General features: G+C 40.0%; 1 long non-coding RNA gene across 2 annotated transcripts; it reads right to left on the reverse strand.

The window, feature by feature from the left end:
- Nucleotides 1–27,935: 27,935 nt before the first annotated feature.
- On the reverse strand, nt 27,936–30,869 carry LOC135779505 (uncharacterized). Of its 2 annotated transcripts, XR_010544808.2 has the most exons (6): nt 30,670–30,869; nt 29,829–29,974; nt 29,411–29,508; nt 29,185–29,270; nt 28,990–29,104; nt 27,936–28,852 (listed from the first exon to the last, which is right to left on the reverse strand). It is a non-coding gene; the product is annotated as an uncharacterized lncRNA (long non-coding RNA). The 2 variants fall into 2 exon arrangements; XR_010544807.2 differs by lacking the exon at nt 30,670–30,869 and having other exon boundaries at nt 29,829–30,636.
- Nucleotides 30,870–144,179: the final 113,310 nt, after the last annotated feature.

Here is a 144,179-nt window from a genome sequence, read left to right on the forward strand (position 1 = left end):
GGCAAGAGTAAGCTGTAAAGTGAACCATACTTTATGCTCATTGTAAAATGTCTGACTATGCGAGATTACAATGAACTTTGAAGGCTTCTGTAAAATTATATTGTAATGAAACAGTGATCTCGAGCTGTAATGATATGTAAGCTGGTATGTAGAGTGCTGTCCTGTTAAAAGAAAAATACTTTAGTAATAGGGAAGTAGCTATTCAAACATTCATTACAAGTGTTTTTTTTATCTCAGATGATTATATCTTTATTTCACTGTCCTTTTCAATGCTGTAACTCCTACCATCCTTTTATTGCCATTGCCCTGGTATTATTTTTCGCCCCTTGTTAAATTTATGACATATGCTACACCTAATATTTGTAATAAAACAGGTTCGGTATTATGTTTTACAGGCAAATTGCCACAGTCTGGCACCAGAGGACCGCTACAGTACTACATGACCTTCTACAGCTAGAGGGAAAATGAGAAAGGTAAAAAGGGCACTTTGATACATTGAATATAAATTATACCCCATGTAGGTCACTGTAATTATGGCAATATTACCATTTCATATTAGTTTAAAGCTATTTGAATCAAAGTTGGAAAAGAGTACTGTGTCCTTGCAAATTATATTCCCTGGTATTATGAAGCACACAGGGCTATAACCTGAATTTCCTGGATAATTTATAGTAGAAGATTAAACACTTTAATGTAATAAAACTTAAGTAGTCTTTTAGCAGATGCTTTTATCCAAAATGATTTATAGCATGCTTTACAGTGCTGTAGTTGCTTGTCTTGATCAAGGCCATAGATAAACATTTAACAAACTGTATTTGTATATAAAATGTTTTTGTAGCAAACATAGATTTTTTTTTATATTTAGCTACAGATATGTACAAAATGAAAGGCTTCTAATCATTAACACATTACTATTAAAAAGCTGTCATTGTTAGTTGTAGTAGGATGTTTTCCACCCCAGCCTGATTTCATGGGAATCCGTAGATATTTTACGAGATGGCTAATTCGTATTACAGTAAGTGAATCACAATATCTGGGATCACACACCGTACGAGAAGCGCTGCGTCTAGGACAACTTGAAGTGCACATTACATAGTGCGATCTTAGTAAGATAGCAAGGCAAGGCAAGGCAAGGCAAGTTTATTTGTATAGCACATTTCATACACAAAGGTCATTCAAAGTGCTTTACACAGAAATGAGAAAACAATATATAAAAAAGAAAAAGAAAATGTAAAAATAAGATTTACACGATAAGATCACAATAAAGACAAAGATACATGAGAATTTAAAATAACAATTAAAGAAAATAAATGTGATTTTAATAAAACAGTTAAAAATGTTAAAAAGAATAAAACAGGAGTAAAAGTGACTTGAGTTAAAGGTGCAGTCAGTGTGAAGCAGCACAGTGCTCATTCAGTAAATGCAGAGTTAAACAGGTGTGTTTTTAATCTAGATTTAAAAGTGTTTACTGTTGAAGCACATCTGATCTCTTCTGGAAGTTGATTCCAGCTAGAGGTGGCATAAAAGCTAAATGCTGACGCACCTTGTTTTGAGTGAACCCTTGGTATTTCTAACTGACCTGATCCTAATGATCTGAGTAATCTGTTAGGTTTATATTCAGTTAGCATATCTGTCATGTATTTGGGTCCTAAGCCATGAAGTGATTTATAAACGAGTAACAATACTTTAAAGTCTATTCTAAATGTGACAGGAAGCCAGTGTAAGGACCTGAGGACTGGAGTGATGTGCTCAGATTTTTTGGTTCTGGTCAGAATTCTGGCAGCAGCGTTCTGTATTAGCTGCAGCTGTCTGATGGTCTTTTTGGGGATCCCAGTAAGGAGTCCATTGCAGTAATCCACCCTGCTGGTGATGAAAGCATGAACAAGTTTCTCTAAGTCCTGTCTTGAGACAAAACATCTAATTCTGGCAATATTTCTGAGATGGTAGTAAGCTGATTTGCTTATCGCTTTCACGTGACTACTGAAATTAAGGTCAGACTCTAAAATTACACCAAGATTTCTGACTTTATTTTGTGTCTTTAGACCCCTAGAGTCAAGGTATGTGTTAACTTTGAGAGTTTCATCTTTATTTCCAAATACAATGACTTCGGTTTTGTCTTTGTTTAACTGGAGGAAGTTTTGACGCATCCAACAGTTAATTTCATCAATGCATTTACATAGAGAGTCAATGGGGCTGTAGTCATTGGGTGACAGGGCTAAGTATATCTGGGTGTCATCTGCATAGCTGTGGTAAGCAATTTGGTTCTTTTTCATTATTTGACCAAGTGGGAGCATATACAAATTAAACAGAAGCGGTGCAAGAATTGAACCCTGTGGGACTCCACATGTCATGGATGTCCACTCAGATTTATGGTTACCTATGTTCACATAGTAACCTCTTCCTTGTAGGTATGTTTTAAACCATTTGAGAACCATCCCAGAGAGCCCTACCCAGTTTTCCAGTCTATGTAAGAGTATGGTGTGATCTACTGTGTCAAAGGCAGCACTAAGATCTAGTAGCACCAGCACTGATATTTTACCTGAATCAGAGTTTAAGCGAATATCATTTATTATCTTTATGAGCACTGTCTCTGTGCTGTGATGCTGAAGGAAACCAGATTGAAAGTTATCCAGATAACCATTTGAGTTTAAGAATTTGTTCAGCTGATTGAAAACAACCTTTTCAATGATCTTGCTTATAAACGGAAGATTTGAGATTGGTCTGTAGTTGCTAAGTATGGTTTTGTCTAGGTTACTCTTTTTTAGGAGAGGCTTTACAACTGCTGTTTTTAATGACTCTGGAAAAGTGCCTGTGATCAGAGAGGTGTTTACTATTTTTAAGAGGTCAGTTTCTAAGCAGTTAAGCACCTTTTTGAGAAAAGATGTGGGGAGAGTGTCAAGGCTGCAAGTTGATGCTTTAAGATGTTGTACTGTTTCTTCCAAGGTTTTTATATCAATTATGTCAAATTCTGAGAGAATGGCTAATTTCTGAGGTTGTTGCAATGATATCTGACTGACCACAGTACAATTTGAGGTCGTATTGATTGCCATTCTGATATTACTGATCTTCTCAGAGAAAAACTTAGCAAACTCATTGCATTTGTTGTCAGAGAGCATTTCACTAGGAACTTGATTTGGGGGGTTTGTTAGTCTCTCTACAGTAGCAAAAAGAGTGCGAGTGTGGTTTATGTTGTTATTTATAATATTGGAGAAGAAGGTCTGTCTAGCTGTGCCTAGTTCTACATTGAAAGCACGAAGACTGTCCTTATAGATGCTATAATGTACTTCAAGTTTTGTTTTCCGCCACATACGTTCAGCTTTTCTGCATGTTCTTTTCATGTGCTGTACTGCTGTTGTGTTTCTCCAGGGTGCTTTACGTCTGCCAGTGATCATCCTGACCTTTACTGGAGCTATATCATCAATAGCATCTTTAACTTTTATGTTAAAGTTTTCAAGGAGAACATCAACAGAGTCTGCGGATATGTTTGGCAACATTGACATAGCATTCATAAATACCTCACTGGTGTTCTCATTTATGAACCTTTTTTTGATATAGACAGATCTAGCATCAGTGGCAGGACAGATCAATAATTCAAAGTAAACACAGAAATGGTCAGATAGCGCTTCATCCTTGATTACAGTGGATGAAATGTTTAGACCCTTGCTAATGAGCAGATCAAGAGTGTGTCCCCGATTGTGTGTAGGACCTTGCACGTGCTGGGTCAGATCAAAAGTGTTTAAAACATTTAACAGTTCAATCGCAGTATTGTTTTCTGAATTGTCTATATGAATATTGAAATCTCCAGCAATAACAAAATAATCAAATTCAGAGGAAATTGTTGACAAAAGTTCTGTGAATTCATCAACAAATGCTGAGGTGTATTTGGGAGGTCTATAAATAATTGTAAACAGAATGCGTGGTGTACCTTTTAGAGCAATACACAAATATTCAAAAGACTGGTAATCACCAAGTAACACTTGCTTGCATTGAAAGGCATCTTTGAATAAAGCAGCTATTCCTCCACCCCTTCTAACAGCTCTACATACACTTATAAAGGTAAAGTTGGGTGGGGCTGATTCATTGAGGACTGTAGCACTGCAGCTGTCATCTAACCAAGTTTCATTTAGAAACATAAAGTTTAGCGACTACTTCAAAATGCTAAATATTCATTAGCAGCCAATGTTAATTACTTTTTGAGCAGTGTCCAGAGTCACAGCAAATTGTCGCCACCAGGCGCTGCAAGTGTGCATACATTCATAGAAAATAATGTGTTCTGCTTTTAAATTCATGGCACGACGCTGCGCTTCTCGTCCGGTGTGCGACCCCCTTAACCGTCCGATTGTTTAAAAAAAAAAACATTTATGAAACTCACCGCTTACTCCAACGTCTCAGAGGCGGAAGAAAATTGTACAAAAAGTATGAATGTAGTTGTACTAATTTGAATTACCCACCTAGTTTGTATGAATTGCCATGACATTGTGTTGTCTACCCACAAGAATGTTTTTGGGACAGTTGTTGATATATTATAAAAGCAGTATCACATGATTATAAACATTTTTAAATATGTAAATATTAAAGGTACAAATGATTACGAATCCATTGAGATGCATTGAAGTTTTAATGGTGCACTTTAAAAATTATTATGGGCCAATCACACCAAACGCATTTTAAATGTTTGGAACCGCAAGGCACGCCACACTGCCTTTTTTAATCACTTTAAGAAAAAGCAGTGTGGCATGGGTTTTTATATTGCTAGGCAACCACCGATGTAGCTGTTCTGTCAATCAAACATTGCTGTTTGAAATCAAATAATTTGCTGTTAACTGTCATATTAGCAGAAACTTTAAAAAGAGAACACTTGCTCTGACCTCGATCGAGGGTAAGAACTGCACAAACACACAGAAGAGAGTGAGTGACTGCAGTCCTGTTGTTCCAAGCAACTTTAAACTTCCATCACCACAACAGAAGGCCCGCCTCTCCTCTCATCTCCTCTCATTCGATTGGACATTGGAAGAACGCGGATGACTTTGGGCACTTTTTCGCTCTAAGTGCTCCTTCAAAAACATGTGCTGCCGCAAAAAAAATGCAAGGCGTTTGTCACGCATGACGCTCACTGCCCATAGAAAATCTTTAAAAAAGGCGTGCAACTGCCATAAAGGCGTTATGTGTGACCGGCTTCTTAGTCTACCACATACCTATGCTGTACACATTCTTCAGGTAAGTAACCTATATGAAAAATTCTAAATAAAATAATAGGATAACCTTAAAACTCAATTCTTAATTTCCCCATCAAGTTTTGTTGTTTAGTAATCTCCATCAGATATGCACAAATACCCACAGTGTTCTATATACTGTATTTAGGTTTACTGTTATTACAAAAGTGTATTCATAGTCATGTGGCAGGATCGTGGTGTTACCCATGTTTTGTGTGGCGGCAAATGGCCATTTGTTTTGGTAGTGTGCTGCCTTGTCTTGTCTCTGCTCCTGCCCCCTTGTCTCCTTGTTAATTATTCATCGTTGGTTAACACCCCTCACCTGACCTTCCCTCGTTATCTTGTTAAGTTTTCCCTATTTAAGGCCCCAATGTGTTCTGTCCCGTGCTGAATTGTTTTTATGTCCTGAACTGTCAACAATTGAGTGACTCAAGTAGTCTTGTCACCGAAGTATTGTCTTGTTTACATCTTGCCATTGTACCCTGTTTATGTCTTTTGCCCCCTCCTATGTAATTTACATGGGCGTCAGAACCATTATATGTGTGTGGGACTAGACCCAAGGTCACGTTTTTTTCTGATCCCATTTTTTAAACCCTAGTTTAGTGTGTATTTGTCAAAGGTCGGGGCGGACCACAGAATGTAACGGGCCACGCCCCTTCCTAGTTTCCACCTCGAGGAGGTCCCAAAGCCACCCCAATGACCAGACACATGAGTGATTAACATTAAACGACTTTTATTAAATATTAAAATAGGAGGAATTAAATAGTTAAAAAAACAACATCTCCAGTCCTCGGATCCTCATAGCAAAAGGGGGGGGGGCGCTCAAGGAAATCACAACTTATAGGTTTCTTCATCCCACACTCCACCGACCTCAACGACTAGGCTCTCCTCACGAATCCTCTGGTCTCGAAGTGGCTTCCATCAACAAGGGCACAGCATGACACTGCAAGCGGTTAAGTACACACACAAATGAAGACAAAGACTCACCCACGGCACTACACACACACTTAGTGAATTACGGACTAAGCCAGAACTCGACCCGGGCCGCTGTGTGGTTGGGTGGCTTTTTCCTGGTGGTGGGGATGAAATGGATAGGAGAGGAACGCAGGACCCCCCTTGTGGTGATTCTGATGCTTCCTGGCTCGCCCACGCTTCCTTCTCTCCCGTGGGGCCGCAACGCTACGGGGTAGCTCTCAACACAAGATCAGATAATACTTTGCGTTTATAATCCACAATACAAACTTCGATGCTACTCACATATGTCCTCTACTTCCAGTGTGGTGCTTCCCGGCTCGCCCACGCTTCCCTCTCCAATGGGGCCGCAACGCCACGTGGCAACTCACAACACAGGATCAGGCAATACCTTTGCATTCACAATACATACCACAGACTTCAATACTACTCCAGTATATGCTTTACTTCCAGGATGATTCCTCGGCTCGCCCACGTCTCTCTCTCTCTTCGGTGGGGCCGCAATGCGGCTACTCACAACACAAGATCAGGTGATACTTTGCATTCACAACACACAGCGCAGACTGCAATGCTACTCACGTATAAGCTTTACTTCCAGGATGGTTCCTCGGCTAGCCCACGCCTCTCTCTCTCCGGTGGGGCCGCAATGCTACGTGGCTACTCACAACACAAGATCAGGTGATACTTTGCATTCACAATACACACCGCAGACTGCAATGCTACTCACGTATAGCTTTACTTCCAGGATGGTTCCTCGGCTCGCCCACACCTCTCTCTCTCTCCGGTGGGGCCGCAATGCTACATGGTTACTCACAACACAAGATCAGGTGGTATTCTCTTTTAGTTACTTTCAATGGTTGGGTTCGTTTACTCACACTTGCTGGGGTTTCCCGACTATCCGCTTTGAAAACAGCAACTGTCTTCACTTAGCTGACTAAATGACTCGCTTTAGCGATATTCCTTCACCCAGTTCTTCGTCTCCAAATTCTCAGTGGTAACCACAGAAAAACAGCCCAACACGATACCGCCAACAGTACAGCACCCAAGCACGCGTTCTCTTTCCGTGGGGCTCTGCTATACGATATAGACACAACTCCTTCCTTTTTACCTCTCTTGGGCCCGCACTCTTTCCGTCCGCTTTTAGACCCATCCCCGGATCCACGGCGCCCTCGGCGCTTCACAGGAAGTGTACGTTGGTGGTCCGCCTTTGGCGGAGCAGAGCTCGCCCCGGAAATCAACTCCTCACTTGTGCTTTTGCAGTTCTATTTATGTGTCAACTTCACCACCTCCTCCAATCATGAGTTGCCATCTAAATCCTCCACACCTGTGTATCGTAAGCCCTAAATTGTGCTGCCATAGGAACCAGGAAGTAAAAAGGTGCTCAAAAATTTCAGCCCGGGCGGAAACTGTCTCCCGGCGGAACCAATCTTTTTCCCTTTTAGTTCCGCCCTATATAGTCACCCTGTGACATATTGTTGCTATAATAGCATAAATCAGGGGTTGGCAACTCCTGGTCCTGAGGGCCACAGCCCTGCAGAGTTTAGCTCCAACCGTAATCAAACACAGCTGAAAAATCTAATTGACGTCTTCAGGACTGTTTGGAAATGACATTTAGGTGTGTTCGATTAAGGTTGAAGCTAAACTCTGCAGGACTGTGGCCCTCGATGCCCACCACTGGCATAAATAATAGCTGTAAAATGATGAAGCTCAAAGTTCACTGCCAGACTATATATTTTCTTTAACAGAATTTCCCTTTCAAAGCCTACAGTGAACGACGGGTTGGTACTACTACTGCCCCCTACTTCCTGCAATAATGACGTCAGTAGAACAGTTTTTTGACTAACCTCCCACAGAAATACATCAGTCGCCAGCTAAGCTAACGGCAAGCTAAGCTGCTGTCAAATCACCCCACACTAAACAAGCTACACAATCAGAACTTGATAAGTTTTTCTGGAGGAGGGACTTCATAGAACAAGGAAGACATCAGCCCGTTTTGAGGACGGTGAAAACAGAGATATACAGAAGTAAATTGTATGAAAAATACAGCATTTTTTATATGGGAAACATGAACACATGTTATATTGCGCACTGTAAACACAATCAAAGCTTCAAAAACACAGAAAGAACGGGACTTTTAAAACCAATGATATTTGACCCTCTCACTTTTTCAATAAAAAGAGTGCCGTCAGGAACAGAGGAATAGGCCTATCCTAATAAATAAACTCTGTTACGCGTTTCAGCTAGAGCTTTGACTTCCACGCTGCTGCTTCCTCCATTCCACTTGGCTCATTTTGAGTCCGAATAATTTAAACCCAGAAAAAAACCCCACACTGACACAGAAAAAAAATGGAAATGAATGACATATTTAAATAGTAAAGTCCTGCTTGTACTTACAAGCATGAAAACCTCAATGAGGGATTACGTTTACAGAACAACACTGTACTTTTAAATTATAAAACAAACACACATTGCTTGTATAGAATATTATGCTCTGCTAAATTTCACTCACACTTTTTCAATCACAGCAAGGCTGTTATCAAGATCCAGTGATAACAGCAAGGTTCAGACTTCACATGTCCAAAAAGATCAATAAAGACAGGTGAGCCATCTGCCTGTAGTCTCACAGCGACTGGCAACTGATGACTTTTCCTTCGCTTGTCTGATCTTTCTTTAAGGTCCTTATGAAGGCGTGGGTCTAATCGATAACCACAGTAATTGTGTAGGGCTGTCTGAGCGAGCCCCCAACCAACACTGGATATCTTTTTGCTACTACTTTTATTAGTGGCAATTGTTACAGTACATGAATGATGCTTCAAATTATGTTGCAGTTTGTTTGTTAGTGCAATGATATGCAGTTGCTGGGGTATTTATAGCACTAGATGGTTGCAAGGGTGTCTTGGGGGTTGCCTAATGGTCCAAGTCTAAAGAGCCCACCATGACATATACAGTATACAGTTGAGCAGATATGTTTGAATACTCCTGCAGAACCCAAAAGATGTTTATCATTAAAACATAACAATAAAATAAAATAAGAAGGATCGTAAAAATTGCAGTCTTGCATGAATGTTTTAAATGGTTTGTTAATATTTAAATGAAATGTTACAATGTAGCCAGCCATTGTTTTTTCATGAAAGGGTTCTTCATAATCCATGTCCATAGTACAAACTGTTTGGTAGGAGTGAACCCAACCTATTTGATCTAAATAGAAGGTAAACTCAAAAAACTTTGTCTATAACATTAGAAAGGTAACCACCACTTTAATTGGGACTATGTTTCTATATCTTCCCTACGGTCACAGCAAAACCTGACAGTTCAACATCAACGAACGTCCTCATTGTTGGCTCAGCTTATCAGTCTCTGCCTGTCCTTGGAATTCTCAAAAAAGCTAGTGTTTGCAGGGCACTGGATTAAGCTGTCAGCTTCAGTAATTTAGTCATTTACTCAGTGTGCTTGCTGACTTTTCTATACCGAGAGTTGAGGTCTGGTTTGCAAAACACAGGGGACTTCATAGCATGCAGTGATGCTGCATTCATAGGAATCAAGCAGAATCGAACTATGGACGCATAAAATGAGTATGAGCGCTGTCATCTCACAACAGACACAAACCATTGTTGGGTTTTTTAAATTTTTGGAGTTTGCACATGTTTTTTTTTGTGGTACTAAACAAATCTGGCAGCTGCCTTGTTTACTTTTGAGCAAACAAGAGAATTTATTTATTTTCACTTCTGAAACTACTTTATCAAACTGACTTTTCCAAATGTTTTCGGTTACTAACGATAATTAAAATTTTCATTCAAATTCAGGCCTATTCGCAAATTAAACATTTAGAGCAATTTGTGAACTAGTCCAACAGAGGAACGATATACAATTGCAAATCAGACATTACGTGGCTTGCTTGGAAAGGTTTAACCCAACACAAGTCATTTTCTTGTCTTTTCCAGGTCTGGAAATAAAATGTTTTAGTTTTTCCCTGATATATTTTCTGGGTTTTTATAACCATGGGGCCCTTGAATCTCTCATCTCAGCATTCTTGGAATGAATGAGATATTGCAAACATCCAGGTTTGCAAGCGTTCAAGGATTAAATTTTAGCAAAGAATTTGGCCCTCATAATGGAACTACAAGAAAGAGATGACAAGACATGTTTTATAAAACGGCAAATGTCAAGCTCTATAAAATGTGCAGTGAATTTGAAAGGCAACATACAATGCTTTTGAAAACATGCCATGTGTGGATTAGGACTGTTTACAACATTGCTTGTAAATTCTGTATGATTTTACTTAAGCGTGCTATTCTGGACTTGGCAATCATTTCCAAACAATTTCCCTCTTCCAAGTTTGTACCAGGACTGTACAACAAGGTCACCGATTTTTTAAAAATCTTTTCTTTTCTTGTGCATACAGTATGCTCTACACACTGTGATTTGGAGAAGACTTTGTGTTTTTTTGTAATGAAGTATTGACCAGTTTCACAGTTAACCATGGTAAAATTCCTGACAGATACTTCATCTTTTAATTATCACAAAACTGTAACGGTTTCAAGTATCGAAAAACTCATGCCAAGCACTGTTCAGCATCAGTTAGCAACAGTCTAAAGTTTGCTAAGGTGCAGCAAGAAGTGTGTTTTTTTAATTTTTGTTAAAAAAGCAACACACAAATCTGTAGTTTTTGACAATTAGAGGTACATTCACAGGGGCCTCAGCGTTAAAGCTTGAATTGTTAATGTGTCAGCAACACTTCATTGGCGTTGCTAGCGGCAGAAGTTGAACATTTCTCAACTTCCAACTCAACCTTGCTTGGTACCTCACACATTCGACCAGTTGGCGGTCTTTTGTGGCTGTTCGAAAACATTCGACCATATGAGCAATCTGTCAAATGAGTTTTCGACTACCTCTGTACGTGGTCAAATGTGGACGAGCTGATCCACTTGTGATCCGACTGACCAAAATGCATCTTAACACCAGTTGTAAACAGGGCTTTAGAGTAAAATAACACAACACACATTCATTCACGTCTGGTCCCGTTTACTTGTGATCACAGGGCTCATCCCTTAGAACTAGCTCAAAAGCATGCACATTTGAAGAACTATAGATAGATTAACAGGTTTACACACATAATTATTTAGACTAAACTAATCTGATGAGGTATAAACATAATTTAGCTCCATCTGTTTCTTTGGGGATTGCTGTTATGACTGAAGGCAAGCAGATGATTTGCTGGCAGATGATTCAGTGTTTTTACTCGCAGGCAAATGATTCGCTGTTATGATTCGCTGTTTTGACTGCAGGCAGGCAGATGATTGGCTGACAGATAATTCGTTATTTTGACTCACTTACAGACAGACTTGCATTACACTTTTTAATCATCTTAACAGACAGGGTCATAAAAATTCCATTACAATAAATTTTTACTTGTTTTTTATGTTTTAGCGATAATAAGACATTTAATAGCTTTTAAAAGATTAATTAAGACTGTGTGTCTCTTTAAATTTTTAACATCACTTGTTTGTTTTTTATCGCAGTGACAGCGGAGGCTGTTGCTTTGGTTGGACAGGCAAATATAAACAACACAATATTAAAAAATACAATTATGCTAAAGTTATGAACAAAACATGTAAAAAATGATCTGAACTAATTTCAAACAGCTTTCGTATGACACTGGAAAATGCTTGAACTTGCTTCTGATCCACAATCACTTAAACAGAGTACTCGCCTGTGTGTAATAAACACATTAAGACAGACTCATGCTGCATTGCAGAATCTATTGTCACTAGATCTTGTGTCTATACCTAAATGATTTCTCTTTGCAGTTTTTATTTGCCTGTCCGAGGCACCCAGCTTTGATTCAGGAAGTTGCTCAAATCCCTGTCGTGGCACAAGAGCACCACTCTAGTTTCACATTAAATAACATCATATTTGTCTACTTTGTTTACTTTTTGTACAATTTGCTTTCACCTCTGAGATGTTGGAGTAAGCGGTGAGTTTCATTAATGTTTATTTATTTTTTAATAATCGTAAGGTTTAAGGGGGTCGCACATCGGACGAGAAGCGCAGCGTTGCGCTATGAATCTAAAACAGAACACATTATTTTCTATGAATGTACGCACACTCGCAGAGCCTGGCGGCGCCTGTCTGCTGTGACTCTGGACACTGCTCAAATGCTGTCGCGCCACAGAGCACCACTCACATAGTTTAACATTAAATACCATCATATTTGTCCCAAATCATGAACGATCAACATTCGCTGCTAACATATATTTTGCATTATGAAGTAAACTCTATCTAACTAAGCTTGCGCTATTTAATGGTGTAAATGGCACTTCTGGTGTACGATACCTCCGAGTTGTCCGGTGTGTGACCCCCTTAAGTGCGTTGTGATAATTCACAGCTGTTCTTCATTAACAACCGGCAAAACCAAAATCTTATTTTTTAAACACGTGCATTTTGTGTATATTGTGAAAAATGCTTTAATTCTCTTTAATATTACTTTTAAATATTAAGTAGATTGTGGTCCCTTCTTGTTTAGCAATGTATGTTTATATTAACACAAAAACAAACCTTTGTCTTTATAAAAGTACTGTCGCATCAGAAAACGTCTCGGTTACATATGTAACCCTCGTTCCCTAAAGGAAGGGAACGGAGAAGTCACGTCGTGACCGACGAATTGGGAACCGCTTCGCGGGTGACCTTTCTGCTTCGAGAAACCTTTAAAACGCCAATGAACTTGGCATGCAGATAATTGCATCTGCCGGCGCCGCCCCGCCGCACAGGTATTTAATGAGCGGCAGGTGCAGTTATCAAATCAGCTATTTTTTGCTGAGAAAGCTGGACAGAAGGAAAGGGTCCGGCCGATATCAGCAGTGGAACAGCAAACTGTGGCGACGGGACGTGACGTCTCCGTTCCCTTCCTTCAGGGAACAAGGGTTACATATGTAACCGAGACGTTCCCTTTCAGTCGGTCACTACGACGTCACGTCGTGACCGACGAATTGGGAATCCCTACCAAAGCGCCACTGAAGCTGACCCTTCCAGTGCCTGCGTAAACCCTCCGACTCTCCTCTTTAAGGGAACGGAAATGGGGTTGAAGCAGAGGCCGGTCACTTCTTGTTCCTTAACCCACGATAGTGACTAGGCGAACTGGGAAGCGAACTCGTCAGGCGGGACTAAGATCGCAGCGGAAAGCAAACCCTCTAGGTATCTTCCACTAAGGTGATGGATAAAAAGACACGAGGTCTATAAAAAATACACTCTCTTAGCAACACTAGAGAGGCGCGGAACGAACTACGCTAAGGGAAACATGGTAAATCAGAAACCTTCCACGGAAATACTCACAAAGAAACCACTAGGGGGCGCAATGTTTGCGCTAGCCTCACCCAGATAGTCAAGGATACATCTAGTGAGAGGCTGGCAGCCGATGCTCCGCAACATCGGCCACCAAGCGGTGGAGAAGACAAAAAAACATTTTTTGTAACGTTTTTTGCCTTGATGGCCTTCCATAATAGTGCGTTTTTGCGCAGCACCAAAAAGAAAGGCTCCAAGCCGACACAGGAGCCGTTCCTCGATGTTCTCACTGATCTGACGAGAGAACTCGAGAGGATACCGGCTCAACACGAACACTTTAGAATCTAGTGAACGTATTAGGTGTCGCCCAGCCAACAGCTCTACAAATATCTGAAAGCGAGGAACCACGAGCCAAAGCCCAAGATGAAGCCACGCTTCTGGTTGAATGGGCTCTCAAACCAAAAGGGCAAGGAATGCCCTGTTTCTCATAAGCCAGGGCGATTGTGTCTACAATCCAATGAGACATCCTCTGTTTAGTGACAGCTTTCCCTTTCTGCTGACCACCGTAACAGACAGAGAGCTGTTCTGAGGTCCGAAAGCTTTGAATGCGATCCACATACACACGTAGTGCACGCACAGGACATAACAAAGCCATGGCTGGGTCTGCCTCCTCCAAAGGCAGCTCTTGTAAGCTCACCACCTGATCTCTGAAGGGAGTGGTGGGAACTTTAGGCACGTAGCCCGGCCGGGGTCTCAGTGTAACGCTGGATTCAGCCGGCCCGAACTGAAGGCACGAATCGTTGACAGAAAATGCATGAAGATCCCATATCCTTTTAATAGAAGCCAATGCGAGGAGCGCCAAAGTTTTCATGGTGAGAAACTTGACGCTCACCGTCCGCAGAGGCTCGAAAGGGCAGTCCTGAAGGGCTTTCAGCACCATGGACAAGTCCCAAGGAGGAATAGAGGGAGGGCGCGAAGGATTCAGCCTCCGTGCACCTCTTAAAAACCTAATGACCAGATCGTGCTGACTCACAGATCTACCGTCTATGGGTATGTGATGCGCGGATATTGCCGCAATATCTACTTTAATGGTAAGTGGTGACAGCCTCTTCTCTCCAGCGGTGCTAGAGATATGAAAGCACAATACTGATCGAGCATTCCCGGGGGTCCTCTCGTTGAGAAGTACACCATACAACAAACAGGTTCCATTTCAGCGTATACGCCTGCCTCGTAGACGGCGCTCGCGCTACAGTGATGGTGTTAGATACCGCCAGGGGTAAATCACCTAAAACCTCCGCGCCCCGTCCAGAGACCACACATGGAGGTTCCACAGATCGGGGCGAGGGTGCCATAATGTGCCAGGGAATCAGCCAGGGAGGGACTGTCGCGAGGAGAGTGAACTCAAACCAATTCCTAGTTGTCCGGTACGGCGCAACTAATAGAATGCGCTCCTCGTCCTCCCTGACTTGCACAGTGTCTGCGCAATAAAGCTTACTGGGGGGAAACCCCGCGGCCAGCTGTGTGCCAGTGCATTCACGCCGAGTGTTCCCTCGGATAATGAATAAAACAGGTGACAATGGGTTGTCTCTGAAGAAGCAAACAGATCTAACTGCTCTGCCGAAACATTTCCAAATCAGCTGAACCAAACCGGGGGTGGAGCCGCCACTCGCCGGGGCGCGCTGCTCATGAGAGCGCGTCTATGTGAATGGCACAAAGAGACCTCAGATACTTCTGACTCCAGAAGAGGAGAGACGGGCGAGATGCGACAGGTGACGAGAGCGCAGACCGCCTTGGCGATAGATATACGCTACAGCCGCAGTTTTGTCTGTGCGCACTAATACATCTTAAGCATCGAATCACGTTGATGAAACGGACGAGCGCAAGATATACAGTGCACAGCTCGAGGCAATTTATGCCAATGTCGCTGGAATGTCGACCAGACCTCCGAAGCGACGAGCCCGCCGTACTTAGCTCCCCACCCCGTTGTAGAGACATTTTTGCCAACAATAGCATGCCTGGAGACCTATCTCAGTGGAATCCACACCCTGAGAAACGCTGGCTCTGACCACGGGGTGAAAGTGTGACGGCATCTTGATGTAATTATAATACTGTGAAAGCCAGTGAGCCACGCTCTCCTCGGGACTCGGTCATAAAGCCAACACTGAAGCGGTCTCATATGGAGCAGCCCGAGCGGTGTCACAGCCGCAGCTACTGCCATATGCCCCAGAAGTTTTTTAAATTATTTTAGTGGAACCGCAACCCTGCCTTTAAATGTTTAGGCAAGTCAGAATTGACTGAACACGTGCTTCTATGAGACGTGTTGTTAAATCGACCAAATCCCGTTATATTCCGAGAAAAGAGATCCTCTGCACGGGGCAAAGTTTACTCTTTCCCCAGTTGACCTGAAGACCGAGACGAGCGAGGTGTTCAAGTACACGATTTATGTGTGTGCACAGCATCTGACGAAACTGAGCTATTATGAGCCAATACGCCAAAACGCAAACACCGCTCTCTCTCTCAGGGGCTGCAGTGCGCCCTCCGCAACTTTCGTGAAGACACAGGGAGAGAGAGAGAAATCCCGAATGGTGAGACTTTGTACTGATATGCCCACCCCTCGAACACAAAGCGGAGAAACGGCCTGTGTCGGGGAAGTATGGAGACATGACAGTACGCGTCCTTCAGGTTGAAGGCTGCAAACCAATCCTATGGGCGGATACATTAAAATATGCTCCTCTGCGTAAACATTTTGAACAGCATTCTGTGAATGTGAATTCTGTGAATTCTCAACTCAGTACGCAGATCTAGGATCGGATGCAACCCGCCACTCTTCTTGGGTACAATGAATTAAGGGCTTTAAAGCCCTGACTTTATCTCGGCTGGAGGGACCGGCTCGATCGCGTCCTTCGCCAATAGGACAGCAATCTTCCGCACGCAGTACGTGCGCATCGGCAGCCTTCACCGTGGTGAAGCCTGAATATTTGGGAGGTATCCGGGCAAATTGAATGTATAACCGAGACGGATCGTGCGTAAAAGCCAACGCGACGGGCTGGGAAGCTCTTCCCAGGCCCCCAGATACCGAGCGAGAGGAAATTAACGGCATGATGTGTACCCGTGGCGAGCGGAGACGGGGAACTCAACGACGCGTGCTCTTTGGCCGCATTGTGAGATGTGGTGTGTAATGAAACACTCACCCGAAATGTCATGGGCTTGCCAGATCTTTTGTATTTTACTCAGGTCTGAGTGTATCTGGCAAGACCATGACAGTACTATGTTCTGTGTTAGGGACATGTGGAGTGATATTATATGTGTGGCTTCCACATGTTCCCAGTGTCTTGTGGCTGTCATGGTCTTGCCTGACCTTGGTTATTATCCAGAGGGCAAGACCAGGGCAGCATTGTGTTTATGTGGGAATACGGGTTGTTTCACATCATGTATGTGTAACACGTGTTCCCAGTGTCTTGTCACTTTTACCCTACTCCCTTATGTAATCATGTCTTAAGTGATTAATTATGTTCACCTGTTCCCCATTGATGTTGTGTCTTTATCTTGCCCTTTCGTTGTCTGTCGTGTGCGCGTTCATTGTCTACAGTTGTTGTAAGTCAGTGAGTTCATGTATTTCGTGTTTCTGACTTATACTTTGATTCCAGTGTTTTGTTACTGTGTTTCGTTCCCATCACTGTGTTTATTTATATTCTGTTTTACCCCCTCGTGGGTTTTTGTGTTTGTTACTTTAATAAACTCCCAATTATTTATATTTATCGTCTGCGTTTGGGTTCTCCCTCTTTTGTGCACAAGCCTGCCGTGACAGAATGAACGCGCCACATTGAACCCAGCGGACATAGCATGCAGTGTGTGTCGGACCCGGAATGGTGGTCCTCGATCGCCAGCCAGACTCTCTCCGGCAGTAGTCCCTTCCCACCGCAGAAGGGGCGTCCCCTTAATGACTACGCCCGGGCGGTTGAGAAGAGGAAGGGATGCTACCCGGAGTTCCTAGCCAGCGCTTATCTGGTGGCGGGAATGGATGACCCTCCACCAATTCAGGAGCGAGGTAGTTTACTCCAGCTGTCCTACTGGGATTTGGTAGACTGCCTCGCTCAACGACAGAGCCCAGCTGAGACTGCCCGACCCCTTTCACCCGCACCTAAGCTAGGGGGTATCCTTACGGGGGCGATCAAGCTGGGGAAGCCTGCTCTCGTTTCCCCGGTGCGGGAGATTAACTCCGCGGTCAGTCTCCGTCCTGACCTCCCTGCCTCTAAACAGAGGAAGAAGAGGACGAAGAGAGCTTCGGAGCCGGCGCAGCCGGGGACACGTCACCCGCCGGCGCAGCCGGGGACACGTCACCCGCCGGCGCAGCCGGAGACACGTCACCCGCCGGCGCAGCCGGAGACACGTCACCCGCCGGCGCAGCCGTCTGCGCAGTCTACCGCGCAATCCAGGACATTCCACTCCTCTGCTTTTCAGCAGAGGTTTAAGACTCATTTTCCACATTCTGGACATTTGTTTCCCCCTGTTATTGCCCCACCACCCCTTCATGATGTTCTGTTTTTGTTAAATCACCCCAACCCGTTTGTCACGTATGTTTGTTTACCGTTGTTGTTCATTGTGATATTGTCATGGTTGTCTTCTGTTGTGCAGTCTCTCGTTCCTCGTGTTTAATGTTTTGTTTTGTGACGTCTTGTATCCGTCATTAAAGAAGGGGGTACTGTCATGGGCTTGCCAGATCTTTTGTATTTTACTCAGGTCTGAGTGTATCTGGCAAGACCATGACAGTACTATGTTCTGTGTTAGGGACATGTGGAGTGATATTATATGTGTGGCTTCCACATGTTCCCAGTGTCTTGTGGCTGTCATGGTCTTGCCTGACCTTGGTTATTATCCAGAGGGCAAGACCAGGGCAGCATTGTGTTTATGTGGGAATACGGGTTGTTTCACATCATGTATGTGTAACACGTGTTCCCAGTGTCTTGTCACTTTTACCCTACTCCCTTATGTAATCATGTCTTAAGTGATTAATTATGTTCACCTGTTCCCCATTGATGTTGTGTCTTTATCTTGCCCTTTCGTTGTCTGTCGTGTGCGCGTTCATTGTCTACAGTTGTTGTAAGTCAGTGAGTTCATGTATTTCGTGTTTCTGACTTATACTTTGATTCCAGTGTTTTGTTACTGTGTTTCGTTCCCATCACTGTGTTTATTTATATTCTGTTTTACCCCCTCGTGGGTTTTTGTGTTTGTTACTTTAATAAACTCCCAATTATTTATATTTATCGTCTGCGTTTGGGTTCTCCCTCTTTTGTGCACAAGCCTGCCGTGACACGAAACCGCTGATGGATGCTGAGCAAAGGGGGCTCCCTTGTAGATGTCCCGCTCGATACATCCGCTGGCGAATGAGGAAGAGGAGAACGTAGGGTTTTGAGCCCGTCCGAAACTCCTATATGCCTCCGGGGACCTGGAGAAAGAAGAGGAATTCGCTCTTTGAGGTTAGTGGGTGCCGATTGAAGTCGGCGGAACACAACACGAAACCAAGAATTCCCCACCTGGCCCTCCTCCGGGGTGGGGGGGAGTGAGGTTTTCACCATCTCCTGACGAGCGATCCTCTCCATATTCAGGTCGGCCTACTCAGAGCCGCTAAGTTTCATTTTCCACCTCTGTAGCGGGCTGAGTGGGCGGGTGAACAACTTACGACAGGTTCCTCAGAGCTGCCGGGATGAAGGAACGAAAAAGCCGTAGCAGGACACCCTCGGCGAAAAAGCAGACCAATATACTGACGTAACGGAGGGGGCAGCTAGGCTCCGACATGGCATGAAGCCTCAGTCTGCTCTAAAGCGGCCGATCATTGTTGGACACTCTCAGCCGCGTCGCTGAAATGGCTGGTCTAAAAAGGAACATTAGGGCGATTATTAACGACCTACTTAATGCCCGCAAGACACAACCAGAGATGGTGGGCATAGCACGTCCGGCGGCCTGTGGGGTGAACCCAGTCGCTCGTAGCGCCAGGTCAGAGCCACACAGGATTCTTTAGTTGCCGGACCGTGACCTCGCCTGTGCAGATCCTTCAGTGCCGTAGCCTGGCGGACCTGCATCACGCCATGGCGGGCACGGCAGATGCGCCTCTCACAAGCCCGTGGGTCTGTGAGGGGAGGGAGGCTGGTCTCTTGGAGCAGCATAACCCTTAGCGGCCCCGCCGTCAGGAGAGGTGAGAGGTGATGGCTGAACGGTCGGTTCCGGGAGGAAAACGAGTTTTCCACGACCGTGTCAACCAACATGCACCCCGGGAAGAAAGGCACAGAAGGTTGGGGCTGTTCTTGCAGTCCTGAAGTGCCAATCATCTAGGCGGGACGGTGCGGGTGGGGAGGAGCTCTCCGCTCCACACAGACCGTCACCGCGCTCCCGAGCGTACATGGCCGCCACTCGGGGTCGAGCATGGGAGCCCCTACCCAACCCGAAGGCGGGAGTGGGTCCGAGTCGGCGACCGAATAGACGACCCCCTCTCCGATGCTGTGACAGACATAGAATCCTCGTGAGGACTGAAAGAGGACGAGAGCACGTAGAACACGTGCCACCCGTCTCTTACGGCACCTCTGGCTGTGGATGGGGGTGCTGAGAGTCACTGGACGAACCAGCTAACCGATTCAGCACCGTTTATACAGAGATAAGATTTCCGGAGTTTTGCCACCGCACCTTTAACTGGGCTCCGCAACGGAAAAAAGGGGGTGACGTTCCCAGAGGTACGAAACCCGTCTCCGCCATCCAAGAGGTTCACGTTCTCTTAGGAGTATGAACCCTCCACGAACGCCGCCTCAGCATGCACTCTTGCGCACGAGAGAGGACGATCGTGGCCACCCGGGGACCCATACATTTGCCGCATCCAGAAACACGGACGGAAAGACATCTTTAAAAAGACGCTCCCGCCTCAGTGCAAGTGAAATACTGTCTTTAAAAAGACGCAGAACACCGCAATACTCTTTTAGAGGAAACACTCTTTTAATGTGCTGATGTTGATGAAGCACCCAGGGGAACGGTTACGCACACACTCAACTAAGAGTGAGAAAAAAGTCAAAAAATTAAAAAGAGAGGTGGAACACCCGCGAGCCTCCGCTGAAATGCCTTTGCCCAACCAAATCAAACACCCAGAGTTCTCCAAAGAGCAGAGAGTAGCTTCTGAGAGTGAGCAGTAAGTCTGCCAGCTTTCAAAGCTAAAAAGCTGATTTGATAACTGCACCTGCCGCTCATTAAATACCTGTGCGGCGGGGCCAATTATCAATGCAATTATCTGCATGCCTAGTTCATTGGCGTTTTAAAGGTTTCTCGAAGCAGATAGGTCACCCGCGAAGCGGTTCCCAATTTGTCGGTCACGACGTGACGTCGTAGTGACCGACTGAAAGGGAAGGTAAAGTGATTTCCGGTCAGGGAACATAGGGACCATCAATAGGTGTGTTTGCCTTCAAGCAGTGCTGCACAGACCGATCAGCGGCTGACTTGAAGCAGGGCATGGCTGTTAGAATTTTTGTTCGACTTGAACTGGCGCTAAAGGCTTTTGACTGTGACGTATGGTTTTAAAGTACCACAGGAGCATTGTAGGCATATGAAAACATTATTTCCAGCATGCATGTTGATTGAGTATAAAATAAAAGACTTTCGACTAAATATTCTAAATATCCACATGACAACAAACATTAATGTCAAGCGGTGATTCAGATGTATCCTGGCGTTTTGTGTTGAATTTGAAGCAAATGATGTCACATCTTAAATAATGTGCCGTGCCTCATTACAGCCTTGTATGATGTGATGATCTTATTCTCCCTCAAAATGCAGTTCTCCCAAGTGGAACGATGGCTGTTTTCCAATCAGATGTCTTCTTTAAATCCACAATGGGGAACTATGGAATAAAGAGAAAGTAAAGAAGACTAAAATGAGAACACAGGGCAGGGGGAGAGAGAGAAGATTTTGGAAGGGATCCGACCTCTGTTCTGGCAGAGAAAGCAGCATTATTCATGCAGACAGGAATATGGCTGTTTGTTTGCATAAAAGGAGACATTTCCTTCCCTGTAGATGAAAAGACTCAATTTGCAGTATGAGTTTTGACTGACTGAGGGTACAATGGAAAATATAAGGGACAGAAGACAAGATTTTTTTATACACTGTTCACTTCAAGGGCCCTATTTTAATGATCTAAGCGCATTGTTTTAATGGGCGTGTCCGAATCCACTTTTGCTAATTTGACGATGGGAAATTTTTGAGATCAGTTTCTTCTCTTATTTCAGTGTTTCCTTTTTATTTTCTAAGGATAACGTGAAGAAACAGTTGTTAGGAATCTTGCTTTTAATGTTTTTTTGACATCTCATGAAGACTTTGGTTTTTATTTTTAAATAACTATATTCAAAAAGATTTATGTAACATTATAATATGTTGTATTTCACTTGAAATTGTAAAGGGTTATTTGTACTTAAATAATTAGAGGAAAAAAACCTTGGGAGATATATGTATATATGTATGTATATGGATGTAAACGGGTAAGGAGATTAAACGGGTTCCTACGGTGGTATAGGTAGACCTTACCAATTTTTTTTTAAGTTTGTCATAGTTGTTAAATTTAGGTACTCTTTACTCAAATATAGGATAGAAACTACTTAAACAAAGTGAGTAGAAGTTGTTACAGCAATATTATTGAGTATATTCTATAGGTTGGTTTTTACATTGTGCCAAATAGATTTTAGTTATGCACAGCTCCAGTGGCGGCTCATGACAGCTCATCTGAGGGGTGCTAATTCAAAGTGTTCTGGGTGTCGAGATATGTGTTCATCACGTGTTTTGTCAAAATAAGTGCCTGCTGCACACGACTCAAACCGTAGAATTCACAAAATGAACACAAGACACTCCATTAACAGTAAAAGCGCAGAACACATATTTAGAAAAAAGGAACCACACGCATGATGGGCTACATTCATGTTGTGACGAACTTCGCATCGAGCGCCCTCGTAAAAAAGAAGTCACCGGCCTCTACTGCACAGCTCTTAAATACAGGTTTTCTCTCTTTATTTGGCAACTCCAGTTATGCACAATGCTATGATTAGTTGCATTTATATGCATTTAATGAAAATGGATGTGAAACTAGCCCATGTTAGCCAGTAACAACAACTATAAATGATTTATCTGCACTGAATTATTTAATTTCAAAAAGTATCCAAAAACGATATAAAAAAGAATCAGCCATGTGGTCCTGTCAACTCAAGGACAGCTTCAATATGTTGTTTACTAGTTTGTTACATTAAATAACCTTTACAATTTACCAGGAAGCAAGTCATCCGCTTCATTTTGTGTTTAATGGTCACATTTAGGAATTATTCATCAGGTGACAGTGAAACATGTCCTCTTGCAATTCTTCTGCCTGTCATATTTATAAATGAATGCAGGTGGTCTCAGCATGTGTATGTAGATGATGGGAAAACATCAAATTAGTGGGCACTGAATAACATTAACTTGGACAGGTTTATAAATATTCATCATAAGAACAAGTCGCACTAATAGTTGGGACATCAAAGCATTTTGAAAAAAGTTTGCTGAAGCTTTTAAATATATCAAAGTTACATATTACATTTAATAGTTTGTAACTACAGATAGCTACAAATAAACACAGTAATTTGCCATGTCAAATATACTGCATCTTATGTGAAAAGCTTAATCAACTTAAAAATAATTCAATTGGTAACACTTATATTTTTTTTAACTTAAAATTTTCACTTTATGTAAATAGTAAACTTACTAGTAGCCTATCTAACTAACCTTCGAACAATTGTTTCTTGAGTAGTTTTGTGTGTGTGTGTAATTTCATACATTTTGGCCTGCTTTTCAAATAAAATAAAAAAGTTATCACATATACTACAATAAGCACTTCTTTTTTGAGTTTTCATTCTTTGTCAATAGGATCTGTCATCCTTGGCTATTAGTATTGTATAATGTATTGTATAAAAGCATTGGTTGTCCACCAGAAGTATGTTCAGAACAACACAAGTGAAACATAATGACAGAAACTTTCTTTTTTGTATGAACTATTCTTTTAAACTGACAGGAGTCTGTGAACATATATTTGTTACCATGTGCCTTTTACAGTATCTGTTTTTGTTTTAGTTTTTTTTAAGAGAGAGTGAGAGGGCAATATTCAAAAAGAAAAAAAAACGAACGAAAACCCTCCAAATATAGATTTGTTATACCACACAACATATGAATAAGAACAAGGAGAACAAAGCTACAAAGCTGCTATCATTCCCAATATCATTTGATGATAAAACATAAAGGAAAAACATTCTGTGGGATCAACAATGACAGAAATACAAACAAAATTACTTTATAAGAGCTATAAACAAATAAAAAGAAACAGCTTGCTTTGGTAGTCTACATTGATCTTAAATTTATCTGTATGGTAAAAATATCTCTCATCTCTGTTCTGTGAGAGACAGAGGGAACAGTGAGAGACATAACAAACAAGCAATGACATTTATTATAAAATAAGTGTTCTATTGAAGAACATGTAAGCACAATATTTTTAGAAAGATAAATAGTTCAGCTTTAAACTGTTAAACGTTGTTTGTTTTTGCAGCTGTACAGATTATTTATATCACTAAATATATTTGAGCAGAGCCCTATATTGTTTTCTGAGTTAAATAGGAGTAAATATGGGAGATGTTTTTTTTTCAGATGGACATGAATGCACAAATAGCATTTAAATATTTATTTTGTAACAAAACAATCGTTTTTCAAAATCGTTTGTCATATCATAATCAAATTCAAATTATACATTCAATAAAAAAATTCTTAGATTGATACAATATAAAATTATAACAACAATGAAATTCAAATTATACATGTGATCAAACTATTTTCTTAGATTGATACAATATAAAATTATAACGTAACAATGAAATTCAAATGATACATTTGATCAAATGAATTTTATTAGATTAAGCATGGTTTGCGCATGCGCACCGCACAGATGAAAAGGCGAGAAATCGTTCTGTGAGAGAACGAACGCAGAAGTTGTGAACGGTTATCTGCTGAACAGCGCGAACAGGACACGTTTGTCAGGTAAGGAGAAATTAACCATAATTGCACGTCTGCGTTCAGCACTAACACTATAATTTTATAAGGTGCACTGTAAAAGGTGAAACATTGGATTAACCTAATAAAATTGAAGTTACCATTCACAATAAAGATTTTACATTGACCTAATGTTCAGAAACCATTCAGTTCAAACAATTTTTTTGCATTTCATTCAAACTCTTTTCTGAATTTGGTGTAAATCAATATTTTAAATTGGCTTAAATAAAAAAAAAGGGGGTTTAAACAGACTTGATCTAAATTGAGTTTTCTTCAATCTGAAATATGTATTAATTGCACGTAATATATGAAAGGCTTCATAATTGCCACAATTTAAAAATTTTAAATTCTCTCAATATATATATACACATTAAAATGAGTCATAGAAACGTTATTTTAAATATTTATTAAATCTTGTATAAAAAATCATACAAGACAGGCACCTTTTTACCTATAACGTTAGCCAGGTTTACAGGCTAGCATGACCTATCTAGCATAATGGGGAAACTGATTCAGCATTTAAATACTTAAATAGCATTAACCTCATATAATTTTAATAAGCAGACAGAAGGTTTCAGCAGTGACAACATAAACAAATGGCTTTTGTGGAACACACATAACTACAAAGTCCTTTTAGAGTAATTTATATCTGATAACAAGCTAAATAAACCAAACGTAGATTACCTTTCCATAGCTAAAGCGTATCAAAAACTACACTTAGCTTATGTAAGTGTAAAATGTGTACCCCTATAATGTATGCAATCTTAACTTCAGATCGGCTGCCTTCCATCAAATAGCGGTAATCCATGATCACTGTCTTCCCTCGTATTTAGGAAACCAAAACATTTGTTATTTTCAATAAGGTATTTGTTCAAGAGTTCAGTTTAGCAAGTCAGACCATTTAACAAATAGAGACCGGAAGTTAGAATCTGCTTAGACGCGTAATTGCGTCCCCACACGTGTGTCATCTGCCCTCACTCTCAACATTACCCATGATCCTTTGCACCCCGTTAACCACCATCTTTAATTACTGTCTTCACCTGTTTACTGTTTACCCATATCCCGGACAACTGCCTCTGCTGGAGTGGGTGCTGGTCTAGTGTGGATTATTATTCATCTTTGAGGACGTCACCAACCTCACTCCCAACCCAGAACCCAGCCAGCCACCACCCCTCTGCACACGGCTGCTTGAGTCCATCGTAGGCAGAGAGCCAGAGCCTGCTGCGACAAAGGTACCCGCTGGGTTGCCCTTGCTCAAGGCCCCATTCTGGACTGCCTTTGTCTTCCTCTTCCCAGTAATCAGTCTGTCCAGAACCCCCTCCTACACTCCATCAATCTCCAAAATGGTACCCTTTTAAAGGTACTTCAAATGTAAATATAGTATTGATGCCAAATGTATACAAATCTGTACGGTACTGTACATTAATGGTATATATATGGACCTTTTAAAAGGGTACTGCCCCAGTGACAGCTTGGGGCCATTTGACCATATTTTATTACGGTGTACAAACAATAGCATTTCTGGGAATATTCAAAACCAATGCGTTTTGTAAGCACTGATAAATAATTTATTCAAAAAGTCACCAGCTTCCTTTTGTTAGCAAAGACAGAAGCGTTTGCACAATGTAAAACACTCATGGTTTCAAAGCACCCATTTGCTTCCTTTGTTCTTCTTGTAAAGGCCTCATTAACAAACCAATCCAGCCGTCTGTGCAGTCTTTAAAATAAAATATGACCTCATGCCCTGCGACTATTCTTTAAAATCATAAAGCCCCTCGACCACTTTGTGCTCAAACCCATACAAATGTCTAAGTCAATTTGATAATGCAAGTCATGCATGCATTCAAATAACTGCCCTTTTCCATAAAGGCATTTCTGAGAATTTAATGAAGTGTGTCTTCCATTTGTCAAAATGCCTTCATTGGCCAGGTTCCCTTGGTTTTCTTGTCACAGGTCATTTGTACAACAACATGAGCATTTTTGGTTACTATATTTCTTTTATCCTTCATTTTAAGGCCTTTAATCACACATTTTCAGATAATCTGCCTTGCCACGTGAGTATTTAACAAGAGGCAGGTGGATTTACCAAATCAGCTACATAGGGCCCGGCCAGTATCAGCAGTAGAACAGCAAACTGAGGCGACAGGACGTGACGCCTTTTTTCCCTTCCTTCGGCAAGGGGCTTTTTTCCCGCATAGGGGCTGAACGAATGCCTCTAGGGGATCTCTCAACATTCCGTACAGCCTGTTTCTCCCGTGGGAAGCCTACGTTAGCCCCCTGACCGCCTTCCTTCATCGTCTCGTCCAGGGAGCACGGTATCCTCCCCCTCAACCCCTAGTGTCACTGTTGTCTTCCTCGGCCCACGGGAAGCCTATTTATTCGCTGACTGCATAATTTTTCTTCATCTCATCCACAGAGGGCCTAAACCTCCCCCTGACTGACTGACTTCACCATAGTCTTCCTCGCACCCGCGGAAAGCCTTTTCACCCCCAGATCACTTATTTTTCTTCATCTCGTACACGGAGGGCCTAAACCTCCCCCTGACCAACTGACTTTACTGTAGTCTTACTCTTTCATCTTGTACACAGAGGGCCTAAACCTCCCTCCTGACCGACTACGACTACCCCTTGAAAACAGTTCCGTGGGCTCCGCAGGGGCAGGGCACAGCGTCCAAGACAAACCTACCGTTCGCTGTCATTTAAGCGGTCCAGATACCCCTCCACGATTTTGCTTCCATTAGGCAAGGAGAGAGTTGTTCTGACTTGGCATATGAGATTGACCCCCCTCCGAGCTACGGATGTCACAGACTCCAGAATGAACCCGACGGTAACAGGGAACCCGAGGAGAGGCAACGGCACCCTCAAAGCTGTGAGTCTCTGCTGTGGTGCTGTCCGTCCAACCAACTTCAGACACACAGAGGTTCAAAAAGCAGGAAAACAGCTTCTCAGGAGCCGAAGATTACTGCTGGTTTTTGAAGGGAAAAATGCTGATTTGGTTAACCAATTTGGCAAATACCTGCATGCAAATTTCATTTGTGCTTTTTAATAGTTTCTCGAAGCATATAGGTCTCTGTGAAGCGGTTCCCAATTCACGACTGAAAGGGAACTACATTAAATCTAAGAGCAACTTATGAGGACTATAATCTGCATTTCTTGTCATTGTGTAAATTAAATTGAAAGTTATAACATTTCAGTGCTTTACCAGAATAGTCTGGTAAAAATATGTCAATTACAACACAGTCACCGTGATTTTTTTTTTCAAATACTATATACTGTACATGAAAGAAACAGTTGCAAAAAGACAGAATCTTGAGCAATCACGGTAAAAACATTACGAATGTTGACCCTGAACACTTACCCCTACTGTACACAGCAAAATCACTGGTGTTAAAATAACACCCAGGGTGTCAAATTTAACACTGGAAAAGTGTGTATATGTGTCCACACTACACTGTGTTAATTTAGTCAAAAGTGTAGTGTTAATTTAACAACACTCATTATATGTTAATTTAACACTCAATATTGTTAAATTTTACACTTTGTTCAACACTATTCATTGTTGTTTCCACACTACACTGGTGTTGGCACAGAAATACAGTGTTAAAAATTAACACTCCTAATTTAAAGTCAACACCGGTGTAATGTGAATTCAACAATGTTAAGTGTTAAAATACTGATTAATAGCCACTTTTGTTGCTAATGGGTTGTTTCTATAAAAGACAAATGACAAGAAATATTGCAAAACCTCTTTTTATTAAAGTACATCACATTTAATTTTTACATTGATACACACAACACTTTGCATTTAACACTGCTTATTTAAATACCTCAGCTACAATTAGAATACAGAATACAGTATGGAATAATGAAAGTTATCTTATACCACAGCGCAGTGACATGAAAACCACTTATTATAAGGTCTTTAATATATCAAATGAGAGTTTAAAAAAAATTAGCCACCCTACTCAAAACTTGAACATTAAAATACACTGCAATTACCTTACTGGCAGGCAGAAATGCTTATCCTTCACAATACTAAAGATTTATCCATAAGAAAACAGACATTTCAATTCAAAAGACGTTTCATTTTTCTTAAATACGTTCCAACCTGGTATTTAGTTCTGTAGTTGTTTTACTCATGATGTAGCGGAAGGCTGCATCAGTGGTCTTCATCATGGAGGGAATGGCTTTTTGGTCCAGAATGATGCAAAAATTCTGGATGCAACTTCTGTTCCCAACGCAGTGCAGGCAGGGCTGTGCTGATCCATCCCCCTCAAAGCATGGATTGATGCTCATCACCTAAGTGTTTTAAAAGAGTGTATTTGATGAATGTATTTGATGTGTACTTATGAACTTGTATGTATTTACATGGGGTGAACAATGCAAGCAAACTAACTGCTGAATAAATAACTAGAACAAAATACTAAAAAACTTACACAGCACAATCAGTAGCTTCAGTTGCACATTGACCCTCTCCAGTTTTTCTTCCTTTTACAAATGAAGGCAAGAGGTGAATGAGCCAGGGAAGAGCTGCCACATCACTGTCCCGTCCTAGCAAAACAGAATTTAAACACCATGAGTATACAGTTAAACTTTAAAACCGTAAAAGTAGCAAACCCATGTACACTTACCATATTTAAACTCCTGTTGACCAGACAGAGGGTCATCCATATTGTTGTATGTTGGCTATTTTGCAATACATCACCTCAGCATATTTCTGCAGATTTTCAAAGACAAAAAGAGTCAAGAAAATACCAAAAAGGGTGCAGTTTTAACCGTTATTTGAATCAAAATCATCTCAGTATAATAAATCATGTTAGAGACAGTGTACAGTACAAATGTACTGTGTGTACTCACATAACTAGTTGGTAAGCTCTTATCCTCCAAACTGGGTTAAGGAATAACAGTTCCAGAATTCATGGGTATGCCGTATTCAAATATAGTCTGGTAGGGTCCTATCACAAAAAATGACAATAAAGACTCTGAAAACTCAACATTCTTTTTATATTAAAAACAGCACTCAAGACAATATGAATCTTCATTTATACATTTTCAAAATAGTAATCAATTTGATTGCTATTTAATATGACATCAATAGCAAAACGATGTATGAGAAGATAATATCTTTTTATTAAAGTTGGCATCAGGTCATGTGAGTTTCTTTCCAGATTAATAATAATAATAATATGTACAAAACTACATATACTAAAAAGATTGGTTAACTGTTCAGTTATGTCAAATAAAATGATTTATATGTATAAATATATAAACTTACCTTCTGTAATGAATTTATATAAGTATTAGCAGTCGTTTCTCATTGGAAGTCATCCATGTCAGGTCTTCTTTAATAAACTGCCCTAAAAACAGCATCTCTTCTGAATGATTTGAAGCACTCAGTGTGAACTTTCACCAAACTAGCATCTATAATGACAGAAAAACAAATGTTCGCCATACACGTTTTACACTTTCGTATGTATTTGCCATTTGCATCTGTCTGACATCTAGCGCCACGAAAAGCATACAACACACAATGCATCCAATCTGTGCATACAAATGATGATATTTTGTGAGGTTTTGGTCAAATTAATTGTTGGTTTGGCGATATTTCCCCTGTTTGCGTACATCTTAGAAAAACATATGACGATGCGGTTGCGGTTTTCTCCGTGTTTTTCAGTAATTTGAATAATTAACCGATATCCGTGCACTCACGTGCATGTAAACGACCTCGTTAACTCACGGTATCTAGCCTATATGATTACCTCATAACGAGCATCATATGGTGAATAAATGAGCTTTCATTTAACTTAATTTCATACCTTCAATTTGTAGTGCATGTCGCGTTTTATCATGGTTCAATTCTTTCGTTCATATCTCCTGTTAAAATTATCCTTCTTGGTTTTAAACTTTTAGCTAGCAGTTTAACTTTATACTAAACTAACAAGGGAACAACGTAACACAAGGTAGCTCTGATTAAACTGAACCAAATAACGAACAAAGGGGAAATAAAATGGGAAAATATCTTATTTAGGTTTTTTGGCATATGGCTGTGTAGAGTCAGACAGAGAAATAACAGTTTAATTTAGCTAAACCATGTGAATATTATGAGACTGATTTACCTGATCTCTTCAGTCCTCCTGTGAAAGAAAATGGCGGTAAAATCCCTGACAGGATATGTTTAGTGGAGGCGTGGCTTGATTTACACCGCTCAGAGTGAAATCTGATAACACCCTTGTTTAACACTGACACTGTCGTGAATATAACACTGGCCTAGCAATGGCAGTGTTATTTTATTACCAGATAGTGTTAAAACAGCATCAACACTGTGAATTTAACACCATCCCTGAAAATTTAACACTGGTGATTTTGCTGTGTAAATCCCATTTCCATCACCTTCCAAGACCTACAGTAAAACCTGACCAAATTCACAGTTTTTTTTTGGAAACCCTAAGGGGAGTTTCCTTTGATTAAAGGGTTCCTGTTTGAGTCTGGTAAGCCTGTAAATGGCTCGGCCCCCTCACTAACACGTGTTCCTGCGGCCCACGCTCTCTAATAAACAATTTCAGCTGCACCAGTGACATGGAGAAAGAAGCGGGTGGTTTCATAAACACATTCTAAGAGTGAGAAGTCTCAAAGCGCTTCTAATAAGCAAATATTTGCCCTATAATTAACTAATTTAGCTACATAGGCATTGGACAGACACCGATCTAAAGTGTTTGCACACTGCAAAAACCCTTCCAGTATTGAGCCAAATTATTTCCACATGCAGTTCCTTTGAGGCAACTGATAGCACTCGATAGGAATCTGAAATGCTGTGATGTGTTATAACCTTTGGGTCTTCAAAACCAACATCAACAACAATTTGAGTTAACTAATATTTTTAGAATTATTAGTTGAATTAACTCTTATTTTAAGTCAACCAGGTAACTAACTTTTTTAAGTTGAACAAATACATTATTTTTAAATTGTATCATTTCTGAAGCGGCCTTTAAAGTCATGCTATTAAGGGGTAACTGTCTTCTATCTTATAGACACTTTTTTTCTATAAACCTCTGATCTCATAAAAAGAGGCAGAATCATAACAAAATAATTTACTTTTAGAAACTTTGTATAACACTTCAAGTGTCCCGTATCTTGAATTTGGACGGCAGAGATGTTGTTTTCAATTTGACAACAACTGAAACACAACCCAGGTCAAAGCATTAGTCTACCAAGCTTGCAGAGTTAACTTATCGGCTTCTTGCAAACTTCTCACACATCTGGATAGCCCACTTTAAATTGTTTCAAGATGTCATGGATATGGAAAACACAGAACGTTCTTGTATGCCTGCTAACAGTTGTGGACTCCAATGTTTACATTGTCTCGTAATAATAATGCCGGTAAACGGTTTGCATCAGTGAGTTATTATGAGCATGTTCTGGTACGTCTGCACTTCTAAATATCTTAAAGACTGTTTTTCAAAAAAGATACCTAATGCTTCTCCCTGGAGTCTTCACTGATCCAAGCTGCCTCCAAGACACTGAGGTGTGCTCTCATTTTCACAATGTCATTTTGCCCACAGCAGATGCTTCCACAGAAAGGAGACTGACCTGGCTCTAACAGCTTCTAGAACATGCTGTACACAGACAGTAAATGACAGGAAATAGTCCGAGAGGCTAAGAGTCCAGACCCTCAGCTTTTCTCCAAAACATTTAACTCCACCTCAAGTCACAGAGCTAAAGTGGCAAATGAAGAGCAGATGTTCAAAAGTGTGGATTTTAAACACAACATTAACCTACATGTGGGACGGTGGCATTCTATTACTGTCACATCTGCAGGCACTCAATCAGAATGGTAATTATCAGATGAGGATTTGGATGCAAGATGGCCTGATTTAAATTCCCAGGCACATTTGATGTGCATGACTGCTTTGAATTTTAATTTGGTTACAGTTGTATTAGATACTATTAATTGTGTGTGACACACCTGAATATTTTCATAAGCATTAGTTGTGACCATCCAAAAAACTTGCCACAACTTACTACCCAAGTGTTTTAGATCAGTGCTTTTTAAAGGTCACCTTATATGGCAACTTTTCAAGACGGAATATAGGTGGTCCCAGATTGTGCCTGTGAAGTTTTAGGTTCCAATAGCTTACCCTATAGATAATTTATTACACCAGTGGTTCTCAAATCTTTTGACATTCGCAGACTTCCCCTTGAGTAGGGTAATACCTCCACCTCCAAAAGAAAATTAATGACAATAAAAAAAATCTCCATCTTAGAAATGAATACACATTAGACATTTAAACAAAACATATTAAATGATACAATGTAGTGTTGTTGGTTATTTTTACACAGAATTTATGATAAATTAATGTATTTTATAAAAAATCCATAAAAATGGGCCCCCTTAAGTGGTACAAGACGGTGCCCCCCAGTTTGAGAACCACTCAAACTAATAACTCAAATTACACCATGTTGAAATACAGTATATAATACCATGTTGATTTTTGGGTGTGCAGGTAAAAGTGCTGGTTTTGTGTGTTTCTTTTTACATGCAAATTAGCTGCTTATCCCTCCCTGTTTACTGTTAATCGCCCAGGGGCATCGATTTGGAATGCTAGGGACATGTCCCTACCAATATTCAGGGAAGACTGAATTGTACATAGCAATAATTTCGACCAAACAATTATCTTTTTAACAATCTGTAATTAAATATAACAACTGATGTCAATCTGTTTCTTGTGTTTTTTATGTATTACTTATTATGTTTAACATGAATTTATTCAGGAATCATTTAAATGCGATTAGAAATTTTTTACAATCCCGTTCTGTAAAAATAACGTTCTATGTGGTACACAAACGGTTAATACCTCCCGTTCCCGCCTCCGTAACTTACATTATTAATATGATTGGCTTTTCATTTATTTAGTCCCGCCTCTGTTACTCACATTGCTTTATTATTTGGCTTTTCTTTACTCACTAGCATGTAATATAAGCTGCCTTGAGCCAAAGCGCTCTCTCAAAAAGAGGCGCATGATTATTTGGGCTACAGGTAAGTGAAGAAGAAAGCATTATAATACCCACTGTAACTGTTTCATGCACAGAATACGGAAGCTGCATCGCATAATGATTCAGGAACGTTGGCTCTGTCCAAAAAAACTCTAAATTGATGCATTCTGTGGCAGCTTTCCAAGGCAGAAAGGCCTCAAGGCATGTCTGAATCCAATGTTAGGTTTACTTCCTGACTCCTGAGATCTTGTCCCACAATTCTATGCGTGCGCGCGCATGGGGAATGTGATTGGTCAACCTGGTCGAGTTCGAAAAATAAAATGGCGGCCAAGAAAGCGGCTGGAGCACAAATTTTGTGTAAATAAATGTATATTTTCACTTTTTACATCTTTTGATTGCATTTCTAGCGAGAAATTAGTATTGTAGTTTTCAAATATGTGATTAGTTATCACAAAGGCGCTCTCTGTTTATATTTCAAACCCGCTGCCTTTGAAGGGTGTCCGAAAGCATCTCTCTTAGCTGCCTTCATGCCTCCGAAGTCACTGCCTCATGAGGCAGTGGGGCAACAAGTCAGCTGCCTAAGTTTTTGGACGCAGTCAGTGTTTTCCTTAATACACGACAATCCCATGTTAACCTGAGTAGTTGCAAACTTGTGTCAGTAGAACTAAATCTTTATAAATGAGGTGGCCAAGGCTATTTAGGGGGTCCCTAGTGCATGAAAGAAAATAACCTCAACATGGTAGAAGCATGAATGAATTAATGTCATGATTGCTGAATACTTACCCCACATAGATAATGCCTATACTGTCTGCACCATGTTCATTACTTGCACAGATGTAGACATAATGTAAGGTTGCATTTTAAAACTTCAATTTTTTTCACACTGATTAACTGTCTGTTAATGATCTAATGTTAACTACAAAAACTTTTTAAAAAGTTGTTCAGGAAACACCATGTATAATCACACACTTAAATTAAGAATTAAATATAAAATAGCAATGCCTTTTCCTCAATGTTATGAAGTAACTATGGGTTTATATTTTTTAGAAGGTGATTTTCTGTTTTCTTTTTGACAAAGACTTAAACAGGTCCTGCTTATTAGGCTCTAGGACATAACCAATTGTTTATTATAGTGCATTAAATTTGGGATGGCACCGGGGGTAGTGAGTCAGATGTCACTGAGTAAAGTGCATACTGAGTTGTCTGTTGTTTAAGTCAAGTAAACAGCGATAAACAGTTTTTGCAATGTGACTCTGGGGAGCAATTTTATTGATGTCCCCACCAATGCCAGAATCAAACTTTCGCCCTTGCTGAAAACACACATTGATTTTAAATGATACAATCACCTTACTTCATTGTTTATATAATGAATGTGCGGAAATTAATTATGTACAGAAATTTAAAATAGAGATAATAACCTAACTGTGGTCTTGGGGTGGCAGGGGGCAGGGTCTGCACAAAGTGACATCAGTTTTCTCCAGTGTTGCCAACTTGGCGACTTTGTCACTAGATTTAGCGACTTTTCAGAACCCTTTAGCGACTTATTTTCAAAACAGCGACTAGCGACAAATCTAGCGACTTTTTCTGGCGTTGTTGGAGACTTTTGGAGACTTTGTGACTTGAAAGCACGCATCATTCACTCTTCTCAATGAGCAGCTACCGCTCCACCCCATCCCAAAGCACTCACTGGCCTAGTCCTCGCACAGCAGAGCAGAGTCTCTCCCAGCTGCAGTCAGGGCAGGAGGTTCATCTCTCCGCGTCCAGACGGCATAATCGTGCATGCGGGAAGCGGCCCGGAGCTGCCTGATCACGCGTTGGCATTTATGGCGGGATGTAAATAAATGGTCTTTCAATTAAACAAATCACTGTACAAAATTAATGTATTTATCAATCATTTATCAGTTTATCCTCAGATGTTTTAAAACTGGACTATTTGGGCATTTAAACATGAACATATTTTGTTATATGAGAACAGAAGCAGATACATGAACGAGAAACATTTTTTATGCATTCATGTGTATTAAAATTACGTTTGTGACTGTTCATAGAGAAATAGAAACATGAAGAAGCCAATGTAGTAAGAATGCAAATACGACGTGATGATGTCACTGTTATGCTAATGAAGCAATGACGTAATCTAGCGACATTTAGTGACTTTCCAAGCAAGCTTTAGCTACTTTCCATTTTAGCATTTAGGTTTTCTCAGATAATGCCAACAGCTTGTCCAGTGAGACTGTTGAGGTTTTACAGGGATTGGACAGATTTTTATCACATGGTGGCTGTGTACACACACTGGTGGTGACACACAATTAGGTTTAAATAACATATTCAACTAAATTCCTCATATTAAGCCCTTTAAGAAAACATAAAGTGTACTTTGGCAATGTTTTATGCCACTGTCACAAACTCTTGTCAAGGGCAAACGGTGCCTACACGCTAGACAGCAGTCACACAGCGTGCTTGACAAATATGAATGTCTAAGATTTGTTTTGAGGGTTTGGAAAGAACCATGTCAGTTTGAATTTAAGAATGAATGCTGCAAACTGGATTTCTGGTCAGCCCAAATGGTCACACATCTCAAGAAACAATATAAATCTATTTAAAGGGGCAGTGAATTTGTCAATTTTATTTTTTATACTGTTGTCTAATGTCTATGTCACCCCCAGGGGCTGGCTATGTTTGACTGAAGCCACGCCCCTTCTCAACTTCCACCTCGAGGAGGTCCCCAAAGCCAACCCAATGACCAGACAAACACGAGAACAGGTAAGAAAAATATAAAACAATCTTTATTGAGTTTAAATATTTAAAAGGACTGGGGAAATGGGGAAAGGGGAATTTAAAACGAATGAGTCTCTGGCTCCTCCCTCCAGGGAGACTGCAGCCCCGGGCAGGCAGGGACAAGGGCAACGGGGGTGCAGACCACCGTAAGCCGGGGGGAGGGGAAACGTCAGGCTCCGGCCTGGTCCCTGCTATCCGTGGCGCCCTCCTTCTTCCTTCCTGGAGGCAGAGTACAAACAGTGTGACTGGTAAGGGAACTTTCCGCTATCTGCGTACCTTTCCTGTTCGGCAGGGGGTCTTCGCCCCGCGTGCCTTCACGTTTCTCCGTCGTACGTTCACTCTCTGGCTCCTTGTTCTCCACAGGTGGCCGCTGAGACACAAAAGCACTGTTAATTTGGACTTGGGGTATTTCTCACCAGCTCTGCTGTTTACAGCTCTCTTGGTAGGTATAACTCTCCACAGTCTGTTCTCTGAAAGTTCACTCTCGTTCTCCCTTTGCTCCACAGGTGACTACTGGGACACAAAAGCACTGTTAATTTGGACTTGGGGTATTTCTCACCAGCTCTGCTGTTTACAGCTCTCTTGGTAGGTATAGCTCTCCACAGTCTGTTCTCTGAATGTTCACTCTCGTTCTCCCTTTGCTCCACAGGTGACTACTGGGACACAAAAGCACTGTTAATTTGGACTTGGGGTATTTCCCACCAGCTCTGCTGTTTACAGCTCTCTTGGTAGGTATAGCTCTCCACAGTCTGTTCTCTGAATGTTCACTCTCGTTCTCCCTTTGCTCCCCAGATAACTACTGGGACACAAAAGCACTGTTAACCTGAACTTCAAATACCTCGCACCGGCTCTGCTGTTTACAGCTCTTGGTAGGTATAGCTTTCCACAGTCTGTTCTCCAAATGTCCACTCTCGTTCTCCTTTTTCTCCACAGGTGACCGCTGGTCTGCTGTTTACAGCTCTTGGTAGGTATAGCTTTCCACAGTCTGTTCTCCTAATGTTCACTCTCGTTCTCCTTTTACTCCACAGGCGACCGCTGGGACACAAAGCACTGTTACTTGGATTTTTGGATGCTTCTCACCTGGTCTGCTGTTTACAGCTCTTGGTAGGTATAGCTTTCCACAGTCTGCTCTCCTAATGTTCTCTCTCGTTCTACTTTTGCTCCGCAGGTGACCGCTGGGACACAAAGCACTGTTACTTGGATTTTGGATGCTTCTCACCTGGTCTGCTGTTTACAGCTCTTGGTAGGTATAGCTTTCCACAGTCTGTTCTCCTAATGTTCTCTCTCGTTATCCTTTTGCTCCACAGGCGACCGCTGGGACACAAAGCACTGTTACTTGGATTTTGGATGCTTCTCACCTGGTCTGCTGTCTACAGCGCTTGGTAGGTATAGCTGTCTCCGCAGGTCCAGCAGAGGGGCGAAGATAACACACCGCCTCACCGGGTCGAGCGCTGCCCTATCCTCACTACCCGTAGGGCGATCGAATCCTGGACAGGGGCGCCCCTTTTGTAGAGACCACGGGGCGGCGGACCTCTTTCGCCTCCGCCTCTGCGACAGGGGCAGACACAGGTAAGTTTCAAATGCAAATAATTCTAATGTTGTACTCACACTCGCTGACAGCTCTTAATCTGCGTCACTTCACGCTCCAAACAGCACACTGCGTATAGTAGCTGGTAATTCCTGAGGTCGTTAGCCTCTCCGTCCTCTGCCCAATGAAAAATGGATGATGCGGGGTTTCGTCTAACAAGACACACAGCAACCCACAGCAAATACACAGCACCACTTCAACGTGAACAGTTTACTAATTGCAAAGACTCACTCACCACACTATCAGTGTACACAACAAAGGACGCCCTGCGTCCTCCACTTCGTTTGGGCTGGATGAGGGCGATGGAAATACGACCGGAATGGTAGTTCGTTGCTGTGGCTGTTTGGATGGACGCTTCTGCAGCTCACCCACCACGCTGTTTCAGGGGTAGGGCCGCCCTCCTTCTCCTGGAGGTATCCAACGATTGCACAGGTTAGTTATTACAAGTCACTCAACACCAGAGTTGATACTCACAGTGGTTTGCCTTTGTTTACGTTGCAACACAAAGTCGGTTTCCTTCCTGCTTTACTCCTTTAATTGTGCCACTTAGACCAATGTTTCTTCTACCCGTAGGACCTTCCTTTAACTCCAGCGTTTCCACCGCAAACTACAACGAGAGAGAGAGAGAGAGAGAAAATGTAGACCGCCACCAATGTCTATCACCGAGCACAGCTCCGTTCCTCAGCACACACCAAAAACGTGTCCAACTGTGATTTAACTGCTCTTTAAATACTCCTTCATGTACTCCAGTTGTCCAATCACCCGGCGATCTCCTTAACTACACACAGCTGTGCTTAATCGACTGATTACAGCCCTTCGCGATGCTGCCGGATGTCCGGTGTTTCCTTTCTCCGGTCTGGGCGGAAACATCCGGGCGGAACCAAACTTTCCCAACTTTTGGTTCCGCCCAAAAAGAACGTCACCTTGTGACATCCTCCCCCGCCAATGCATTCTAGTCCCTGGAATGCCTTCGAGTCGTCCACTCACCGTAACGGGAAGGGGGTCGACCCCGGTTCTCCCGTTGGGAGCGCCTCACGGGGGAATCAGGTTCAGCTGGCTCGAGCGCTACCTCTGGTTGTCTGTGGGCAGCCGGGGGTTCAGCTGGCTCGGGTGCTAACTCTGGTTGTCTCTGGGCGGCCGGGGGTTCGGCTGGCTCGGGTGTCAACGCTCGCTCTCCTGGGGCAGCCGGGGGTGGTGCCGCCACGGGTTGGCCTGGTATCACAGCCCATCCTTCCCTCCGGGGGGGCCGCCGGTACCGGCTCCATAACTACCTCTTTCGCGGCCTCGGGATAGTTTGGGCAAGGGCGAATCATGTTTTGGTGTACCACACGTTCGGGGCCGGCCTTTCCTTCCGGCCGGATGGTATACACCGGCTGTCCCGGTCTCTGTTGCCTGCAGACTACATACGGGATGGTCTCCCAACGGTCACTTAACTTTCCCTTGCCTTGCCGCCGATTGTCTCGTACCAAGACTCTCTCTCCTGGTAACAAGGGGGCGTCCCGGGCAGTCCGGTCGTACAAACGCTTGTTCCTCTCCCCTGTGGCCCGTATCCTCTGTGATACCTGCTCATAGGCAAAGTGTAGCCGTCGGTGATGGCGCCCCACCCACTCTGTCACACTCCCTTCCTCCTGGCCAGCTGCCACTCCCAAGACCAGGTCCGTGGGCATCCGCACATGTCTGCCGAACATCAGATAAGTGGGGGCATACCCCGTCGTACTGTGGATGCTGTTATTATAGGCTTGTAAAAGGTTCGGTAGAGCACTCACCCAATCGCTCTGCTTCCGTTGATCCAGGGTCCCTAGGAGCCCCAACAGGGTCTGATTAAACCTCTCACAGCTGCCGTTCCCCTGTGGGTGATACGACGTCGTATGGATTTTGGTGCACCCATACAGCTGGCATAATTTTCGGATCACCTTCGACTCGAAGTTGGCCCCTTGATCTGAGTGCAGGAACTCCGGACATCCGAACGTTTGGAAGACGTGCCGCCATAGAACAGTTGCGGTGGTGTTTGCCGTCTGGTCAAGAGTGGGAACTGCCCATGCATATTTAGTGAACAGGTCAGTGATCACTAAGATGTTCGGATAGCGGTCCTGCGGCCGGCCCAGTGTCAGGAAATCCATCGCCAGAATGTGGAGGGGGGCTTTGGCATGGATGGGCACCATCGGCGCTCGAGCCTCTCGTCGGGACTTGAACAACATACACCTGGGACAAGCTTGGACCAAGCTACGTACTGAGGCTTCCAGCCCCGGCCAGTAGAAAAATCTGCGCAGCAGAGATACAGTTCTTTCTTGTCCCTGGTGCCCCAACTGATCATGGTTGGCTGACACCAAGGCTGTTGCTTGATTGGCGGGCACCACGATCTGGCGTACCTCCTCGCCCAGCTTCGGGTCACTAACCTTTCGGCAAAGCACCCCTTCCTGTAGTTCCAGCTTGTCCCACTGTCCCAGTAGTCTTCTCCCCGTCTCTGTCTGGGTCAGTCTCTCTGATGACGTTGGCCGTCGGCCCTGCTCCACCCACGTCTTCACCTGACACACATCCTGATCCTGGGCCTGCCTCGCTATCCACCGACAGGGGTCCCAGCCCTAGTTCCCCGGCACAGCCTCCTGCTGGCCTCCTGGTGCCTCCACGGCCCCTATCAAATAGCCTTCCCTCTGGCTATCTTCTTCTTGGCCCCCCCGGCACCCGGGGTTGTCCACCTCTGGTAGTCGGGACAAGACATCCGCGTTCGTGTGCTCTTGCCCAGGCCGATACTGCAGTTGGTAATCGAAGTTTGCGAGCTGTGCCACCCAGCGCTGCTCCACGGCTCCCAACTTTGCTGTCTGTAAATGCACCAAAGGATTATTGTCCGTAATCACCGTTACCTTAGCACCCCAGAGGTAGTCTTTAAACTTCTCACTCAGGGCCCATTTCAGGGCCAGCAGTTCCAGTTTGAATGAGCTGTAGTTTGCATCGTTCCTCTCAGCTGGGTGGAGGCTTCGGCTTGCGTAGGCAATCACACGTTCTGCTCCTTCCTGTCGTTGGGCCAAGACCGCCCCCAACCCCAGGTTGCTAGCATCTGTATACAAGACAAATGGTTGAGTAAAGTCTGCATAGGCCAAGATGGGAGCCTGTAACAGTTCCTGCTTTAATCTCTGAAATGCCGCCTCACAGGACTCATCCCAGTTAATAGGGGGTGACCCACGTCCCCGGTTTCGCCCTGTACCGACCAGCAGCTGGTTAAGCGGTTTAGCAATCTTTGAAAAATCTTTTATGAACCGTCTGTAGTATCCCACAAACCCTAGAAATGATCGCACTTGCCTCACAGTCTTGGGTGCACTCCAGTCTCTTACCGCAGAGACTTTCCCAGGATCTACGGCCACCCCGGCAGCGCTGACCACGTGACCCAGGAAATGGACTTCTCGCCTCAACAGATGGCATTTATCGGGTTGCAACTTCAGCCCATATTTCTCCATAGCCTGGAAAACCTCTTCGAGGTGTCGGAGGTGGGAATCGAAATCTGGGGAGTACACAATTACGTCATCTAAGTATACCAAGACTGACTCCATTAACTGACCTCCAAGGCAGCGCTGCATCAGACGTTGGAACGTGGCTGGAGCGTTACAGAGCCCGAAGGGCATCCGTTCCCACTCGAATAATCCGAACGGGGTCGTGAAGGCGGTCTTCTCTCTATCGGCCTCGGCCACCTGCACCTGCCAATACCCGCTGGCCAGATCCAGAGTGGAGTACCACGCAGACCGCGTGAGACCGGCAAGGGAGTCTTCGATCCGTGGTAGGGGAAAAGCGTCTTTTTTGGTCACCAGGTTGAGCTGACGATAGTCCACACAAAACCTCCAAGCCCCCGACTTCTTCTGTACAAGCACGATGGGGGCTGCCCATGGGCTACTGCTTTCCCGGACGATGCCCCGCCCCAGCATGCCCTGCAACAGTGAGCGTACCTCTGTATACAAGGTGGGTGGGATCGGCCGGTACCTCTCCCTACTTGGTCCTGCATCTCCAGTCGGGATATGGTGTTCCACCACCTTGGTACATCCGTAATCCTCCTCGTGTTTTGCAAACACATGTTGCCATTTCTGAAGGAGTGCCTGGAGTTTTTGTGTCTGTGCCCATTCCAGATCTTCCCCTTGTAGGGACTCACCTGCCAGATGTCTCGGCACGTCCCTCTCCCTGCTGTTCGAAGGGGCCTCCATCTGTGTCAGGGCCACCTACACCTGACGGAAACTAACGTCTCTCTCTTCTCTCACCTGATGGGGTGCGACCCCCGTTAATCGGGCCAGCCGCTGGTGTCGGTGTAAGTGCACTGGATATGGATGGTCATTTCGTACTTTTACAGGGACCCTCCCCCGGTGGACCGCCGCTAGGCCTCGTGCTACTTCGACTTGAGGGCAATCAGCATGAGGTTCAACCAATACCCACTCCTCGGGGTTAACTCCTCGGGGGGGCACTCTCGCCCACACAATGGCCTCACTCCTAGGAGGGATAGACAAAGCAAAACGACACATCACTCGTCCTACCTCCTCCCGGTCTCTGCGGACCTGGGTCATCTGGACCCGACGACAGTCGGCGACGACTCGCTCCCATTTGGGCCTCTCGACAGGTGAGATCCTAGGGCCGGGCCTAGCCTGAAATAACTCCTCCCAACATTCGGAGAGAACGTTCATGCCCAATAGGGCTCGCTGGGCACCCAAACACCTGTCTTCCACAATGATCACTCCTTTCTGGGGAACTAACACCCCGTGAACTTCTAAGTCCGTCAACCGGTAGCCAATGTAAGGGATCTCTAGGCCGTTTGCGCCCCGCAACGTCAGCCAGGGGGCCTCTGTTCCTTGTGCTCCCTGCTTACCGAATACTTCCTGCGAGAGGCTTTCTGCAAACAACGTCACCTGAGAGACCGTATCTACCAGGCACTGTACTGTCTTGCCACACACCTTTACCTCTGCCATTGGGCTATGCCCAACCATCTGGTATCTAGAATTATCACTTCTTCCCGGGTCTTCTCGAGGGGTCCCGGCCACACGACCCACTGTGGCCGGTCGTCCTAAAAACCCCCTTCAGATGCCCTGCGAGGCCCACACTGACGGCTATAATGCCCTGGTTCTCCGCAACGATTGCAGATTGGCCGCCCCTGGTCATCCCATTCGAAACGGGGCCGATTAAAACGGTTCGGGCGTCCCGGTGGCTCTCGGCCCCTCTCCGAGTAGACTCGCTCTCGGGGTGCCGGCCTCGGGTCCTCTCGCGCCCTACCTTGGCGAAGTTCTCCCAGGAGGGTCTTGGATAGTTCAGACATCTGTTCTCGGACATCCTGCAACAACTCTGCTTTCAGGGCTTGCTTCCAATCCGCACGTTCAGGCTGCGCTGTTGCGGTTCCACTTACGGCTGCACATACAGGGGCTTCACTCACTTCGACCTCGTCACCCTCCAAGGCCAGCGCCTCTTTCTTTAAATCGTCAAAGGTGAGCCCGGGGGCCCTCCGGAACTGGACCCTCAGACTCTGTCTCACGGGGCCCTCTTTCATCCCCAGGAGGAACTGGTCACGTAACAAGGTCTCCCCGTCTCCTAGCCCATGGTCACGTCGGGCCTGCAGCCGAGTGAACTGCTCTCGCAGCCTGAGGGCAAAAGCTCTGATGGGTTGTCGGGGGCCTTGCTTACAATTAAAAAATTGTGAACGGAGGACAGCTACGGGGGTATGGTCACCATATTGCTCAGTAAGAAACTGGAACACAGTCTGGGCGGTGGCTCTAATTGCTTCGGGGGCGGCTTGTACCTCTCGCCGTGCTTCCCCCTCTAGGGAGTTTAACACAAACTGAAGCCGCTGGGCGGCACTAAGGCCCTGTAAGTCGGCTAAGTACTCCAGTTGGGCCTTCCATTCGGCCAGTCGTACCTCCGACTCTGCTCCTCCATATTTCTGGATCCATGGGCTTCCCATGATGATGGACGTGGCACGGGGTGGGGCTGCAGGCCCCGCGTTGTCAGTCATTGGGTGACCTTGGTTACTCAACTCGAGGTGGAATCCTGCCGACTACGCCAAAATCTGTCACCCCCAGGGGCTGGCTATGTTTGACTGAAGCCACGCCCCTTCTCAACTTCCACCTCGAGGAGGTCCCCAAAGCCAACCCAATGACCAGACAAACACGAGAACAGGTAAGTAAAATATAAAACAATCTTTATTGAGTTTAAATATTTAAAAGGACTGGGGAAATGGGGAAAGGGGAATTTAAAACGAATGAGTCTCTGGCTCCTCCCTCCAGGGAGACTGCAGCCCCGGGCAGGCAGGGACAAGGGCAACGGGGGTGCAGACCACCGTAAGCCGGGGGGAGGGGAAACGTCAGGCTCCGGCCTGGTCCCTGCTATCCGTGGCGCCCGCCTTCTTCCTTCCTGGAGGCAGAGTACAAACAGTGTGACTGGTAAGGGAACTTTCCGCTATCTGCGTACCTTTCCTGTTCGGCAGGGGGTCTTCGCCCCGCGTGCCTTCACGTTTCTCCGTCGTACGTTCACTCTCTGGCTCCTTGTTCTCCACAAAAGCACTGTTAATTTGGACTTGGGGTATTTCTCACCAGCTCTGCTGTTTACAGCTCTCTTGGTAGGTATAACTCTCCACAGTCTGTTCTCTGAAAGTTCACTCTCGTTCTCCCTTTGCTCCACAGGTGACTACTGGGACACAAAAGCACTGTTAATTTGGACTTGGGGTATTTCTCACCAGCTCTGCTGTTTACAGCTCTCTTGGTAGGTATAGCTCTCCACAGTCTGTTCTCTGAATGTTCACTCTCGTTCTCCCTTTGCTCCACAGGTGACTACTGGGACACAAAAGCACTGTTAATTTGGACTTGGGGTATTTCCCACCAGCTCTGCTGTTTACAGCTCTCTTGGTAGGTATAGCTCTCCACAGTCTGTTCTCTGAATGTTCACTCTCGTTCTCCCTTTGCTCCCCAGATGACTACTGGGACACAAAAGCACTGTTAACCTGAACTTCAAATACCTCGCACCGGCTCTGCTGTTTACAGCTCTTGGTAGGTATAGCTTTCCACAGTCTGTTCTCCAAATGTCCACTCTCGTTCTCCTTTTTCTCCACAGGTGACCGCTGGTCTGCTGTTTACAGCTCTTGGTAGGTATAGCTTTCCACAGTCTGTTCTCCTAATGTTCACTCTCGTTCTCCTTTTACTCCACAGGCGACCGCTGGGACACAAAGCACTGTTACTTGGATTTTTGGATGCTTCTCACCTGGTCTGCTGTTTACAGCTCTTGGTAGGTATAGCTTTCCACAGTCTGTTCTCCTAATGTTCTCTCTTGTTCTCCTTTTGCTCCACAGGCGACCGCTGGGACACAAAGCACTGTTACTTGGATTTTGGATGCTTCTCACCTGGTCTGCTGTCTACAGCACTTGGTAGGTATAGCTGTCTCCGCAGGTCCAGCAGAGGGGCGAAGATAACACACCGCCTCACCGGGTCGAGCGCTGCCCTATCCTCACTACCCGTAGGGCGATCGAATCCTGGACAGGGGCGCCCCTTTTGTAGAGACCACGGGGCGGCGGACCTCTTTCGCCTCCGCCTCTGCGACAGGGGCAGACACAGGTAAGTTTCAAATGCAAATAATTCTAATGTTGTACTCACACTCGCTGACAGCTCTTAATCTGCGTCACTTCACGCTCCAAACAGCACACTGCGTATAGTAGCTGGTAATTCCTGAGGTCGTTAGCCTCTCCGTCCTCTGCCCAGTGAAAAATGGATGATGCGGGGTTTCGTCTAACAAGACACACAGCAACCCACAGCAAATACACAGCACCACTTCAACGTGAACAGTTTACTAATTGCAAAGACTCACTCACCACACTATCAGTGTACACAACAAAGGACGCCCTGCGTCCTCCACTTCGTTTGGGCTGGATGAGGGCGATGGAAATACGACCGGAATGGTAGTTCGTTGCTGTGGCTGTTTGGATGGACGCTTCTGCAGCTCACCCACCACGCTGTTTCAGGGGTAGGGCCGCCCTCCTTCTCCTGGAGGTATCCAACGATTGCACAGGTTAGTTATTACAAGTCACTCAACACCAGAGTTGATACTCACAGCGGTTTGCCTTTGTTTACGTTGCAACACAAAGTCGGTTTCCTTCCTGCTTTACTCCTTTAATTGTGCCACTTAGACCAATGTTTCTTCTACCCGTAGGACCTTCCTTTAACTCCAGCGTTTCCACCGCAAACTACAACGAGAGAGAGAGAGAGAGAGAAAATGTAGACCGCCACCAATGTCTATCACCGAGCACAGCTCCGTTCCTCAGCACACACCAAAAACGTGTCCAACTGTGATTTAACTGCTCTTTAAATACTCCTTCATGTACTCCAGTTGTCCAATCACCCGGCGATCTCCTTAACTACACACAGCTGTGCTTAATCGACTGATTACAGCCCTTCGCGATGCTGCCGGATGTCCGGTGTTTCTTTTCTCCGGTCTGGGCGGAAACATCCGGGCGGAACCAAACTTTCCCAACTTTTGGTTCCGCCCAAAAAGATCGTCACCTTGTGACATCTACTTATGATGTTCGCGTGGTTTTAGATTCAAAAACAAAAGTAATACGCTATTTTGTAACATGTGGCTCTCTGGAGAAAAGCTTTGTTTGAAGGGGTGGTCCGCATTGAAGACCTGGACGTAAACGCCCACTGCTATGATTGGACAGCTTCATTCCCCGTCATTACATGTGGGGAAATGTTTTAAAAACATTCATGTGTAAAAATAGCAGCCGAATACATATATGTTTGAGCCACAAAAGATCCTGGCTGCTAAAGATGATACACATAAATGACAATACGTATAGTAAAGTAGAAACAAAACTTTAAACTCGAAGTGACTAAATTACTGTATACAACACAGTAAGCGCGCATCAGAATCTAAACTTCGGCTGATAAATCCTTATCAATTACTTTGTGCTTGTGAGGTTCCTCTTAGATACAAGTAACGCTTTAATAAAAAAGCTTTGTTGAGTGTTTGACCTTTCAAACGCAACTTGCCTAAATTACCGTATACAGTAAGCGGGCATCAAAATCTAAATTGCAGCTGGTAAGTCCTTCTTTATCACTAACTTTGTATATTTATATTGTTATATTACAGTTGTATTGTTAAATGTTGTACCTTTATTAATCGTTTAATGTTTTAAGTAAATTAAAACAGTCAAACATACGTGTTTAGACACAGATGTTACAACAGGACATATCAAGCGACCTCTTTTAACAAAGCAATAGTTTAAAAGCAGTTAACTTAAAATAACTTAAATAAAGTTAAATATTTAACTTACTGAATCCGCGTTACACAAAGTAAACAAACACTCCCCACGTGAGCTGGAACTTATTCAAAAACAAACTTTATCCACGCATTCCTAATGTTATGTTCTGAGCCTCCGTTATCCAGCATCTGTGTTCTTCCCATAGACGGTTCTTCCACAACCGAAAATCCATGGATACTCTCAGACCAGCGCGTCAACATAAAAGTCTCTCCGAATTTTTTTATTTAAAAGTCATTTTGGTTACATTTGGCAATCTTTAAAGATATGTTTACTGATTGTTGAGACACACGTGTGTCACACGAAGCTGTGGGCGGTGCTAAAAAGTGGTGTTTGTATTTGGGTTCGGGGAGGTGCTTCAATTCTACTTTGACATCATATTTCTCTGAATTCCTCACTCAATCGTAATACTGGCTTGGTGCCAAAAACTGTTATATTTTAGTAGCACGGACGTTTTCAGTTCTGAAATTTGCAGGATGTTTATTTAAGCATGATGACCTCTTATATAACAAATTATCAAGTTAAAATTGAGTATTTGATTCACCGCTCCTTTAAAAATGAACACTTATTTAGACATATTGATATGCTCCTAGGGTAAATTTGACTTCCAGCCTCCATATCCAGTTCAAACAACCTCCCCAGCAAGCAATAGCCTTTATTTCACAGTCCATAGGTTAACTAGACTCATTACAGTCCAGCTATAGTCCAGATAAAACTGGGTTCCAGTTGGAGTCTGGTAAGCTTCTAAATGGCTCAGACCCCTTACCAACACCTGAATTTTGTTAAATGTCATTATTTTCAAAATTACTTTAATAATATTCCATCGTGGAAGTCAACAATGGTTACAAAGTGTTTGGTTTTATTTATATGTTTATTAATTTTCATTAATTGTTATGGTTAGATGTCTATTAAATTTTCACTGACCGCCCAAACTGTGCCTTGTTTTCACCTAGTCATCTGGGTTGTGTTCGGCCAGCTGTTAATTAGACATATTTTAAACACAAAATTGGGAAAAGTGCTATACAGTTTGAATTAAATGTAACTGAAATTGAAAAAATATCATGCATTTCCATCACACATTTATGTAAAATTATTGTTGAAAACCACTATATAAATGTTCTCATTGAATATAGGGCCCTATTTTAATGATCTAAGCACATTGTCTAAAGCGCACAGTCTAAATGGCCTGTCCCAATCCACTTTTGCTAATTTAAGGACGGGAAAAATGGTTTGTGCGCCGAGCGCAGGGTCAAAAAGGGTTGTTCATGTTCTTTTTATGAGTAATGGGAGTGTTTTGGGCGTAACGTGCAATAAACCAATGAGAGTCTTATTTCTCATCCCATTTAAAAGCCAGTTGCGCTGGCGCTATGTCTTATCCCTATTTAGATGACAGACTTTGTAAACTGAAAAACTAAGCGGAGGAAGAAGACTCCCAGTTTAAGATTAATGTTAAATAATTGTGTTGTTTTTCACTTATATTAAAATTGTTTTTTTTTATTAAAACCTTTAAAACCTGTTTTCTTTTAGTCATGGGAGTAAAAACAGCAGGCTTTTAATTTCTGTAAATGTATGGCTATCTAATATAATAGAAAAAAAATTAACAAGTATGTAAGAAAAGGTTTGTACTCTAAAAATACTTTATTTGTAAGAATTTACAAATATGCGGAGAGTCATGAGTTTTTTTTAAAGCATTACTTCAAAATGTTTCTCATCTCACCATATCCACAGGTACAGAGCCATCATATACAATAAATCTGTGGGGTAGCATAAAAAAAAAATAGATGCATTTGTTTAAAGCAAAGCATTTATTTACTTACCAGGCTACAGGTGAAGCAGCTCTTTGGGCCTTCTAACGTCTCACAATCGGTCCTCATTTATGTCCAAGAGACTCAATAATAATCTTTTACATTTGAATGCTTTACTTTTTCATATTTAAAAGCTTTTTTGTGCTGCTACGCATCCATGTGTGTGATAAGCAAACCCGCGTTGTCGTCCCGTTTATAGGCACACATATTTCTAACGCGCTTATTAAATAACAAAAACACTATGCGTGATAGACTTTAGACTTAAGACTAGGTTTTAGTTGGTCAATGGAGTAGTCTAATTTAGTTTCCTTAAAAAAGCAACGCGCCAACAATGCGCCTGAACACACCTCGTTTTTAGATCAGAATGCCCATGGGCGCAAAAATGGGCGCAAATGCATTTGCTATTTAAACAACGTGGGGCTAAACGTGAAAATGGTCATTGCACTGGGTGTAAGATAAAGCCCATAGTTTTGCTCATATTACAGAAGTACACTAGGCAAATGCGGTTTTATATTGACTTAAAGATAGCAGCACAGGTCATTCTGTAGGTTTGTAAATTGTTATATCATTCATCTTAAAGGATTTCTTTCCAAAGGTTTGGAAACTTCAGCTTAAGTTTGGAATGAGTTTGAACCTCAAGGGTCCTCTGAAGGTGTCACCTTCTATCCACTCTGAACATTTTTTTATGTTCATTCTCCAAGAAAAGGAAGTTCTCAGAGGACAATGTGAAACTGTGTTGGGGGGTCTTCCTGCACTGCTAACAGTGTGTAGTGTATCCTTAAAAATTTTCTGAAGGACCGATCCCCTGGGAATTTTCCCTGGACTAGATATCTGCCGATGCTGCTATTTAGTTCCCTTAAATAGCACAGATATCTCAAGGTATCTGGTAGAGGTGGACTTATCCCACAGGAATAACACTTTCCCCGTCATGTCACTAAGTGAAAACTAGATTGTCCCACTGGAGTCTGGGAAGGCAATAAATTTAAGTTCCACTCTGTTGTAGGTCATTAGAGAGGAATGGGTTCAGATTGGATTCATGTACAAAGGCTTCCGACTGATTGGATTCAGCGTTCAAAGCTTGTATAAAATGGCAATAAAAACACACCTGTTACACATTTTATATTAATGTGCATATTATTTTGCTACTTTAATGTATTGCTTCAAGAAAGAATATTTGGAAACACTTTATGTAAAGCGTATATTTATAATGTATTATGGGTGTGTTCTGGTTGCATTTTAATGCAGGTTTAATGGATTTTATAAACCGTATAATATGTTACATTTTAATACCTATTTAGGGTTATTGTAAAGAGTATAAGGATTGATAACACATAATGAACTCCACATAAAGTAGTTACTCTAGTTATAATGTATTATATTATTATATTATGTACATTGCATACCTTACTACATCTTATGATTCATTCTATGCAGTTCTTTACTTTTCCAGAATAATGTTATTATCTTCATTAGGGATCTTTTCTTGAAACATATTGATATATGTGATTCATCTGATTAATTAGGCATACCAAGTAATTAATCTGATAAAAAATGTAAGTGTTCTTCCTGAATGATCACCACAGGGTACATTCATTTCAATCGCTGTAACTATAACAATATATAAAAAATAATAAAATTAATTATGTGAAACTAATTTACATGCATATCAAATAAAAAAGTCAAAAAGCCAATACTTAAGAAGTATACAGCCTTATTTCAGACAATAGCATTTTGATGCATATCAGAAGTAATATAACCATGCAATACAGTATTTCTGATTCTTAAAAGTCTTATGATTTTATAAACAATATGATTTCCATAAGCAATGCCATCCTGTATGATGTCTCATGTTACTTTGTAATCTCAAATTTATCACTGGAATCAGTGTCAGTTAAGCACCTGGTTTTACGTAAACGGTATGATATAATCTAGCCAAAGCATTTTTTCTTCCAAAACAACAATTCCTTGTAAGATCAGATAACCGCATGTTCTGAACTTGTGAAGTAGCTTAAACTGTATCTGCCTATGCACACCTCTAATTTCATGTGGAGAAAGTGGCTTGGTGTTTCTGGCTGGGATGTTATATAGTATATTTTCCTCCACTTTCTGTTTTGAAAAATAGGGTGGACCTGAGGGGACCGAAACATATTTTGTTGCATTTGGGTAATGCTATAGTCCCTTTAGGGAAGTCTTGCCACTCGGTGGCCATGTTTCCAATGCTTCCGGAAATTTATTTCAATCATTCAAGTCCTATTTACTTAAATGGAAAAAGACAGATATCTATAAAATTGGGTGTAAAATCTGTTCAACAACATATTCCGACTGTACCATATTTTTTTTTTCTAAAGCTCAAATAACGCTTAAAACCACAATTTTCAGCTACTATGCATGTGTATGGGTTGGCAAGCACCTCAAAAGCTCCAGAGAATCGTCAGTCCTTAACGATAGATGCTCTGGAAGGCTAAAATTCTGTTGCCAGAGCAGCCATATTGAGTGTTGCATATTTGATTTGATTTGATTTGATTGCCTTTATTGTCATTGCATATAGCAACGAAATTTCAGTTTACACTTCCCCATAGTGGGAACACATAATGACAAGACAACACTGATACATAAATAAATGCATTATAACATCAAAGGAAGTTCTGAGTTCAGGTATTTTATAGCCGTTGGGTAGAAACTATTCAAAAGTCTAGAGGTACGACCCTTGAAGGATCTGTAACGCCTTCCAGAAGGCAACAAAGTAAAGTGGTAGTGACCTGGATGGAAACAGTCCCGAATTATGTTTTTTGCCCGCTGCAGGCATCTGGTGTGATATATGTCGGCGAGTGATGGAAGCTGTATTTGGATCATGTTTTGTGCTGATTTCCTAATTCTGTCCAGTGCCTTTTTATCAGCGGTGGTGCAGCTGCTAAACCACACCAGAATATCATGTGTGATAATACTTTGGACAGAACAGTTGTAAAATGATAAAAGCAGCTTCTGAGAGAGGTTAATTTTATTAAGTGACCTAAGAAAGTACAGTCGCTGCTGAGATTTCTTCACAAGGGCTGTGATGTTGGTTGCCCAGGTCATGTCCTCTGAAATGTATGTCCCTAGGATTTTAAAATCCTTTACCCTCTCCACAGTGTCTCCATTAATGTTAACAGATACAGGGTCAGCTCTCTTCCTGCGAAAGTCTACCACCACCTCTTTGGTCTTAGAGGCGTTGAGAGACAGGTTGTTATTGAAACACCAGGTGGAAAGTTTTTGGATTTCATCCCTATAGGCGAACTCATCATTGTTGTGAATAAGTCCAATAATAGTGGTATCATCCGCAAACTTAATAAAGATGTTACTTTCATGAACTGGTGTGCAGTCGTGAGTGTATGGAATGTAAAGTAAGGGACTCAACACACAACCCTGGGGAGCTCCAGTGCTGAGTGTGAGAACAGAAGAAAGGTGGGAACCCAGACGAACTGACTGGGGACGATCTGTAAGAAAGTCAAAAATCCATCTGCAGATATTTGTACTGATGCCCAGTCCATATAACTTGGACACCAGTCTTCCAGGGATGATGCAATTGAAAGCGGAGCTAAAGTCCACAAACAACAGTCTTGCATAGGTGCCAGGATGTTCAAGGTGGGTCAGCACACAGTGCAGGGCTGTGTTGATGGCATCCGCTGTTGACCTGTTTGCTTTGTAGGCAAACTGATGTTGGTCCAGTGTGGGTGAGAGGGAAGCTTTTATGTGAGGTAGTAACAGTCTTTCAAAGCACTTCATGATGGTAGAAGTAAGGGCCACCGGTCTATAGTCATTAAGACTATTCACAGATGTTGTTTTGGGGATCGGCACAATGATAGCAGATTTGAGGCACTTGGGGATGGAACAGGTAGACAGAGAAATGTTAAAGATGGAAGTAAATACCTCAGCCAGTTGGTCTGCGCAGTCCCTCAGCACTCTCCCAGGGATCCCATCAGGTCCAGCAGCCTTTCTGGGGTTCACACCAAGGAATGCCCTCCTGACCTCTTCTACACTCAAACAGAGTGTCAGGGCATCTGTGGGCAGGACTATTGTTGGTGTGGTTAGTGTTGACTCATTCCTGGTCTCATTCACCTCAAAACGCGCAAAGAAAAGATTAAGCTCCTCTGCCAGATTGCTGCTGGTGCTCGGGCTTGGGTCTTTTGAAACCTTAAAGTTTGTAAGGCGTTGGATTCCCTGCCAAACACGCCTTGGATCCCCCTCGTTAAAGTGCCCCTCAACCTTCCTCCTGTAGGCCGCTTTTGCTTCCTTAATGCCTGTCTTTAGGTTGGATCTGGCTGTGCTATATAGTTCCAAATCCCTAGACCTGAAGGCTTTATCACGGTTTTTCAGCAGCAACTTGACCTCCTTGTTCATCCAAGGTTTGTTGTTTTGATAACATTTCACCTGTCTCTCAACAGTGACATTGTCAATGCAGGTCTTAATGTAATATAGAACAGTGCAGGTATAATTCTCGAGACTCTGCTGTGAGAAAAGTGCCCAGTCAGTGCGTTCAAAACAGTCTTGCAGTTGTGGAATCGCAGTAGCAGGCCATAGTTTTGTTAATTTCACTGTGTGCACAGATCTTTTAAACACAGCTCTGTACGCTGGTGTAAGAAAGAGAGTCAGATGGTCGGACTGCCCTAAATGGGGTAGAGGTGAGACCTTGTATGCCCCTCTGATATTACTGTAAACATGGTCCAGAGTTTTAGCACCTCTGGTTGAACATGTGACATGCTGGTAAAATTTAGGAAGGGCAATACGCAAGTTAACATGATTAAAGTCCCCTGCCACAATAAAAATCCCATCTGGATGGGCAGACTGCAGCGTATTAACACTAGTTTGCAGGATGTCTATCGCTACACTAGCATTAGCACTAGGTGGGATATAAACAGCTGTAATAAAGACAACCGTAAACTCACGCGGCAGATAGAAGGGCCGGCATCTCAAAGTGACAAACTCCAGGTCTGGTGAGCAGTGTCTTTCAGTCACTGTGGCATCGCAACTCCAGCTGTTGTTAGAATAAATACAGAGTCCTCCTCCTTTGCTCTTCCGGGAATTGGCGGTTCTATCGGCCCGGTGTGCTGTACGGCCAGCTAGCATAATAGCTTCATCCGGAATCCCAGAGTGCAGCCACGTCTCGGTGATCACTACCAACGAGCAATCTTTAGCGTATCTGTTTGCCTCGATACTCATTGCCAGCTCATCCATCTTGTTGCATAGCGATCTCGCGTTGGACATAAGTAGGCTGGGTAGCGCTGGCCTATGTGGTGCCCTCCTTAGCTGGACCCTAATCCCAGCTCTGCAACCTCGCTTCTGTCGTCGTTCTTTGCGCCGCCTCCTGCGTTTGTCTCCCGGGATAATAATCCACCGACTCCCCGCTGGTCGCGCGATCTCTGGTGGTAAGTGTTCAAAGCTGTAAGTTTTGCTTTCATGTAATCCCCCATACGATGTCCCGATCTTTAAAAGTTCCTGTCGATTATATGTCCGGGTGTTCATAGACGCAGAAATAAACAAACCAAATGAACACAAAACGAATAAACACTGCCACATAGGGAAGAGCAAAGCCGCTGCAGTCGCCCGCGCCGCCATCTTTATAATTCCCCAATTTATAATCATAAGAGAGCTCTGTTTTGTTTGATCTATTATCTTTGGTTATGGTGACCCATGGAAGCTTTTAGGGTCATCTAAAACAGAACATGAAATTGAAAGAGGTGTTGTTGCATTTTCATTATATTTGTCATACAGTATTAGACAGGGGATGTGTTGGGATTTGTTCACAAGACTCACAGACTCTGTGTGGGCATCCTGTTGGAGACCACTGGTATAAGATATTGTGTATAATAAATATATTCTTGCATAAAATTCATCTTTAATATATTTAAAGGTCTACAGTTTGCATAGTTAGATTTTGTGGTAGGATGCTGTATGCATGTACCAAGGTATTGTTATATTATGTGGTTGCTAATGTGTTTTGATTGGTGCTGCTATGTGACTAAAATGCATTAATACATTCAGTAAGTTTAAATAATGTTGTCTCAACTGCATCGCTATTTAGTAGTCACTAGTCAGACAGATTTATATTAGATGTTTTATGCTGTACAGCTGTGCATCTATTGTATGTGTTCTTTTGCCCTTACAGTAGATTTTTTTTTTAATTCACTTGTCTTCATCAAACAAGGAGATCAGCTGTGTCCTGGTTCTGACCTAGGCTGAGGTCAAAGTTCACATGTTTCCCACCACTGTGTATATAAGTCGATTTTTACAAGAAGCTGCCAGGCTACGACAAGGGCCAGGGGCCAAAGTGGAAAGAGGGTTTTATGAGCAATGTGTTCTTGGTTATGTTCTTAAAAAGCGCATATAAAAGCTAATGCTAGCAGTTATGGGGCACAGTGCATATCTCTTCTGCTGGCACAACACATCTAAGGATACCACATTTGGTTTTAGTGAAGTTTGAAGTGACACCCATTAAGCAGTATTTCAAAATGATTGTGCAGATAATGGAGCAAGCATACTTTAAAAATTCAGCAATTGACTTCAAGCGTGCAAACCATTTTCTAGCAAGTCATTGTAACCCCTTTGTTTGACTTATTGCTCTTGCATTTGTGTCTGATTAGCTGTACTACCGTAAAGTTGAAAAGAGACCTCGGCTTAGTAGCTCGCTCCCAGATTGAGGTGACAGGCTGTATATATTAATGTCCGTAATTAGTTATTAGTGCTTTCTCCAACATTAGCGACAGCAGGCCAAGAGAGGCTATGCTACAGGAGCCGCCAGGCCGGGGCTCCTGCCCAGACGTATTTCTCAGGACATCTGTTGGAGTGCCTGTGAAACCTTTAAATTAAGACTGTTGTATACCAGCCGCATCATTCTGGTTATGCTACAATCAAGTAGTTAGTTGCAGCACTGCTGGCTGATTAACAAAGTATGATGATAGCAACATGTAACAACACAAAACAGGCACATGAAAGGCTCCAGATGGTGACAGATGCTTGGCCGACTCTTGATCATGTACTGGCTTCATCCCACCTCTATACAGGCAAGTGGATTTTCATTCATCTCACACATTGAGCTCAGTATCATCAGTGATGTGACTTTGATATTTTATATCAGTTGTGCTGCTAGGTCTGGTAATGTGCTGTATACTGTTCAAGTGATAGAAATGTAACTAGTTAGCCTTACTATTTCTAATGCATTATATTCATTTAAAAAATGGTTAAAAAGTGGTTAAAAAATATGACCGAAACAAAAAAAGGACAATCTAGTTTATAAATCTATAAATTGTGTTGCACACAGGCTTTATATATACAGCTTTGTTGTTTACTATGAGAGGCTGTTTGTAAGTTTTGATACCTTACAACATCTAGATTAATGTTGAGCAGCACTGTGCACTATGGGGTTTCCCGGACAGGGATTACTCTAGTCCTAGACTAAAATAAATGTAAAATCTGTCCAAACGGAAACAACTCTCACTGACGTATCTTAAAATACATCAGTGCACTTTGTTTTGCCTCAAAATGCACACAGGTAATGTTTTTAGTAAGGCTTGTTTGTGAAAACTAGTTTTATTTCCTAATTAAACTTAGGCTTTGTCATGTTCACATAAACGTTAAAATTATGTAAGAAATAACGGTAACACTTTATTTTACGACCCGCAAAGTACCGCGTAATTAAACCGAATTTACAGCGTACCTATTTGTAACAACAGAGTACCTCTACAGTATGTACTTGTAGTTATAAGGTAACAATATTTTAAGTTTGGGGTAATAAGGGGGTAAGAATATATGGAAAATTATTCTCTAAGTATTTCATAACTACAGGGTACCTATTGTAATATTACGTGGTATGTATGACTTACGTCTATGGGTAATATGGTCTATGTGTAAAATGTTTTTTTTCTTCATATTTGCTACTTACCTGATGAAGTGTTTTGTATAGCCTACAGTTGATGTCTACAAGCCACGTCGGCAAATAAAATATAACACAAAAATAATAGCAACTTGTACCTCTTTGATCTGTATATGTATACATGAGTTACGAGGTAACTCTTATATTTGCGGGCTGTAAATTAAAGTGGGGCTTATTCCCCGCTTGTTCTATGTATGTACCAAGTAACTCTTATATTTGCAGGCTGTAAATTAAAGTGGGGCTTATTCCCCGATTGTTCTGTGTATGTACCAGGTAACTCTCATATTTGCGGGCTGTAAACTAAAGTGGTGCTTTGTTCACCTCTTGTTATAAATGTTATAGGGTAAATACCATAAACATACAGAATATTGTTATTTTTATTTTAAAACAACTTATTTCAAAACATCTTTAAAACACTATAATTAAGCCAACACTTAATGTTTATTATCACATAACTTTTATTTAAAATAAAAAGTCATGACAATTTTTCATTGTTTTTGCGGCTTGTGCGTTTTGTGTGTTTTTGCGGCACTGTGCCTTGACAGAAACAGAGTTTTCTGAGCCAGTTACGTTAATAACTTTAGGCTAACTTATGTGCTAGCTAACCTGCTACCGTTAGCTGGCAACTTTCTTGAAAAAACATTGTTTGAAATGCGTGAGTCATGTATTAACAAAACCAGTCACCTTATCCAGCATGCGGATCCTGCTGACATCACTCGCAGCTGTACTCCACAGTGTAGAACGTTTTTAAAACCTCTTAAAGAAATTTCACCTCAGGATCGCGTTCCAGCAAACCTCCTGCAGACGGCCGCGCGTTCTACACCTGCGCAGTAGCCTACGCATGTAGTCATCTTTTGCTTTAGCGGGAGCTGATATCTGCTGTTGTTTCATTTTGGTTTGCCATTGCATAAATTATATTTGGCTAAAATACTTGTGTTTACAGTAAATAAATTGCAAAGCACCACTTCAAATATGTCCGCAAATGTAGGAGTTTCCTGGTAAATAGGGAATAAGTTGCTATTTTGATTGTACTTACCGTAAAAAAAAGATAACCACATTAAATCAGCTGGACTTTTGTTATTAAAAGCAAGTAATATAGGCTACTAAAATAAAAGTGATGTGCTGTTATATTTATTTGCCGATGTGGCTCGTAGACATTGACTGTATACAACATTCAGTAGTCAATATGAAAAATTCACAATAAAAAAAATAAAACATAATTTCCCCATAGACTTGACTAAGTCATACATACCACGTAATATTACAATAGGTACCCTGGTGTTATAAAATACTTAGAGTATAAATAATTTATAATTCTTTATATTCTTACCCCCTTATTACCCCAAACTTAAAATATTATTCCCTTATACCTACAAGTACGTACAGTACTGTAGAGGTACCCTGTTGTTACAAATAGGTACGCTGTAAATTCGGTTTAATGACGCGGTACTTTGCGGGTCGTAAAATAAAGTGTTACCGAAATAACTGATAACGGTCCATTAAATTATAAGAAAATAATGCACACCCTAGGAAATCTGGGGAATCTTCTCAACCACCACCAATGTGCAGCATCCACCTAGATGATGCAACGGCAGCTTTAATGCGCCAGAACGCCCACCACACACTGGCTTATTAGTGGAGAGGAGACAGAGTGATATAGCCAATTAGTATATATTGGGGATGATATTTCTCAACATGATAGTGTCAATGCAGAATAATAGAAAAATTATGCATTGTGACATCCCTTTTGTGTCACTAAAGATACACCTTCATCTACCCCTGTAGATGAACGAGGAATGTCATTGCTTCCAATGGAAAAACCAAACCACAAAGGTATCAAATCGAGCAGAAAAAAAAAAACATTTAAATAGAAAGATGTAAAGGTGGCCTTTTAGGCGTAGACTTTATCTTTATTAGTATTCAAAAGTAGTACCTTATATATATATAAAGTTTGTTTGTTTGTTTTGTTTCATTCTATCAACTACCAAAAACATTTCTGACAAACATTTTCATTTCCAGCATTTATTTACTGAAAATTGAAATAGGAAAAATAGCAACATAAAAAAGATTCAAATTTTGAATAGACTTACTTCAAAGAAAACAATTCAAATAATTTTTTAATAGCACATTACTAATGTTTTAATATTTATTTTAGGAACGATTCAAAAGTGAATATTTGATGAAATAGCCCTGATTTTTAATCACATCTTTCACATGTCCTTTCATGCTCTCAGTTTACAATGCTGTTGTGTTGGGAGGACTTTGTCACTCCTGAGGTTCGCTGTTGGAAGTCAACAGACACTTAACTGAAATAATAACATTTGGCTACATGTAGACATGATTATAAAAGGCAAAACTGAAGTGGTCTACTTCAACACATGCAGTGTATTAAAATGCATCTTTATTTGACGCATAAGAAAAAATAACTGAAAGTATCTTGCACATCAAAAAATTAGGGAATTAGGGGATACCCTGAGTACGTTTAAATTGACCTGGGGTGAGGATTTTACTTCCTTTCAGGGTATTGCACACCAGAGTCACACATTGGAGCCCCACTGACAGCTATTGTAGATGCCGCCAGTGTGTTCGAAGATTTTTAGTAATCATTTGTCAGAAGTCTACCAGATTTCGCAAAATGCGCGTGCATACGTTGCAATGTCATCATTGTGTACAAACAGTAAAAGGGTCTATATAAAGACCTTATAAAAACTTTTAAGTAATTAAGGCTGTGTTCTCCATATGTGTTCTAAATAACAAAATCTACTGTATAAGAAAATATGCCCCAACGTGTAATAAAGCAATAAACCCCGAGAAGCAGTGGGTTACCAGTGCATTTTATAACAGCTAAGGGGCGTTGTTAGGCACGACGCGAAGCGGAGTGTCTAAACCCCCTTAGCAGTTATAAAATGCACTGGTAACCCAACGCTTCGAGGGGTTTATTGCGTTTATAAAACGGTTACTTCATATGCATAACGTTAGCGGGATTTTATAAAATAAAACCCAAAAAAGTTGTAATTATATTAGTACAAATATTACTCTTCCGCCAAACAAAGTAGTTCCTCAGAATCAAGTGTGACTGAAACAGAGCGCAGTTCCCAACCAACACAGACACAGCAAAGACACAATGAAAATATGATTTAAGACTGTGGTGTTTATTTTATAAATCACCATTCATCTAATTTATACATTAACATTTATATTGTGCAACTGTTGAAGTGATGATCAAATATGCTTGGAAGCATGCTGAACTCTTTCCCCGTCAGCGGTTTTTTTTTTTTTTAAGTTGCCACCCAGTTTTAGTTTAATGCCTTCCAGAAAATTATCTTCTTTATATAAACATAAAATATCAAATGAAAGAACAGACCATCCGCTTTGAAACAAAAACAAACAAAAAAACATTTCATCCTACCTTCATTTGATCTCTTATCACCTTTCAAATTTTTTTATTAAAAGCGGAGATAATTCCATTTTTGTGAAGAACTTTAGTAAGAGATCAGATTCAGACGGAGCCATGAACAGTACTACACGGTGTTTTCAGTGAATGCGTCAGTGTTTAAGTTGGGTAAGATCGCCACCCAGTGGATAATAGCGGACGTATGAACTTGAGTTATAAAATCCTCATACAACGTTTTCTCTTTATCGACGAGATGACTCAACAATATTTATTGACATTCATCTGGATATCGCCATTAATTGTGCAATTGTAGACAAATTAAAAATATGATTTAAGACTGTGGTGTTTATTTTCATAAATCAATACGCAGTAACAGTGGCGCAGTGATACTTATGTAATGTGGTCTGAACCGTGAGGTTACCGGTGTATTTTATCACGGCTTAGAACGCGTTTCAACCAATCAGAATGAAGAACCAGAACTGCCCGTTTTATAAGTGCATTTTTGGCATGACAAATAATAGATTTACAACAACTGGATAGCGGAGAGCTACTGCATTACTAAGTTAGCACAGTGTGCTGGCAAAATGTTCTATTTGTTTAATAAAAGTGCCTTAAAACTCTCATTGCATCACATCGGCAAGTTTATTTCAGTTTATTGTCATACTGTTTAATGAAGACAGTAAGGCTTTGGTGCAGTGCAATGAATTAAAGTCATGTTGCAAAGTGTTGCTTGAGATCTGGGAGGAAGTTACGCATAATTACACTTCCTAACATGTGAAATGTTTCCTCTATTAATCCAGCTAAATATAGCATTGACTAAGATAATGTCTACCTGGCCAGGCTCCAAATGAAGACCTGCAACTCCTCCCACAACCGTATGTTTTTTTTTTTAAGGAATAGGTCAAAAGTATAGAAATATATATGTCTACTTTGTGAAACATTGCTTGCCAACATCAGGCATTTGAAGCAAAAGTTATAATGTATTCTCAAAATTTTGGCATGATTGACATGATTTGCAGGAATATCTCAGGATAAAGCGGCCATTTTTTTTACAGCTTTAGATGATAGCAGGTTTAAGTCGGCCCAGAAAAAGGTCTTGTTCTTGAAGTAATCTTTTAAGAATTCATAGCAATACTTTGGCAAATGTACTGAGTGTCAATCCCTATGTAATTCCTTTAAAAGTAGAGGTGAGGATTTTGATTCATTCCAGTGACCTCAATCTTTTTAATTTGCTCACTATTGAGCATATTTTGAGTGATCACTGATTAATTTCTCAACAGAATAATAATGGGTGTCGGAGCCATTATATGTGGGTGGGACACGACCACATATGACCAATGATATTGGACCCACTTACTTTTTCTCTAATTTAGCGCATATATGTCTGTTCACTTTTCAGAGCAATGTCGGTCAAATCCATTCCACTAGAGGAATGCCCTAATAATTTATACTTCATTCTACGTTTCAGCCTCATCCTTGACCTCCACAATGCTGCTTCCTCAAATCCATTCCACTTGGCTCATTTAGAATCCATATAAATTAAACTCCAAACTTTCGAGGTCTGCATGGTACTGTTTTATCTCTTTTGCAAGGTTTTATTTCACACCCACCCTCTCCCACTTAAAATACACTGCCAAAAATGATGAGCAAAATTACCTAAGAAAATATGTCTAGGTTTTAGAAAAAAATAATAATCTAAGAGACTTTTGTGCTTAATGCAAATGAGGTAAGAAAAAATCTTGATCTTTTATCTTAAACATAATTCAAGCTAATTCACTTGTATTTGTTTATTTTTTGTTTAAAAAATAGACTTATTTTCATTTTTGCTCCTCAGATGTGTCTGTACAGATGGTCAGTTAGAATGAGTAGATACAGATACGCTGCTCTGTCAAAGGAATTTGGGAGTGGGCTATTGTTAGATCACCTGTTCCCATCCAAAGTCCCCTCACAAGAGTTCCGACCGCTACGTCTTTTAGTCAATTAAAGCAATTGTACAATTAAAAGGCAACAGAATATGAAAATGGCATCTACTCCACTTAATGTTTTTTTTTTGGGGGGGTGACCCACCCACATTGACCCACCCACATTTTTTTGCTTCCGACTTCCATGGATATTCATAAACACATAGTGGTTCATGACCAGACAAATCTTACTATTCTGTTAAAACCATAAACATATTCTCCTTGAATGATGAACAAAACTGAGCTTCTCTTTTTCTCTTAAAAAGGGACAAAATAGCTAATGTCAGGGATGGTGGAGGATGAACCCAAGTGCAGACAGCTCTCAACTCAAAAGACTTTTATTAATAAACTAAAGCTCCCTCGAGGGGGGTAAACAAGACAAGAATTAAATAAAAGACATGGCAAAAACACGACAAAACCTCTAACCGGGTCACATAAATACATACAATGATACCACAAAGACAAGAGACACAAAGGCATTTAAATAGGGAAACTAATTAGGGGACAATAACAAACAGGTGAAGGGAATAAACTAATCATGAATAATTAACAAGGAAACGAGGGGGCAGGGTCAAGACTTAAGACAGGAGAGCATGCGGTACACAAAACATAAACACAGACCACATGACTCTCCACACAAACACGTATACGGGGGTGTCAGGATCCCGGCACCAGAAACAAGACAAAATACACTTAATAACATTCGGGATCCTGACACTACCCTTCCCTTAACGGATGCCACATGGCATCCCAACACAACAATACAAAACATTAAACAATAAACAAAGTCCAACGGCCAGAAGGCCGACAGTGCCCAATGTCCGGACCCCCGAAAACAGAAGGCGGGACAGACGGTCTCCGCCCAGGAAGTGGGCCCGGAACCCAGCACCGCTCGGCCCGCCGACCTCAAACAGGACATGCCGTACAGGAACGCTCGCGGGGCTCACTGACCAGTGAGAATCTCGGAGCTTGCTGGCCGATCCTCTGTCGCCGGGCTCGCTGAACAGAGCTCCATCGCGGCGACAGTCCGACGTACAAACACTCCCACGGGATCCGCCGACCAGGAACTTCCCGCGAATCTCACCATCCTGGCACTAACCCGCGGGGCTCACCGACCAGCACACTCCCGTGGGGCTCGTCAATCCGGATCTGTCCCGCGGAGCTCCCCGAACAGGAACACTCCCGCGAAGCTCGTCGGCCAGTAGCCCTACCGAAGACCCCACCGATCAGGAACACACCCGCGGGGCTCACTGCACGGCCACAGGAACACAACTCCACAGACAACAGCAGGACGGGGCAGGACTGGACAGACAGCAGGACGAAGCAGGACTAGACGGACAGGAACACTAGACGGGGTCAGACTAAACGAGGTAAGCAAAACCAAAACAGAGCTGTCTGCTGGGTTCAAGAATGGTGGTATCATTCTGTCAGGGATGGTGGAGGATGAACCCAAGTGCAGACAGCTCTCAACTCAAAAGACTTTTATTAATAAATTAAAGCTCCCTCAAGGGGGGTAAACAAGACAAGAATTAAATAAAAGACATGGCAAAAACACGACAAAACCTCTAACAGTGTCACATAAATACATACAATGATACCACAAAGACAAGAGACACAAAGGCATTTAAATAGGGAAACTAATTAGGGGACAATAACAAACAGGTGAAGGGAATAAACTAATCATGAATAATTAACAAGGAAACGAGGGGGCAGGGTCAAGACTTAAGACATGAGAGCATGCGGTACACAAAACATAAACACAGACCACATGACTCTCCACACAAACACGTATACGGGGGTGTCAGGATCCCGGACCCAGAAACAAGACAAAATACACTTAATAACATTCGGGATCCTGACAGCTAAAAGACATTAATTGTAAGTTTTAATAATATTCCGTCATTAAAATTGCTTAATATCACCAGCAACATACTCTGGGATACTTTTTAATCCCCCATTAACTATTTAGAACCAAGATTGACTCTCAAACTGAACTAAATAAGCTAAAACGTTGTACTGCAAATCCTTTTTCTAGAATTACACATTAATAAATTGAATAATTATCAAAACAGCATGTTCTATTTTTCTATAAAATGTCATTCAAAAGACCCAAAAGAACAAGGCCTAGAAGTCTGCAGGTTTTTTTTCTGAAGAGTCAAAGCTCCAAGGCAGCTAATCATAACATCTCAGAGTGTGTTTTAAATGTCTACAAATTTTCAATGACAGGAATCGTGGGCAGCGTTGAAAAAGTAGCAAAGCCGCTTAAACAGCCCATCTTCTATTTCCTCTGACTGTGTTCGAAGGTCTGGGTTGCATTTATGAGTCCTGGCCTTTGACATCATTAACAACACCCTGTTGCCCTTTGCCCATGAGGAGGAGTTTGGAACATGCACTCAAGGTGCAGGCACATGCGCCGACTGTAAGCATGCTATCCTTTCTCTGGTCACATGGGAACTGTAATGTCAAGCAATAGGCAATAGGAAGGAGTTTAAGTGTTTATTATGATACTTGATTTTTTATTAACATCAAAGACACTGAATGGATGGATACTAAACAGTATTGCAGCGTGCTGTCCAAAGGATGTTGTCCATTTTTTTCTTATCTGATATCTATGTTTTCTTTTTTCCTATTTGAAAGTTGTTAAAAAGCAGGTTCTGTGAATTATCTGTGCTATGTAAATATACTGTATGTTAATCATTTCCAAGTGTGATTACTTGTTTATTTATTCTTTCCACCATTCCAGCATCTGATGATATATATTTGGTGAGGACTGGTTTATTGAAACATGTTGGGGAGGACAATTTGGCATCTCCAATCCACCTAACCTGCATGTTTTGGACTGTGGGAGGAAACTGGAGTACCCCTGTGCTGACATAGGGAGAATACGCAAACTCCACACAAAAGACCTCCCAACGCAGCTAAGGCTCCAACGAGGACCTTCTTGCTTTGATGCAACATTGCTACCCACTGATTCACAATTTGATTGTAGGCTGATTGCAACACCTACAGTAGTTGTGCATCAAAATGTACCAACAAACTCACCAAATCATATTTTAAAAAAGCTGAAAGTATATATTTATATATATATATATATATATATATATATATAATTATATATATATATATATATATATATATATATATATATATATATATATATATATATATATATAAAATAGTAAATGGACTGCATTTATATAGCGCTTTTAACAGACCTATGGCCATCCAAAGCGCTTTACAATTAGCCTCACATTCACCCATTCACTCACCGACGGTGGTGTCAGCCATGAAAGGCACCAGCCAGCTCGTGGGGAGGCTGGGGTTAGGTGTCTTGCTCAAGGACCGGGGATTGAACCACCAACCTTCTGGTTTGTAGACAACCTACATGAACCACTAGGCCACTGCCGCCCCAATCAGATGATATATGACTATTTAAACTAATGACTGCTACCTTGTTGGGAATAAGTGATTGACTGAATTTAAACATTATTTTTGTTATTTACAACCACAGTTCTTCCAGAAGTTATTTTAGAAAATGTAATGATAGTGCAGAAGCCTGAATAGTCAACTGTTAAAAGCTAAGGACAACATTTTGATTGAATGATTAACTGAGGAACCATGTTATAGTATCAATATTTGATAAATGTATTCGTGTTATTGACACAAATTTCCACTGTTTTTCATGCCAGTGGAGCACGGATGTCTGTTTTTTCGTGTCACCCAGCAAGAATTTCTATAAATAGTAGACTTATAGACTTTCTTTATTGTATAATTTTATATTTTGTTTTCTCTCTTTTTTTCTTTTTTTAACATTGTTAACCCCAACTCCAGGCTAGATGAGTTTTAAAAGTGGAAGAGAAACATGTAGAAACCAATGCATAAAATTACATCCTAACGCAAACCTAGAATTTAAAATCAAGCCACAATGATTTAAAAAAATTACATGATAAAGAAAGTCATGCCACAGACACAAAAAACTTAATATAAATTTGTGCTGAGTGACACGAAAAAGACATCCGTGCTCCATATAGTGTCCTGCACCTCAGATGGTAGAGGATTGTAGTAGCAACCCAAAGGTCATGGGTTCAATCCCCAGCAAGCACACGTACTTATCTAAAAATTTATAGGTTGACTACAGTGTAAGTTAGTTTGGTCTGTCAAATGCCTTAATGTACATGTTAAGATAACTCAGGAGTAAATTATCCTGTACTCGCAAAGGGCTTAATACACCTCTTCCCTGGACATCCTTAACAGCCATTCAAATTACTGTTGTACCCTCATCAGTGTGTATGACCACATTTTTAACTTTCTGCTGTGCAAGGTCTCAGCGCAGTGATATTTGTAATGTTATCATGAATCTCATGTCATACATGAATCTCATGTAATGATAAATCTTTAATAGTCTAACAATGACACATGGGTGTGATGCAATCCCAAGGTGAGTGTACATCGTCAAAAATCATTGTTATGCCTTTGAACGAGGATAATGCTGATAGTATGGGTGATATAGTCCAGCTGTTTTTAATCAAAAATTAAATAGCTGATTTCCATATCCCATTTAGAAAACTAATGGAGCCCGTCTAAGCTCCTGAGCCAATGAATACAAATTGTAATTAACACAAATGCCATCAGTATTTTAAACAGACCATTGAATAAGTTACTGTACTTACGATGATCGAATATGCAAGCTCTGTGTTTTCTGATCAGCTCCAGGTTTTCAGAAAAATTCTAGGTTTTTCTGAACATTTGACATGATTTTTGTTTATGAGACCACTCCTGAATGTATGAAGCAGTATGTTTAGAAGAACTATCATACTAAAATAATACTTGTTCTGGGAAACTGTTTGCACCATCTTTTACAGATCCAACATGGCCTTGAGGGGCAATTACCAGATACATTGAGGCCCATGAGATGGTTTCCCTTCTCATTATAAAACCCTGCCAGGTATAAACAACTTTGTGTAAGGCATACCGAGGCTATCTCTTAACATAACCATTTCAAAATGAGGTGTGTAATTTTGTGTGTAATGTTAAAATACTCCAAACTCAATTTAATGTTGTAAGAAACTGTACAGGAAGTAAGTTTGTAGGTTATTTCATTTCAAATGTAAACATTACCTCAATGATATTAAAACATAAGATCAGTTTCAGCATTAAGATCAATTTAAGACAGACCAATGGCAGATAGGATCTTATTAAAATATATTTGAAAACATAGTTATTTCTGGTGATGCTGGTGGTGCAGGCATTAACAAATGTAAACAGTATGCCAATAGCAATATAATATCCCATTTGATGCAGTTTATCATACGTGACCCTATTTGTGAAATCCAGGCTAAGTCTCATAATCTAACCCCGGAGAACCCAGGAGAATCCAAAAACCCATTTCTTCTATTGAAGAAATTTGACCCCATGAGTTTACCAGGGCTAATTATGAGATTTGGCTAATTTTAACCATTAATTTCACATTAAATTATCTTAGCCATTATTAAACATATCCAAATATATATTTTCATATAAGTTCTTTACATTATGTGGGATGATTTTATGTAGAAAACAGTAAATCACTAAACATAACTTGATCACAAATCTCCGCTGTCCTTATCATCAACACAGCTAAAATCCTCTATACAGCTGAGTGCTGCCATAATTTTAAATTTTCATCCTCAATCCAACAATCCATCTCTGCTGAAGGAAACTACAGATGCAGGGAACAGTTTCAAACAAATGTGCTTAAAGGTGCCGTAGAATGGAAAACTGTATTTACCTAGGCATAGATGAATAATAAGAATTTTGTACATGGTAATAACATATCGTGAGCCTCAAACACGATTGTTCCCTCCTTCTTATGTAAATGTCCTACATGCAAAAGACCGTTGGAAAACAGGCCAAACTACTCAAAAGAGCTGCTCTGAGAAACAGCCAATCAGAACAGAGCTCAACATTATTATTCATGACCCTTTCAAATAAGGTAATAATAGACCCCTTTCATTCTGGGGGCAAATCATAGGGTTGTAAACGGACAGGTAAAACCATCTCTGGATTTCTTTTGCACTTCATAAAGCCATATACCTTCTATGTAGTTTTCAGAAATTAATTTAACATATTTTCAATGGCACCTTTTTTTGTTTAAACTATCAAAAAAACCTCAACTATAAAACTTATAAAGCTTAATGACCAGATGTTGCTTCTGTTCATTTTGACTTCCTTCAGCTCGATTGGCAGCCTTGTGCCGCAACGCTGAAGTTGTGAGTCGAATCCCTAGTCAAACCACAATTGGTAACTGTATACTTAGAAAGTTGCTTTTTATAAGTATTTCCTAAATGCATACATATAATACTGTATGGGATGTAATCTTTTTATGCAATAAACAGTAAGGCAGACTACAGTCAACCTATTCTTATGACACGCTTATAAATAGCACTCCATGTGAAAAGTTGTGCAATACATATGCCAAACTCCAGTTTTGTATGCATATGATAAGTCAGTCCTTCCCATTCACTTTATATGATGTGTTTTTTCGTTTTGTTTTATGTATTGGTTTCTCTGTTTTTATTTACCATTGTTGCTTGTGGTTGGGGTCACCTAAAATGACATTTTACCCAAACCCCATTTCTAACCCCAACTCCAAGCAACCATGATTTAAAAATAAACAAAACACGGAGAAACTTGTATATTAAATGAAACCCAAATCTAACTCCAACCTCAAGGGACAATGGTTTAAAATTACAAATTTAAATTAGAAACGGAGAAACCAATACATAAATTTACACAAAAAGACACATCGTAATAAGTAAATAGAAAGCACTGGTGTACCATATAGTATGCACTTAAAATTGGAGTTTGGCATCATGAGAATGAGTAGGAAAAAATTTACAAAATGCATCTCCTGGGCTACTGTACATAGTACGTTCTCCTGTAGGTGCATCCGTGACCTACGTGTACAATGCACTCTGGGTTTCAAACAGTACTCACGCATTCTTCTGATGACGAAAATTGCATTGCAATATTTACTCGCATACGTGTAGAAGATGGAACATACTAGGGCCTTTAGTTTGATGGTTTGGTGGGTTGTTTAGATGTGTGGTTCCTGAATAGGAGCATTTTTTGTAATGTGAATTAATGTCTTCTGTGGTTCTCAAAATCCTCTCATTAACAGTGCAGCTGCTCAATAAACACAAACTGTGCATCCTCAGTGACCAATTTGTATGAAAGTAAATCAGATGAGTCAGGTCTGTAATTTAACAGATAACACAGCTGAAGCCAGCAAGGTAATACAGGACCAAATAATCACAGTGCAATAATTCTCCTTCTGAAATCTGCCCCCAGCTGTGGCCTTATTTACAGAATAACTCAAGAGGGTGTACTCATTACACTAACCTTAATTTCTGACTATAAACAAGCCATTCATAAATGTGACAGAAAATGTTTTCTGTTAATTTTGTGGCTGATTTTCAAAAGGATTTGAATATCAAATGTTAAGCTAAAAATAAGTATATCCTTTTAATTTGAGCTTTAAAGGGGACATATTACTATAAAGAACATTGTTTGGTGTAATTCAATGTATTTACGCACTATAAAGTTAAAAAAACACATTATTTCTACAAAGCTCATCATTCAGAAAAGCACAGTTTGCTCATATTTACGAGCAATCCAGTGCGTTGGGATTGACTTGATACCTCAAGCGTGTGAAGAATAAAGCTTCATACATATTTGGAATATCAGTTCCCAAAGCACAGAATTTCAATGACATGGTGGCAGCAACAACACTACAGTGAAAATTAAAGTTACACCTTCTTTCTTTGCGTATACATTTGGGCGTTGTTGTGCAAATCTTCCCGCACAGTGAAGTAGATGTGTGTGTGTGTGTGGGGGGGGTGTTTGAATGATGCTTTTTAGAAGTCAAATTTTTTCATACAGAATATATCTTTGGGTTTGAGATTTTAAAGGGGGGCTCAACGGTATTTCATGCATACTGACTTATTAACACAGTTTAAGAGTTGGTTTCCTCATGCTTAAAGCGACACCATGTAGTTTTTCAACCTTCATAATAAATGTTCAAGAACCTTGTGATAGTACATCGACTTTAAATAGGTTGAAGGACATGTTTACCAAAGCCTGACGGGGTCTGTATCGCTTTTACTCGTACTTTAAAACTTAGGGTTTCAGGTAGTAACCAGAGCACAAAAAAACCCTACAAACTTCGATTGCTTTACGGCATACATCACTTCCTCCACACAATTTAGTTTTAACGTGAATTTTGCTGGAGGCTACTTAGGGAGTGTAGAGAGCAATTTCTATTATGTGACTCTGTGGCACCATGTTAGTGTCACACACCTATGATACGGGTGACTCGGGTTCGATTCCCCTTTGAGGGAATTTTTTATATAAACTCACGATCTTGATTCATTCATAAATGCGATCTTCTTTATAAATGACGGCAATTATCTTGCATATGGTTCCCTGTATTCAGATGCTGCATTCACGTGTTCACGTATTTACCTTTCTTTTACTGTCTATGGTATTTACATTACAATCCAGGATGCTATAGCAGTCAAACTTGCTCAAACTCACACAGTGTAAAACCAAACCCTATTCATTCACCAATCAGATCCGATCGTTTCTCTCTTCTCTTTTCCTCATTTGCTGCGTTCCGCTGTCACTCGCGTGACATATTACAAAGCGGCAGACCTAAACACATCGGTTTACTTGGATTTGGAGCGACAATTTTCACACAAAAGAGAGGAAAAACGAGCGCCATTGCGGAAAATCCCGGTGGCGAGGGAGAGAGAGACGATGCAACAATATTTGTTTCGAAAAAGGCAAGGAAATTCTTCTGGTCGTTTCTCAATTGGAAGGCTGCAGCCTCCGGAGGTCAAATATGCAGGCTGCATACGTCATCAAGCCTGGTTTATTAAGGTAAACTGAGCATTACATTAGCAAGTCATAAGCATACTGCAACAATTTACGATTAACTAAGTATAATAGTCAACTTTAAAAATGTTAATATTCTGAAATAAGACAGTCTTGATGACGTATGCAGCTTAGAAATACGACATCCGGAGGCTGCAACCTTTAGATTGAGAAATGGCTTCTACCACGAGTTCCTCATCAGAAAGTTGTAACATGACTGCGTTTCTCCCTGACGCCTCAAAATGTTGATCGTTTAGCGTTTTAAAGGTTTAGTTTTAGTTTAGTTTTAGGGTTGGCCAGTTCTTTTCCTTTGCGCTTGTGGCCTCTAGGGGCGGTAGGCGTGAAAAATACATGTTCCGCGGTGTGCCTTTAACAAATGCAAAGTGTAAAAAAAATCAGTTGAACGTGTTACAGAGTATTTATGTGCCGAATGCACTTTGCCAGGGTTCGTACAAGTTTCGGAAAGTTTTTTCGGCCACGGGCACACGTCAATCAGCGGGAGAGTGAGAGCCGAGGACACTAAGTTACAGGCATAACTTCACGCGACAGCTTTGTTTTATATCAAGACTTAATGGCATTGAAAGAAGAAGTATGTTTTTGAATATAAGGAGAAGAAAGTCAGCATTATGGGAAAATGCATATAGTTTGTTTATCTGGGGTAGCAAAGTTTTGCATGTGTGTTTGTTTAATGCTGGATTTCAATGAAAAGTCCCAACCGTGTCGTGAGTTGCAAGCGGTAAGTGAGACTTCTGTGTTATGTTGGAAATAGGCGCATAAGTGCATATTATATAAGCGACACGAACATGTAGTGTTGTATAAAGTGTTGACTCGTGACTCGTTCCACTCGCCGTTTGTAACTCCTCCTTCCAAATTTTGTATGTTATTATCTGAAAAAAATTGGTGAAGCTAATCTGTCTTTTATAAATCTGATAAAACAAAAGACGCTTCGGAGATATGAAGGATGTAATACTACTCTATAGGTTCTTCAGATTAACATCAGATATGCAAAAACAGCGTGTGTTATGGACGCTTTAATCTTTGTGACTTTACAGATCTTTTGTAGGCACAAACAGGTTTTCTATATGCACAAACAGCTTTTAACACTTCAAAGACAAGGAAATCACATCATATGACCCCTTTTAAGCAAGGGATTGTCTCTGTTATGACTGTATCCTCTGTTCCCTGAGATAGGTAAAGAGACTCTGCGTCATAAAATAACACTATGGGAAAGAACGCCATAGCGTTCGTGCATCTTAATAATCTGTAAAACTAGCCTGTCTTATAGGCGGCGAGTGAAGATGACACGAGAAGATGAAACTAGAATGTATAAAGGCGCCGAGATAGAAGGGCTTGAGAGGATGCCATACTCCTCGCAGAATGTGCCCTGATTAGCAGAGGTAATCTGAGCACCTCATACACTAAAGAGATATCTTCCACGATCCATCTACTAATAATCTGTTTGGAGGAAGGTTGACCCCTATTTAACCAAGAGTAGGTAAGATCTTCTCCATAGAGAAGACCTCCTTACATACTTTAATAATGCCCTGATGGGCCATAATAAGCATAGGGTTTGTTGATCCGCCGACTTATGAGGGGTGACATGACTAGGTACCTTATTAGGTACAAACCGTGCTGTAGTCATCCCTCCTAAAACCACCGTAAGGTCCCATGCTGGAACTCTCACTTGAGTTGGAGGCCTCATCCTTAAAGTGCCACCCAAGAAAATGAACAATAAAGGGATGACTCTATGGACCCCTCTGTCAGAGGGGAGTGGAAATCAGCTATAGCTGCAGTATATGCTCTTAGACTAGAAGGTGCAAGGCCTGAAGAAAATCAGTCTCGTAGGAACTACAGTACTGAAGCCACTGGGCAGTTAACTGGGTTGATATGCCTCTCAATTCACCAGAGAGTGAAAACTCTCCACTTTAAAGTATATCATTTCCTGGTTGATGGAGCTCTAGAATTTAGAATGGTCTCAACAACCTCAGCTGAGAGACCCTGATTCATGAACTGATCCCCTACAGGGACCAGACCAACAGTTTCCACATTTCCAGGCGAGTGTGAAATATGGCACCCCCGGCTTGTGGTAGAAGGTCCTCAGAGGGATCTCCCATGGTTGACCTGCTAGGAGAGCTAGGAGGTCTGAGAAAAATACTCAGGCTGGCCAAAGCAACATGATCTCATGAAGTTCCGTGGGATAATCACAAATGTTTTTGCCCATTTTTCAGTGGCATTCTCACGGATCTCTGCATTTTTCCGTGGCCCTGCCAAGGACTTTCTTTTCCGTGGCATTCTCATTGATTGGTTACTCAACTGCTTTTTCCTATTTTCAAACCGTTGTCGCTTCGGTTTAGGGTTAGATTTGGTATTTGGTATTACTCACTTTAAGTATTGGTTTATAAATTTTTTTCTGATGTATTATTTTATATTTTTTATATTCTTATTATATTTTCTAAACTTAAACAATTGTCGCCTGGGGTTGGGGTTAGAGTTGGGTTTGGGTAGGGATGTCATTTTATGTAAATCTAACCCTAAACCGAAGCAACAATGATAAGAAAATAGGAAAAAACGTTGAGTAATCAATCCGTGAGAATGCCACAGACAAATGAGCAAAAAAATCTGTGACTATGCCACCGAAATTCGTGAGATCAGGTTGGGCCAAAATGGGGCTATCAGTAAGAGGGTGATAGTTTTCCTTAAATCCCTGAAAATTTGAGAAACAAGATGTTGTGCTTGTGCAAATACGGGCAGAAAATTGTCTTTTCCATGACATAGACACTTCACCGTGAGGATCTGAAAAAAAGGGAAGCTCTCGGCAATAGGACTGCACCCACTTTATTTAAAATTCTGTTTTCTTAGTTGGCCATTCAATGTATCAATAGCCCGGCTGACAACCTCTGTTAATTCCCCATATTCGTGTGTGAATTGTGGATCTTTGAGCAGACTAACAACATCTAACTCTTCGGAGCTAGAACAATGCATGGAGCTCCGGTCGGGGCAGAAGAAACTACGGTGCAGGCTTCCTGACCTCTCCCGGGCGCAAACGAACTAGACTACGATGGCTGAAAAAGGGCAGAAGTCATCTCAGACACCACAGCTAGCTCAATTTGTGATCCCTATGATGCAAGGCACTGCTCTGCCACAGCAAAAGTAGGCCCTGAGCCGCGAGGAACGTTAATATTGCCCTCCTGATCAAACAGAGCTGCCCGAAGCAGGGGTCTTCTGCGAGAGAATCTCTCGCTGAAGACCTCCGCTTCGCTGAAGGCCGCCTGAGCGTGCACTGCCCCGTAAGCCTGCAAACATAGTGTCCCCGGCTGTAATGAAACAAAGACAGTGGAACACACACTTCCTGAACTGCTCACTAGCCATGTATACTGTTTCTTAAACTAGTTCTGACTAAGAAACAGTTTTGACAGACATTTTCAACACAGAGCGCTGCTAAATGACAGAAAGCGGAAACGCGCGGTTTCTGACTCCCTTTTATACCTTCCAGTTCTGTTGAGCTTGTGACGTAATCACTCGCCTAAAAGACAGGATAGCTTAACAGATTATTCAGATGCACGAATTATGTTGCAAAACTTTACCAATTTACTTACAGGAACAATAGAATGTATTTGTCAAATTCAGATAGAAAATATGTGTTTTTATTTGTTTAACAACCTAAGTAAGTAAGTAATACAAAAACTACAATGTAGCAAGGTGGTAAGAAAGACAATAGAAACCATTAAGAACATCTTTACAAACACCTAGCAACACATAAGCAACCACCTATACCTTAGGTTTGGCTTGAGCAATGCCCTAACAACTACTCATTTGATTTACTACTCACACTAACTTTGAACATATGTCTTATAAATACTGCTTTATTGCATCTAACAGTTACAGACAAGTAGCTAAATAGCTATTAAATTTTTTTATAACTAGTGTAAGTGACTGTTTAGTAATTGTATAAGGTTATATATATATATATATATATATATATATATATATATATATATATATATATATATATATATATATATATATATATATATATATATATATATATATCAGTTTGCATTGACCATAGCTTTTCATTGGATATCAGGGCTGTACATTAACTTTTTTGCACATAGCACTGGTGCTACAGAGGTTGAAAGTTTTGTAGCACAGGCCAAACTGTTGTAGCACAAACATAAAACTTCATCATCACCATTAATTTATCATGTCTGTAAACTAACACAAGTAACGATGTTCATCACTTCATAAAAAATACAAAATACACACACACACACACACACACACACACACACACACACACACACACACACACACACACACACACACACACACACACACACACACACACACACACACACACACACACACACACACACACGTCGCACTGTACAGCCCTGGATATTCAACAGTATGTCAAAGTGACCTCTCCAACACTGCATGTTCAATGCCATCTCATGACAATTCATACATATTTAACAAGATGGCAAATTTGTATGAATTCGTACGATCACATGCATCCATTTTTGTATGATTTGCCTTTGCCCCTGTGACCTTGGGGTTAGGGATGGGGCTTCTTATTGTTTTTTATGATAATCATACATTTTTGCATGATTAACTTTGTACAAATTTATAAGATTTAGCCAACTTGATTTAGCCAAAAAATATGTACAATTTCTCGTGAGATCAGGCTGGCAAGTTTCATTTCCTTTTAATATTTGATTGTTATCTTAAGTTTGTTATTGCTATCCACTAAGTAAATTCCCTGACTGCCTAACTGCCCTGTTAAAGTAGTCTATGAAAACACACACAGTGGCCATTTCTCAATATGTGTTCTTGTCTGCATACTCGTAAGCGCACATTAGACTTAATTCCGTCACTCGGACTCAATATTAATGACGTCGAAATATCTCCTCAGTGTGATGCAGTTTCTGACCATTACCTTGTGTCATACACTGTACTTCTAGATAGGATCACTCAATCCACAACATGCTACCGACTAGCCAGAACAATAATTTCCACCACTAAAGATAGCTTTATTAGCACTCTTCCAGACCTGTCCCAAATGAAACATGTAGCAGATAACTGTGACAATCTAGATATTGTAATAGAAAACCTAAACAATGTCTGTTCTAACACATTGGATGCCGTTGCTCCCATTCGAAAAAAGAGATTCAAAGAAAAACCGCCAGCTCCATGGTATGACCATCACACCGCAGCCCTTAAAAAGGCAGCTAGAAAAATGGAAAGAAATTATAGAAGCACAAAGTTAGAAGTATGGCGTGCAGCATGGAAAGAGAGTGTAAAACACTACAGACAGGCTATTAAAACAGCCAGATCTACATATCTTAGCAAGCTTATAAATGAGAATCATAATAAGCCTCGTTTCCTCTTTAGCACAGTTGCGAAACTGACTAGAAACAAAGAACAAACAGAAACCAATAGTAAACTTCAACACAATAGTAACGACTTCATGAACTTCTTTTCTAACTTCTTTTTCTTTTCGGCTATAAGGGAAAACATCGTAGCTACCCAGGCAGCCACCACTCTACCCATTAGTTCACTTAACACTAGACTACCATATGAACATCTTGATTCATTTAAACCTACTACAATAGATGAGCTCTCTAAACTAGTCACATCATCCACATCATCGTCCTGTATATTAGACCCCATTCCCACAAAACTACTTAAAGAGGTATTCCCTGTAGTGTCAACCCCGGTTCTAAATATCTCTAAAGGGCCATTTCACCGATAAGAGCATTAATCTTTATGGAAAGTGGGTCATATTTGTAGTCAAAATGTAACATAAATGTAGAATTTTGTGTCTATTTGACCGAAAAAAGACAGAACGTGACTTTAGAGCACATTTGTATGAAAAACTACAACTCCCACTATGCAACACAATGCACAGCTCTGCAAGCCACTCCCATTAATCAGAACACGGCTCAGACATGCTATTATGTACATAAATGCCACGTTAGTAAAACAAAGAATATAGCCATCACCACTGTGTCTGACAGACACCAATCATGATTTACTTTTAAACGTGATGTTACATTGTGTTACACACAATAACACTCTGGTCTGGTGTGTAGCAAAGTCTTATTCAAACAGTAACGTGCTGTTTCAGATCCGCATTACCAATGTCTTTACAAGTACTTAAAAAAAGGGTATGCATTTTAAATGTTTATTTAGTTTTACCAATTTTCTTTTTGTCTTTTGTTTACTGTAATTACATTTGTGTTATTATTGGCCTCACTGCTCTCACAATATAGACATATAAACACCGCTCAGATATGCTATTATGTACATAAATGCCACGTTAGTATAACAAAGAAAATACAAACACTCACTTTAGTCAGACGTCCGTTTATCCCTGCATCCTCCACACAAACGCGTCCCCTGCACAATATCTCCACAGACCCGCTGCCTCAGCTCTTGGAGCTTGTGCTCGTAAACCGAAACGCGTCTTTGAAATAAGCACGCGACCAGAAACATTCACAAAACAAACGTTCATATCCTTATCTGATCCAGAAATGTTAAACCGAAAGCAAACAGCGCGAGTCCGTCCAAGCTTATATACTCCCCAGCGCGTCTGCTCGTAAACCGAAACACGTCCGTGAAATAAACATGTCCAAACGCGCGCAAAGTTCCTCACTTGCCTAGAAACCTTCACCAAACAAACGTCCATATCCTTATCTGATGCAGAAATGTAATAAAGCAAGCACACAGCGAGAAAACAGGCAGTAGTCTGTCCAAGCTTCTCTACGCAGCAGAGGCAGATGGTTGCGGTGTCTTCCACGGGCTCCTCTACCCAGCCGAAGCCCAGGCTCCGGCCTACTCCACGGGCTTCTGTTCCTACATCTGCCTCAGCTCTTTGCAGTATTGTGGCTCATAAAGGTGCAATGTACAGCGGATTAGAGCATCACGCTTGCAAAATCACCCTCTTCCATGTAATATTGATTAACTTCCACTGTTATTGTAACATGAATTCTGGCTCGCTCCACAACTTCTGTTTAGCTTAGCTTAGCATAAAGATGGCGGCTGATCGTTTTTTTCCGTCTGTGTTCGTATATTTTCGTAAGTCCCACCCACTGATCTGCAATTGGTCTGAAGCGTGAGTGGGTCCCACCCATAGCCCCCACCTTGGAAAAATGAGGAATGAGTGTCTGTAGTCTTTCACACTGAACAGAGATACAGGATTTCCTTCTTTCAATGACGCAAAATGACGATTTTTACATCATTGAAAGAAGGAAGTGCCTCACTGAAATGAGTATTTCTCCCCTCTCAGGGGAAACTGAGGGAATGATGCACGACCATTCAAAAACATGACTGGGGTTCTAACGGTACAAAGCTATATGCAAATGGGTGAAGTTTCCCTTTAACTCATCGCTAGAAATAGGATACGTTCCAACAGCTTTCAAACTAGCAGTTATTAAACCGCTGATTAAAAAACCACAGCTTGATCAAGGAGAGCTTAATAACTTTAGACCAATCTCAAATCTCCCTTTTCTTTTGAAAATATTAGAAAAGGTAGTGGCAAGCCAGTTACGCACATTCTTGACAAATAATAGTACATATGAAAAGTTCCAATCAGGATTCAGGCCCCACCATAGCACAGAGACAGCGTTGCTTAGAGTTGACCTCCTATTAACATCCAATCGTGGTGAAATCTCAATTCTTATATTACTAGACCTTAGTGCAGCCTTTGACACAATAGATCACACAATCTTACTCAATAGACTAGAAAACTATGTTGGTATCAGTGGTCAGGCGCTAGCCTGGTTTAGGTCATATCTAACCAATCGCTATCACTTTGTTTATGTAAATGAGGAAGAGTCATATCACTCCCTGGTTAAATACGGTGTACCGCAGGGATCAGTTTTAGGTCCTATCCTGTTCTCGTTATACATGTTACCCCTAGGAGACATTATCCGGAAACATAACATAAGTTTTCACTGCTATGCGGATGATACCCAGCTTTACATCTCCTCGCATCCCAGCGAAACACACACGTTTTCTAAGCTTAAAGACTGCATTAGCGATGTTAGTGACTGGATGGCACATAACTTTCTTAAGCTCAACTCCAATAAGACAGAGATACTTATTATTGAACCAAATCGCTACAAACATAATATGTCAGATTACAAATTGCACATAGATGGCTGTACTGTGGTGCCATCTTCCACGGTTAGGAACTTAGGTGTGATGTTCGACAGCAACTTATCCTTTGATAGTCATATCGCCAACGTCTGCCGCACAGCATTCTTCCATCTTAGAAATATCTCAAAAATACGCCATATACTGTCTACATCTGACGCAGAGAAGCTTATTCATGTTTTTATGACCTCTAGAATAGACTATTGTAACTCGCTACTCGGGGGATGCCATTCAAATCAGGTCAACAAGCTTCAGCTAGTTCAAAACGCTTCTGCAAGGGTACTTACTCGATCTAAGAAGTATGACCACATAAGCCCAATTCTGGCATCTTTACACTGGCTACCAGTTAAAAATCGCATACAATTTAAAATATCACTAATCACCTACAAAGCTTTAAATGGCTTAGCACCCTCATATCTTAGAGAATTACTATCAGAATACAATCCATCACGCACACTACGGTCGCAAAATTCTGGCCTATTGATTATCCCTAGACTATCAAAAGTGTCTAAAAGTGGAAGATCCTTTTCCTACTTAGCCCCTAAGCTCTGGAATGATTTACCAACCGATGTCCGAGAATCAGACACAGTCGATCATTTTAAATCTAGACTTAAAACTTTTCTCTTCAACAAAGCATTCGCTTAATTTGTCTAGTAAAGGTACTTAACTCGCAATAGTTATTTTTACGGAACAAAGCACTCACGGTCATAACACAGACCAACCAAATAAATAAATAAAAACCTTTTCTGCATGAACACTTAAAATGAATTCCATTAAATAGTTTGCCACCGTTTGCCACTGAACGACGACAGTGGGGCTTCCAGCCTTAGTCAAACAGTTTGGCACGTATGGTTGGGTTGCGATTTTGGTGCTTTCGTGTGTCTTGTGAATAGTATGCCATACCGACCCGTTTGCCACTGGACCTGCATTAACGACGACAGTGGGGCTTCCGGCCTTAGTCAAACGGTTTGGCACGTATGGTTGGGTTGCGATTTTGGTGCTTTCGTGTGTCTTGTGAATAGTATGCCATACCTACCCGTTTGCCACTGAACCTGCATTAACGACGACAGTGGGGCCTCCAGCCTTAGTCAAATGGGTTGGCACGTATGGTCGGGTTGCGATTTTGGCGCTATCGTAAGTCTTGTGAATAGTATGCCATACAGACCCGTTTGCCACTGAACCTGCATTAACGACGACAGTGGGGCCTCCAGCCTTAGTCAAACGGGTTGGTATGTATGGTTGGGTTGCGTTTTTCACGCTTTCGTGTGTCTTGTGAATAGTATGCCATACATACCCGTTTGCCACTGAACCTGCATTAACGACGACAGTGGGGCCTCCAGCCTTAGTCAAACGGGTTGGCACGTATGGTCGGGTTGCGATTTTGGCGCTATCGTAAGTCTTGTGAATAGTATGCCATACAGACCCGTTTGCCACTGAACCTGCATTAACGACGACAGTGGGGCCTCCAGCCTTAGTCAAACGGGTTGGTATGTATGGTCGGGTTGCGTTTTTCGCGCTTTCGTGTGTCTTGTGAATAGTATGCCAAACATACCAGTTTGCCACTGAACCTGCATTAATGACGACAGTGGGGCTGCCGGCCTTAGTCAAACGGGTTAGCACGTATGGTCGGGTTGCGATGTTTGGAGTTTTCTCGTGGTCCTTTAAATGGTATACAATATAGACCCGTTTGCCACTGAACCTGCATTAACGACGATAGTGGGGCTTTAGGCCTTAGTCAAACGGGTCGTCAGGTTTCATTTTCTCTTAAAGATCGGAAGGTGACCCTTATTTACCATATATACCTTCGCATTGGGGCCCCAATTTGCTAAATCCTCAACTGTGGATAATATAATTATGCCGCAATAGTTAGTCTGTCTGGAACTAAGCTGAGTTAACCCTCTGGGGTCTAAGGGGTTTTTAGGGCCCTGGGGAAGTTTTGACATGCACTGACATTTGTGCTTTTTTCAGTTGCTTGAAAACATATTAATGGCAAAAGTCTCATAACACTGTGTTCATCACAAACTAGGCTTCAATATCATATAATCAACATGTATGTACATGTTTGTATTTTTGAGAGAAAAATGTTTATGCGTGGTTTTTGAAAAAGCAAAATTTTTAAGTCACTGATATAACACCACAAAACTCATTCTTAACATGTTTTCCCAAGACTTTTCAAAAAAACATCTAGTAGTCTAGAGTTTTTTCTTCAAAATGATGTGAAAATCTTATGGCCTACTTATTCACATAAAGCAAGATATTGATTTACAATTTCTAAGACACTTTTGCTTGGGAAAGGCTATATGCGTGGAGGCGGGAAAGCTCCTGAATAATCAGTGATTGACAGCTGAGAGACAAAAGAGTTGAATAATGAGCCACATAATGAGCCTTGTGGGGATGTTCAACAGGAATGTAACCCTCAGTAAAACCATGATAAGGTTTACTTTTCAATACAATGTAAACACACACACATTATATATATATAAATATTTTCTATTAATATCACAAGTATAAGTTACCCTTTAAAAACCATAGTAGCCTAATCATGGTAAAGGTACTGTTTGGCCATCGTAAAGTGAACACAGGGTTTGTGTTTTGTTGGCCAGCGAGAGGTTTACTTTTGTGCAGTAAAAAGCTCAAAAGAACAACTGCCTATCATTGTCTGGACTCCTATTTGTGTTTTTGTAATCATTATAGTAGAAACACAACCAGGGACACGCGTGATAAACTTATCAATGTTTGTTTACAGCCGCCGCCGTTTGCATCCTGTGTTTAATAAACTTGCTGTGCGGAGATATGTGCTTAGACACAACTAAATAAGGATTGTACTGTCTGCAATCGCGTATTTTTATAAGAATACCAAAAAGCGCCTCGAGTTTCCTGACTCGCGTGTTTGTGTATGTGTGTTCCGGTCGCGTCAACTGACGGAAGACAAAGAAAACACTCGCGTCTGGAGAAACTGACACACATCCGCAAGTAAATAAGGATTTAGATGTCGGACATCGATCCCGTCACACTGACGAAGCACACACACTCGCGTCTGTCTGGAGATTTAGGCGCGAGTAAACAAGTATGTGATGTGTGCAATCGCATCTTTTATAATGATACCACAAAGCGCTTCAAATATGAGGCATTGTGTGTTTTTGTGTGCGTTTGGACGTCGATCGAGTCACACTCGCGTCTGGAGATAACTTTAGTTACAGTCACGAGTAAACAAGTAGATGTCATGTTTCCAGCACTCGGATTAAAACTCAACACAGCAGTGAATGGCTGCAGAGACGGAATGTCCATTGACTGTGGGGTTGACTAATGAATATAGATGATCTCTGCTCTTCTCTTCAATGGAGCGGGGCGTGGCTCATTATAGATAATGAAGCAACAGAAGAAAGACGGTACATCTCTCTCTTCTAATACAGTTAACAACGAATTCCAATATTTGTTTTCGATTTCACTTACATCTTCCAAAAGCAGACATTCCAAGGATTATGTAGACATTTATGTTTTGTTTCTATGAAAAATATTCGTTAAGTTAGAGTTAATTTTTCTGACGTGTTTCTGAAAGGACTTCACTGAGGGAGAGAGAACAAAACGCGCATCATGTATATTTTCTTAATTTTGCAAAAAGCACAACATGCTGTTTTTATTGGGAGTGGACAGAAAAAAACTAGACAATTTAACGTTTTAAATGATGTATAAATCATATCTGTATGTCCAAAATCAGCAGAGTTATCTAAGTCTCTTTGGGGAGTGATTTAAAAAAAAAGAGTTTGCCCGCGCTGCAGCCGACCCCAGAGTGTTAAACCACTTAGTTCCACTGTGTGACACTTCAATACATATGAACGGCCGCTACGCTAATACGATTTTGTTTTTCTCTCCCTGTCTCGTCCTCGACAACGAGACAAACAGACCTAATCCCGGTAGATGTGAAAGTCGGCACACCTCTGATCTACTGGCCGTTCTTCAACGTGATGCCCAGCTGAAGCCTGACCAACGATCACCGGCAGAACCCGCTTAATCTCCGCTAAATCTCTTTATCCGTTCTCCCAAGGGTTTTTCCCTCCTAGGACTTATTTTTCCTCGGATAAAAGCCCGGGGTTTTTTTCTCCTAGGGGGTTTTTTCAGCCCGGGGAGGCAGCCTTTTTTGGCTTTACTTAGCTTCCTCTACTAGACGTTACTTTAGTAATACGTTCACTTGTAATATTGAGTCATAGCCGCAGCAAATTTAACTGCTTATGCTATCATGTATTTTGTTGTGCTATCTGTCGTTTTTCTGTGCTTTTCACTGCTTCTATTTATGTAAAGCTGCTTTGAAACAATTGACTTTTGTGAAAAGCGCTATATAAATAAAATTGAATTGAACTGAATTGTACTTGTGTTCTTGTGGACTTGTAAAACGTCATCAGTTGCAGCTCAACTACTGTTCCAATTCCAAGTTCACATCAAGCTAAGTTCACATAACATCCCCAGATGTGTTCTTGATCCGCCGTTTTATTGAGGCACATCAGGAGGTAACTTGTGTGGACTTATAAAAATCAAGTGTCACAGGTCGGAGCGGACAACCAATGTCGTGAGTCTCGCCCCTACCTAGTTTCCACCTCGAGGAGGTCCCAAAACACCCCAATGACCAGACACACGAGAGAGAGTAAGTAAATTAAAACAATCTTTATTAAATAATTTAAAATGGGTAAGTGGGGAAGGGAAATCTAAAAAGGTTCTCTGGGCCTGGAGAACTTTAGCTCTGAGTCGCTTCTGACTCTCACTGGGATTTTAAGGTAGGTTGTCTGACTTCCTCTATCCACACGTGACTATAGACGAATACTCTCAGCTTCTACCTTTTTGTCTCCCAGGCGAACGACAGTAAGAGCCTTTCAACTTCCTTTACTGGACACAGAGGAAGAACACAAGTAAGCACACTGGTAAGTAACTGAATAGGTATCTTGGACTGGCGGCCTCAACGTGCAAGGAACACACTGGCTCGAATCTTAAATGTCCAGAAGATAGTCGGGTAGGTAAGCAGAGCCGGGAGCTTTGGACTTGGACCTTAATCGTGCAGATAAGTATATGAAGATATACTGGGCTTGGTATGGTGGACATTCAGGTATACAAGCAAGTACACTGGGCTTAGACCTTAGGGCATACAACGAGGTGCACTGGGCTCTTGGTTTTGGGCGTGCAGGTGAGTATACAGGGAGGTACACTGGGCTCTTAGCTTTAGGCGTACAGGTAAGTATACAGGGAGGTACACTGGGCTCTTAGCTTTTAGGGGTACAGGTGAGTATACAGGGAGTTACACTGGGCTCTTGGCTTTGGGCGTACAGGTGAGTATACAGGGAGTTACAAAGGGCTCTTGGCTTTGGGCGTACAGGTGAGTATACAGGGAGGTACACTGGGCTCTTAGCTTTAGGCGTACAGGTGAGTATACAGGGAGGTACACTGGGCTCTTAGCTTTAGGCATACAGGTGGGTATACAGGGAGTTACAAAGGGCTCTTGGCTTTGGGCGTACAGGTGAGTATACAGGGAGGTACACTGGGCTCTTAGCTTTAGGCGTACAGGTAAGTATACAGGGAGGTACACTGGGCTCTTAGCTTTTAGGGGTACAGGTGAGTATACAGGGAGTTACACTGGGCTCTTAGCTTTTAGGCGTACAGGTGAGTATACAGGGAGGTACACTGGGCTCTTAGCTTTAGGCATACAGGTGGGTATACAGGGGGGTACACTGGGCTCTTGGCTTTGGGCGTACAGGTGGTATACAGGGAGGTACACTGGGCTCTTGGTTTTGGGCATACAGGTGAATATACAATGTTTATAGCTGGAAATGGAGGCAATTCACGGACCCGTAGGTAGGCAGATGTCAGGCTTTAGCTCTTTGGTGCTTAGGTGGCTGGAGAGGATGTATATGCACACAGCAAACTTCTAACCGTCCTCGATAGGACAGACTTCTAATGCAACTCTCGACGGTTGACTACCAATACTTTGTGGAACAGTCCCACGTCGACACAGAGCCCTTGGCTCGAACCTGCAGACTGGCAACAGACACACACACAGGGTCTCTTCAACAATAGGCTACTTCAGTGAAAATATAGGGAGAGATACAACACCTCTTGACTTCAAACAGCCGTACAGATGGAGGGACAGGCTGAGGCTGATGCACGTTGGGCCTAACACGGCCACGGATGGGATCATAAACGGTGGGTAGGATGAAATAGGGCACCACACCAGACGATGTACTGTACGAGTGGGCCAATCGCTCCCTCTCCTCTCTTCCAAACAGCGTGACAAGAGATCTAGACGGGGCGAGCATCTGCAAACACTCAACAGGCATAAAATCATACACCACAGCAGCACATTTACTTTCTTCCACACAGCAGCCAATTAAAGCTCTCCCTCCTTCAAATACTCCACACAATATTCACAGCAATATTCCTACTTCTTACAGTTAGCACGCCACCACCAGGTGGGGGAAGGGCTTACGAGCCACAGTCGGGTTGTATAATAGAAGTATCAGTCGTCCACCGACACCAGCTCACTTCCTTCAATCCAGGGCTCTCCTCTTCGGCCTAGAGAGTGATCGCTGACAACATTGACACAGCACAACACTACAATTCTTCAAGTCACACGTCAAAAGACTCACCCACGGCACTCCACACACACTCACTGTGAATTAGGGTCAGATCACCACGTTGGGCCGGGAATTGGTCCTGAACAGCTGAAAGGGGTTAGTATGGAGGATGACCAGATGGAGACGTCACATCCACGACTTGTAAACACACTCTTTCCTCTTCTTAGCTAGCTTCGGCACACAGGAGATGCACTAGGACACACGGTTAGCAAAAGATGTCGCTGACAAGACAACAATTCCACATACTCACAGTTTGTTGACACTCAATGCTTTCCTCTCTGTTATGTTCCCCTCCTAGTCTAGGGGTAAGGAGGGGAGATAACAAAAGAAAGGAAATAGTAAAAAGTAACGTCAGGGACTAGAACAAAAAAACGTGGAGAACACACTTCAGCCTCAGTCTCAGAGTGAAAACTCAACACAACTTTAAGGAAAATGGTAAAGTTTATTTTCCCATTATAGAGAGACGGTTTTCAAAACTAAGGGAATGAATCTTCAGGAGAGAGTATGGCCTAAAATAATAAACAAAACAGCAACTAACTAAGGTTTAGAGAAGCTACTTACCCTACTCAAAAACAAAGATGAAACCCAACAACATAAACTTCCCTGAGCTTCCTAGCTAACCATAAAACAGGAGAAAAGGTTATAAAAATCAAAAGGCGCTCTCACCCTACATTTCCCATTAATTAGTACAAAAGAGATACAATACCTTTTAATTACCCACACAAGGATACATTGGCTAGCAAAGTTAAACTACAGCTAACTCACAGCAAATAAGTGAGTATGCAACACCTGGCTCAAGATTATAAGCACAGTTCACTTTCTCAAACTTCACAACCACAAACAATTTCCACTCTAAGGCTGGGGAGAAGTGTTCCTCAGCACAGGATCTTCAGAGTGCAGCATTTATACTGCTCAGACTCAGGCATGCGCACAACGAGTTGCAGCTGATGGTAATTAATCTGAGAGAGAGGGAGAGAGAAAGAAACAGAACACCACAAGGCACACACACCTTGTACACCATCAAATAATACAAGAACACACTGGGACGTAACACCCCCACCACTAAAATTACAGACCAGGATTCAATAAAGTTTTGTGTCCCATCCCAACATGCACAGCACTTAAGCGGTCATCTCAACAGATCTGGACAGTGCATCAGCTACAATGTTGTCTTTGCCTTTGATGTGCTGGATCTGGAGGTTGAAATCCTGAAGCTTGAGAGCCCAGCGTAGCAAACGCTGGTTAGAGGAAGACATGTTGGACAGAAAAGTTAGAGGGTTATGGTCTGTATACACAACTACAGGTAAAGCAGTACTCCCAAGGTAAACCTCAAAATGTTGTAGAGCCCACAATAAAGCTAAAGCCTCTTTTTCAATTGTGCTATAGGATAGTTGGCCCTTTGAGAACTTGCGGGAGAAATAAGACACAGGATGTTCAATGCCTTGAGCATCTTCTTGAATAAGGACAGCTCCTGCACCAAAATTACTTGCATCCACCTGTAGTTTGAAAGGCAATTCAAAGTTAGGGGCAGCTAACACAGGGGCATTGCTCAATAGGTCTTTAGCGGCTTCTAATGCTTGATCACATATACAATCCCAGCTAAACACTCTCGTTGTGCTTAGGAGGTCTGTGAGAGGAGCCACTACGGAGGAAAAGTTTCTGCAAAAACCCCTGTAGTAACCAGTCATTCCCAGGAATCGCCTAAGCTCACGCTTGTTGTTAGGTTTAGGGAACTTAAGAATAGCTTCCACTTTAGCTTTGACAGGTTTAACACAGCCATGGCCTACCCTTTTCCCTAGGTAGGTGACAGTAGCCTTCCCTATCTCACACTTAGACAGGTTTAAGGTTAGTGAAGCACATTTCAGCCTTTCAAAGATCATTTCCAAGATTTTAATGTGGTCTTCCCACGACTGAGTGTAGACTACAATATCGTCAAGGTAGGCGTCACAATTAGGTACATCACCCAACACAATATGCATCAGCCTTTGAAAAGTGGCTGATGCATTTCGCATTCCGAAGGCGAGGACAGAATATTCTAGGAAGTAGTCTGGCGTAACAAATGCAGAGATTTCAGCAGCACGAGCAGTGAGCGGCACCTGCCAGTAACCTTTTAACAGGTCAAGTTTTGTAACAAATCTGGCTGATCCTACCCGATCAACGCAATCCTCCATTCGTGGAAGTGGGAAGGAGTCAGGTGTTGTTACTGCATTCACTTTGCGGAAGTCAGTACAAAATCGGTATGTGCCATCTGCCTTCGGAACTAGTAAGCACGGGGAGCTCCATGGGCTCTGACTAGGCTGAGCCAAACCGTGCTGTTGTACTCGTGCTGATGTACTCGACTTCAGTTTTCATTATGTGGCGCTTACTTGGATTAACTCTGTAAGAGTGCTGTTTGATTGGTTTAGCAGAACCTACTTCGATATGATGTTTGAGAACAGTGGTTCTCCCTGGCACATCAGAGAATAAAGGCATGTACTGATGCATTAACTGCACAACCTGACCAGCCTGATCAGGTTCTAGATGAGAGAGAAAAGAAGGTAGATCTTTCATCACGACAGTGTTTTGTAGTCTCTTACCCACATGTTCATTAACTGGCATGGCTACAGCAACCGGTAAGGGTATGGTCACAGGGTTACATGGGGGTTCAGATGGAGAGTCGCGTACAAACTTTTTCAGCATGTTAATGTGGCATACCCTAGTCTTACGCCGCCTATCTGGTGTGCTGACAACGTAGTCAGTTTCACTAAGTTTCTCCTTCACAGAGTATGGACCTGTGAACCTAGCATGGAGGGCTGAACCAGGCTCAGGCAGAAGTACAAGAACTTCATCGTTCAGTTGAAAACTATGAGAAACACTTTTGTCATAGCGTTCCTTCATTCTTGATTGTGTTGTGACCAAATGTTCCCTAGCAAGATTACGGGCGGTGTGCAACCGTTCTCGAAATGAACTTACATAATCAATAACTGTGATAGGCATTGCATCTTTAGCTAGCAATTGCTCACTTAACACTTTAAGAGGGCCCCGCACAGTGTGGCCAAAGACGAGTTCTGCAGGACTAAACCCAAGGGACTCTTGCTTTGCTTCCCTAATAGCAAACATCAAGAACGGTAAACCCTCTGCCCAATCTTTACCACTAGAAAGACAGTAAGTACGTAACATCATCTTGAGTGTTTGGTGGAATCTTTCCACAGCACCTTGCGACTGAGGGTGGTATGCACTTGATAGCTTATGCGTAATTCCGAACTGAGTTAGTGCCTGTGAGAACAACTTTGAAGTAAAATTTGTACCTTGATCAGTTTGTATGACCTTCGGCAATCCAAAAACAGTACAGAACTTGATCAATTCACGGACAATGATGTTGGCTTTCACAGAGCGGAGAGGTATCGCTTCAGGGAAACGTGTAGAAGTACACATTATAGACAGGATGTATTCGTGACCAGATTTTGATTTGGGCAAAGGGCCCACGCAGTCCAGTAACAGGCGCTCAAAGGGTTCGCGCATAACAGGGATAGGCCGCAGGGGAGCAACAGGAAGTTTTTGGTTCGGCTTGCCCGCGATTTGACAAACTGCACAAGAGCGGCAAAACTTAGATACAGCTGACTTTAGCCCTTGCCAAAAAAAGTAGTGGGACACTCGTTTGAACGTTTTGGTAACCCCTAAGTGTCCTGAGAGTACGTGTTCATGGCCAATTTTCAGTACATGCTCTCTATACTGTTGAGGCAGGACAATTTGACAAATTTCATTAAGGGAAGAACTAGCAATGGGTCTCCATTTCCGCATTAAGACTTCCCCTTCCCAAAAGTACCTTACTTTACCATGAGGTTTTCTTTTGAGGCTCACTACAGACTCAATACAGCTAGCTAAAGAGGGGTCTGTCCTCTGAGCATTAGCCAATTGCTCCCTGCCTACCCCTAAAACAGGCTTTAGTTCAGCTACAGAATCCACCTTGTAGGTTTCGGTAACAGCCTTCTCTGGTAGTATGTCATTAACATCAGAGTCAGTCAAGAAGCTTTCAGAGAGGTCAATTACATCTCCCAACTTTTTACTTTGGGCCCGTGTGACTGCACATGCAGGAAAGGCGATAGGGAAGTTTTGCGCAAGCAACGAATTATCATTTTGAGTCGGTACGCTAACTACCAAGGGTCTAGGAAAAACATCTCCACCCGCAAGATCATTCCCTAGGATAATATCTACCCCATCAACTGGTAGTTGTGAACAAACTCCTAGTGTTACGGGACCCGTGACCAAGTCTGACGTGAGGTATAAGTCATGTAATGGCAAACTAAGACAACCCATGCCAATTCCTCGCACTAAAACATGGGAGCCAGAGTAAACACTAGAAGCGGGTAATGATTTTTCAGAAATAAGTGACTGGACTGATCCAGTGTCTCTCAAAATCTTCACCGACTTGCCCACTGTGGAGTCGGGCAAATGAGACACTGTACCATCCAGTAAAAATGGCTGATACGCACTTGTAACAGTCCCCACACTACAACTAATGTCACCAATGGTGTGCACCAAAGCTGCACTTTTAGGGTGTGACGCAGCAGTTTTCTGTTTCCAGGCCCGACACTCAGAAATTAGGTGACTTGGATCCAGGCAGAAAAAACAAGCTCGCTTGTCTGCCTTTTTACGAGGTGAACTAGGTTGTATAAAAGGTTTTGCATGTGTCAAGGCAGGTCTTACGTCTTTGTCCGTATTAATGCTACTGGGGTTCATTGCATTACGTCGTGGAGTAAAGAACACGTTCCGGTGTGTTAACGTGAATTCATCCGCCAAAACAGCCGCATCAACAATAGAAGTCACTTTCTGTTCGTTTAAGTGAATTACTACATTTTCAGGAACGCTACTCTTAAACTCCTCAAGCAAAATAAGTTCCTGAAGTTGTTCAATAGTGGTGACTCGATTAGAAAAACACCACTTCTCAAAAAGTGTGCGCTTCTCTCGGGCGAACTCAACGTATGTCTGTTTGGCAGTTTTAGCATGCGAGCGGAACTTTTGTCTGTACGCCTCTGGTACTAATTCATACGCTCTAAGTACTGAAGCCTTCACAACGTCATAGTCAAGTGATTGTTCTAACGGCAAGGCAGAGGAAACCTCTTGGGCTTTCCCAGAGAGGCTACACTGCAAGAGTAATGCCCACACATCTTTAGGCCACTAATTTCATGGCTATACGCTCAAATGTAACAAAATAAGCATCTACCTCACTTTCCCTGAATGGCGGAACCAGCTTCAAATACCTGCTAACATCAAAATTTGCACTCATTTCAGCGTCATATGCATCCTGAGGTGTCGCCGAATGGGTACTCAAAGGAGAGCTAGCAGAAAGATTTAGTGAACGGGGCAGAGGTACAGGTTTACTTTTCAGTTCGGGCACCTTACTGTCCATTTGCCGCAATCGAATATCGCGATCGGTTTCTGCCTCTATAACGCGCAGTTTAACAAGCATTGTTTGATGTTCCTCCTTCTTAATCATGAAATCGAGCTCTTTCATTCTAAGCGCTAACAATGGATCACCAGAAGGCTCTACTGCAGGGACACCAGGAGGGCTATCATCGGACACAGCTCCTTCTGCCATGTCGGGTGAAACCTCCTCCCTGGCAGAGGATTCTGGCAAAATCCCCATCTCTTCAAGCTTATCACGCAGCACTTGCTTGATAACACGTTTCACTGCCCCTGTAGGAATATTAATATTGAAGAAGTCTGCAATCAACAATAAATCCTTTTTCCTACAACGCTCAAAGACTTCTGTGGTAGGAGAGAGAGTGAACGCAACTAAATCAAATTCCATCTTACCACAATTTCCTCCCCCCACATAAAAAAAAACTGCCAAACAGCTGAGAAGAAAAGGTAGACTTACCCAAAAATATGTGTTTTGTCAGTTACTATTGGTGACGGCAACGGACGAGCCCCCAATTGTTATGTTCCCCTCCTAGTCTAGGGGTAAGGAGGGGAGATAACAAAAGAAAGGAAATAGTAAAAAGTAACGTCAGGGACTAGAACAAAAAAACGTGGAGAACACACTTCAGCCTCAGTCTCAGAGTGAAAACTCAACACAACTTTAAGGAAAATGGTAAAGTTTATTTTCCCATTATAGAGAGACGGTTTTCAAAACTAAGGGAATGAATCTTCAGGAGAGAGTATGGCCTAAAATAATAAACAAAACAGCAACTAACTAAGGTTTAGAGAAGCTACTTACCCTACTCAAAAACAAAGATGAAACCCAACAACATAAACTTCCCTGAGCTTCCTAGCTAACCATAAAACAGGAGAAAAGGTTATAAAAATCAAAAGGCACTCTCACCCTACATTTCCCATTAATTAGTACAAAAGAGATACAATACCTTTTAATTACCCACACAAGGATACATTGGCTAGCAAAGTTAAACTACAGCTAACTCACAGCAAATAAGTGAGTATGCAACACCTGGCTCAAGATTATAAGCACAGTTCACTTTCTCAAACTTCACAACCACAAACAATTTCCACTCTAAGGCTGGGGAGAAGTGTTCCTCAGCACAGGATCTTCAGAGTGCAGCATTTATACTGCTCAGACTCAGGCATGCGCACAACGAGTTGCAGCTGATGGTAATTAATCTGAGAGAGAGGGAGAGAGAAAGAAACAGAACACCACAAGGCACACACACCTTGTACACCATCAAATAATACAAGAACACACTGGGACGTAACACTCTCTCTTCCAGAAGTCTAGTGTGTACCGAATTGCTAATACCACAATCCTTCGTCCTTCCAATGTGTTCCACGGTGACTTCTCAATATACACAATCTCTTCGGAGTAAACAGTACATGTCAACACAAATACTTTAGCAGAAATTTCCTAAGTACTTAGCTCCGTTTGTCTTCAGCCCAATCCTCCGTTTTATCTTTGCCCAGTCTGCAATATCCACAACAATACGTCTCTCCGAGCTCACCAATCGCTCCGTCTCGCTCCCAGCGTTAGCCGGAATAAACAACACCACTTTCCTGTTCTTCAGGTGCCTTATTTATACGCCTCCTTTTCATTGAATCGCCCAATCGTCACTCGCCACATTCATCTACACACCTGCCCTCAATAAAGCCCAAATCTGGTTGCCCGTTGTTACCGGAAGTGACGGGGTGTTTCACGGACAATCGTCCGGGCGGAACTATCTTCGCCATTTTTAGGTTCCGCCATCTCGAGTCATTCCGTGACACAAGTTTCCCAGAATCCATTTCGCGTCAACGGCAATGGAGCTTAAACCTTTACAATATTCAAAATATTACTCTTTCTGTGTCATAAAATGTAGTTTAGTCAAGAATATTAATGAATAAACTTCAAATCTGTGATCAGTTAGTAAAGATAGCGCCTATATTCAAATTTTCTTTTATGTGAGTTCCAGGTGATCAGCGGGTGGTCAGCGGTGTGTACACTGTTTTGCTCGGCAAGTCCTTCTGAAATTTGCCGCTGGCTCAGTGCAGCAGATCTGCACTTTGGTGTCTGATGGTCAAACATTAAATATTACCTTTGGATATATATCTGGCATTTTTTGTCTCATCAATTTATTTCTCTTTATTATTCATATGGAGTCTGTAATTTGTTATTATCGTTTTAACTGATGTTAAAGATAATTTTCTTAACTTAAATCACATATATTTTCTAAATAATCTTAACACTGTAGTAAATCACTGCCTTTGTACTTTAATTGGATTTTTTCTTGTGATTGTTTCTTGTTGCACAAACGTTTTGTAGCATTAAAATAAATTGTTGTGTTTTATATCATAGTTAATTTGGTAAATTAAGAATAAATACATTAAAGCAATCATTATCAGCGTATTCATAAAAAGTATGTTTACCATAATGCTGTTATTCCTCAAATACACAATTTGATGAAAATCTCTTCAAATAATACCAGCCTAGTATCAAGATGAACATGGCAAATAATCATACTGCAATGTTGTCAGAAGAAGGGTTCAAATACATTTACTTGTCTAGTCAGCTTTTCCCTCAGGCAACGTACAATTACTTCTGTAGCAAAGAGCAGATGCTCTCAAAGGCTGTAGAAAACCTAAGTCTGCCATGTACAGAGATGTGATCAGCTCAGGGATCAATCACACACACAGCAGGCAGTGAACTGGATATTGAGGGAATATTTGAGTGGCTTGGCACAGAGGATATCTGGTGAGGAAGACCTATAGACAAGTAATTTGCTCTTGAAAATAACAGAATGAATTCGGTGGTTAGTTTAGGGGAAATTCTGTCTTCCAGGAACAATTTCTGATGTTAATTTATGATCAGAATCTATTATCGAGGAAAATTTATTAAATGTAGCAACCTTTTTGAAAAAATTGTTTTTTTCTGTTGTCTAGCCTTGTTGCGATAGTCGGTGAAACGGTGATTACCTGTGCTTCAGCCTTTCACCGGTTGGATCACTTGCCCACCGCGACACCGTTTTTCACCGTCGTTTTGATATTTTCTTGTAATTAAATCATTTAGTTTTGTTAGAGAGAGCAAACACTAAGAACTGAATGTGTCTGCTGCCTAAATTCAGAGCAGCTGAACGCGCGTCATCACAGAGCAGCGGCTGCGGGTATCAGATTTCATTAATTTCTGTCAGACTGCGGCGAGCTGACTGAGCAGACAATCATGGCAGAAGCCGCGTACTTACTCGTTTTTGTTATAATATACATATATGATGTTAAATATAAGCGAGATCATTTTGTTGTTGTGTTTTTCATTAAGAATAATAATAAACCCATCATTCAAGCAGCGCTTTATGGAGGAATAGCTGGTTTCTCTGCTTGGGACTGGCGGGTTTCTGTCAGAAGTACCTGCGCACATTGACTCAAGCACTTAAACCAGCTGTTGCACTCGCAATTGCATGCAAATTCATACGCGATTTAACGCAGCATACGCAAGCGCTGGATTTAAACAACAGTTGCATCTAATTCAAAAGTGAAAGTAAAATGCGCACGTCTGTATGTGCATTTATAAGCCCCTCCCACCCGGTGAAACCGGTATCACCGGGTTTGTCATGAGCTGATTAACCGGTGAGAAAATTCTGTCACCGCAACAACCCTACTGTTGTCCATTCCCCAAAATACAACTAACAGATGCGTTTACTAAATTAGTGCCTCTACCAGCAGGATTAAGGGGGTCGCACACTGGACGCGCAGCTCAGCACCGTGCCTTTTAAAAAATCAAACACATTGTTTTCTATGAGTATACGCACACTGCCCCCGACAGGTGGCGCCTGTCCGCGGTGCCCAGCTACGACTCAGGAAGTTGCTCAAATCCCTGTTGCGCCACAGAGCACCACTCACATAGTTTAACATTAAATAACAACATATTTGTCCCAAATCATTAACAATTAACATTGGCTGCTACCGTATATTTTGCATTTTGAAGTAGACGCTATCTGACTAAGCTTGCGCTATTTAATGTGCACTTCCGGTGTACGATACCTCCGATATCTTTACAGTCTCGTTCTGTCTCCCTGCCTGTTTCCAATTGTTTTCCCTTTTATTGTCACTTGGACTCCATTTCCCATCATCCTCCACTCTCCCTCACCTTATTTTTATTGTTAATCATCACCACATGTCAGCAATTCCTTCATCAACTCCACAGCTATACATTGTTGTTTGTCTTAGTCCTTAGATATAGATTTATGTTTATTAAAAATGATATGGTTGTATCTTGTCATTATCTCCTTCATCAACTTTCACCACATGTAACAAGCAGCAGGTGAAACTTAACATATTAGGGAATGAATTTATATATTGGGGTATTATTTTGCTATGATGATATTTATTGGGTTATAGTTTTTAAGCAGGATTGATTGTATTTGTATTAAACATTACACTATTCAGGCATTTAAGGCAAATAAAGTACCCATTTATTTATTATATGATATAAAACCCAGCATACCAATTTTTTTTTTCAAAAATACAAAAAAATCTCTTTCCCCGCCAGCGTTTTTTAAAATAAGTTGCCAGCCAGCGCCAGCGTTTTTCATGATTTTCACCAAAGTTTAATGCCTTCCAGAAAATGTTCTTCTTTAAATATATAAACATACAATATACCAAATGAAAGAACAGACCCTCTGCTTCAGTGGCGGCTGGTGCTAAAAAATTTGGGGGGGGGGGGGGGCGCAAACACTTTTACTGTAGTAATGCAGTACTCTTAAAAGCCATTTATCAGGTGATGAGTATCATTAGGCTACTACTTAGCTAAAATGCTGAAAATGTTACAGTTGAAATCAAACGCACAAAATAAATGTACTATGAATCTGTAATGAACTAATATCAAGGTAATCATTCACACACACACACGCACGCACGCACGCACACACACACACACACACACACACACACACACACACACACACACACACACACACAGAGGTTGCGATAGACTTTTTTCAATCTCCATCATTTTTTTTATAAACAGCGTTGTAAAGAGTCCTTCACAGTCAGTTATTATCCGTCATTTCATGTTTTAATTATTTTCATTTTAGTTCACATGTCCATTTCTAATCATAAACTTACAAGACGAGCACACAAGTCAAATGTGTTTATTCATTAGAGAACAGATAAACGGAGACCGTGCATCACTTTACCATCACATGAAGCAGATGAATTAAAGAGCACCTATTATGAGATACATGCTAACGATATTCAAAAAGTACATACCTCAAAGAAAATGATGACGCGAGTTATCGTCTCTAACGTTCGAGGACTACAAAAAACACTCGGATTGTAGGCAACAGTTTACTTCCTGGGATTAGTGACGTAGATAAGACCAACATTATCATAGTTCAGCCCTCTCTGCTTTGCTTGGGTACGCCCTCAAAGACGGGGGTGGAGAGCGCTGAGTCAGAAGAGAGCTAAAATGGCGGAGGTTGGGAGTCCCTGCTTTGACTCTGTTTGCAAACTCTTGTTTCATCGTTTAAGCGATTAAATCTCTCGAGTACCCTGCTGAAAAAACCAGCATCAAACCAGCATGGACCAGCATGGGAATTATGCTGGTCTATGCTGGTTTAGCTGGTGGTCACAGCATACCAGCACCAAAACACAACATATGCTGGTATGACCACCATGGGATGCTGGTGCTAATGCTGGTTTAGCTGGTGCTAATGCTGGTTTGTTGCTGGTTTAGCTGGTGTTCACTAGCAAACCAGCACCAAAACACAACATATGCTGGTCTTGCCTGTATGCTGGTTTTTTCAGCAGGGTAGACGCTGTCTCTTTAGATGCGAGGGCAAAATAACACTTTATGGACTTCCACAGAGGACATCATGTTTAACACTCTGGGGTCGACGGTGGCGCGGGCGCCGCAAACTCTTTATTTTTCAATCACTCCGCAAAGAGACTTAAATTACTCTGCTGATTTTTGACATACAGATATGATTTATACATCATTTCAAACGTTAAAGTGTCTAGTTTTTTTCTGTCCACTCCCAATAAAAACAGAATGTTGTGCTTTTCGCAAAATTAAGAAAATAAACATGATGCACGTTCTGTTCTCTCTCCCTCAGTGAAGTCCTTTCAGAAACGCGTCAGAAAAATAAACTGTAACTTAACGAATACTTGGTGTAGAAACAAAAGATAAATGTCTACATAATGCTTGGAATGTCTCCTTTTAAATGATATAAGTGAAATTGAAAACAGATATTGTCATTCGGTGTAAACTGTATGAGAAGGAGGAGAAGTACCGTATTTCGCCAGTTACCTCATTATCTGTAATGAGATCGGATCGCCACACCCCCGCGCCATTGAAGTGAATGAGCAGAAACATCCATATGCATGACTCGTGCCTCCTGCAGTCAATGGATATGCAATCCACAATCCAGTCTCTCCATTCCTTGTTGTTCCATCCGATTGCACCAAACATGACATAAATCCTTATTTCCTTGCGTATGTGTGTCAGTATCTCCAGACGCGAGTGTTTTCTTTGTTCTTCCGTCAAACAGTTCACGCGATTGGAACACACATACACAAACACGCGAGTCAGGAAACTCGACGCGCTTTTTGGTATTCTTATATAATGCGCGATTCCAAACAGTACAATCCTTATTTAGTTGCGTCTAAGCGCATATCTCCGCACAGCAAGTTTATTAAACACAGGATCACTCGCGTGTGCACACATTCACTGCTTTCATGATCAACACGTGAGGTAATGGCGGCGGTTGTAAACAAACATTGATACGTTTACCACGCGTGTCCCTTGTTGTGTTTCTACTATAATGATTACAAATACACAAATAAGAGTCCAGACAACGATAGGCAGTTGTTCTTTTGAGCTTTTTACTGCACAAAAGTAAACCTCTCGCTGGCCAACCAAACACTAACCCTGGGTTGAAGTGTGTTCATGTTAAGATGGCCAAACAGTATCTTTACCATGATTAAGCTACTATGGTTTTTAAAAGGTAACTTATACTACTTGTGAAATTAATAGAAAATATTTCAATAGAAATATTTATAAATATATAATGTGTGTGTGTGTGTGTGTGTGTGTGTATTTACATTATATTGAAAAGTAAACCTTATCATGGTTTTACTACAGAGAAAGTTATTCCTTTTGAACATCCACACAAGGCTCAGTGGCTCATTATTCAACTCTTTTGTCTCTCAGCTGTCAATCACTGATTATTCAGGAGCTTTCCCGCCTCCATGCATACAGCCTTTCCCAAGCAAAAGTGTCTTAGAAATTGTAAATCAATATCTTGCTTTATGTGATTGAGTAGGCCATATGATTTTCACATCATTTTGAAGAAAAAACTCTAGACTACTAGATCCAGTTTGGAAAGTCTTGGGAAAACATGTTTAGAATGAGTTTTGTGGAGTTATATCAGTGACTTAAAAATTTTGCTTTTTCAAAAACTACGCATAAACATTTTTCTCTCAAAAATACAAACATGTACATACATGTTGATTATATGATATTGTAGCCCAGTTTGTGATGAACACAGTGTTATGAGACTTTTGCCATTAATATGTTTTTAAGCAACTGAAAAAAGCACAAATGTCAGTGCATGTCAAAACTTCTCAAGGGCCCTAAAAACCCCTTAGACCCCAGAGGGTTAATACGGTTCCGGAAAAATCCAGTCAGAAGTTGTTCACGGAGTTTTCACAATAACTGCTTCTCATGAACCGAAGCTGGATTTGCGCGACGTCTCCTGAAAGTTGGATTACTGTGCACTTCTGGATCACAGGCTGTAAGTATTCACGTTTATTATTTGCCTTTTACTGTACGTTACGTAACCGGTAACCGGAGATTAACATAATGTGCGTGTAGAGCTAAGCTTGCAAGCTAATTGTTTTGTGTTGTAATACTGTATTTCATAAACAACGTACCATATTTACACACGTGTATGTTGAATTATGCAGACTATCGTTTTTTATCGATGTTGGTTTAGACATGTTTACAAACTTGCTAAGTTACCAGCTAAACTGTTACCGGTAAAATTTGTTCTCATGATCAAACTCAAGAAACTCTTAAGTACAGATGATTTGTTTAAAGTTATATGTATTTTACTGTTGTATTTACTTGAAGCTTTCTTAGATTTTGAAACTAAGTAAACACGTAATGTGTGTTGCTAATGTTGGGCCATGTAATATGTAATACATTAACGTTTTAATGAATAGTCTAACGATTTATAATCGTTGTACTCTATTGTTATAATATGTCTTTTTGACTGAATACATGTTTGTTTTATTTGTCTATATCCTAGATACGCAGCTGCACACATCCTTCTACACTGTATGCAAACATGCAACATCATTACACACAGTACAAGGAGTCAGACTGACATATGAGGAGCAAAGGTGTGTAACACATATGATGTATTTAGCTAGTGAAACCACTACCAGTCTTAAATGTATAACTGATGATGACAAAGTTTTTTTTTCTCTGCATAATCATAGGAACCCAGGCAGTAGCATCGTTTCACAATGTTTCCATCACCATCATCAGTGGATGCCTTTGCCGTCCGTAGCCTGAGATTTCAGATTTGCAGCAAAAAATTTGATTTTCTCATTTATTGGAATGCTGTGCAGGTATTTTAGTAACTGTGTTAAATAAAGTAGTATTTACTTTTATAATAAATTTATTGCTTGTTTATATTTTTACAGGTTGTACCTTGCAGCCATCCATTACAATGTCACCAAGCCGTAACAAAAGCAGGAGAGGGAAAGTACAAGGCTATGTTTCCAAAACACACAAGTGACATACCGTAAGCAGTAATGTTTTATTTCAAATACATTCATAATTAAAAACTTAATGTATGAAGCAGGGAAATAAATGATCAAAACAAAAGATTTATTGACTGCAATATTTGTACAGTTATGTGGATGATGTGATCAGGCTTGTGTTTGATGAGGTATTTGAAGATAAGCTGAAGGAAACCCCGATTCCAATGGACCTGGCATCACAGTTTGAGAGACCTTCAAAGGAGGACGTGATTGCATGCCATCTTCAGTGCAGGGGTCGTCGAAAGCCAACATTGTGACCGATCTGATCAGGAAGCTCCAAGCATATCTGGAGAACAACACACGACAGGATGATAACCTTATAGTGTCGTCTTAAATAGCACCAGCTGACAAAGCTTTGATATGCCATTTATCTGAATAGATAGCTGTAAGAAATGAATTGAACAATTTTTGAAAGAAGAGCACAATATGGTTACTAAAGTATGTTTATTTGTATATTGTTTAACATTTAAATATATATTTGTAATAAATAAAAAAACTTTTGACTGACTACTATATTTTCTTTAAAGTTACATATTTTGTTCTTTTGGGTACTTTGTTACTATAATGATACTTTAGTGTTATTGGTTTAAAAATGTAATAAAACGTACTCTAGTCCTGCGCCTCAAAGGCTTATGGTCGGTACAATAAATGTTCTGTGTGTAGGGATTTAGACAATTTGTGCAAAACCTGGATGATGAATCACGCAGGTAAGAGGCCCTGTAACCTGTTGCATTCTCCTTAAAACCTAATAAGTAAAAAACATAGCACTTATAAGTAAGCAGTCTTTCATAATAAAGTTTACCAAAGTGAAATAATGTAGAACATTCATTTCAAGTAATACTTTCTTTGTGCTACATTTGGTGTTTCATTACTGTGCAAACTTCATGGAAACACCAAATGTAGCACAGTCTTTTATAATAAAGTTTACTATAGTAAAATAATGTAGAAATTACCAAGTGAAATCGTTTTATAATCATTTCAACGAATACTTTCTATGTGCTACATTTGGTGTTTCCATATAGTTTGCACAGTGATATAGTATGTAAGCAGTCTTTTATAATAAAGTTTACTATAGTAAAATAATGTTAACAGGTGAAATAGTTTTATAATCATTTCAACAAATACGTTCTATGTGCTACATTTGGTGTTTCCATATAGTTTGCAAAGTAATGTAGTACGTTATAATTACCTTTTGGATGTCTTTGCAACACATTTTCGTCTTCGTTTAGCATTCTGGCAGAGCTAAGGACACCTAAAACAGTTAAATCCAATCGCGTTCATTGACGGAGATCGTTTATATCGTTACGACCTTCTGAACTCTCTGGATCGAGCTCGAAGTGGTAAGGCAGTACAGACACCATCAATTATAGAGAAATATAACGCTTGTTTACGTTGCCTGTGACTCTCAGTCAGAACCGGAAAACCCACGCGTAGTCAGGGGCGTAACCTTTCAAACACACGCCGAACCCAGTTGACCAATTACAGTTGAGTAGTCATCTGACCAATCCGAATACACTAGACATTTTGGGAGGCGGAGACAGGAACTAAATCCGAGCGTTTTCCAGACAGGCAGAAATCGGTGAGGTATGTAACCATTTTATTAGACTCACAATGCATTAGTTCAAGTTTTAATAACATGTATGTACTATGGGATTTTACAATAACGTGCTAACATGCTAATTTATTAGCATAATTGGTGCTCTTTAATTTTTTTCTCACAGTGACAGCGGAGGCAATAAAACACGGAGCTTTATGCTGAACAGGCAAATATAAACAAATCAAATAACCAAATACTACTGCGATTAAAATATCAATAAACATGTAAAAATCTGAATAGAACTAAACTCATCTGAAACCATCTGGTGTAATAAACGCATGAAGGCAGATTAATGCAGACTCTTGTCATTAGATTTTGTATCTTTACCTTAGACAGGCGTCTTGTTGCAGCGCTCCTGTAGTGTTTAACTTCAGCAGCCATGCGCAGACCAATCAGTGTATGACATCAAAATATCGCGAAAATGTTTAGAAACCAGGGCGTCATTTGAGCAACACACTGCCACCAACTGGACATACATAGGAATTACATTCTCAAGTTGAGTTGTATGGGTAATCTGCCAAAATGGCGTTGAGATTTTTCTTTATTCTGCTTCAATTTTCTCCATCAAGACTTTGTTTAACGCGACCGAACACACACTAAAAGAGACATTAAAGTTGCCTATTCACAGACTCGTACGTTTCTTGTTGCTTTTATAGCAATAGCACAAGCACATTTTCCCTCACAACAGGGAGTACATACAGTCCATCAGCTCAATAAGCATGGTTCGTGAAGTTTCCTTAAAAACAGTGGTTTTCTCGTGGGTGCTTTTTTAAACTCTACAACACTGTACAACAACAAAACTAACAACAAAGTTGACCAAGCCACGGAATATACCGGATTATATGAGCTCTCGCTCTCATTATGTCCACGCAACACAAGCTCAAACGCGCCACAAAGGTTCATGTCTTGCACGTCTATCACGCATTCAGACTTTAAAACAGCAAACAGGGAAACAAAATAAAACTAAAGACTTACATGCTATATCCAGCTAGCCAACTCCATTTGCCATTAGAAGTGGAGGAGCACACAGACTGCCATCATTTGACTCCGTTGGTCGATCTGGTCCAAGGTTCTTAATCCTTTATTTATTCATCAATTAAATACTTTGTATAGGGTGATTTTGTAAGGATAAAAGCATATTTTCCTTCATCTCAAGATATTTAACTTGCTTTCACTGATCTGTACTGTAGCTATCAGTTAACACAGCAATCTCCAACGCGGTTATGAGACTCTGAGAATGATCCTATCACAGGAGGTAAAAAACATTAAAAGCAATATTGATTCGCTTACAACATAAGTGGGAGTGTTTGGGGCGCACAGTCCTGCGCCCCAGGGCGGATCCGAAACCAGCCACTTAGAGCTCAGCCTCAGGTCACATGTTTTTACCCTTTTTCCTGACCTACATAGACACTCATTAGGGGTGCGCCCAAGACACACAAACATGACACACACACAACGAACTCAGTTTTGATTTTTAATTGTTTAAAAAAAATTATAACATGACTAACAGTGAAATAGTACAACTAAATGATTTTATTTTGTATTAATTTGCACTATATATTTAACTTTTTGGTAACATGTTAAAGTATCTTTCCTCTCTGGCCAGCTTTAAGGGGGCGGCGCCCCCTAGTGACCAGCCGCTGATGCTCTGCTTTCAAACAAAAAAAACTTTCATCCTACCTTCAGTGGTTCTTTTGTAATCAGCTTTTGAATATGGGTAGGTTTCTGCAAAAACACCAAATTTTGAGCAAAAAGCAGAGATAATTCAATTTTTGTGACGGACTTTTCATAGAGATCCCATTCAGAGCATTCTTTAAAACAGACACGGACATGCAGCCGCTTGCCATAGGGCAGTACTTCCGGGTTTAAAAAGTTGCGGAAGGATAATAGCGGTATTACGGAAAGACGGAAAATCTCGTCATTGGCAGGGAAGCGTTTTCTCTTGATTGACGAGATATCTCAAAAGTCCCGTGATTTTACTTTTACTTGCGTGTTGTATTTCATATGGTTACAAACTGGTTGGGTTTAGGGTAAGGCAGGGGTTAGACGCACCAAAATATCTTTAAAACCATAAATATTTATGAAACCATTTGTACATTTACAAATGCAGAAAATAAAATTAGTCTAATCTAACGTATAAGGCAAAAACAAACAAACAATAAACAGAACCACAGGTTTAGTAAGCTATGAGCTACTTTATCCCTTGGCAAAGGTGTCCAATCCGGCCCGCATGATGATTTATACAGTTTTATTAAATATTAAATACATATTTTAAAAACCCTTTCAGGCGGGTGTCTAGTTCGTTTTTAATATGAGAGACTTGCGGAAAGCAGCAAAACGCAGAACATGGACTAACACGGTGCCCAAAAATCTTGCCGTTTTATTGTTACTGCTCCGCTAAAGATCCACTGATTCCGGTGATCCACTTCGTGTTTTCCCGACCGCTCCGCAGCATCTCTGTGTCCACTCTCTGCCTAGAGACGACAGTTTTCGAAGTTTGTTGCATTAATACAGTGTTCTTTACTCCCAATCCTGGAGAGCCGGTGCCCTGCAGAGTTTAGCTCCAACCTTAATCAAACACACCTACCTGTGATTTTCTAGTGATCATGAAGACATTGATTAGCTTGCAGGTGTGTTTGATTAAGGTTGGAGCAAAACTCTGCAGGGCACTGGCTCTCCAGGATGGGGGTGAAGAACACTGCATTAATAGGTAAATTCATTACATAATATCAGTTGTTAAACCGCAGAATTAGTAATTTGTAAGTTTGTTTATGTATTTCTTCCGGTAATGATTTAACATAATTGTACGGGACCATGAAGTCCATGATAATTCCAGACAAGTAATACAAATATGCAGATGTGTTTTATGTTTTTAATGCATGTAGCATTGTAGTCATTAAACTACAGTATAAAGGAATATTTCACCCAAGAAAGAAAAATACTGTTTCAAACAAAAAAACTAAAGTCTTTATACACAACTGAAAAGTCATGAAAAGTCATAGTCATGTTTATTATATTGCATTTCAGTCAATAGATCTTCCTAAAATGTACATCTTTCAAATCTGGGTCCATTCCTTGCACACGAAAACTGAGAATATAGCACATGAATGAACAACTTTGACAATACTTTAATGTTCATTTCTCACTATTTTGATAGCTTTACAGACCCAATCACCATTCACAATAATTATACGAAAAATACAGCATATGTATTAAAAAGACACAAGATACGTATGTGAATTTGTGGGTGAATTATTGCTTTAATCCTTTACCCAAAATGTTGAAATGCACATGAACAGACCCCTGCCTGCATACTGAGCCACTATACCACCCTAATGTTTAATTTACACTATGATGGATGAGTGTAAATTCATTGCTGGAAGTCTGCGTTGAACAACAACAAACCAGCGGTTGGTCCGGAGGAAAGTAATTAGGCATGTTTGGCTCCAGACAGTTGAATCAAGTAAATATGACTCCCCATACACTGTTCACGCTAATTTCAATTTCGAGCAAGCACTTTTCCCCAACTGTCTTCCTCCCCCAGGCACAATACAGCAGCAGACTGCACTAAAATGACTCAGTCGGGGTTAATATCATCTCTGTCTGCATTTCCCTCAGGTTAATTGCAGCTTTTTCATTCCAACAGACGTAAAATCTACTCCTTAATTGAAGCTGAGCAACTGTATTTACATCTCTTGTAAGTTTAATGCAGTTAAAAAGTGTTTTGGATCAGGTGTGCTTTATATTTCTCATCAATCAATCTCATTTTAGGATATTAAATCATAATAAACTGATTTGAGACATGAAGGGGGTTCAAAAGACTGATTGCAACATGTTGTACCCTTTTAAGTTCAAATCACCTCATGTATCCTTCACAGATGAATCGATCCCAGAAGCTTTGCAATAAGCTATGTTATATATATATGCATATGTTAATCTTTATGCAAATGTATGATCTTGTATGATATAAGTAACATGAGAAGTCCAGCCACAATTCCTAACTTTTGTGAAAACTTAAATTGTGGACAAGGACAAACTAGAACATTTTGTCAGGAACATCCATAAATCATTTTGAAGACTGATTGTTTGCCTCATCAATCTATTATACAGTAGCAACATCCAAAACATTGCAGTTCAACAGACAGACTTGAAGAAAAAAATCACTGAAGGACAAAAGCAGTTCAACAGACTGCAGATTAAGACATTCTGATTCAGAATGTGTTTCCTCAAATGCTCTATATTCACACAATTTTTTAAAACTTTAAAAGGCCCACATGAAACTACTTGATAATTTGCCTTCCTGTGTCGATGTTCCCTACTGATATAGAAAGTTGGATTGGCTTTTTCCTGGAATAGTCATTAGCTTTTATGTTACAGCCCTGCAAAACCACAAATGACAACTCATACTACTGATGAAGATCATCGAGACACTTTATGATCTATTTTGGAGGATTTCTCTGCACCATTTTCACCTACACCTTCAGAATTTGGGTTTAGATGTAAATCTATACCTGTTTGATTTAAGATTAAGACATGAATAAAAGGGATTTTACTGGACCAAAATGTGTGCAAAAAGTTTCAATGTGTGGCTGCGAAAACCCAAAGTATACTTTGTTTTTACACATATCTTGAAGTGTGCCACTGTGCACATACAATAAGTGAACACTTGCATTAAAGATAAAGTATAATGGGAGTGAGCAGTCACCTGACATTTTTAGCTCAGCTGGTTGGCTCAAAACACTGTTTCCACATCTGAGTCCCCATGAAGGAAATATGGCAGAATCCAGGTAACATTTGGGGCTACGTGTGTCAGCAGCATCTGCCTTTGAGATGAATGGGAAAGATAATGGATATTTCACTTTATTATGCACCTCCTTGTGCATCCAAAAATCTGGTTCCAGAAAGAATTGAACATTTATTTTTCTATAGTCATTTATTTTTTTTAAGGGATAGTTCATACAATATTAAAACATTTTTCACCATCATGTTGTTCTAAAAACACACAGCTGCTGTTACCATTTACTTCCATAGTAGGAAAACAAATATTATATTGTGATAAATAATGAAGAAGATATTTTGATAAGTGATGGTAAGCACACAGTTTGTGGTACTCATTGAATTCCATCGTATTTATTTTTCCTAATATGGAAGTCAATGGTAACAAACAGCAGTGTGCTTATCATCATTTTTTTAAATATCTCCTTTTGTATTCATTAAAAATAAGAATTTTTTTGGGTGAACTATCCCTTTAATGCTTAGGACTACATATTGTCATAAATGACCTCAAATCTAACCTAACAAGGTTAACAGTCTTCAATTTTGATTTCATTGGTGGAAATAGTTCAGTATGGAAAATATTTGAATATGTTGGCTTTCAATAAATGCACATAGGTTAGACAACATATGCATCAGGCATTTAAGTATATATGTAAAAGAGTTGTACATTCTGCTTATCTGTTTCTAAAGTAGAAATGATTTATTTATGTTGCACCTTGTGGTGTTATGAGTTTTATGTTTTTTGTTATACTTCCAATGCTTTAACATGCCACATGAGTACAAAAATGCCTTTGTGAAAACGATTACAAAGCTAAAACAAAGTCCATTTGTTTGATCATTTTGGAACTAAATGTTTTTAGGGAAGCTTGGCCCCGGTGTATAAGACAAACTGTCTACAGCATTCTTAAAGCAATAGTTCATCCAAAAAATATTTATAATTTTGCCCATAATTTACTCCCCTCAATGTCACCCTACAGTATATGACTTATTTTCTTCAGCCAAACACAAGTGTATGCACAATTGTTGTTTATTGTTTATATCATACCAGCAAAAATAAACAATTAAAACACACACACGTGCACAACAGATCCTCAAAAATCATTTAACAATAATTGAGAGAGACTGACAAAAACAAGAACAGGACAAAACTTGTTTGTTGCACTTTGTCATTTGCACTTATCTTAATTTTAAAATAATAAATTAAGGGTCTGTTGCGCAGGTGCAAATGAACAAATAATTTATGAATGACCCATCATTAATCGTAAATTATTTTTAACTTTTTCAACCTCAAATTTATGCAATTACTGCACAAAAAAAAAAATCCTTTTGGTTTCTGTGTGCCTTGTGTATTGAGAATTTTAATTTTGGGGTTCACTACTGCTTTTTAACATTTACTTTACCCCCCCCCCCCCCCCCCCCAAAAAAAAAGTATAATTGTATAATAATATTTTACACAGGAACTGTGTTTCCATCTGCATTTTTAAGCAATGTAAGTCACCCCAGTTTTTACTTTCTTATCTGTATAAAATTCTGTGTATATGTGTCAGCTCCACTTTTGTGTTTTTCTTGTAAACACAAAGTGAAAGATTATGTAAACATTAGTACTGTTCGTTCACTGGGAAAAGAATACAACATTAAGATCTTATGCTATGCAGCAACATCCGCAGACCATTTCAACCAAAAATAAACATTCCTTGGAATTACAGCATTAGAAACAAGACCATTAGCCTTTAAACATAACTGTAACACAGCTGGAAATAGAAATCAAGAAATTAAACAAATTCTAGTATTCTCTTTAAATTCTAGTCTAACCCTACATGGAAGGGTTATTTCACATCTTGAATTGCTCATTTAGAAAATTTGCCCACTTCCTATTCTCACACCTTTTTTTCTATTTTCTGACTTATAACACATTCCAACATCTTTTTTGCATGATTTATTCAACATTTGGATGGTTCACACCTGCAGACATTAGCATGTTTAGTCAGCAGAACAGCAGTGATGCGTGCCTGACACAATGTTGGTTTTCAAGTGGTGCATTTTTTGGGGTTAAGACCCTAATGCCTATGCATTTTAATGTTGACTGCAGATTTGACTTTTTGACAGCATTTTGATTTATTCTGGTGATTCCAGCCCAGTCCAAAAGACTGAACCAGTGGTGTAGAAGATTGCATGAAAATGTTGGCATATGACAGTGTGATACTCTAAAAAATCACTCTGCATGTATATGTAAGTTTATACATTTGGCACATGGATCCAAAGCAACCAACAGTGTATTCAACATACAATGGCAAGAAAAAGTATGTTAAACATTGTGGAGCATGTTTACTAATAACAGTATAATAATAGTGGGCATCAATTTAAACTCATAATTTCTTCTAATAGCTTTTTAACGTCTTGGCCACAGACCATCCCCTTAATCCTGTAAAGCCCTCGGTTGCAATATAACAACATCAGTTTAAGGTCTAATAAAATCAATCAGGACAGAAAGCGGTCGAAAGTGGACAAAACTGGTTATCCAATCGACAAAAACGCATCTTAATACCATGTGTTAGCATCCTGTGTCACATGTCATCCTAAATACTTGTCTACCAAAAATGCATTTAATAAATAGTAAAATCAATATTTATGGTTAGTTGATAATTTCACTTTCCTAATGCTGTGTGCACACCAAAAAAGCGAATATGCACATCGTGTTACTCCTTCTACTCGCAAAATTTCTTGTTTATTGCTTCACTCAAGCAAAATAAATTCTGATACTACCGGACGTGTCAGGCTGGACGTGTCAAAAAGCTTTCTCTGATTGGCTCCCAAGAGAATATGTCATGCAAATTTCCCGCTCAAGTTGAACATAGCAATATAATATAATTTTTTTGTGTGGAACATGCGTTTGAGGCGATTTTTTTATAAATAATGATTAGTCAAAATGGACCTAAACAGAAAGGTCTTGTTTACACTTGGTATTTATATTCCTCTTGGGTGATCCAATGAAAAATAGTCAGTGCTAAATATTTGTAAACCATGTGTGGTCCAATCACTGAAACCACATTTAGAGAACACTCAAAATGTGCCTACATGTATTCATGCAACTTTTCTGACTAACTTCATAACTTAACTGGACAAATCATATATTATTAAATTTTATAATCCTTTATTAAAATCATATATATATGCCCTTTAGAGAATACATGGAATTTAAACTGCAGTAAGCGTATATTTCACTTATGTAGTGAAATTAAATGTTTGTGTAATACATTATGTGGCAAATCTGATTGTAATAAGACATGCTGTTTACAACTAGTTTTAAAATTCATTGTGGGTGATTCAATGCAAGTGGTCAGCTGAGAAAAAGTCTTACACCTGGTTTTACTTTACTGAGATACATTAAAATCAGGTGTAATGGTGTATCTCAGCTGACCACTTTAACCCTCTGGGGTCTAAGGGGTTTTTAGGGCCCTGGGGAAGTTTTGACATGCACTGACATTTGTGCTTTTTTCAGTTGCTTAAAAACATATTAATGGCAAAAGTCTCATAACACTGTGTTCATCACAAACTGGGCTACAATATCATATAATCAACATGTATGTACATGTTTGTATTTTTGAGAGAAAAATGTTTATGCGTGGTTTTTTGAAAAAGCAAAATTTTGAAGTCACTGATATAACTCCACAAAACTCATTCTTAACATGTTTCCCAAGACTTTCCAAACTGGATCTAGTAGTCTAGAGTTTTTTCTTCAAAATGATGTGAAAATCATATGGCCTACTCAATCACATAAAGCAAGATATTGATTTACAATTTCTAAGACACTTTTGCTTGAGAGAGGCTGTATGCGTGGAGGCGGGAAAGCTCCTGAATAATCAGTGATTGACAGCTGAGAGACAAAAGAATTGAATAATGAGCCTTGTGGGGATGTTCAACAGGAATGTAACTACCTCTGTAGTAAAACCATGATAAGGTTTACTTTTCAATATAATGTAAATACACACACACACATTATATATATATATATATATATATATATATATATATATATATATTTCTATTGAAATATTTTCTATTCATTTCACAAGTATAAGTTACCTTTTAAAATCCATGGTAGCCTAATCCTGGTAAAGATACTGTTTGGCCATCGTAAAATGAACACACTTCAACACAGGGTTAGTGTTTGGTTGGCCAGCGAGAGGTTTACTTTTGTGCAGTAAAAAGCTCAAAAGAACAGCTGCCTATCGTTGTCTGGACTCCTATTTGTGTTTTTGTAATCATTATAGTAGAAACACAACCAGGGACACGCGTGATAAACTTATCAATGTTTGTTTACAGCCGCCGCCATTACCTCACGTGTTGATCATGAAAGCAGTGAATGTGTGCACATGCGAGTGATCCTGTGTTTAATAAACTTGCTGTGCGGAGATATGACGCAAATAAATAAGGATTGTACTGTTTGCAATCGCGTATTTTATAAGAATACCAAAAAGCGCGTCGAGTTTCCTGACTCGCGTGTTTGTGTATGTGCGTTCCCGTCGCCTCAGCTGTTTGACGGAAGACAAAGAAAACACTCGCGTCTGGAGAAACTGACACACATCCGCAAGTAAATAAGGATTTATATGTCGGACATCGATCCCGTCACACTGACGAAGCACACACACTCGCGTCTGTCTGGAGATTTAGGCGCGAGTAAACAAGTATGTGATGTGTGCAATCGCATCTTTTATAATGATACCACAAAGCGCTTCAAATATGATGCATTGTGTGTTTGTGTGTGCGTTTGGACGTCGATCGAGTCACACTCGCGTCTGGAGATAACTTTAGTTACAGTCACGAGTAAACAAGTAGATGTCATGTTTCCAGCACTCGGATTAAAACTCAACACAGCAGTGAATGGCTGGCTGCAGAGACGGAATGGAATGTCCATTGACTGTGGGGTTGACTAATGAATATGGATGATCTCTGCTCTTTTCTTCAATGGAGCGGGGCGTGGCTCATTATAGATAATGAAGCAACAGAAGAAAGACGGTACATCTCTCTCTTCTAATACAGTTAACAACGAATTACAATATTTGTTTTCGATTTCACTTACATCTTTCAAAAGCAGACATTCCAAGCATTATGTAGACATTTATCTTTTGTTTATATGACAAATATTCGTTAAGTTAGAGTTAATTTTTCTGACGTGTTTCTGAAAGGACTTCACTGAGGGAGAGAGAACAAAACGCGCATCATGTTTATTTTCTTAATTTTGCGAAAAGCACAACATGCTGTTTTTATTGGGAGTGGACAGAAAAAAACTAGACAATTTTACGTTTTAAATGATGTATAAATCATATCTGTATGTCAAAAATCAGCAGAGTTATCTAAGTCTCTTTGGGGAGTGATCGAAAAATAAAGAGTTTGCGGCGCCCGCGCCGCAGCCGACCCCAGAGTGTTAATTGAATCACCCACAATGAATTTTAATACTAGGTGTAAACAGGGCCGGCTGTTTAACAGCCGTTTCACCAGTGAGAATATTTTAAAGGGCTCTTTAAATCAGTAAATTACTGTATGTGTGCAATTTTACATGAGCTGTAAGTTTGTCTTATGGATACATTTTAATGGAGCTTAATAATGAAATAACACCTGTATTTCAGTTTAATATGAACATGGAGTGGATGTTAGTGTTTCACAAACATCTGCAATCTTAATTTAGATAGGCAGACTCATTAGAGCACCAACAGATTTCCTAATTCTGTCAGTTCACAATTTAGGACTAGTTTTTTTACCACATCTATAGCATTCATTGTGTTCTTTAAGAAAGAGACATCCAAATCGGTTTTGGGGAACAGTACATTTTGGTAGTGTCTTTATCTATTAAGCAGTGGAAGTTTTGAAAAGATTTATGGAATTCAAATTTCTTGGGATCTCATCTCTTGCCTTTTCATATTTCCATCAGTATTTCTCGCTGCTGTTGTCTGGCTGAACTGAAAATCTCCCTTTAAGAAATCACATTAGTCACTGTTTTTCCTCTGTTGTGGTATTATGGATTATTTTTATAAAAAAGTTATTCTCAGTACTTTAGATGGAGATCAAGCTCAGGTCTAGAGACAGTTCTTTGTTTTCTTAAAGCTGATTCATGCAAATTCATGGTATTTTTTTTTGGGGGGGGGGTCTTATCATGAGTCTTATTTATTGAAACCTACATATATTTTGTGCCCTATAAAAAGTATTCCTATAGTTGAACTAGTGGAGCATTGTGCTAGTAGCACCAACATCATGGGTTCAATGTGGATTGGTAAAATGTCTACCTCGAAATGCACTGAGTGTTGCTCTGGATAAAAGTGTCATAAAATATGAAATACAATTGAAAAACTTTGACATTTTGTGTAAATAATCATTTACCAACTCATGTGGCATTTCGCCATGTAAACAATAGGATAATACATACAGTCAGTTGTTTATACAAGGGTAATACAAAACCTGATCACCCAACCCAGTCTCAAGGCAAGTCGTGTTATAGTAATGAAAATTTTTAATAATTTATTCATGTTTGATGACACAATTTTCCGCTGTTTTTCGTGTCTCTAAAGACGAATGTCTTTTTCATCCTTCCCAGCACGAATTTCTATCAATGGCTGTTCATGTCTGTGGCACAACTTTCTTTATCGTGTAATTTTATATATTTTTTTCTCATCATTGTTTTCTATTTTTTGACCATTGTCGCTTGGAGTTTGGGTTAGAATTACTTTCTGCAACTTCCTAACGCAAATCCCGAATCTAACCCGAATTATTTCAGAGGCAGAGCAATACATTGAATACTGATGAACGATTAACAAATCTTACATGTTGTAGGTTTCTGACAATACACTGTAAAAAGTAGAAGTTGGATCTACTTAAACAAATTACTTTAATTGGTGACACTTAAAAAAAAAGTTTAGTCTTAAAAGTTTCACTTAAAGTGATAACATTTAAGATGAAAAAAAAAATATACTTCAATAAGTAACACCTTAAACAGCTTTTCAACTTTCAACTTTAAAGTTAGTTAATGTTTCACAAAAAAATTAGGTGTTACCAATTGAGGTAACTTTTAAAAAGTAACACTTTTTACAGTGTACATTTTTGACTATACATAAACATGACCAAAGTACATTAGCTGGGTGTCAATTAAGTATATTGAGTTAACACTCATCAGCCAAGGTCTGCATACATTATAGACATGAATAAAACATAAATATTAGCATTAATATAACTACCTAGATCAAAGTCTAATTTACTTTGGCGGCTAAAATGATTTATTTTTTTGTTTGCATCCTGCTCAACACCATTAGGAACTTAAGACAATTAAAATGTATCCCTTATAATGAAAAAAATCTGTAATGCAAATTAAGTTATTAGTAAGCATCTATTTCTACCTTAATAGAAATATGCACAGGAAATCAGTGTGGCTGAAACCAGAGTTTATGTTCACTTAAATCCGTTTCCTCATGTACAACGTTTCACTATATATTGATGAAACAATCTCTTTACACCCCTCTAGCTCTTTTGTAGGACTCAAATGAAAGTCATTGATCTAATTCTAACTAAAGGAAAGGGTCAAATTAAAATACTCCCCACAAATCTGCCTCACCCCATCAAAACCGTGAAGATAAAGCACTTCAGAGAGTTCCAATAAAGTCACTGCTCTCTTTGACGTTTGAAAGGACGTTTGGTTGCATTACTCTGCGCCGCAGCGTTTAATGCGATGTACATAGAGCAGTACATCAAAAACCAGAGTAAATTGGGCTCGGGAGAGAAATTAAGCATAATTTGTTGAGCGTGAAGGGAACATGCCTGTCTCGACAGTGGCTGCAGTTCCCTTGAGTGAGGGAAATTCAGACCTCCCGCTTAAAAGACAGATGTAAAATGACAACGTCTTGGCAGGCTTGCTGTTCAGAACTCTAAACTATTCATTAAAATATTTGGTTACACTTTGTTTTGATAATCCTTTTAAGACATTCATCTAATTCAAATTTTGTAACTACTAGTATAAGCAGACAGTTATGGTTAGAGAAGGGGTTAGGAGAATAAGTTGAAATGTAGCTGCAAAGTTACTTATAGTTATTTCAATATCCGTTGGATCATCACAGTAAAGTGTTGGTAAATTTTAAGCAGACAATCGAATGACTAAGTGGGTCTGAAATGATTAATTGCATTTTTATCAGACTCTTAATGGAATCTGCCTAAGGGTGTATTCACACCTGCCTTGTTTGGTTCGATTGAATCGAACTCAAGTTCGTTTCCCCTCTTGGTGCGGACCTTTTGGGCAGGTGTGAATACAGCAATCGAACTCTGGTGCGGACCAAACAACCGCACCGAGACCCAGCTGAAGAGGTGGTCTCGGTCCGGTTCCAAACGAACTCTAGTACGATTCGTTTAAGGTGTGAACATGTACCGACCTCGATTCGCACCAAATGTATTATATTATTGTTATTCTGCTAGTGTGAGAAGCGCTATCAAGCAGTTTATGTAGTGCATGCTGTACATCAATGATTTTGAATACCTTTATTGTAATAATAAACTTTTTATTTATTTGCTTAACTTAGGTGAGTTTGTCCATGTTTATATTGTTGTAGTTTTATATTCATTAAGAAATGCAAGCCAATAATTTTTTTCAAAAAATATAAGGATCTTAAGATTTTTTTTATGTTATAAGGCGGGTAAAATGTTTTCTGTCTATTCGTTTCGTTAAATAAGCGAGTAATTTTAATAATTAATTGTTCTGTTTTAATAAAAATACGAATAAACACATATAAAGCATTCATAGTAATGGAAAATTATGAGACGCGCTATCAAGCAGTTTATGTCGTGCATATAGCCTACTGTACGGCAATGATTTTAAATACCTTTGTTGTATAGCAGAATATTATGCATACAAACAGCGCATCTAAATCCGCGTAATTTAACTTTTCCGCGGTTGCGGAACAAAACGCAAAATCAAAAGAAATGTCTTGCCAACCTGCTTTATTTATTTCATGGCAAAATAATAGCAGTAATTTAAAATGTCTTATTATATTTTTTATAAAATTATCTAATATTCTTTGATACAGAGTTAGACAACTTGGTAAACATTTCTGGCTTTATTTTACTTCAATCTTTCTCCAGCACCATGCACCCTATTACCAGCAACACCGCGCCCCACAAACAACAGTCAATCAAAATCTCCTGTGCACATATTACTACATTTTTATTTTATTTTAAAGTTTTTAATTGTTATCTAGTATAATTAATTATTTTCATACATACGTGAAAGGTCTGTGTGAACTGTGTGTCGCACCTGCTGTCTAATGACAATAACTGGGTGAAGCAATGATGCATTTCAATTTACTGTTTTTTAGTCCTTATATTAAGTTGTTGGAAACTTAGGACACAAAAGAAAGGCATCTGTCCACTACCATCTCATCTCAGCGTTAGCAAACTTGTGCATGCTGTCAGCGCGTGAGGACCGATCTTTTTCCTTTTAGGCTTTGAACTTGAACGGTCCGGTCACAACTTTTTAAAAAGCAACCGTAAAAAAAACCAAGATTACGCAACGCACCTCTCTCAGTGTTGGCGATAAGGATTGAGTCCTATGTTCTCATTAATATCAAACATTTATCAAATATTTATGCGGCTGAAGTGGTTAATTATTTTAATATCATTTTCCTTAAATCATCTTGGCAAACCACTGTAAAACAGCTGTCTAGGTTAATCAAAAAACAAGCAGTGTCTGTATCTTGAGGTTGTATTTATTTTTCATATTTTCATTTTGTTTCTCTGTTCTTATTATATCACTGACTGTTTACTTAATTATTGAATTACTTGAGAACTTCTAATTTAATATTATACAAGCATTGGTATCATAATTAGAGAGAAAATATATATATATTTTTGCGCAAATTTCTGGAAATTACTGCTACAAAATTACCTTCATTTTGATCGCAAAAATCACAAAAATAAATCGTGAAATCCTGGAGGGACTGTTTGAATAATCTGAATAGATATATTTGTATGAATAATGAAAGCCGTGTATACAGCGCATCTCTCTAAAAGCCTGATAACTTTTTACCAGATACATCTTCTGCACAGCGCAACTGTCAGAACATGCTGTCTATGATGTCTTTGCAAAATATATATAATATATAATAATATAATATCGTTTAGATGACATTAAATTGTGTGCTTCTCAATATAGTATCGGCATTGTTTTACCTGCTGATAATACCAAATCAGTAACAGAACAAATATTGCATTATTAATTATCTCCATTATTTTGCTCTTCCTGCTGTCCCCCACCTGATAATTTCTGTCCAATGAATGAATGACCTTAATACACATGTGGTTCTGTTTACAAATTTTGGTTCACTTGCAAAAAGGGCAGTGTGAATGCGAACCGCACCAAAAAATAAAAAAATAAAAAACATTTGGTCCGGACCAAAGCAAGTGAACTAGCGGACTTTCCTGGTATGAATACACCCCAAGAAACAGTATTTCTGAATGGCCTGGGGCCGGGAATACGTGGATTTGACACGAAATAATTTGATGATCATACATGTCAAGAGCATTTGGTTACAATCATTATCTCATTTTTGATGGAGGTGGCATTCAGGGGCTTTTGCCCCTGAACTCTTCATATATAACTTAGAGAATTTTAAACTGCATTGAAACTGTAAACTTTTGAGGTCCACTAAAGTCCATCATATGAGAAAAATCCTGGAGTGTTTTCCTCAAAAAACTTTATTTCTTCTCGATTGAAAAAAGAAAGACATAAACATATTGAATGATATGGGGGTAAATTATAAGATTTTTTTATGAAAGTGTAATATTCCTTTAAGATCTCCGTTTCCCTCCTGTTGTTGGCTTCACCGTTGTATTTTGTGTGTTTACTCCCTGTCTGTTCATTTCTGCATTCATATTTAAACTTTATCGTTTTGTTTCACCCTGAGTCTCCAGTCATCTCCATCTCCGCACACACCCCATCACAATGAGGTTGAAGAATACATGGCAAGGGATCTGAGACCATTCCACCATACATTATCTCTGCGGATCGTTTTCAGATCATAAAAAAGGGGTAACACCACAAAAAGGTTCCATTTGTTTACATTAGTACACGTGTTTATTATAATGTTTATTTCATCATAGCCTACTAATACAATCAATTAATCAAATATTGTATTAAATATGGTTTGTTTGTTGTTATTCCGTTGTGCATTTATGAATATTTCCACATTAAAAGTACAATGCACAAAAATTAATGAACAATGACCAACTGTATTTGAATTAACTAACGAACATGTTGCTCATTGTTATGTTAGCTAATTTATTAACTAATGTTAAATTGTTAGAAATGAACACTATTCTGTTATCATTTGCACCCTCAAGTTATTTCAAACCTATATTGCAACCTGCAGTTGTCGGAGTTCCGGTCCCAGTGGAACTGATACTCAACTGCAATTGGCTCATCTGTGTATGAGGGGCGGGTTTTAGCGATAGGTCAAATAAAATTTTTAGATAACGACACAAAATATAGGTTTTTTGTTTTAAAAAAGTTGCCAGCCAGCGCTAGCATTTTTCATGATTTTCACCAAAGTTTAATGCCTTCCAGAAAATGTTCTTCTTTAAATATATAAACATACAATATACCAAATGAATGAACAGACCCTCTGCTTTCAAACAAAAAAAAAACAAACAAAAAAAAACGTTTCATCCTACCTTCAGTGGTTCTTTTGTAATCAGCTTTTGAATATGGGTAAGTTTCTGCAAAAACACCACATTTTGAGCAAAAAGCAGAGATAATTCCATTTTTGTGACGGACTTTTCATAGAGATCCCATTCAGAGCGATCTTTAAACCAGACACGGACATGCAGCCGCTATAGGGCAATACTTCCGGGTTTAAAAAGTGGTGGATAATAGCGGTATTGCGGAAAGACGGAAAATCTTGTCATTGGCGGGGAAGCGTTTTCTCTTAATTGACGAGATATCTCGTCAATGGCGGTGAAAGAGTTAATTGAAGTGTTTTATTATAAAAAAAAAACATATGTAAGACAGCTATATTGCAAACCATTTTTCATATATATTGTAGAACACGGTCAGTACCATGAAATTGGCTTGTCCCTCGGGTCAGGAGTTGTGGTTTAGTGACATATTTTGAGTTAAAAAATATATTATTCCCCCCTTTAAATGTCATAATACAAAGGGAAGTAGTACAGTTATTTAGTGGACTACTTAAAAAACTAAAATATCAACTACACATTATAAATAATTTACAGGGAATACCTGTCCCTCAATTTCATGTCACTGGTGTTACAATTTATAAAAACCATTTCTTTGAAAAAAATCAACATCCTTGCCAACTTCTTCCTGGGTCAAACATTCATTGTAGGCATGGCTGTATTTTATGGCACATTGTGAGTGTGCAAGTCTCTCCTCATCTTTTAGCAATTTGATAAATAATTTGATAATTTCATGCGAGGACTTAAGATGTGTCACTGGTGTTACTACAGTTTATAGTAAGGGGAAAGTAAATTTTATTAATATAATTTTTCAAATTGAATGATTAAGTGATTTATTTACAATTTAAGAAGTGTGGTTTGAGCTACTGTGGCCGCAATCGTAGATATGCCATTGTGTCTGCAGATTTGTCACTGGTGTTATCGTCACTGGTGTTACTGTTGCTGCTGGTAACACCAGTGACATGACGATAACACCAGTGACAATCAATAACACCACTAACTTTTTATCAACATAAGGTTTAATAAAAGCCTCAAAAATGATATTAATAAAGACTTGTTAGCATTTCATTAATGTTTTAATATTGTAAACACATAATATTGCTTTCCTTTTGTCATTGGTTTCAGTTTGCGTCACTGGTGTTACATGGCGTCACTTGTGTTACATTGCGTCACTGGTGTTACCGCATGGCATATTGGTTTTTTGTATTTACCTAACTGTTGCTGCATTCATTAGTAAGCATTTTAAGGATATCATCATTCAATTTTGATCACTCAACCTCAATTATTTCTACTGTTACAACAAAAAACACAATGGTAGAAATAGAAAAAAGGTCACACAATAGAACTTTACGCATGCCTGTTTAAAGTAAATTATTACTAATCAAGACAATTTCTTAATATTACATTAACTTTTTCTCTGTTTGATTATGTATGCAAATTAAATGGTCAAATTACATTCTGGGAAGCCTGATTTGTCATCTAAAATATAGGTAACACCAGTGATGAAAAAGCAGCACAAGCGTTTTTTAATGTAATGTATAAAAATATAAAAATACATTAAGCTGTCATTTAAGTTAATTTATAATGTTAAGAGATTAACTATTATCTGACTATAAGTTTTGGTATAAAAAAAGAATTACATTTTTTAAAAGTTGTCTGTTCAAAAAGCCACCATTTTCATAGATTGGCCCCAATACCATCATCTTTCACTCAAACAACTTGATTGAAACGCACCTAATTTACATTTGTTTGTTTGTTTGTTTTTCTATTGCAAATTTTTTAAAAGATTCACTTCACTTTACAATGGAAACCTAGCAAATAAGAACTGAACCTACTCCAAACTGTCACAATATTTCATCTTAATATTACACTGACATGGTGCTAGCATACCATGAATTAGTGTGCCATGTTAAAATGAGCTAACCACAGTTCCCACGAGACGCCTCACATATTGGGGGTCTTTATTGGTCCAGGGAGGAAGACCGGGCCACCCTGAAACCTTTAGAGAAACCACAGAACAGTTTCCAACTTTGGGTTGAAGGACCACAGAATTTAAACACTAATTGCTTTTAAGTAGACAATGTGTTGCACAGAACCACTGACTGCATAACTTCATCTTGGATTGACTGTGTTTAATGTACTTTGTTGGAACAACCATTGCTTCCATATATATACTATATGATTTAAATTTAACTGAAATGTCAGCCATGCAAGGCGCCATCCAGCTCATCGGGAGCAGCTGGGGTTAGGTGTCTTGCTCAATGACACCTCGACACTTGGTCCGGTGGAGCCGGGGATTGAACCACCAACCTTCCGGTTTGTAGACAACCTACATGAACCACTGAGCCACTGCCGCCCCTGAAGAATATACAACATAAAAGATCTAGTAGTAGGTTTGTTGAATATCAAACATGCGGAAATTGCATTCTCTAGTAAGTGTAGGCTAAAACAAGTATAGCCTTGGCAAATATCTCCCATTTATCTTTACACGCTAGTATCAAACACAGCATATTAGCTCTAATGACAATGTTTAAGCTTTGGTGCCCAGTAACACAAGTTCAAGAGCTCATTTCAGTATTTCAACACAACTCTGTGCTTTTCCTGTAAAAAAAAATAACCATGTTTTGGTTTCAATTTTAATATGTCAATGTAGCCTTTTATCACACTACTTTTTCCTCTTTGAAGTCAAATGTGTTTATTTGGAACGTTAAAGAGCGTTAAACTTTTAAACTGCTGTGCATTTTCCATTTACATGACTGCGTGGTAAAAACTGTAAAAATGTTAAATGTTTTTTTGATTACACTGTGATTGCTTGGGAAGGCGGTTGGATAATTTGTGGTATGTGAATTAAATATAATTTTTATCCAATCTTAATATACGGTTTTCAGCTTCACATCACAACATCTACTTTGTCACTGTAGTGGTACCCTTAGGTTCCGTTTTTTACCTTTACAGGTATACTTAACATAGTAAAATGTTATACCTTTTTGGTACTTTAAGAATCTATTGTGTACCTTTAAAGGTAGAGTTAAAATTTAACTGGTACAAAATAGTTCCTTAAGGTACACAATTAACACACAACATTTCAATGTGTTCTATACTCATAAAGGTACAAAAATTTACCTTTGAGGGTACCCCACCACAGCGACAGAAACAGTACAGTTTTGTACCTTTTTTGTACATTTCGTTCTGACAGTAAACAAATAAAAAACTGTTTAAATTTTCATATGTGCGTGCATGTGTGTGTGCGTGCACATGTGTTGATAATCCTTTGGGGATTACATTTTTCATTTGTTAATTGTGTTTGTGTAGGGTCAGGTTTGTTAAAAAAAATTCTAACATATTTTAAATCTTGTAAAGTCACAGACATTGAATTGATCCCCACAATTAAAAGAGTCTAACTAAAGGGATTTAATAATCTTAATCCAAAAATGCTTCTTAGGCTTAGGTTTAGGGTACAGTCAGGGTCCAGCAATTTTAATTAGCTTAATATAGAAAACAGTAGTCAACACATAGCAGCAAACTGCTATCCTTGTTGGGAAATGAAAGTCCTAAGAAAATATAAACATGCCTGTGTGTGTTTGTGTGGCGATAGATGGGTGGCTTTGGTTATAATCCGTAGAATCTCTGGATTCCAGTATGATCGAGTCTGATGGATCCAGTGGATATAAATGCGATAGGTCTGTGCGAATGGACATATTTCAAGTCTGCACAGATTCCACACAAATTTCAGCTCCCAGAAGTCTAATTTGACACTTATGCATTTCAAAGGAGGTGGGTCCTTTCATGTCCAGAATGCATTAGTTATTCTATTTTTATATTGGCTATTATCATTGCTGCTTATGCCTATCATCTACATGTCCCAACATTAGCATTTATGTCCTTAACAGATGCTTTCTGACTTGCAATAAAGTGCACAAATCAATTTAATAGCAATGGCCCAAGCAGGTACTGCAGAACAACCAATGCTTCCTAAGATAGGCCTGATGCTTGCAAAACATGAAGCTATGGTGTTGTGGGTGGTTACCATGGTGTTGCTCGGCAATCATTCTGGTTTCTTTGGCAAAGTGTCCAAAAGCTCCCTATACATGAATATCAGATAATATTTCATGTACGTCACTCACTTCTCAAACTCGTCTGCCGCCATCTTGAGTACCTGATTTGGCAAGATCAATACGTCAGTCTATGTTTTTCTGTACTCTGTTCTACATCAAATATTCAATCATCAATCATAAACTTTGCATTATTTGAAAGCTAAAACACTCAAGATTCATGTTCTGAGCTTGTTATTGTCATCAATACACTGGAGTGAAAAGGATTAAATGAAATGCAGACGGACCGTATAATAATATAAATGTCTGTACTCACATATCTTGCCATATGGTTCTGATCATTTCTGACATATCCGGAAAACTTCAGTGTACATTGCAACGTAAGGGTCCACTCTTTAAAATGCATCCCACATTTTATTCCAAAACAACAAAAAATAGGGAAAAATCCCGCAAGATCCTCCTCTGTTTACATGCACGCTTACAATCATGTTTCACAATCACTGAAAATGCATCTCTTTCTACTTCGTTAGATTGTTCCGATAAATATTGTGCATTATTATTTTTCTGTTTTGTCCAATCAGATAAGGTTTGAGAACTTAAAATGTCCTGGAAGCGCACATTGGGTAAGCAAGGTGTCATTTTGCGCATCTTTTGCTTTTGACTAGATGAAGCCAAAATGAAGCCAGCCACAGCAAAGTTTTGATTGATGGGATAGTAACCAATCATGAAACGATTACAAGGATTCAACCTACGTCAGTAAAATGTAATTCTGTGCACCCAATTGTTTGTCACAGAGCCGCTGAGAAACCTCTTCAGAGGTTATTTATAAACTCCATTGTGGATCGTCGACTGCATATGACTTTTTTGGGTTGAGAGTGTTTTGGAAAAGGTGATAAGGAGCACGATCGAGGTGCAAAAATACCATACTGTATAAAAATGAAATCACATCGCAGAGTTGCGCCGGACAGTGGAGCGTGCTCTGATAAAGTGAGTTTGTATTGTTATATTCATCATATATTTACAGATTTTAAAAAATAACAGTGGAGATGACTAATACACAAGACACATGGGCTCATTTTTCTATGACATGACATGTAAATGCATCTATTTATGGGAAATCTAATGCATAGAATATACAAACTAAAAACAAGAAAATAAGATATATGGCAGCAATATGCTGTAAATCATAGCAAGCTAGCTATAGACAGTACTCAGTAAGTACTCAAGATTGCGGGAAGCAATTGGTATGATGTATGAGGTCACATGACTGATAATCATGTATACCCTTAAATAGTGCAGCCATTTGTAGTGGTGTCCAAAAATATAGCAGACACTTAATCCCATAATGCATGATTTTGTGTATAATGTATGTGTACTATGTTTATGTACTGTATCTTTGTATCTACATGTTTATGTATCTGTCTGTCGGACATTAAATACAGTAGGACCAGTCAATAGCAGTTCACATCAGGCAAGAGCTGTACTGCTGTCCAAATAAATAAATAAAAACGTTTTCTTACAGTAAGATGTTTTTCACACTAATTAAACAAACTGAAGTGATCAAATGAACTATGGTCAAACCGAACATAATCATACTTCATTGTGAAATCAAAATTCTGAAATGAAAAAGGATGAGAAGAAAAAAGGGAACTAAAGGACAGGTATTGGCTGATCATAGCAGGCAGGCTGGTGTTTACATTGTGATGAACATAATAGATGGCTAGACGGCAAAGTAAGCCAGGGACTGTTTCTTCTGATTAAAATCTAGAAGATTCTGGTAGCTAATAAAAGCACCTTTGGAAGTATAACCGGAGGTTAGAAATACATTGCGAATAAGTTGAGATTGGATTTGCTGAAGGGGACATACAGTAGAAACTGCTGCTCTGAAAACACTATAGCTGATGCTTGCATTTAATAATGTATATGACAAGTGTAAGGTGTCATGCAATGGTGCACAATGAATATAGCAAGATGTGAAAATATAATAATACAGTATGTTGTTAAAGATCTGGGCTATGGACCAAAATGCTGCAGGTTGCATGTGACACTGTAAGTAATGCGTCTGCTAAATGACAAATTTTCTATGTAGTTCATATTGTATAGTATAATTTCAGAAAAGAGTAACTAAAGAAATCCCTCTCAGAACATCCTAACAACATTAGGATGCATAGGCAGACTTTATTAAATGCCACGTCTAACTTCATACTGTATTGCTCAAGGAATCTTTGTTTGGCCTTTGAAAAACAGCCTTGATCCTGCAATTTTCCACAGAGATTTGAGAAGCAGACAATATTGTCAGTGTGATTGGTTTGATGTTACAGAAAGCCTTATGGGAACTTGCTCAATTTGTTTGACAACATTCCAAAGGCAATGCCTTTTCCACATGTGTCTGTTCATCTCACATACTCTGGCTTGACATTCCTGTCGAATACAGAGGAACATCTTTATGAGCGTGTACTGTTGCCGGTTATAATCCTTGGCCCCTCTGTAAAACAGACAGATTTTGTCTTGTTTTGAATACCGCTACTCCTGACTGGCACAATTGACAAAAACAAGATTTTTAGTAATTAAGAAAATTGTCTTTGTGAGATCCCTTAAGATGGTCATATAATAGAGAAGATTGTTTTCTTGCTCCTTTGAAATATTTAAATGTACTCTAATATTTAGAAATTATACACAAAGACCCCTTTCCAGATTCATTTGCCTGATGAAAATTCGAGTTTGATTTATGTCATTTACTAAGTACAATAGAGGCGTCAAATGCCATAAGTCATTTACATATAGAAAGGTCTTATATTTGCTGAAAGGTTATACCATTTACAGCATGGTTTAGATTTACTTGATGTATAGTTATAACTTTCTGACCTTTAAATCAAGTTTTCCAATCGGTCAGGTATGTCTTACAGGTCACTGCTCATTTCTTTTCTTTTTTCACCTCAGGAAACACTAAACAAAGTCTTGAAGAAGAAACAGAACTTAACAAGAGTTGATGGCCTTTGATCTTTGTCAATTTTGACGTGGTTTAAGGGCGGGAGGGGTGAGCGTTTTTAGGTTGGATTTTTATGGAGGAAATCCCCAAGCTGCTTGAGTGTAAAATACATCTCAAACCTCATGGTGGGTGGTGACATCACATCTATCACGGCTCCCGGGCCCCGTCGAGAAGGAATGAAACCAAGAGGAAGCATCTCTGGACAGGGAGAACCGGTATGACCACAGGAGGGCCATCATGGGACTAATGCAGAACAAAGCCAGTGCTTGTAATTTATGCCTGACACTCGCATCCTCTTCCTGACAGCCACGGTCCTGAGAAAATATGCACGGATGTGCCGAGATCGCATCGGGTATCACCACTAAGACACGCTGAGATGTTTGGACAAGGTGAATGCATTAACAGATACTATATAGCGTCCAACTGGGAGAGAGAAGAGAAAACAAGCCTTCTTGTTTTATATCTTATGGTTTTAACATTTCTACCTTAACAAATACAATTGAACAGCTGAACCATTTGCTTTGAAATATAGATGTGTTTTTAGGTTTTGTTGCACAAATACTAATTCCCTGTCAGCCTTGTGTTTTGCTCAGGGGTACTCAGACTGTTATGTCTCAATAAAGATGTCCTTATCATTTTTCATGTCATGCTTTGTGATTTTTAGCCCTCCTGTAAGCGCTCATCTCTCTTACAAATGTTTTCTCCCTAATGCATAATTCTTTGATGAAAGACTATGGCAGAAGTACAAGGCAAAGCTTCATAAATTTCTTCATAAAATCAAGGGTTGTTGCACTCGACTAGAGACGTGATCAATTTCACAAACAACCTACTTAATTCTGTGTTATACGAAAGCGTGCCATCTAAGATAATATGGTTAAATGAGGAGCTTTTAAATCTTTACAAACCAAAATCTCACTGATATTAAAACTTTCAAACACAAACAAATGAGAGATATTGTTTCAGTTTAACCAGGTATCCTCTTCCACCTTGTCCAGCATTGTATATGTTCATTAATGATGTAGTTTGGACCAACTCAAGTGGTTTGGACAAATATACAATTAATGTGTTTTGTCTTGTGGAAAACACAAAGGCAAATACCAAAACCAGGCAAATACCAAAACCAGAATGTGACTTGTCGAAGATCCCCTTTTAAGGAATAGTTGGTAACACTTTACAATAAGTTTGTATTTGTTAACATTAGTTAACTACATTAATTTATACTTTGTGCGTAAGACTTATGTCATAGCTACACTGTAGGCTGTGCGTAGCCTGACGCCCACATCTCCAAAAATGAAACAAAGCATCAGTTCTACGTGAACCGCAAATGCTGTGATTGAACTCCTTCTGTCATATGCATTTCCGCATTTTCAATACCTCAATTACTGCTAATAGTTCTACTAGCAATCTGCATGTGTAATTGTACTGTATGTCAATGTGAATAACGCTGCAGAAGTTTGAATGAAAACTGAAACGTACTATTAATGAACAATACTTCTACAGCATTTATTAATCTTAGGCCATGTTAATATCGCATTTACTAATTCATTTTTAAAATCAAATATTGTAACTGTTAACATTAATGCACAATGAACTAAAATGAACGATTGTTTTGGCATGAACAAAGGTTAATGAAGGCTTTAAAGCAATATTGCTCATTGTTGATTCATGTTAGCTAATGCATTTATTAATTGATCTTAGAACAGTTTGTTTTGGTTTTAATGTATCTAATTAAATTCAAAATATTAATTAATTCAAAAGAATAATTGCACATTTGCACAAAGCAACATTGTGACTGCGACCTTTGACACCCACGCAACACAGTAATGAACTTGTATGCATAAGCACCACCCACCCCATCAGAAAACTACTTTTTACTTGCAAACAAAAAGCCCATTTTCCACTAGCCTTCCTTTACCCTTGAAATGTTAGGGGATTGTTTTTGCTAACACTAAGGACAATCAATACTGATGGTTGCTTTAGCAAACACCACTGACTAAAAAATCATGTTGTAAATGCTTGGATTGCTGCATCTTTATTATTGTACACAATGAATTCCAAAGGCACTTTACCCAATAGAGTTTCATCATAGTAATAGATCAAATCAGTCTAAAAATGTAGTAGAGTTTTGCTATAGAGTCTACAGAAAGAGTATTTCATTAAGACATTAGAAAGAGTGCTTTGAAAAAAACATACTGACCTTGCATCCTTGCAGACAAAAATAATAATTGATGCAATGCATCACTGTTGGAGAACTGACAGACACTGCAGTCACTTTAAAGTCATTTAAAAGTTTTTCTTCAATATGCTAATAACCAATAAACTTTTTAGAGTAATTTAAGCTAATGCATTTATTAATGTTAACAAATTACTATTCGCTAAATTCGTATTAGAAAGAGTAGCAGATAGAAAAAAGTTTTATTGTATTACGGTATTACTATATTGTTGGATTCTTCATTAATTATCCAATTTTTAGGGTGAAACCAACTGTAAAAGAGAAGATGACATATTCTCATTTAAAGTTATCCAACTGTCTTTATGTCTTTTGACGTGGTACAGACTTTTCTTACATTCATTATTCTTATCTGTCTTTTTCTCTATCCCGCTCATTCGCTCTCACATCATCACCCTATTCACTTTTAACACAGGATTTCCGGAACACTTCTCCAAATGCAAATACACAAATCCAAACTTAAACTATTTTGCATTTCTTTCTCTTTCAAGCTATCCAAGTTGATGGGCAGAATGTGGAGGTGAATACAGTACATACATTTCTTGTAATTGAGAGGCACAGGCAACTTCATTTTGTGTGCCGTGTGATAAATTGGGGCCAATTACGAGATTGCACAGCGGCAATAATGGCATCCCATAATCCTCTTCAATTTCTCTCTCCCTCAGTCTCTTATTCACTAGGATGGAGAGAAATGATACTTTTATTGTCTGCAGAGTGAACGGTTCACCTCCATTGTGATCTCTTACACACGGTTAATGTGAGGTGCCACAGGGGAGGAGAATGAGCCCGATGTAATTGTCTGTTAGACAGTTGGCTCGCGCATTGAAACCCACCCTCTTCGACCGAAACTAAGTCTGACTTGGTCCCGAGCCCTGAACCTGACGAATCATTCAGTATGTTCCCTGTCAAACATTATCTGCTGTGATGGACGGCATCATTCGCAGAGTCTGATGTAACCAGAAGAGGGGAATATTTGAATGATGATGAGAATGACTGGTAACTGGTTTTCCCGGTGCAACATCTGTGCCTGAACGCAATGATGGACAGCACTGCTTGCCATGCAAATAAAGAGGGGTTGACGTCCCATCATCTGTAACGAAGGCAGTGTGGGCTGTGAAGATGCTAGACATTGAGAGGAGACATGATCATTTACATGCTATATGTAAGATTTTTATGAAATAGATAAAACAGTGTCAAGATTTGACAGGTTGGCTTCAGCACCAATTTACCAAGCAAAAAACAGAAATGTAGGTGTCTCTTTTTGTCATAAAGTTTTAAGAGTTTGGCCTATCACTGTATATTTGTGCTTTAATACAAAGATAAACTTTTCGTTTTGAATCTGCCTTTATCATAAGTTTTTATTTCATTTTATTATTTCATAACTACATCCACATGAGGACTAGCCACCAGTTTTTTAGTTGAGTCCAACTCAAGTCCCAGTCAAGACCAAGACCAGAGGTCGAGTCTGAGTCAAGACCAAGTCCAGATACAGTAAAGCTGGATGTAGATTCCGTCATGACTCGACACTTGATCTCCGGTGTTGTTCTCGACTCAGACTCGAGTTGGAATCGACTTCAACCCTGCATGCCGCTCCAGCACATGCATGCTAACCACTAGGATAAAATGTTTTCAGTGAGTGCATTTACATGCACAGAATAAGCTGATAACTCTCAAAAATCAACTGCTTTAGTCCAGCAGAGACTTTTACTTTGCGCTTACTTCCGCTCGTGCCGTTTATCTTTCACACCCGGAGACTTGCACACATGAACAAAACTGCGAGAATGCCATTTTACAACTTAAAATTACAACTTATTTTTTGCTAATGATCTGAAATGTGCAACCCAATAAAATCCTGTCATCAAATTGGCCTTAATATTAAACTGTCTTATTTAATACTGCTGTACAGATAAAAGAATGTTTAGTACAAGTACAGAACAGTTTTTCATGGTGTTAAATTCAAAAGCTGTGACTCATAATAGTGTTCTCACCAGAGATGCTGGTTAATTTCCCATATGAAATAGTCAAACAAATTGGTTTAAGCTTGCGCAAAGCCTCCTGCTATGAAGCATAGCAAGTATGCCATAAAGGTGTACATTTAACCAACACATTAAACAGAATTTTCATTGAAATATGATTTGAAGAATTGTACGTTTTATTAAGCAACAGCTTGTGCAGGAGAGGTTTTGAATAGTCTAAGACTGTGCTTGTTCTCTGTGAAATTGAATGTGAATCACTGAAGGTTGTGCCTTTAATAGTACTGTAGGGATAGACTTCATCAACTTTGAATGCAGCCTTTCTCCCCTTCAACCTCAAGTGAGTTTAACGCCACTTTACCAGTGCATGCCTTGTTCCTCATAAAAGTAAAGGGGGAGAATTTCTGTGTTATTACTCACAGTTGAATCTGAAGTTGGCCATACTGTAAATTAAATGTCTTAGGAGACGGTCAAAGCCAAAGGCTTCTCTAACTTGAGTACTGTTATAGATTTATTCACAAAAAATGCATTAAAATATGAACCGGAATGTAAAGCTGCAAGGAGAATGTTTTAAATTTACATCCCTCAGTTGCACAAGTGGTTGGAAATATTTCCCAGACAATTGACCGGACCAGAGGACACCAGAAAGACAACGTTATGTGGGGAAAGTCTGTGAGATTTTTCTTCAGGCTGTTCACAGATTCTCAAAAAATGAAACAAATATATATATATATATAGCAGAGGACACATACATGGCCATGAACTTTTTTGATATATGGCCTGAGAATGGGGGCACTTTTTGTACGGTTAGAGGTAAAAGAGAACGTTTCCAGAGTAATTTAGCTTCTTTCTCTGAAAGTAGGGGAATGTGTTTCCCAGGAGGCTGATAGGGAGGAAGCTTTTTAAAGCGGTAGTTCAAACAAAAATGAAAAATCTGTCATCATTTCCTCACCCTCATGTTGCTATAAACCTGTATGAATTTATTTATTCTGCTGAACACAAAAGAAGACATTTTAATAAATGATGGAAAGCACACAGTTGATGTTACCCATTGACTTCCATGGTATTTGTTTTTCCTACTATAGAATCAGTGGGTATCGTCAACTGTGTGGTTACCATAATTTATCTTCTTTTGTGTTCAACAGAATAAAGTCAAAAACTCATACAACCATTCATTTAATGTCAACTCTCTGTGGGAGTTTATTTAGTTTTAAAGGCCCTGGTTGATATTTTGTTTTCTATTTTGTTCCTTTGGATGAATAGTTGTTGAGATGGACTTAAAGAGCACCAATGGTCCGATTCATGATTTGACATTTCCATTGGTGTGTATTAGTACATGTTAACGATATGCAAAAGGTACATACCCCAAAGTAATGATGATGCAAGTTATCGTCTCCAATGTTAATCTCTTTTCTTGGACTACAACAAACACATGGATTGTAGGCAACAGTTTACTTCCTGGGATTGGTGATGTGGAGAAGACCGACATTATCATAATTCCTCCCGCTTTGACGTCTGTAAGTTAACTCATGTTAGCATTGCATTATGCGTGAATCTTTCAAACATGGTAAGGAGCGTCACATTTCCGGCTGACGTTGTAGGTATTCAGGCCAATCACAACGTACAGATTAGCTGGCCAAGCAGAAACACAGCTTTTTAAATCTGTGTGTTTAAGGAAGAGAGTGAAATCTGGAGCTACAAAAATGTACAGTACGAGGAAAATAATGTTTTTTAACCATAAACTAGGCGAACACATTGTATTATACTAATACACAAAATAAAGTTGTTTTTTAGCAATAAAATAGTTGACTTTTAAAAGGAAAACGTCACTGTTTTTCAATATTTTCAACAAATTAATGCATACCTTTCTTTTCTCAAGGTGTGCTCTTAATCTAGCACCATTCATTCATTAGAATCCAGTAACATCATGCAGTAACATCATCACTCGTGAGAACTCCCGATGTCAGGAATAATGATTTTACTGCATCTGAGGTCAAAGTGCTGCAAACTAAGTGCTCTTTTGCCATACAATATAAAAGTGCACGCATTGAGAAAAGAGAGTAATATATTAAGGTGAGGGAAGAGCATAGTAAAATATAAAAGACGGTGGTGTTTTCCTTGAATATAAGCCTACTATACAGTACATGAAGGACATAAACGGGACTTTGGCCCTTATTAAAAACAGAATCTACACTTCTTTGAGTCTTAAGGGCGATTTATAGTCGTGCGTAGGTCCTACGCCGTAGCCTGACGCGCACCTCACAAAATTTCTAACAGCGCGTCGGCTCTACGCTGACTGGAAGCGCTGTGATTGGTCCACCAGAACCCCTCCCGTCAGTTAAAAAAACTGCGTCATAGGTATTTCCGTTTGAGACGGTGAAAACAAAGATGAGCCAAGTTGAGGAGTGATTTAACTCAAACTGAAACATAAGTCGCTGTTTATTTACTTGCGTGTGTTTGCACGTCGACGCGGAGGACGACGCAAAAGTATAAATGAAAACCGACGCAGAACCTACGCCGTAGGACCTACGCACGACTATAAATCGCCCTTTAGTAATAAAAAAGACACAACTGTAAAGTCGCTTTAGTTAAAATGCTGCAAATCAGAGAAAAAGGAATGTGCAACATGCTTTTAAAGCTATGATCATGAGGGGTGTGCAATTGAAAACCTTATAGGTTCAAAACAAATCATTTGGGTGCTAGCTTTGGTGTGTAGGTTTACCACAAACAGGCCATAATGATAAGATATTAAATCAGATTTTGCTTCTAGAGTCAGTTAATATACAGTATTTCATCTGATTAGCATCTTATTTTTGTCTCCACAGAAAAGTTTGCTGCTGAGGGAGACTGAAATGTGAATTTAGTGCGTGTTTCTTCTTAAAAGCTTTTAAGTTGATGCAAATTACTATTGAATTGTCAAATGCATACACATGCATGCCTGTTTCCAGCACTGTACTATCTGGAGCTATTGGCTGTGCACGAAGTCAACAACACACTTATTAAACTATTTTCTGGGCTTATTTAAAAAAAAACGTATTGTGAACCCAGACTTGAGAGATCTGGTTATTGTAAACTTAAACCAGATATCTATTTGAGGTCATGAGAAACCCTCAGGAAACATTTGTCCTTCAATTTTGCGTCAACTTTTATTACGATATTTGTGAATAATGTCACGAAATGAGGCTGTGGCTTCGAGACCTGCCAGTAAGAAACAAAGCAGGAAGAAAATGAAGTCAGTTCCAGTGTTTGCAAGAATTTCACTAACCAATTAAAAACACAATTTACATGTATTTCCAGAGATTACATCAGACATTTTCAAGATGTGTACATTCTGTACAGGACACTGTGAGTGGTGCATACCCAGCAAGCAATTTTGGAGTTTAAAAGACATCTAATAGAAGTCCAATGAAAGCTAAAGAAATAAATGACAGCTACAAGTTATTTTGCCCAAAACAAACCAAATTCAAGTTTATTTGGGCTAGATTGGATTATTCATAGCAGGAAAATATTGAGTCTAACCTAGATGATGAAATGACAGGTATTGCTTTCTGGGTCACCACAACAATGCTAATATGTGACCATGCAGGAAACCTTAAATTGAGATTTATACCTAAACATAAAGCTGTAAAACCTTCTCAAATGATGGTTTGTTAGGATAGGACAATTATTGGCAGAGATACAACTATTTAAGAATCAGGAATCTGAGGCTGCAAAAATCAAATAATGAGAAAATCGCCTTTAAAGTTGTCCAAATGAAGTCCTTAGCAATTTACAAAATATATTCATGGAGAATGATTTTTGGCATAAAAAATCAATAATTTTGATCCATAGAATGTATTTTTGGCTATTGCTTCAAATATACTTATACTACTTAGAACATTTTGTGGTCCAGGGTCAAAACTTAAATACATTTTCAAAAAAAATTATGTTTCAATTTTTGACTAACACTAGAATTGCTGAGGCAAAGCATTTTCCACGCTATCTAATGGCAATTTGTATATATTTTATGAGGTAGCTATTTTGTATTCATTTGTACGACTACATTTGTACATTTTTGTACCATTTGCTTTTGCACCTGTGACGTTGGGGTTAGGGGTGGGTTTAGGAGTGGTGTTTCGTTAATTGTATGTTTTTGTACTATTTACTTCATACAAATTAGCCAGCTCATAATATGTACGAATGCTCTTGAGGTCAGGCTCGAACCATTAACTGATGTTAAAAGTACCATGTGTCCATGTTTTGTTTAATATCATAGTACTCCCTAAAACAGTTTAGAAACTTTAACAGTTTAAGATCAGACATGTTGTGGCCTTTACAGTTCAGCAGTTGTGTAGACCAAAGTATAAAACTCCATCAGGGAGCCATTTGGAACAGGGCCATTGTGATTTTGAAGAACATAATTTATTTTAATTCCTAGCTTGTCTTCGCAAACATGGTTGATTGACCTTGTGATGCTTGTTTTGTAAAAGATAGGTAAGTGTGATTATGGTTTTCTTCTCAGTATTCTTGTTTAATACCCTGATTTATCTCACCGCTGCGGGCACTGACAAAACGCTTCTCTATAAATGATGATTCTGGTTTGACCTCATAGGTAGGCTACATTAATTAGCGGGAAATAGAGAATGAACAATTTATTGCAGTTTTCCATAAGTCTGTGAATGACCAATGCCACAAGAGGAGATATATTACAGCTTAGCTTTTATTAAAACAAAATGGGAAATACCACAGGGTCTAATTCATGACATAACAGCCATTTCTTTCATTAGCTTTAATGATCTGACTTACAAATATCTGATTAGAAATCATATTGTAGGATAGTTTACTCAGAAATTCTCCTCTAATTACTCACTCACTGTTCTAAAAAATAATTCTTAATGCAAAAGAATGCAAGTTTTATAACATTTTGTGTGTTTTTTCATATGGTTTTAGAATATTTCCCATATGGATTGCATTCATGCTCCTTATATGATGCACCTGAATTTACATAAATGCATCTGGAAGATGTTTCGTTTAAAATAGGTCATAGGTCTTGTGAACGCAGCCCAATTCCTTTACCACTTGCGCTTCAGGAAAGTTTTTTATTTCTGTGGTATTACAATGGCTACTGTACATAATGCATTTGAACTTTCACGAGCGAATAATGACATCATTTTTGGGGATGGGGGTTACTTTTTATTAAAAAATTTGAAATTAAATCATTAAAATAATATTTGTATCATATCAAGATATCACTTTTGTAATCTAAGTCAGAATATAAATATCACACACTCCTTCAGAGGAGAAACAACAAGAGATCCAAATCTTCCAACATGTTGAGTACAGTATTACATTTCTTTCACCTTTATGTTTCGTAATGCTTGACATGTTTTCAAGCTTTGCAAATGTGAATATATTATAACTCTGAGGCTCAAAATGTTTCCATACAGGCAAGTTGACATTTACAACACTTACGCTACTTCCCCTCGGATGGACGCTCACCCAGTTCATCTGTTGCTGATCTGTAAAATGCCCTCAAGACACAGACAGAGTTTGCAGATGTTCATGGCAAGTTTACTTTTAAGTGTAAGAAGCAATTTTCACCAATATAGCCACAAACACCTGGCGCCATTGTGATAATGAACTTAAACTAACACCATATTTGGGTAAAAATATTAATGATGTTTGTCTAAGCCAGGGGTGTCAAACTCATTTTAGGCTGTGGGCCGGATGGTAAATAACGCCATGAAGTGCGGGCCGGATAATTTTTTTAAACCTTAGTGTGCTGATAATTGTGTTAAAATTAACTTAACAAACCAATTAATTAGTTTGTTTAGCAAGAAAACCAGAGAAACACACAGCTCTGTGAAAACTACATTTCATAAGGTCACACTCATACTGTTCATATTATACACACAAATTTACATCTGAACAAAATCCACTGGCCTTATAGGTTGAAAAGCTTTAATTTAACTTCTTTTGCCTCAATGCCAAAATTATTTATAAACCATTCACTTTTCTTTGGAATATATTTGTAATGAGAACAGTCATTTAGAAAATGCTAGATGGGGCAGTGGCCCAAACCAAAAATGGCACTATGGGGGGTGGTACTATTATTATGGTTTTAATAAAGTATTATAAATATTATGTATTATATTACTAGCATCAACTTAGACAAGTGATTATAATGGGAATTATAATAAGAATTAAAGTGTGACAATCTGCTAAATATTCAATATGATTTACCTGCTGGCTTGATGGAGCTTTGAATCCATGTTTGCAATGTTGAACTGCTGCTAAAAGCCTCACTTTCCGTTCTCTGTCGTTATTTTGTGAAGGCATTGGTGTTTTTTGTATTTTTTGTCTACAAAGTGTGCCAACAACAGCAAATTTAGTGTTTATATTAACTTAGATCGGGAACATTAAATCGATTAGACAAGCATTGTAACGTTAATAAGAATGTGGATATTTTGTTTTTGTTAGCTTGCTAAGTTTTTAGCACTTTTAGAACACTGACAGCAAATCATTACCGGAAGAAATACATAAACATACTTACAAATTACTAATTCTGCGGTTTAACAACTGATATAATGTAATGAATCTACCTGTTAATACAACGAACTTCGGAAACTGTCGTCTTCGCTCTCCAGGCAGAGAGTGGACACCAGAGATGCTGCAGAGCGGGCGAGAAAACACGAAGTGGATCACCGGAATCAGTGGATCTTTAGCGGAGCGGTAACAATAAAACAGCAAGATTTTTGGGCACCGTGTTTACTCTATGTTCCGCGTTTTGCTGCTTTCCGCAAGTCTCTCATATTAAAAACGAACTAGACACCCGCCTAAAAGGGTTTTTAAAATATGTATTTAATATTTAATAATACTGTATAAATCATCACGCGGGCCGGATTGGACACCTTTGCGGGCCGTATCCGGCCCGCGGGCCGCATGTTTGACACCCCTGGTCTAAGCAAACACTACTAATTTATTTTAGACAGCGGCTACAGTGGTGGATTTATGTGGATTTATTAATAAATATGTTCATGTTTGTTTTTTGCATGAAGCTGTCAAATATATTAGAAAGACATTGAATATAGTGTATACAATAAATTTTTTTAGGGTGCATTTATAATAGTCTGACTTTTCTATGACAGGGATATAGAATGACAGGGATAGGGTTAGGCAAGTATTGGATCAGCCCACCCCTAATTGGGACTATGAGTGTGCTCCTTGCCACCTGAACTCCAGAGGCAGCAAGTTCGACTTCATATGCCACTGCACAGATCGGTCAGCGTATGGCATAGAGTAAAGTGAAGCAAGTCATGAACAATGGGACTGAAGGCACCAATTTTGCCAACAAGTAACTGTCCACAACAAACACAAAAAATCTGCATGGAATAACATTAAATATTTTAGGTTACTCAGAATTTTGCTGTCAGAGCGAATATTTTATTCATTAGACTCCTTCTCCTTCAATCCACTTTGTCTAAAACAAAATTTTATGCATGCAGTTTCCACTCTGTCATTCAACTCTGACAAATAGCGTGTGCATGTATAAATTGGGTGAGGGGACACATGTGTGCGGAAGACGCAACAGGACCTCATGCTACCCTTCATTGACTCATAAAACATTCCTATCAATGTTTTGTGGGACATCCAGGGAAAATAACACTTTCAAGTGGCGACGAGAAAGACAAAAATTGAGAAAATTGCTCTCAGACCATACATCAAACAATACCATCTATTGTTTGAGGCGTTAAAGTTGGTGAAAAGTCATTGGATGTCTGAATTTCGTTTCTCCATTTTACAGCAGATTTAATGACTTCAGTGGCCAATATTCTGGCAGGCGGGAGTGCGTGATGATTTGGTATGCAAGCAGCATTTATTGCGTGTAAGTAATGTAAACATGTTTGTTGTTTTTATTATTTCACAAGCGTTTACTCATTTGCAAGCTGCATTAAGGTCTAATCTTGCTGCACGGTACAACGCGTGGCATATTAGCTTGTGCTTTCCAATGGTAAAGTGTTTTCTTTGTAACATTTATAAACTGGAACCGTAAGAGTTCCATGCTAAGGTTGTCATCGCACCAAGTCATCTGCAGAAAATTCATTTTGGGTTTTTCCGTCAACTCCTCTAAAGACTTTAAAAAGCCTTTCTTTCGTCGAAAACGCAACTTGGACGCATACGATTTCATTGCCTTGAGAATTAAGCGATTGATTCCATATACACTCCGCTAATGAATCCAAGACTGTTTTAAGAACATGATCGCATTTTCCCCAGCAGCTGCAAACTCAAAGCATGCCCAACTGGAGAAAATCAGGAATCATTCATTTCAGGGGAAAAATGTCCCAAACGCAGGTGCGCATTTTGGCCTCTGATGTTGCAATGCCTTTTGAGACTTACCTTCAGACTTTAACATTTTTAATAAGAGTAAATCATCCTGTATGTGATTTGTTTTCTGTTCTGGTGAGTTATTAAAACTATAATGAACCACAATGACCCAGATAGCACACTGAAGTTTTCCCTCAGCGTAATGAGGAGAAATGTCACATTACTCTCGTGGGTCTTTCAGTCTCTGCACTATTGTTCTGGAAGTTGTGAAATGGCTTTGATGCTAATAATACAAACTAGCCACCCCGGGAGCAAGCATTTGTGTGTGGAAGGCTTTTGGCAAATACTTCGATATTTGAGTTATGAATTCTATACACATTTGCTTTTCTTTCTGGACCAAGCTCCCGAGACTTGAGCCGTTGAAATGTTACCTTCTCATCCCCCCCTCTCCCCGGTGTAGCATATTGACATACTGCTCATCATATTCACAGATGAAATCTAATAAAGTAAAAAAAATAAAGAGCGACTGTGACACCACCAAGACAGTGCCAGACAGAGAGATGAGAAGTCGCTTTACTGATTCTACTGACTGGTTTTTGCTAGGATGTTGTTCATTAGGATACCAGCAAACTGGCCTCTCTGTGGCCTTTTCTTAACAATTTATATTATTGCTCTCTCCACATAATATTACATTCTTTAATGAAAGATCTATACAGTACAGTTTGTTTTTAACCCTCTGGGGTCTAAGGGGTTTTTAGGGCCCTTGGGAAGTTTTGACATGCACTGACATTTGTGCTTTTTTTCAGTTGCTTAAAAACATATTAATGGCAAAAGTCTCATAACACTGTGTTCATCACAAACTGGGCTACAATATCATATAATCAACATGTATGTACATGTTTGTATTTTTGAGAGAAAAATGTTTATGCGTGGTTTTTGAAAAAGCAAAATTTTTAAGTCACTGATATAACTCCACAAAACTCATTCTAAACATGTTTTCCCAAGACTTTCCAAACTGGATCTAGTAGTCTAGAGTTTTTTCTTCAAAATGATGTGAAAATCATATGGCCTACTCAATCACATAAAGCAAGATATTGATTTACAATTTCTAAGACACTTTTGCTTGGGAAAGGTTTTATGCATGGAGGCGGGAAAGCTCCTGAATAATCAGTGATTGACAGCTGAGAGACAAAAGAGTTGAATAATGAGCCACTAATGAGCCTTGTGTGGATGTTCAACAGGAATAACTTTCTCTGTGGTAAAACCATGATAAGGTTTACTTTTCAATATAATGTAAATACACACACACACATTATATATATTTATATATATTTCTATTGAAATATTTTCTATTAATTTCACAAGTATAAGTTACCTTTTAAAAACCATAGTAGCTTAATCATGGTAAAGATACTGTTTGGCCATCTTAACATGAACACACTTCAACCCAGGGTTAGTGTTTGGTTGGCCAGCGAGAGGTTTACTTTTGTGCAGTAAAAAGCTCAAAAGAACAACTGCCTATCGTTGTCTGGACTCTTATTTGTGTATTTGTAATCATTATAGTAGAAACACAACAAGGGACACGCGTGGTAAACGTATCAATGTTTGTTTACAACCGCCGCCATTACCTCACGTGTTGATCATGAAAGCAGTGAATGTGTGCACACGCGAGTGATCCTGTGTTTAATAAACTTGCTGTGCGGAGATATGCGCTTAGACGCAACTAAATAAGGATTGTACTGTTTGGAATCGCGCATTAGGCTATATAAGAATACCAAAAAGCGCGTCGAGTTTCCTGACTCACGTGTTTGTGTATGTGTGTGTTCCAATCGCGTGAACTGTTTGACGGAAGAACAAAGAAAACACTCGCGTCTGGAGATACTGACACACATACGCAAGGAAATAAGGATTTATGTCATGTTTGGTGCAATCGGATGGAACAACAAGGAATGGAGAGACTGGATTGTGGATTGCATATCCATTGACTGCAGGAGGCACGAGTCATGCATATGGATGTTTCTGCTCATTCACTTCAATGGCGCGGGGGTGTGGCGATCCGATCTCATTACAGATAATGAGGTAACTGGCGAAATACGGTACTTCTCCTCCTTCTCATACAGTTTACACCGAATGACAATATCTGTTTTCAATTTCACTTATATCATTTAAAAGGAGACATTCCAAGCATTATGTAGACATTTATCTTTTGTTTCTACACCAAGTATTCGTTAAGTTACAGTTTATTTTTCTGACGCGTTTCTGAAAGGACTTCACTGAGGGAGAGAGAACAGAACGTGCATCATGTTTATTTTCTTAATTTTGCGAAAAGCACAACATTCTGTTTTTATTGGGAGTGGACAGAAAAAAACTAGACACTTTAACGTTTGAAATGATGTATAAATCATATCTGTATGTCAAAAATCAGCAGAGTAATTTAAGTCTCTTTGCGGAGTGATTGAAAAATAAAGAGTTTGCGGCGCCCGCGCCACCGTCGACCCCAGAGTGTTAAATGTCCTTGCCCAACCTCAAGCCTGAGTCTTTTGAATTTCATAGTTTGCTCGGAATACGTTCAAATTAAGTTTTTTGAGAAAAACATTCCAGGATTTTTCTCCATATATTGTAGTGGACACAACGATTAGCAGTTTCAATGCAGTTTAAAATTGCAATTTCAGTGCAGCTTCAAAGGGCTCTAAATAATCCCAACCAAGGCATAAGGGTCTTATCCAGTGAAACAATAGTAATTTTCACCAAAAAAAGAGTACTTTTAAACCACAACTTGCACTAGCCGTTTGACCTTATGTATTACATAATCATGTTTAAAGGTCATGCATTTGAAACACACCTGTGGACCATTTTAGACAACATCTGACACAAAGATATTATTGGTAGCAGTAGTTTCGCATATGTCGCATATGCTTTTGACACCGTCAATCACCGCATCCTCCTGTCGACTCTCATGTCTATGGGTGTCACTGACACAGCGCTTTTATGGTTCAAGTCGTACCTCTCAGATAGGTCATTTCGGGTATCCTGGAGAGGTGACGTCTCCGAACCCCAACGTCTAGATACCGGGGTCCCTCAAGGCTCTGTGCTTGGACCGCTGCTCTTTTCGATATACATGACATCCCTGGGCTCTGTCATTCGGAAACATGGCTTTTCCTACCACTGCTATGCAGACGACACTCAACTCCACTTGTCGTTCCACCCTGATGATCCTACGGTTTCTGCCCGCATCTCGGCATGCCTGAGGGACATCTCACTCTGGATGAAGGATCACCATCTCCAGCTTAACCTTGCGAAGACAGAACTGCTTGTCATATCATCCGAACCAAAGATTCAGCACAACTTTTCCATTCAGCTAGGTTCCTCGACCATCGAGCCTTCCAAGACGGCCAAAAACCTGGGAGTGGTCATTGATGATCGGCTTAGCTTCACGGAGCATGTTGCCAGCACCGCTCGCTCTTGTAGATTCATCCTCTACAATATTAGGAAAATTAGACCTTTCCTAGATGAGCATGCTACGCAGGTCCTGGTCCAAGCTCTTGTCCTGTCCAGGCTGGACTACTGCAATGCGCTACTGGCAGGACTTCCAGCCTGCACGACCAAACCCTTACAGATGATTCAGAACGCAGCGGCAAGAGTGGTCTTCAATGAGCCAAAGAGGGCGCACGTCACTCCTCTCTTTGTCAAGTTACACTGGCTTCCTATAGCAGCCCGCATCAAATTTAAGGCTCTGCTCCTGGCCTTTAAAACCACCACTGGGTCAGCACCCCCTTACCTTCGCTTGCTTATAGAGCCTTATGTACCCTCTCGATCACTGCGCTCTGCCACCGAGCGACGACTTGTGGTACCATCTCAAAAAGGGAAGAAAACACTAACGCGTACCTTCTCAGGAACTGTCCCACAACTGTGGAATGATCTGCCGGTCGTGACACGATCAGCTGACACTGTAGCTGTCTTTAAGACTCGGCTAAAAACCCATCTCTTCCACCATTACCTAACTTCCTAATTACAGATTTACTATCTTTATTTAGTTACCCTTCTCTTTATCTCTTTCTCTATCTACCTTCCTCTTTATCTAAAAAAAAAAAAAAAAAACTACTAACATACCCTTGGCTATGTATATTGTGTTGGACTTGATGAGACTATTTCCAGTGCACTTATGTATTGCTGTCTTATGTTGCCATAATTGCTTCTATTGTTTACCTCACTTGTAAGTCGCTTTGGACAAAAGCGTCTGCTAAATGACTAAATGTAAATGTAAATGTCATGCTGGAGCATCACATGGCTAGTGCACGACGAGAAGTTGTGGTTTAAAAGTGAATTTTTTTGGGGGGTGACGATTGTTTTTGCTAGATAATGTTCTGATGTTCTACTCCAAGCCTCGCAGTGTATTTGTTATTTCATAATATTTTGGTTTAATAATTCATATAACTGACTATTTTTACTAATATATTAATGCAACATTAATGTAAAACAATCATTAAATACAATTTGCATTAATTTGTTTTACCAAATGGATGACGGATGGCAGATGCATAATTATGAAATGATAACCTGTTATGTTCTAAGCTAATAATATTTATATATTTATTAGCTTAGGTGCTAATAAAGGTGAGCTCATAAATATACAGTAGGTGAATTCAAGCCATGTTGGAATTTATGCATTTAAGAGATTTTGACTTGTATAAAGTGATTACATAACTTTTAAATATTCTGAGCACTCTTACTTGTACCATCTGATCAACACAACATCACATGGAAACAGCAACTGCAGGTGTAAAATGTAAATAAGCATCATTTTGTCATATTATAATTCCCATAATTGGCCATTGTCAATTCAGACTGTCAATTTAGATTGATGCAGATAATTTCATGTCTGAAGACGTAAATAGCATCTTGTAATTATTCATCTGTCATCCATCATCCATTTGATACAAAAATTGTATTGATAAAACAAATTATTGCAAATTGTATTGCATAGTTGTTAACATTAATTTTGCATATATATAGTAGTCTAAATTAAAAATAGTCAATTGAAATTTATTATGTGAATTAATTTATGTTCCTGTTCATTTTTACATGTTTTTATTTTTTGTGCTCATGTTGTCAGTCTAACAGACGTTGTTTTATTATGGATACATATTGATCTGATTGTGTAATTATACTAATAAAGGAAAATAAAACAAACCAATTAGCTTGACAATCTACAAAATAAATATCATCATCGTTCTGGTTGGGTTAATATCTGCCGTCAGGTCTGTACCACTGCTGGCTCAAAAAATGGCTCATTGAGGGTGTGTCTGTAAAGAGCACGCTCATAAACACCCTTGGGTATAACAAAATGACAAATGAGAACCACTTTTGGCCTGCAAGCAAAGACCATACAAGTACAATATTTGGGAGAGGAGCATTTACTTTCATCTCACCGTTTACTAATTACAGTTTACATGGCAAGCACACCATAAAATGTCATTAAAAATGTTGATTATAGTCATATATAATACAAAGCAGTAAAACTCGAACTGAGTCTGTTTTGAAATGTTTACATTATGTACAGCCAACATTCTCAGTGTTATAATTTGCATCAATTGATGTAAATTTGATACGCATGTAGTAATGCTTGATGTTTTTTAGTGTGCCTGTCAAATTCATTTATTTTTATATGATGATCATACTGTATGATGTCATATACCAGCATGTCAAAATAAAATTAATTGATTGCATTGTACAGTAAATGCATTTCAGTCCAACAATGACTTTTTTATACACATGCAGCTGCTGACATATCCCATTACTGCATTTTTAGCCAATAAAAACATATTTTTTACAGGAATTCATAGAGATGTATTTTCACAATAACACATCACATAATTAGACCAATATACACATTATTGGACACACTTTCACATGGGCTTCAGCGCTCATTCAAAATGCTCTTCCTGAGAATAAAATCCGCAGAAACACAGTGTCTTAATGGAGGTAGTTTATGAAAGTCAACCTGCAATGGCTCCCTTCTGGCAAAGAACGTGAATAATTTGTAAGAGCCTCCTTTTGATGTTCAATCTGCAGTCAGGTCAGTTTTTAAACATAATAGGATGATTGGAGCGCTGGAAAAGAAAAAGCAGGATGAAACGGAGAGAATAAAGGTGCTTTCATACTCATATACAGCGCTAGCTGTTAGTCCTCCCACACAATTTACTCATGATATATCTGGAGGCTTTTAGATCATCCAGCAAAGCTCCTCGTGAGCACACGTCTCCTCACACTACATGCGCTGACCCTGGTTCTCCTCTCCAAGGTCTGACGTAGCCCAAGTGAGCCCCTCTTATGCCTCTCGTGTCCACAAAGACCCTGCAGGAATGCTAACCCTCCCT

This window comes from Paramisgurnus dabryanus, chromosome 10, assembly GCF_030506205.2.
Source record: "Paramisgurnus dabryanus chromosome 10, PD_genome_1.1, whole genome shotgun sequence".
Lineage (NCBI taxonomy): Eukaryota > Metazoa > Chordata > Actinopteri > Cypriniformes > Cobitidae > Paramisgurnus > Paramisgurnus dabryanus.